Source organism: Lagenorhynchus albirostris, chromosome 6 (assembly GCF_949774975.1).
Source record: "Lagenorhynchus albirostris chromosome 6, mLagAlb1.1, whole genome shotgun sequence".
Taxonomy (NCBI): domain Eukaryota; kingdom Metazoa; phylum Chordata; class Mammalia; order Artiodactyla; family Delphinidae; genus Lagenorhynchus; species Lagenorhynchus albirostris.
The window spans coordinates 27964714-28108892 of NC_083100.1; the positions used below are offsets into that span (position 1 = coordinate 27964714).

The 144179-nt window shown below is 39.4% G+C and overlaps 4 protein-coding genes and 1 long non-coding RNA gene across 10 annotated transcripts in view; 3 read left to right on the forward strand and 2 right to left on the reverse strand.

Annotated features, from left to right (window-relative positions):
• Positions 1-5879: 5879 nt before the first annotated feature.
• Positions 5880-83145, reverse strand: PIKFYVE (phosphoinositide kinase, FYVE-type zinc finger containing). Its single transcript, XM_060152200.1, has 42 exons — positions 83041-83145; positions 79786-79966; positions 77855-78004; positions 74741-74859; positions 73693-73864; positions 67422-67629; positions 65530-65619; positions 58359-58497; positions 57055-57212; positions 55809-55920; positions 54686-54833; positions 53980-54147; positions 48273-48332; positions 46519-46648; positions 45911-46091; positions 45225-45299; positions 42042-42149; positions 38510-38650; positions 37712-37838; positions 36316-37475; positions 34266-34366; positions 33004-33075; positions 32160-32331; positions 29962-30140; positions 28216-28329; positions 27724-27832; positions 27465-27619; positions 26479-26569; positions 23003-23063; positions 21985-22122; positions 21042-21162; positions 20163-20258; positions 18532-18615; positions 17672-17769; positions 15867-16031; positions 14414-14473; positions 13555-13731; positions 12663-12766; positions 11634-11762; positions 10276-10537; positions 9779-9853; positions 5880-9207 (listed from the first exon to the last, which is right to left on the reverse strand). The coding sequence occupies exons 1-42, from the start codon at positions 83071-83073 to the stop codon at positions 9092-9094; spliced, it is 6339 nt and encodes a 2112-aa protein (XP_060008183.1). The 5' UTR covers positions 83074-83145; the 3' UTR covers positions 5880-9091.
• Positions 83146-84928: 1783 nt separating this feature from the next.
• Positions 84929-88114, reverse strand: LOC132522131 (uncharacterized). Of its 3 annotated transcripts, none has more exons than XR_009541078.1 (3): positions 87059-88114; positions 86314-86376; positions 84929-85158 (listed from the first exon to the last, which is right to left on the reverse strand). It is a non-coding gene; the product is annotated as an uncharacterized LOC132522131 (long non-coding RNA). The 3 variants fall into 3 exon arrangements; XR_009541077.1 differs by having other exon boundaries at positions 86269-86376; XR_009541076.1 differs by having other exon boundaries at positions 86269-86376; positions 87011-88114.
• IDH1 (isocitrate dehydrogenase (NADP(+)) 1) lies at positions 87564-107096 on the forward strand. Of its 2 annotated transcripts, XR_009541075.1 has the most exons (11): positions 87564-87728; positions 88747-88812; positions 91152-91289; positions 94599-94890; positions 97497-97602; positions 98881-99058; positions 100393-100544; positions 102975-103056; positions 103503-103643; positions 104338-104500; positions 106158-107096. XR_009541075.1 is itself a non-coding variant. In XM_060152201.1 (10 exons), the coding sequence occupies exons 3-10, from the start codon at positions 91168-91170 to the stop codon at positions 106246-106248; spliced, it is 1245 nt and encodes a 414-aa protein (XP_060008184.1). In that variant the 5' UTR covers positions 87569-87728; positions 88747-88812; positions 91152-91167; the 3' UTR covers positions 106249-107096. The 2 variants fall into 2 exon arrangements, 1 of the variants encoding a protein (XP_060008184.1); XM_060152201.1 differs by lacking the exon at positions 102975-103056 and having other exon boundaries at positions 87569-87728.
• A 17487-nt stretch (positions 107097-124583) lies between these two features.
• On the forward strand, positions 124584-143114 carry C6H2orf80 (chromosome 6 C2orf80 homolog). Its single transcript, XM_060151318.1, has 8 exons — positions 124584-124671; positions 126654-126735; positions 128696-128778; positions 130089-130176; positions 130565-130636; positions 136504-136591; positions 136880-137001; positions 142665-143114. Exons 1-7 carry the CDS (start codon positions 124631-124633, stop codon positions 136963-136965), a joined length of 540 nt encoding a protein of 179 aa, XP_060007301.1. The 5' UTR covers positions 124584-124630; the 3' UTR covers positions 136966-137001; positions 142665-143114.
• Positions 143115-143834: 720 nt separating this feature from the next.
• LOC132521665 (gamma-crystallin A-like) overlaps positions 143835-144179 on the forward strand; it is a 3181-nt gene continuing 2836 nt past the window's right edge. For all 3 annotated transcript variants that reach the window (XM_060151319.1, XM_060151320.1, XM_060151321.1), the window contains exon 1: positions 143835-143843. In XM_060151319.1, the coding sequence (XP_060007302.1) occupies positions 143835-143843 (9 nt within the window). The remainder of the gene's footprint in view (positions 143844-144179) is intronic.

Genomic DNA, 144179 nt, shown 5'->3' on the forward strand with positions numbered 1-144179 from the left:
CACAGTTGCTCAAGTCCCTTGCAGTTGGCCATCCATATCCACAGATGCAGAACCCAACTGTGTATCTTCATTTCACTTGCTTAGCTTCAAAATGTAGAGCAATTGGTTCTTTGGATTGGGGAAAGAGAAAATATTTTAATAGGACAGTAAGAACCAAAAAGACCTTCTAACTTAATCTCACTAAAATCAACGTCTCTAAGGTAGGGCTCTTCCTATCCACTGTAGAATCACTTATTTTATTGTTTTTGTTTTGTTTGTTGGTTACAGAAGAATAGCAAAGATAGTACAGACAGTTTCCATCTACTACTATTTCTGTACCCTGTTTCTCCTGTACCGTTTCTCCTACTATTGATGTCTTACATTTAGTAAAGTACAATTGTCACAATTAATGAATCAATGTTGAAACATTATTATTAATTCAAGTCCACACTTTGAGATTTCTCTAGTTTTTCCTAATGTCCTTTTTCTGATAGTCACTCATTTGTACAGTCTTGACTCTACTATTTCAGGGATGCGTGGACAACAAATTTATCAAGCATGTGCTCTGTCAAATGAAAAGCTTTTAGTGTTACCTTCATCTGAAAAAAGAATTACACTCAGTAAAAAGTATTAAGCTATTTGCAACTTAAACCTCCATATGAAAACTACATATTCTAAGATTTAACGCACTCTTATAAAAGAATAACTTAGGACTCTGGCAAAGATCTGGGGGACTTGGGTTCCCCCAGTCCCACTGGTCCCTCTAACGGCTTCATACTGCTCTGCCAAGCAGATCTGTAAATCTTAACATCAAGTAGTGATACTGCAGAGCCCTCCACTGGCCACTGCTCACTACTGCAACCTCATTTTGGTCCATTCTTGACCCTAGCGATCTCCCTGAAAATATCCTCCTCCACCAACATGAGCAAGGTCAGCTTTTAAGGCACCTTGCTAAAAGCCACATACGTGCAAACAATGTCTTAAAGGTGAAAATTTATACAGTTAAAAGTTTACACCCTGCCACACATATTGTGGCAAATTTGAAAAATTTTAAAGTAATAGTCAGCAAACAACAACCAATCAGGGCCAAATTCAAGACACCTAACTCCAAAGATGCATTAAAGGACATTGACTACAGTAAAATTATCTTTTCATAAATTTTATTTTCAATTTAACAAATCAGGAGAAGATATAAAGTTTAAAAAATTTCTTAATTAAAAAAAATTTTAACTTCTTTCAGTAAGGTGAAGACATCAGAAAAAATGCCTAGGGCAGCAACTGGTGATTTGCTCATACATCTCACTCATGACTATCAGTTTCAAATCACTTTACTTTGATCTCTGCCTCATCTTTCTTCTCTTTTGTTTTGGCCTAAGACATCAGTATACATGTTCTGGAACAAAAATTTTCTTCGGGGGCATAAATGTTAACAAGAATGAAATCATACCAAGTATCTTTACCAACCACAATGGAATGAAATGACAAACCAGTAACAGTAGGAAAACTAGTAATTTCATAAATATATGAAAATTAAACAACACATTCTTGACCAACCAAAAGATCGAAGAAGAAATCACAAGAGATTAGAAAAAAATCTCAAGATAAGTGAAAATGTAAACACAACATACCAAAACTTAAGGGATGCAGTAAAAGAAGAACTAAGAGGGAAGTTCACAGGTGTAAATATGTACATTAAAAAAGAAAGAAATCAATAACCTAACTTTATACCTCAAGGAACTAGAAAAAGGAGAACAAACTAAACCCAAAGTTAGCAGATGGAATGAAATAATAAAGATTAGAGCAGAGATAAACAAAATAGAGAATAGAAACACAATAGGAAAAAAAATCCAAGAAACTAACAGTTGGTTTTTTGGAAAGATCAACAAAATTAACAATCCCTTAGCTAGATTAACTAAGAAAAAGAAAAGAGAAGACTCAAATAAGTAAAATCACAAATGAAAGAGGGGACATTACAACTGATGCCACAGAAATAAAAAGGATCATAAGAGAATACTACAAACAACTATAGGCCAACAAATTGGATAACCTGGAAGAAATGGATAAATTTCTAGAAACATACAACCTACCAAGACTGAATCATGAAGTAATAGAAAGTCTGAACAGATCTATAACTAGTAAGGAGATTGAATCAGTAATTGAAAACCTCCCAACAAAGAAAAATCAGGACCAGATGGCTTAACTGGTGAATTCTACCAAAAGAAGAATTAATGCCAATCCCACCAAAAAATTGAAGAGACGGAAATACTCCCAAACTCATTTTATGAAGGCAGCATTACCCTGACCTCAAAGCTAGAGAAAGACACTACAAGAAAAGAAAATTATAGGCCAATATTCCTAACGTATATAGATGCAAAAATCCACAGCGCAGTGGTTGAGAGTCCACCTGCCGATGCAGGGGACACGGGCTCGTGCCCCGGTCCGGGTGGGTCCCACATGCCACGAAGCGGCTGGGCCCGTGAGCCATGGCCGCTGAGCCTGCGCGTCCGGAGCCTGTGCTCTGCAACGGGAAAGGCCACAACAGTGAGAGGCCCGCGTACTGCAAAAAAAAAAAAAAAAAAAAAAAAAAATCCACAGCAAAATACTAGCAAACTGAATTCAACAGCATGTTAAAAGGATCAGACAACCATGATGAAGTGGGATTTATCCCTTGGATGCAAGGATAGTTCAACATATGAAAATCCATCAGTGTAATATACCACATTAACTGAAGGACAAAAAACACTTGATCATCTCAATCAATGCAGAAAAAGCACCTGACAATAGTGAATACAGCTTCATGATAAAAATACTCAATAAACTGGGAATACATGAAAACTACTTCAACGTAATAAAGGTCATATATGAAAAGTCCACAGCTAACATCAGTCTTAATGGTGAAAACAGAGCTTTTGCTCTAAAGACAGGAACAAGGCAAGAATGCCCACACTTGTCACTTCCATTCAAAATAGTATTAGAAGTCCTCGCCAGAAAAATTAGGCAAGAAAACAAAAGGCACAAAAATTGAAAAGGAAGAAGTAAAATGATCTCTGTTTGCAAATGAAATGTATACAAAAAACCTTAAAGAGTACACACAAAATAGTTAGAAGTAATAAATTCAGCAAAGTTGCAGATACAGAATCAACACAGAAAAATCAGTCGTGGTTCTATACACTAATAATGAACAATCCAAAAAGAAAATTAATAAAACAATTCAATTTATAATAGCATCAAAAAGAATAAAATACTTAGGAATAAACCTAACCAAAAGGTGAAAGACTTGTACTCTGAAAACTACAAAACATTGCTGAAAGAAATTAAAGAAAGAGCAAAAATGGAAAAGCATCTTATGTTCATGAATTGGAAAATTTAATATTGTTAGTATGTCCATATTACTAACACAATCTACAGATTAAACACAATCCCTATCAACATGCCAAAGGCATTTTTTGCAGACATAGAAAAATTCACCCTAAAACACCTCTACAATCTCAAAGGACCCAAAATGGCCAAAACAATTTTGGAAAAGAAAAATGAAGTTGGAGAGAGATCTCACACTTTCTTATTTTAAAACATACTAGAAAGCTATAATAATCAAAATAACATGGTACTGGCATAAAGACAGATATACAGACCAATGGGATAGAATACAGAACTCAGAAATAAACCCTTGTTTATAGTCAAATGATCTTTGATAAGGACCACTCAACTGGGAAAGGACAGTATCTTTACCAAATGGTGTTAGGAAAACTGGATATCCAAGTGCCAAAGAATGAAGTTGGACCCTTATTTTACCCCACATACAAAAATTAGCTCAAAAGGGGATAAAGACCTAAATGTAAGACCTAAAACTATAAAATTCCTAGAAGAAAACAGGGGAAAAGTTTCAAGACATGAGATTTGGCAATGATTTCTGGATATGACACCAAAAGCACAGGCAACAAAAGTAAAAGTAGACCAATGGCACTACATCAAACTTAAAAACGTTTGTGCATCAGAGGATACAATCAATAGAATCAAAAGGCAACCAATGGAATGAGAGAAAATATCAGCAAATCATATACCTGATAAGGTGTTAATATCAAGAATATATAAAGAACTCCTACAATTCAACAACAAAAAAATCAAGTAACCCGATTAAAAAGTGGCCAAAACATTTGAACATTTCTCCAAAGATAATATTTAAATGACCAACAAGCATATGAAAATACACTCAACGTCACTAGTCATCAGAGAAATGCAAATCAATACCACAATATTATGTCACGCTCATCAGGATGCCTACCATCAAAATAAATAAATAAATAGATAAGCATTGGAGAGGATGTGGAGAAATTGGAACACTTGTGCACTGTTGATGGGATTGTAAAATAGTGCAACTACTGTGGAAAACAGTATGAAGTTTCCTCAAAACGTTAAAAAATAGAACCACCATATGATCCAGCAATCCCACTTCTCTGTATTTACCCAGAAGAATTTTTAAAGGAATTTGAAGACATATTTGCACTACCATGTTCATAGAAGCATTATTCGTAAGAGCCAGGAGGTGGAAGTAATCTAAATGTCCACTGATGAATAAATAAAGAAAATGTAGCAACATACACACAACGGAATACCTTTCAACCTTAAAAAAAAGTAAGGAAATGCTACAACATGGATGAACGTTGAGGACATTATGCTAAGGGGCCAAATCCAGTTACAAAAAGACAAATACTGCATGATTTCACTTATAAGGATGAATCTAAAGTAGTCAAATTCATGGTAATGGAAAGTAGACTGTGGTGGTTACCACGAGCTAGGGTGAGGGGGAAAAAAGAGTTAATGGGTATAGTTTCAGTGTTTGCCAGAAGAAAAAGTTCTGGAGATGTATTGTGCCATGTAACAGTTCTGAAGTATATGCTTAAAAACAATTAAGATGATAATTTTTAAGTTCTTTTCTGTAATTAAAAAAAATAGGTTTAGGGACTTCCCTGGTGGCACAGTGGTTAAGAATCCACCTGCCAACGCAGGGGATGTTCAAGCCCTGGTTCGGGAGGATCCCACATGCTGCGGAGCAACTAAGCCCGTGCGCCACAACTACTGACCCCGCATGCCACAACTACTGAGCCCGCGCACCTAGAGCCCGCGCTCTGCAACAAGAGAAGCCACCGCAATGAGAAGCCTTAGCACCGCAATGAAGAGTAGCCCCCACTCGCCGCAACTAGAGAAAGCCTGCCTGCAGCAACGAAGACCCAACGCAGCCAAAAATAAATTAATTAATTTAAAAAAAATAGTTTTAAAAACAGTCTCTTTTAGCGTTAACCCAGGAATTTTATAAGTAAGTAATTTCTGACACGAGACTTCAAGATAGTGGGGACAGAAAACTGGTACTATGCATACGCCTTTTCCACCACTGTTGGGGGTTGAGAGGGAGCAGAGCCAGGCCGCCTGGGCATCCCTGGGCACAGGGACCATCCCCTCTGTCCAGCGGTTCTCACTTTCGCCCTGTGAGTCTGGGCATGGTGAGTGGGAGTCGCTGTGCTTACAGCTGCGGGTTGCAGCACATTGGATCCACTTCAGGGATCCTGTGAAGGGTGGGAACAACTAACAGTGGAGGCTGCCCTCCAGGTGGACTCAGCCATTCCCCGATGGGCAAGGCCAAGCTTTCTAGAGCGCCCCATAAGGAAAGCAGAAACAGAATTGAAGAGAGGCGGGAGGACAGAAAAGGCCAAGCCCATACGGGGCAAAGTGAACCCAAGGATTTAGCACCCCCTTTCTGAGACCTAAAGAGGAGAGTTATTTACTGGAGAAAGACTTCAATTCTCCCGTCGGAAGGGGGAGAGAATGAACAGAAGACAACACTGCTGGGCCGGGGGCACCAACTCCATCTCCTCTTAATTTCCTCAAGCAGATTCAAAACAAAGTGAAGTTGATTCTCAGTTTATTGTAAGTCCTCTTTTTACAGTATAAGTCTCCAAAAGGTCAAGGCAGTTTTATCTCATAAATAACATGTCAATCATATAAAACAGCTGGAACCAAAGTAGAGAAATATATACAATATAATACATTAAGTATTTTCAATATTGTTAATTGAATTTTTCATATTAAATTAAAAGAGGCTATTTTGATTTACAATGTCATTTCTCTAGTTAAAATTAAACCTGTCAAAGACGTAATATACATTTCTTACAAAACAAGCAGAGCAGCATTAATAAAACTGCTCATGATTGTAATTTTTATTTTTCTATAATACAACTGCACCCGTGTTACAAAAACAAACAAAAAAGGCATTGCACTAGATGGTTTGAATACTGCTTAAGTCAGTATGTTAACACTTGAGGAATAATGAATGGCCTGATCTGTTTCACCACCAGGCTCATTTGCAAGGGTTTTCACTCCGCCAGCTAAGCAAACTTTCTATACAGGTAGATTATTTTCCTCAGCAGTTTTATACAAGCCCACGACACTAATGGGTAAAAAGCCAAGGAGAAGCTGATGCCACAAAAAACAATACAACCCTACTATTTACAATACCCAATAAAGGCCAAAGCTAGAAAACCACTCACTGCTGGATCAAGGAAAAAATTATAAGTAGGACATTCTGTAGGAAAATTTGAATATCTATAAATTTAAAATATTCAATAGACTACAAAAGGGCTTGCAACAGCTTATTCCCCTTATTTTTCTTAGGCTTGGGTAAGAAAAAAGTGAATCTTTTTTATTTTTAAATAAAGTTTTGATGGCATCAAACCACTTCACATTTATAAATAAGATTTTTATACAATGCAACATGTTCACATAGCTTTCTTGTGCTATCAATTATTCTCAGAATTCATTTTTTTATTCTAAAGAAGAAAGTATTAAGATTTCTTCCTCGTTCTTAACTTATCACCATCAAGGTTCTCCAGGCCTCAATGGGGAATTCAAGAGAGGTAAACAGCCATTCAGTGCCTGACACTGAGTACACAGTATTTGAAAAGCCTTATGTATCTGGTAGTGGCCTAAACAAGAGCAGCAAGAGGCCGGGTATATAGTTCTACCACTCAAAACAAATTAAATTGTATATTTCCCCTCCATTAAGACAGTTTTAAAAGGACAGATCACCCTTGCAAGGCAACAAGTATTGTTTCAGATTATATCATATTGGAATTTTTTTTAGCCACAAAATTACCTAAGCAGCAGCAGTACTTTAAAAAAAATCGGTTCTTCAAGTCATGGGCAAGGAAAACAAAATCAACATGACACATTATTGTCAAGAGCTATTCCAATGGAGCATTCAAGCTATACACGTGGTACTGAGACTGAAACAAAGAAACAACGTGATTACAGCTGCGGGAAGACACCTGCCCCTGGAAATGCTCCCGACTGGGGTGAGGGAAATGGACAGGATAAATAACCCCAAGCCTCCTGACAGAAAAAATAAACAGATGCAAAATACGTTTGCATTCAATATGAGATGCAAAATCCATGTTCCTGACACATGAGAAGTGAATAATGTTCCACATCTTTCAGCCCTGTACAACTCCTTTACTGGCCTTTGATATCAAAACTAAAATCGTCATTGTTTTGTACGTTTTCAAAAGGCACATCACATGTTAAAAAAGAAAAAAGTGCTTATCATCAGATCAGTAGTAAGTCCTTGGTCTGTTTGTTTCTAGTACAGAACAAATCATGTTTCTAATAAGCACCAAACACCAAACTAATGCTTTTGTTTTCTCGAGCAAACTTTCCAAAATGTTCCTATTTTACATACTTAAGTCTCTGTAATTGGAATGTAACCAGATTTTTTTCTTATTATGTGAAAGGTGCAATAGAAACGTGCTACTATAGGAAGCCTGAAAAGAGTGGAACCCTTAAAATTTTACAAACCCCAAATTATCCTTATTTGGGGTATTATCCGTAATAATAATCCTTATTATGGGAAAGAAACCAAGAGAAAATATTCGGGGTTGTGTTATTTCCTCAAAGACAGTTTAGTATACTTCTGATCACTTTTTAACTAAACAAAAACTCTAGTAAACAATAAGTTTCTCACTAAGAATATCTTAACTGTTAACATTTCTCAATAGTCAGAACTGGCCTAGAAACTGGTACAGAAAGTTAGAAAACAGGGATGTCCATACTGGAAACTTCTTAATTTTATAGATGCCACATAAATTGCTAGTTATATTGAAAAGGATACTTTACCTTTATAAAAAATAAAGCAAGTGCTTCCCTCACCCAATTTACTGGATCAGGCCTAATTTATTTTTTATATTAAAAAAAAACCTTTATTAATAATTATCCCTTTGGGGATTTAGTCACCGTAGACTAATTTACTAATGTTTCCCTGAAAGTGGGAGAAAAACCTAGAGTATGAGCATGTGTAGACAAGTGCCGTTCAGCATATTACTTGCTCAAAAGCTGTAAATAAGCTTAAAAAAACAGCTCCAGGAAAAGGCTTAAAGTTAATGGCTGTAGCCTCCTGTCACCCACAGACAAGTAGAGACAGAACTTGAAAAATATCAAACACACTTGAAAACAGGGAAAGATACAGAACATGACACGATTCTCAATTTAAGTCAAATTCCTCAGCAAAACAAGAATAGATTGTATCAATCTGTTTAACTGGCCATTAATAAAATAATTCAGAATTTTTTTAAGGTTTCAGAAATTCTGATAAGAGGTAACATTAAATTGTTACATAAGAAACACAAAACAAATTCACCAGCTCTACAAATGCTTTCTAGGTAAAGAATCTGTCCAATATGATGCCAGGAGAGTCATAATCTATGAGACACTATTTTCTCAACAGGATTGTTAGCCAATATGACAACCGATTTTTTCACCGTATCTCATCTCTAACCATACATTTGTCCTCAGCCCTTTGAAATGTGCCTAGATTTCAGCTTAAGTGAACAAAATGTTCATGCAACGTCCCAGCCTACGGATAGCTCATTTGTAGGTTTCAAAAAACAAAGTGCAAATCCACAGAGTTTTAACCCTTCAGGCTACAGATGGCCTCCACAGCCGCAGAACTGAAAGGGCTTTGCATACAGTGGTGAATGTGATGAAGGAATAAAACATGTAGCTTATTTTTGGTCCTTGGTTCCAGGCCCCTTTTCTTCCTGGTCCATTTCAAAATATGTGCTTTGTTTCAGCAGTTCAGACCCAAGCCTGTCCAGTGGTCTGGTACCATCAGGAAATACTTGTCCATTGCTTCACAAAATCTGGTCCTATACAACTCTGGAGAGACCACAGTCGGCATTTTACCTAGGATTATGAAAGCGAAGAGGGAAAAGGAAGCCGTTACATAATTGATAAGACAACTGACTTCAACGGCTATGTTCTTTCATGTCAACAGACATAAAATGCCATGGTCTGTAAGCAAACACACCACGGCGGGCTCAGAAAGGAGGGAGGGTGTTCACTGTGCCACATGACAAGGGACAGGTCCTTCTTGGTAGGAGGTTTTTTTTTTTATTTTAAAAGACGCTCTTGCTTAGAGATGAGAGAAGTCTAAAAGCACAAATGGCGCTGGCAGCTCTCAGAGAACTTAGAGGATTTCAAGTGTTAATTCAGGACAACCTCCTGTTCAGAACTTCTGGCCTTTTTAACTTACCATTTTGAGAACCTCTGGCATCTTAACACAAATTTAAAACCCCATATTTCCCCACCTAAACAATTCCCCTTATTATTTGATCACCTTGGAAATGATGATAAAATCAAAGATAACCACTTATGTTTTAGAATTTTTTTTAAAGTATCCATTTAGTATATGTTAACTGATGAGGAAGATAATGAGAACAGTTTAAAGAGTAAACAGAACAAAAATTCTGCTCACCTTGTCCTCCTAAAATTCCTGTTGATTTCACAACCATCTCAAGCTTTTTGTCCCATGTAAATGTTCGGATATAATCTGTTGCAGGGGGCGAGATTAGCAGTAAAGGTTCTCTTAATAAATATAAGCAGATGACAACCGCAATTACCATTACTATTACTTCTACAATAGCTATTGAGTGCTGGCAATACTGCAGGTACGGACAATATGCCATGGACTGTCCTAAGGGTTTTTACCATATTAATTCATTTAATCCTCATAACAACCTCATAGGGCTTCATCTTCAAGTGACTTTTGAATACAGATATTTTTGGTAAAAATAATGAAAATGGAAATGAGGAACCTGAATAAAAGGTACCAGAACAGAAAAACTATTATTTTTAAAATTTCAAATGAAAGTTTGTGAAATTATTCAATAAGCTATTACTACACCAGATAGTCTTCAAATTTTACTCTGGCTTAAATCATGAACTATACATAAGGCATGCTCATCAACTTACCTATAATTCCAACTACCAGCTCATTGCTGGTATCATCCCGCCCAACCAGCAAAGAATAATCTATAATGAGGTGGCTAGAAAGGAAGTGGGAGTCGCTACGGATTGAGGCTCTCAGCACAGCTTTGGAATGAGAACGGATATACAGAGGGTTGTCTCGAACCATTTTTAAGAGATTTTCATCCAGCAGGACTACATCACAACTCTCTTTCCCGGTATCGGTTTTTACATTTCGATTCCTAAGTGAACCCTTCAAATCAAAAACCTAGCAGAAAGAAAACTCTCTGTCATTTATGTGTGAGCTGTTACAAATGGTTAATTAAATTAAAAAGGCAGAAAGCTTCCTTGTAGCCACTACAGTTATAAACACTTTAAAATTTAATTTTAAAACCTAACAACTTATATGTCACTAAATGCATACATTGTAATTGTATAATACATAAAACACATGGTGATGTAATTGTATCATGAAATTAATAGCTAGGTACTCATTTATTGAAATATTTCAGAAATATACTGACCCATTTAATCAACTCTAAGAAACATTAACAAGTAACTCCAAAAATATATTGTTGAATCATAAAGTAGTTTAAAAAACAGATGCAAACATTCAGAGGAAACTTTTAAGTACTGATACCAAAACTGTGCAATTACTTAGGACAATGTAGAAGCAACAGCGTATCTCTAGGAATTTCTGGGCATTAGGAAAAGCAACGCACTCAAAGGTCAGGGACCTGGGTACTAGACCAGTGCGACCTGAAGTGTTATTCAACAGACCACTGCTAGACAGGCTTTCCTGGTTCATGATGACAGAGAAGCTAGTGCCAGAATGTAAATCAATTACATCATTAAACCCACAATTTAGTACAGCAGATGCTTCTGCCATAGCAAGACATTCTCGATGAAGAAAGCAGTGCATTAAATTACATTCTATTGATTAGTACAAGCTCTTATCTCACCACGGACTGGAAACAGTTCAAGGACCAGCACACTGAAGAGTACTGTTCTAGAATCTAGACCAACCTGAGTTCTAGGCATAGCTGTGTGACTTTGATAAAGTACTCAATGTCTCTGAGCCTCAGTTTCTTCATCTTTAAAACTGTTACGTTGCATCTGCCTTCTTTTTCTATAATTCTGTGTTTCTAGGATGTTGGATATGTTAAATTTTAGGACCAGTCCACAATATTCCTCTTTATTCTTTCCTACAGGGTTCAATAACTCAAAAGTTAAATTTTGCCTAGTAACCAAAGTTTAATATTTACTCTCAAATATCATGTTACTCTCTGACTCATTATGTTCAGGAAGCAGAAATACAAAGGGTAAATGCTAGCTAAATGCTTTGCATAGTCCAGTATCCTTACCTGTGCCATCTTTCTCCCATAGAAAAGATTTTCCATGACAAGGAGATCTAGCTTCTTCTCAGTGTTGTTCTGGGAATTCTTATAACCAATTCTGTAAACTCCAAGAATCTTGGCCAATGCAGTGGGCCTCTAATCAAGAAAAAAGTAAACTCTTATCAAAAAGGACTATGTATGAATATTATGCTTAGTGAAATAAGTCAGTGAAAGATAAATACTATATGATATCACTTATATGTGGAATCTAAAAGTAATACAAATGAATGTACATGCAAAACAGAAACAGACTTAGATATAGAAAACAAGCTTGTGGTCACCAAAAGGGAAAGGGAATGGGGGAGGGACAAATTTTTTATATGAGATTAATAAACTACTCTGTATCAAACAGATAAGCAATAAGGATATATTATATACACAGGGAATTATAGCCATTATCTTGTAACAACTTACAATGAAGTATAATCTGCAAAAATACCAAATCACTATGCTGTACACTTGAAACTAATATTGTAAATCAACTATACTTCAATTTTTCAAAAGGATTATTTATAATTTAATACCAATATCTGGATTATTCATGTATTACCCAAACATGATTTTCTATTAATATGATCAGTCAGAGGACCTTAAAAAAACTCAAACCTTTGAATCTATGAAGTAAAGCAGCAATGCCAACAAAATTATTAGATCTTTAACATTCTCCCAAGGGGTAATCGTTCTCAATTTCTCAAACTCACAAATTTTATTATGACATAATTCCTCCAATAACAGGCAATAAACCCATAAATGGAAAAAAAATCTATGTGACTCTTTCATACTCACGGGAGGCTCACTGCTTCATGACAAGTGGGTAATCTCTCTCTATATATGTAGGAAAAAGAGTTTGAAATCCCTGCATTCTACCACACCTCAATAGCACAGCAGAGATCTAGTCATGCTCTGTTCACATATTACCACGGAGAAAACTGCCATTAGGACTCTCAGGATGTGAAAAAGCCCAGTAGACTTACAGATCAAGGTTTGGGTTTCTACCTTTTGTTGAACGGCATTTGTAATATAATTGAAGTAGTGTGGTGCAAAGTCAAGGAAAGACTGGACTTCCAGACGAGGCATTTGCTTCAAAATGAATCTATCATCTAAAAGGCAAAAATTTCATGTTTATTCAATTGCAATATTTACTGAGGTATTCCAAAATAAATCATTCTAAAAATCCCAAATGATCTGTTTGCTTCACATTCTTAAGGGATATTTTCTGACACCACTGAGAAGATTTTGACCAGAACACAGTTCTCAAGTAATTGAAGGTTTGGAAGGGCTTCTGAGGATTTATATAGTCAAGAAACCTCTACTTTCGACAGTACCACACCTGAAGTCATAGCTAAATGATCTATTTTTTTTTAACTACCAAGTAAAATGTTACAAATTCCTTTGTTAACAATCCAATAAGTAACAGTTATGAAAGTTCTTATCTAGCACGTCTTTCCTGATGCATTTTCTCAAATAATTTCGCTTTCAGTGAGTATGGAAAATGGAATGTGAAATAAAAATGCTCATGATCTTCTGTAAAACTTTGTAGGTTAAGAACTTGGCCTTCTGGTTTTCAGGTCAAATGTTTCTATTTTTATCTTTCTCTCATGAGCTCTGAGGTACCTTTTGAGTCTTCTAGAAGTTCTCTGTTATTATTTACATTTGGAAAACTCAGGACTAGAAAGAATTTAATAAGGATTTGATCAATATTTGTCTCTCATTACACACCGTACACCATATATTCTTTTAAATATGCTTCTTTCATCCTCTCAAGCATAAAAAGAAAAACATGTTTGCAAAAAGACAGTATCGTATTACCTCAGTTCAAGGGATTCATAAATTATCCGAGGGAAAAAGATGGATACCGCTTAATTAGTAAATGATTAAAAAGACTTACCTTCAGTCGCGTAAAAGGCAGCTCCTGATTTGCCTCCTCGGGCCTGCCACGGAGAAGAGTGAGAAAGGGAACGAATAAAATCTTCTTCGCTGCTGCCCAGAATCACTTCTCGCATCTTATGAAACTCTCCCGCATAGTAGAGACGACAGTAAAACTTGGCGTTGGCATCGGAAAATTCTATAAACAGAAGTGTTTTTTTAAAAAAAAGCTCCTCTGGATCAGAAATACCTTTTCTTTTTCCTTCTTGCTCACTCCCCACCCCTACCAAATGCAATCATTTAAGTTTCTCCACGATAGCATTTTTCACATTAAGTCTACTACATCCCTGTTTATCACAATTCAGTTAAAGTTATCTTCAGGAAGGATTAAAGAGCATCTTATGACCACCCTTCATATTTCTAGAAAAATCAAACAGAAAATAAGACCCATTTCTAATTTTATGCTGGTCACTGTATTTTCATCATTGTACTTATACATCTTAAATTTTTCTATAGTGTTATAATGCTGGATAATAAATTTTTGGCACTCACATGTACACACACAATTCTAGATGCCTTACTAAGGCTCTGTGGCTCTAGATTACACAAACAGTAATTATTTAAACATCAGACATTGCATTAAATTATAATTTATAAATTAAATTATAATTTTAATTAAATTTATAAATTTCCTTCTAAATTAAATAATGTATATTTTATAAACTAAATTTAGACTAAACAAATGTTCATCAGTACACAGACTTAATATTCATTTCAAGAAGTAGAATATTTATCTAGTGAGAAGCTAGAAGCTTCAAATAATGGAGTTTGCTCAATTATAGTCCTGGTCCCCAAACCAAAGGTATTTATCTCATACTTACGGAGCTCCACATGAGGATTTGTGAGTTGTTTCTTCTGTGTATCTCCTCCATCTACTTCATCTAAAAGATTTAACATCATTAGTAAAGCCAAAGTTTTAGATAGTTATCAGGTCATTTTGTCTGTTCTTTTTCCCCTGATATAATAATAAAAACAAGTCAATTCATGTTATCCTAGTCAAGTCACTCTCAAGCAAGCATCATGTATACAATTAACTGTGTAAATTACAATAAAAATCTATGTACCTTTTGAAAGATCAATTTTTAGATTAAAATCAGAGAATTCAGATTGAAGAATAATTTTTCTTATAGCTAAGTAATCTCTATGATAGCAATAAAATAACTCGGCTCTAACATCACGACTTTCTGTGGCTTCTTTATCAGAGTTTATGACCAATTTTCCCTGTGTATGGAATAATGCTTCCCCAATAGTCTGAGATGCTTTCTTTATCATATACTAAGATATATGTACAACATAGAAAATATACTAGTGTCTACTTCAGAGCTATTTTTTTTATTTGACTGATTTGTCTGGCAAACCTACTGCCAGATCCACTCTAATTATTGCAGAGTTGTGATACATTTTAATATCTAGAAGAACAAGTCATCCACTAAGTTTCACATTTCAAAATTATTTTTTCAAAGCACCAATGCCTTCCAAGGATCACAGCCCAATAGCAGCCTATAGAATACTTAACGCATATCTTAATTACTGATGAAAACTTACCATGCAGTTCCTATTTTTTAAACTAATAATTCATGATCTAACCCAGGGGTTGCCAAACTATTCCTGTAAAGGGCCAGATGGTAAGTATTTTACTCAGTTGCAACTAGTCAACTTGCCAATATAATGCAAAACCAGCCAGACAGTAAGTAAATGAAAGGGTGTGCCTGTGTTCCAACAAAACTTTATTAACAAAGACAGGTCAGCATAGTTTGCCAACTCCTGGTCTACTAGCCCCGTATTCAAACACAATCAGGTAGATATATTTTTTAAATATCCAAATGAAGGTGGGTATCAACAGCTTCCACCTTACAGAGACTGGAAAAGAAAGGAAACGTCTGAGGGGGTAGTGGGATGAAAACATTTGAATATATACTGTGAGCTACATAGTGAGACAGATGTTTTACATGTATAATGTCACTTAGTCCTCAGTAAACCTTAGTCCTCAGTAAACCCAGTAAACCTTGGAAGACACTGCTTTTCCAGTTTACGAGTACAGAAAGTAAGGATTTCTAATTCCACCACACAGTAAGTGATAGCAATGACATCTGAAACCAGTTGGATCCTCCAAGCACCATGCTTTTCCCACTCTACCCCCACCAAGATGTGAGAAGAGAGGGAATGCCCTGGTCTCAGCAACAGAAGCATCTACTTCAAGCTATAAGGAACATAACCAACTGAAATAAGTAAATCGAAACCTAGAATAAGCACATTTGGTCTCCTTTAACACACCTTGAGGCTCAATGCCTTGATTCTCCGTTCCCTCCTTGCCCGTCTGCCCAACCTGGTAGTAAGCACTATCTGCTCCACGTAAGGTCTCTCTCTTCTGGGAAGAGAGATCAGGGCTTTTCCCTGCTGTCCCTCGGAAGAAGGACAACATTCCAGAAGCCTTTTTGGCTAAAAATAAGAGGTAACATATTAAGTACAGGTCACTGCAAGTAGAAAAATAAAAATTTTCAACTCATTCCTTTGTTAGCAGTAACCATTATATGAGAGTAATAAATATGAGTAACACTGATAGTCTTATTTACACAGATTATTATTCCACATGTTTTATGGGATCTTTAGGGGGGCAGTCAAGCACTCTTATTATCAGAAACATGAAAGAAGAGCAATGTTCAGATAGCTATATATCAAAATGTGAGAAATTATATAGAAAGCCTTTTAAAAATATCTTTCCAAGGCTGTCAGAATATCTTAAGCAACAAGATTAAGTTAAGGCTGGGTTCTTACAGTATCACAGTATAGTTAATTAAACTAATACAAAACAGTATTCCAAGCTACAATGCGTCAAAGTTAAAGGTTTTTATATCATCTGTCTTCCTACACTTCAACAGAGCAAAATATACAATTTTAGTTTTAGCATTTTTCAAAAATAAGTAGTACAGGATGACCAAAACTATCACTAAAGCTTGCTCTATACTTTTATTCTTAGTTTTGAGCTTCATCATATCACTAATACATATGATCCTAATCTTGTACATTTACCATTAACAAAATCCACATCAAATGTCGATCATGAAGTGCTTACTTAGGGCAGCAGACACCATTATGGCCTTAATATCCTTAATATCCAATCCCACCTTGTTCCTTGCTAACAGAACTCCAATTTTGTTTGAGGCAGCAATGTGTAGAGTCCCAGGAAATGAATCATGATTTATGTAAGCCAACCAGGACAATGCTGCTTACCACATTATAAGTCTCCTTTGCAGGAAAGGGTGGCCATGAGACTCACTTCTAACCAATGAGATTGAAGGGGGAAGGGAATTTCCCAATAAAAGAGAACAGTTGCAGCTTGTACCTCCCTTCCTTCTGCCTCAAATGCAGACATTAAGTGGGACATTTTTGACCATGAGTAAAACAAGAGAATCAAAGAGAAACTACCCCTATGTTGTCATTACAATGCTGAGTAGCTGAACCAATGCTAGCAACTGTCTACCGGCAGTTGCTATCTTAGAAAAATAAACTGTCGTTCAAGACCCAACAGTCACTTGAGTTTTCTGCTACTCGCAGTGAATATTCCTGACTGACAAAGTCAAAGAGATCCAAGTTCAAATCGCAGCTCCCCATTACTTGTGTAACCTTCAGCAAATTGCATTATCTAAGTCTTAACTTACTTTCTGAAAAATGGAGATATGTCAAATAACTCTTACGGGGTTATTATGGGAATTAAAGGAGACAATACATGAAAAGTTCTTTTCACAATGCCAACAATGCTGCAAAAACAAACAAGCAAAAACTGCTGTTATATTTCTTCAGTTATATGCTTTAAACTGAAAGCTCTAGCCAGGAAGGCAGATTTTTGCATAGACCTATGAGTTTCTAGGAGTTTCAAACTCAATAAACTTAAGGTAAGAATCAAAGAAAAGTGAAATATGTACAAAAGAAGATATACAAAAAATTTTACATCCATACTGTATTTCAAAGACCAGAAGTAATATATCCTTGCCAGATGGCATTTCTTATTTAATGTGTTTTCTTCTTCAAACCACAATTACAAACAAAACTAGGAATTACTTCTCCATTTGTAATCTTACTTGGTTGTGGTTCTACTTCTGCTGTACGGTTTGTCTGTCCTCCACTGATCTCAGGTAATCTAATAGGGCTGCTACTCTTTGGTCTGCTGTCTAAAGTACTAAAATGAAAAACAAAAGGAAAGTTGGTTTTATATGATTCAGACACAAAATAGCAAGTACTCTAATTCCTGTATTAATCTACCCCCCACCTAACCCCACCCACAATATCAGAAATCTGATTCATAATTTATATAAACACAGGTTAGCATGGAAGAAAAAGGCTTGAAATGTCTACTGGGCTTAAGAAAAAGCAAAATGATAAAGCTATAAAAGCATATGGAAAAATATATGAAAGTATATAGGCTCTTATAATATTTTTCACAAGTCTATCAGAGCTATATTAGCATCCATAAGTCCAACAATGACGACAATTTCTGTCTCAAATGTCTAAAATACTGAACACACTTAAAGAACTGGTTTGGTGGGGGGCTGTTTTATTTTTTAACTGTTAAGATCTTTAATTATTATGGAAAATTCATAAATACTTTAAATTACAAAATCAAGCAGTAGTTTACTAATTTCAGAGTTATTATTTTTTAAATGAAAACAATAAAGAGAACTTAAAATGTTAAAAGTTTAAATCTGCAATACACAATGAACTTCTATGACAAATTGTCAGAAAACTGTATCCTAAAAGACTTCTTAAGGTCTTTTGCTATACCTGAATTTTGTTCTATCAACTATTGGCTAAAGGATGAGTGCCACTGACTATATTCTAGAACTTTTATATTGACAATAAGCTAAAATAAAATTGGAGTGGGAGCACCTAGAAAATGATGACGTAGCTCAATGAAAATAGATTTTAATCAATCGCAGATCACCTGTTTGTTGAAAGCCCTTCTTCAGCACTGTTCCGCAGAGTCACTTTGGACAATTCCTCTAAGGCATTCCGGTATTCTTTACAACTTAGGGTAGAAATAGGTTGAAAAATGTTAAACATTATGGTCTTCTTTTAAAGTAAATCATATGCTTTAGAATAAGCTTTGCATTGTAGAAACACAATCATTGTAAGCATCCATAATTAAACAAACACAAGTTAACTAACAAAAGTTATCAAGTACAAGCTTCATGAAGGTCAATGTCTTCACAAAAAATAATACAAAATATGACCCAACACACCAACCAGGCTCAATATCCTAAATATGATTGTCAAGGCCTCCACACTAACATTTAGATCAAATGCCTTCAGGGGTTGAACAGCTAACTGAAGAGCATGAAACTTCACTGTTTAGTATAATAGAGAGGAAAGGAACTTAGAGTACTTTTCAACTTAAAGGTATTGAACTTTAAGAAAAAGCATATTTTTTTAGTTTGCCTTGGCCAAAAACATCCAACTCTTGGACTAGCAGTCTGGAAGCACTGATTTAGATAAATCAGATGTTAGGGAACAAGGGAAGCATCTTAGCATGTTATTATTTTTCCAAGACATTAGAAAAAGGTGACCTCAGCTAGAAAACTTGCTTCCTCATAGTACAAAATATATGTTTTTCTTGGTTGACTTTCTTGCCTTTCTTATCTATTAATGTAGTATGTCTAACCAATAAAAGGAGAAGCAAATACTATCTTCATAAACGTCAAAAGGCAAAGATAAAAAATTTATCATATGGAATCTTCTAAAGGAAAAAAATTCTTCATTATCCAAATAGTAACTCTAAACTACATAAATGCTGAAGCCTATAAATCTATCTTGTTTACCCCTGTATACCCAGTACCTAGTATACCACACATTGCAGACATTCAAATATTTGTTGATAAATGGACAACTTGTAACCAATATTAAAAATAAAATTTTAATTTCAATGTCTTCCAAGAGGAAAAAATTTTTATTAAACATCTTAGATTCTACTTAAACTAGGTTCTACCACTACCAAGATACCATTAAGATTAAAAAGCTTTATTCTTTTAGACATGATATATAAATATTTTTAAAGAGGGGTCCTTCTTTAAGGCACATGATAACTGTGGGCATGTAAATGGGTTAAGGCATAGGAACAGCATTACTCTAAGTAAGGAAACTTTACCTGCTATGTGTGGGAAGCAGGAAGGAAATGAATGAAGAATACAAAAAAGACATTCAGATGATATAAGGCAGATATGTTCCAAGTATTATGTCAATAAATAAAGCAAAGGAAAGGATGGATACAATGGATACATATTATAATACAGAGAATGGTTAAAGGATATTAAGGATTAGTAAATAACTTGCCTAGTTAATTTAATTATTAGGAGCTTAAGAATCATCCTGTTATTATTTGGGTAAAGCGTACATTATCAGATACAAAAAGAATAAGCTGTCACATCCAAAGAATACATTCTTTTACTTATATTTAATATTTTACATTTACTTATATTTTGCTCTACTCTATGTAACAGAACTCAAAATACAGCGATTAATAAATACACATAAAATATAAAGATACAACCATAGGTGGAAAAGCCCCATGAATAATACCTGAGAGCAAAAGCAATGATGGAGCTGGGCTCCTTCTCACAGACTGCAATGGGCACTCGTTCATGTTCATACATTAAGTAGTGTTTATCTGGATCACTGTTCAAAATTTTTAGATACATAAATCAGAACAAAATTAGCAGAAAATCACATATACAAACCATTAGCACTACTACAAGTAAATCTCAGGACAATTTTAAGTTAACTAAATAATGCACAATTACAAGAATATAATTAAGCCAAAATGTATGCAGAACTTGAACAAACAGCCAAGGAAAATACATCAACAGAGAGTTTTTGAAGACAACTGAAAATTATCAGAATTCTTTTTCAAATGAGAGAGTTCTGGAATCATCACTCCAAACAAAGCTTTCCACACTGGCAGTGTAGAAAGCCAGCCCTATGTTTTTCCCCACTCTGAGTAAGTCCAGTACAAACAAAATCACACGAAAACTTGTATAGCCATTGCAATTCATCATCACTATTAAAAAAGCATCACGTCCCAGTAAATTACTGGGTCAGTAATATCCTCATATACAATCAGCAATATGTTTTTATGAGATCAATGGATGTAGCAGTATATCTTAATAATATATATATATAAGCAATTCTTTTCAGAATCAGTACTCTTAAGCATTAAGTAATGTTAGTTAATGCTTTTTTAATCCACTCATTTACTATATAATGATTACATGTTCTACAAATTATATTATACCAAAAGATATCTTTTTTACTATGATGAAGTATAATTTTGGATTGAGAAATACATATATGCAGTTAAATAAACATATTTAAATATGTAGAGAGTATATCTATCGAGAGATTTTTTAAATGAAGTAAAAATAAAACCACCCAACAGCCACTGGCTTTTATAATACTTACAAAGGAAACGGAATAGGGTTATAGCTGTTTCCTGGAAGCAAATTTGCAAAGATGGCTTTCATGGTTGATTTTTCCTTCACCTGGCTGTCTGCGGATCCCAGCAAATGTCCATCAAATACATCTAGAATGAAAAATATTCTACTTATACATTAATATTCAGAAAGAGTAAAAGAAAGTATAAAGCGTCAACTATATTTCATTTCCTCTTTGGAACACAGACATGTGCACACCATAATTATCAATTATGGTGTAAAATTTTTGATCTAGGAATAATGACTATCAAACAGGAAGCAATAGTGAAGCATACATAGCACTGACCCCAAGTGGTTTTTTTTTTTTTTTTTTAACATTTCAACATGTTTGAAGTTGAGATCATCCTGCAACCGATGGCCTCTTATCATCACAGGGCCAGGCGGCAGCCATGACATAATTACTGGCCGAGCATGCGTGAACTCAGTCACAGCTGTTCCTGTTGCCACTTCAAATCAGTTATGCACACTGTGGCTATTACATCTGAGTTTAATTGCAATTTAAAAGATATTTTTTAAGTTTACGCTACAATTAAGTAGTTGGTGCTTAAACAGAAAGCAAGGAAAGAAAGAAAAAAGGTATAAATTTGCTATTAGTGAAACAAATATTTGTTGTTAGACAAAGGCTGCAATTTCTCTTTCCTTCTTACAAGGCAAAAATCATGGGCTTTAATGAGACTTAAGAAAGTAATATCCCCAGAAAGTAGATGAAGCTGAAATAACATTTTGTTACTGAGATATTTACATGTCAAGCAGTGCAACTGAAGAAGGGATATGGTAAAAAGCTACATCTGAAAGAGCCCTTTCAATAGTAAAAACTTTAAATCCTAAAGGGCTAAGAAAGAATTGTGTCACAGCACTCGGAGTGTTTGTCTCTATTGGACGAAGTGCAGTAAAAGTGACTTGACCTGTACCTTCGGAACTGCTGGTGGTATCAAGTTCTGGGGGCCCTCCCACGGCCTGCTCAGGCACGCCTTCAGGAGGAGTGGGCAGCTGGAGGTGGGGGGAACTGGTGGAGCTCTGACTGGACAGGGTAGCTAAGAAGCGGTCCTCTAAAGAAAAACAGAGTGCAAATGAGTCACTTTAAAACATTATGTCCATTTCTATCTAACAGCAATGTTTTTAAAATGCCAACTCCTATTTCTACTTCATAAACCAAAGAATTTTAGCTTCTTAAAAGTTACATAGGCCATTTCAGTGCGTATTTTAGAAATGGATACAAAAATCCAGACAGGTTATATGACTTGACCCCAATCAGATCTTAGTGACAGCACTGTGACTGGTAACCAGTTCTGGCTCCTATGCCATATTCTTTGCACTAGACCATAATGCCTACCTAAATATTAGTTCATTCAATTTAATAGAGAATGCAATTATGACACTACTGGGGGGAAAAAAATCACATGCTTATTCTCAGGGGGGAAATTCACTTACTTATGATAGAAAAATGCCAAGAATTCTGAGTTGAGCTCTTGTTCTACAAAGATAGTCTAAGTAAATTTCCCTACCAATTTTCTAGGATAGCACCTAGAAAAGTTACTCTACGAAATACTGAGGAAAAATTAAGTCTGGAAAGGATTTTAGTGATACAAAAATATAAATTAAACTTTGTAAGTTTTTTTTCCATGAAACCTGGCAGTTGACTTTATAACAATCCAGACAGAAATTCAGTTTCCTTTTGTCTTTTTGTTCTTTCCCTAAAAGCAATCTTCTCTATTTATCATGTATTTCTATATCCTAACTTATCTTATGCAATGTACTTTATGATAATCTTAAACTTAGACTGCTACAAACGTTTTACAGGAAGGAAAAAAAAGTCTATGTCCAATTGCATCAGAAAAAAATTCTCAATATTTAGTAGTTAAAAATAACTTATAGACTAAGAAATGTCTTAAATTCAATGACAGGTGATCACCAGACTCAAGGACCAACCTTTTTCCCCATTTTGAAGTCCTGGAGAAGCATTCCGTGGAGATGCATCCATTGCACTTATCTGTAGAGAACAAAATACTTTATTCTTAAGGAAACATTAAATTTAAAATTTTAAATTTAAAAAAAAATTTTTTTAACCCAGTGAATCTTAACCATTTTGTCCTCAAGACCCTTTCAACCTCTTAAGAATCATTAAGACACTCAGATAGCTTTTGTTTATGTGGGTTATATCTTCCAATTTTTCCTTATTAGAAAATCAAAACTGAAAAAGTTATAGAACGTACGTTTATTAATTTATTTAAAAATAACAATAATAAACCCATTACATATTAACATAAAAACATTTTAATTAAAAATATTTTTTTAAAAAAAATTAAGAGTGGCATTGTTTTACACTTTTACAATTACTTTAATGCCTAGCTTAATAGAAGACAGTTAAATTCCTCTCCGACTTCTGCATTTAACCTGTTGAGCTATATTATTATGATTGAAGTATATAAAGAAAATCTAGCCTCACACAGATATACAGTTGAAAAAGGGAAGGCTTCCCCGGTGGCACAGTGGTTAAGAATCCTCCTGCCAATGCAGGGGACACGGGTTCGATCCCTGGTCCGGGAAGATCCCACATGCTGCAGAGCAACTAAGCCCATGAGCCACACTACTGAGCCCGCGTGCCACAACTACTGAAGCCCGTGCGCCCAAAGCCCATGCTCCGCAACAAGAAGCCACAGCAATGAGAAGCCCATGCACCGCAGCAAAGAGAAGCCCCTGCTCGCCACAACTAGAGAAAGTCAGTGCGCAGCAACGAAGACCCAACACAGCCATAAATAAATTAATTAATTAATTAATTAAAAAAGAAAAAGAGAAACCTTGTGGAGCCCTTGAAAGGGTCTTGGACCCCCAGGATCCTTGACCATACTTTGAGAATACTGTTCTAAACAATAGCTCACAGACCCATTAAAGCATCTAGGAACTACTTATGATTATCCATTAAGCCTAGTAATCTTTGATTACCCACTGGACTTTCACAAGTCCCATTATCCATAGATAAGATACATTTTAAATGACTATCAGCCCTGAGTACAATTTCATTACAAAGTCATTTCTTAGACTGCTACTTAAAATGTTCTTTGATTTGTTCACCATACCAGAGAGACCTCCCTGGGCACCCTATGTAAAATAACTCACCATCACCTACTCCCCTAGCAATACTCTCCATTTCTTTCAATTTTTTTCTTCATAGCCTTGTTTCCATTTGTTTTTTAAATGTTTATTGGTTCATCTGTTTATTGTCAGTCTCATTAGACAAACGTTCCATAGGGACAATAACTATGGCCTTCATTCACAAACGTGAATTCCTTGCACTCAGAACAGTGCCTAAAAGCACTCAAGAACTATTTATCAAATGAATGAATACAAAGGCAGTGCTACAGATTTTCAAATCAACTTTTGATCTTTCAAAAAGATAATCATCGGGGCTTCCCTGGTGGCGCAGTGGTTGAGGGTCTGCCTGCTGATGCAGGGGACACGGGTTCGTGCCCTGGTCCGGGAAGATCCCACATGCCACGGAGCGGCTGGGCCCGTGAGCCATGGCCGCTGAGCCTGCGCGTCTGGACCCTGTGCTCCGCAACGGGAGAGGCCACAACAGTGAGAGGCCCGCGTATCGCACAAGAAAAAAAAGATAATCATCTACTGACTGATTTTGTATTTTCAATTCTATGTCTCAATATTATAATTAGAGGTCTTACACCACTAGCTTCACTGTTTCATCAGTAGGCAAACAGGCCACTAGCAGTTTGTGATAGCCGTTAATTGTCCTTAACTACTTGGCAAATACTAATAAATCATCTTCAGTAATTCTTATTCTTACTCTCACCTAAACTTTAAGGAAAAGTGATTCCTACACAGTTATTCATGAGACAAAAAGGAGGAATTCAGTTACACAGTGTTACTAAATAACACAAAGATCCAAGGCACTTGAACCTATCATTCCATGAAAATACTCTGCTACAAATACTACACACTTGTACAAAAAGATATTCTCTCAAAAGCCCTCATGATAACAGAATATTAAGCCCTTATAATATACTGACATTAATTCATCTGTTCATGGTTAGCATGGTAAGTAGAATTCTGTGATGGCCCCCAAGAACTCCACCCCCTGGCATACACACACACAGTTATTCAACCAAACATTAATCCAGATACTGTTGTGAAGGGATTTTACCACGTATGTAAGGTCCCAAAATCAGTTAACCTTAAACTACAGAGATTAACCAGGTAGGCCTGACCTAATCACATGTGTCCTTTAAATCTGAGTCCAGAGGTCAGATACAGCAGAAGAATTCAGAGATTTGAAACATGAAAAGGATTCAATCCACTGCTGTTGGCTTTGAAGATGAACAGAGCCACATGCAAGGAATCAGGCAGCCTCTAGGAGTTGAGAATCGCCTCTAGTCAACTGCCAGCAACAAATGGGGGACCTCAGTCCTATAACCACTAGGAATTCAACTCTGCCAACAACCTAGATGAGCTTGGAAGAAGATCCTGAGCCTCAGGTAACAGCCCTGGCCAAAACCTTCATCTCAGTTCTGTGAGCAGAGAACCCAGCCACGCTGTGCCAGAGTCCTGACACACTGCGAGATAATCAACTTACGTTTTAGGTCACTAAGTTTGGGGTAATGTGCTGCGCAGCAAGAGAAAACTAATACAGTTAGAAAAGGTTAATTAAATCAACATGTAGAACTAACCTGGTGCAGACCCCTTAAGAAAAGCTTCTCACTTAAACACAGAGATAAGAACACCCAAAACTCACAGTAAAGTAAATTAGGACTCTATTATACACTCAGCACATCCACACCTTCTCCTTTATAGCATTTACTGCCTCTGTGATACTATCCTCAGTGATGCCAGTAGACAGTAGCTTTTGATAAATGTTTCCAATAAATGAATTATAATGTATTTTATTTCAGGCTAAGATAAAAAAAATTAATCCAGGTCACATCACCAAGAAACCTCATAACTTCAAAACTAAAAACTCCTACTATTATTAATAAAGTATATATTAAGCTACCACTTCATTTTTTTTTGGCTGCATTGGGTCTTCATTGCTGCACGTGGGCTTTTCTAGTTGCAATGAGCGGGGGCTACTCTTCGTTGTGGTGCGCGGGCTTCTCACTGCAGTGGCTTCTCTTGTTGTGGAGCACGGGCTCTAGGTGCGTGGGCTTCAGTAGTTGTGGCTCGTGGGCTCTAGAGCACAGGCTCAGTAGTTGTGGCACACGGGCTTAGTTGCTCCGTGGCATGTGGGATCTTCCCGGACCAGGGATCGAACCCGTGTCCCTTGCGTTGGCAGGTGGATTCTTAACCAATGCACCACCAGGGAAGTCCCTAAACTACCACTTCTAAGTGTCATAAGAGAAATTAATTATATCTATACCAATATACATAGCATCAAAGACAAAACTACATTTCATTACCTTGCTTTCTTCCCCTTGCCTCAGTCTTCCAGGACTTGGAGGAACTGAAGGCCGCTTTCTACCCTTTTCTTGCTGGAAAAGGTCCTGCAACCTATAGTTAATGAAAAAAAGGAAAAGAGAAAAGAAGAATATGATTTTCCTTCTAATATCCTGAATAATGTTTACACATATTCTCCTTATAGCTTTGAAACCACAAGAATTAGATTTTCCTATTTCGAATGCAATAGATTTTAAAGCTGTACATAACTAAGACTAAATTTTTGTTTTCTTTCTAATCAGTTAATCACTTGTTACTGATATGACTATAGTAATAAAAGAATAGCAAGTTATAATGAGACAATACAACATAACGTAAAAAATACGGGTGTTAAAGACCAACAGACCTGGGCTCAAAGCCGAGCTCTGACAATTAACAGCTATATAACTTGGGCAAATCCCTTAGTCTCGTACAGCCACAGTTTCCTCTGTAAAATGCAATCAGTATATATACATTATAGGACTCAAAATCAAATAAAAGAGTGCATGTCCATCTACTGCCTTACTTAGTGCCTAGCGTGGTCCAAGTGCTCAATAAATGCTATAATAATCTAACTGAACTTTTCAATAAGCATTAAAGGGAAATATTTCCCCAAATAAATATTTAAATAAAGGTACAAGATACACAAAATAATAGAGTTGAAAGTAATGGCCTAAAACCCAATAATCACTCCATGACATACTAATACAGATAAATTAGGTTCATTAAGTACACACACTGTATTTGCAACAGCAACGAAGGCTATTCTCATCTTTGTTTTTTTTAACTTCACAACCTACACTTTAAAGGATGAAAGAGGTGAAGGGTGGTAGTGGCAATAAAAATAAAGCTCCTACAACTTGAGAGTAAAAGGAAACATCCAAATTAATAAGGACATTTACATCAAAAACATGATAGCAGAGCAAATTTTGCAATAATGTAAAAGAAACACCGGACTGCAAAGTCACACCTGTTATTCCAAGCCTGCAGCACTTCGCAGAGGCTTTGTTTCTTGGCGATGAGTGACTCAAAGACCGACTGCAGTTGCTGAGGGGTCTCCACAGAGGAAGACAGGAGCCGTGCTTGCATCTTCTCAGTCCAGCTCTTGAACTCGCTTTCTTCCATCTACGAGGAACAGAAACCACTCCAGCAATCTGAGACACACCCCAAAAGGAACCTCTAACAAGTTCACAGCTAACATTTGGGTTTCTGTCAGAAAAATGAATTACCTCTTTTTGTGCAAAGATATCTTCCATTTTCTCCTCTCTTGTTTTGCTAAATGTATCAGTTTTCAAAGATGCGAGTCTTTCATCCACAGCAAGATATACCTGTGAAACTCTAACAATATAAACATAAACAATATTAAACATTTTAGAAAAATCAAATTGTCTAATCTCACACAAGTAGAAAAAAGATGTACACACAAAACTTTAACTAGGTCTTATCTAATTAAGAATCACATACAATTTTGCAGAACAAAAAAGGACGTATATCAAAATTTTAATAGTTGTTATGCCTGAGAGCGTTTGACTTCTTTGTTAGTACTTTTATGAACCGTCTACACTTTTCCTTTTTTACATCAGGCATATATAACATACAATTAGAAAAACAGGTTATTTCTGTTTTCGAAGAAAGCTAAAGGAACAAACATGATATTTAAAATAGTTTAGATTTCAGGCAGTACTAAACAAAAACAGATGACCAAAGAAAATAAAACTTACTTTTGAAAGAAGTCCTTCAGATCCTGAAGAAGGGCCACTTTTAGTGGGACCTGACGTTTAATGAATATTTTGGGAAGTGGAACACACACTTCAAGAAGCCGAATGGGAGAATAACTGAGAGGAAAAAATACAAGTAATAGTAGAAAAGTGAAAAATATTTTAATATTTTGAGTAGAGATGCCAACTAAGTCCTATGAGGTGCAAGAGATCATAAAGTTTCTATGAAATGGCATTTTTAAAACAATCAAAAATACTGAAGGCAACTTTCAGCCTTTACAAATACCCTCCCCAGTTTTAAAAAGATTTTGTTTTATTTTTCCCCTGCATTGTGATGTCATCTTTTATCCCCCGAGGCCATCCTCATGTGCTTTAAAAACAAATGACTGGGATATAAACCTCCATGAATGAGCAGAGGGACTCCTTCCTACAATTAGCTTAGACACACAGGTATTCACTACCTTCTCAGTTCCCAAGGATTCTTTGTGAGTTTCCTTTCCACCTGAAGTTCACGATGTCTAGTAAATGCTATATCTCACCTAGGCCCTAGGTTCATGGTTAATAGCTCTTGCTTAAAAAAGGAAATAGGGTTCAATTACAAGTATTTCCTATTTGTGTACCTATTTGTGCCTATTATGTGTCAGATGTTGTTTTCGGTGCTGAGATACAGCATGGAGTAAGGGCCAAAATTCTTGCTCTCGTGATTCAGGAATAATAAGGCTTGGGCGATAAACAAAAACAAATACTTAAAACATATCTTACGCCAGATAGTAGGTGCTACAGGGCGAAATAAAGCAGGAAAGGGAAGCAAGGAGTGCCAGGAGTAAGAGGGAGTCAGGGCAGGTGAAATCTGAACAAAGACCTGCAGGAAATAAGGAAAAGTAGGCAGATATCTGGGAGCAGGCAGCTCAGAGACGGAAGAGCAAGTGCAGGGCTCCCAGGTAGGAGCCTACCTGACATAGCTGAGGTCCAGCCAGGAGGCCAGTGAGGCTAAAGTATGGTGAGCGAGGGGGGCTGTAGTAGGGGGTGAGAAGCCAGAGCATGTAGGGGCTCACAGGCTCATAAATGGACTCTGGCCTTCACTCAGGGTGAAACAGACACCCACTGGAGGCTCTAGAGCACATGAGTGGCCTGAGTTGATTTTCATATAACAGGACCACTCTGACTGCTGTGTTGAGAACAGGCTGCAGCGGGTAAGGCCAAAAGGAAACTGATTGAGGTTAGTGCAATAATCTAGTAAAAGACAACAGAGGTTCAGTCCAGAGTGGTAGTGGTGGAGGTGGTGACACATGTTCTGGGTATATTCTGAAGGCACAGCCCAAAGGCTTTCTCAAATCATTTAAGAACAAGTATAAACACCCATTCTTTGAACTAGTGATTTTAGCTCTATCCGGAATATCCGATTACCCTTATGGCTAAGTAATGTCTTAGCAAAAATTCTGATAAGCTCTCAGATGCAAAAACAATGGTTAAGAGTAACAACTGCAGTAGCAAGAATCATGGATCATGACTTGCTAGCTCTATCTGTCAGCTATAAGCTAAGTTAGGGTGATAATAATACATATTTCTTAAAGGATTAAATAAAATAATAACACTGAAAGCTCTTCACAGAGTATGGCCCTCTGCCTTTGCAAGAGTGGGAATGGGGAACAACACACACCAAAAATTAATTCAATCTAGTAATACTGGAAATGTTATAAAGCCTTCCAGGGAGTATGTGATTGTGACAAGGTCGCTCAGACTTCTTACCTGAAAGATGCCACCATCTGGTTATAGGAGAAATACTGGTGATAATCATGGTGGATGGAGTGACCACACGGCTCAGCATTGGCTCTACGGGTGTACTGGTGCCCATAAAACCTAAGTTCAAGGTATTTTGCAAATGACATGGACCAGGACTCATTGGAAAGAGCAACAACTGGTGTTACCTGAAATTCAGCATAAATTGTTATCTAATCACATATTGAGAATCTCTTTTTTAAAAAACAATGTATTTTCTTCTCTAGTACAAATCTAGTATATTCTGACTACAGAAAACTAGAAGAAGAAAAAAATGCTTCAATGTGGGGGGAGTTAGGGATGGCTGGGGAAAACTCTCTTGCCAGTAATCCCACTACCACCATCAATATGCTAGTATGTTTGCTTTCTTTCTATACATGAATACATATATGCTTAGCTGGGATGTTTATAAATAAAAACTGTTCCCTATAATTAGCTTCATAACCTTTTTTTTATTAGCAATATATCATATTTTCCCACATAGAATATTCTTATACAATTTGATTTTTAATGGCTGCAGAGTATCCCATAATATGGAATTATTTAACCAATCCCTATTGATGTGCATTTAAGACATTACAAGTTTTTCACTATTTTGATGAACTTCCCTATTGTGTGTGTATGTATGTATGTATATATATACATATATATGTATATATATATATATATACACTTATAAATATGCATAATTATTATTTCCTTGGAATAAATTAACGAAAATGGAAATCGGTAGGTCAAAGGGCATGGACATTTATATGGTCTTTGATACTTTCTGCCACATTGTGTAAACCAGTACACCTGTTTTGGGAGACAATCTCCAACAGTATCTGAGAATATCAATTTCCCTACTTTCTTACCAATCTCAGGAATTATAAATCTTTGAAATGTACCTTCTTTAAAAACTAACTAAATAAAAACACATTCCATTTATTTTATTTATTTATACTTCTTTGATTATTACTAATGAGTAAAATGTATTTGCACATGTCTACTGGCCATTTGTATTAAATTGCTTTGTCACACCCCTTGCCCATTTTTCTATTATCATGGCTTACAGAAATTTAATAGTAAGTATACTCATATTTGGTCATATATAACTTTTTTGGACACCTAAAAGTTTTCATTTCTGTGTAACAAAAACTGTTTACCTTTTCCTTTCTAACATAACCCCAAAGGCAGAAGTTTTTGTTTTAAAATAAAGTGCATACACCAAACATGCAAGATATAAGGATCGAATTAAGTTATTCATTTAGTTCACTGGTCAATCTACAGAAGTTCACATCTTCTACAACAAAATATTGCCAGCTGTCTAACAGCAAACTAAAGGCCTAGAAGAACAAGTATAAAAAGACCAATCATTGCAAGAAATGATCTCATGGCTCTTTGTTCCTACCGAAGAAGGCACTACCTTTGACTTTGCCCTCCTCAACCTCTGATACTGAAATGGGTTGCACTATTATTTTATCTATAATTCCCATATGTGCCTCCAAACATACACTCCAAAATAAGCCAATTAAGATAACAATGAAGTTAAATTTGGCATATGCTCACTGTTAACAATTTGAATAAAAAGTATATATTAAAAACATAATATTGGCACAAAATATTCTCTGCAGAGTTAGAAAAACACACAGAAGAAGTAAAACACATGGTTCTTTCCTCAAGAATGTATATGAAAACCAGCAGAGATCAATTAAACATGGTCTCACATCTGTATGTCTTAAGATAGAAATGTTGACATAGACTTAAACTTACACAAGCATTCTAGCATACTGTAATCACTGTAAGTCTGTCTCCCCCGCTAGAGGACAGGAGCCTGACCTTGTTCTTCCTTCTTTCCTAGGGCCTAGCACAGTACCTGGCACCTAGGTGGTGCTCAATAAGCATTTACTGAATGAATAAACAAACATAATGGAGAACTGTCAAGATCTATTTTACTGGGCATGGTACCCTATGTTTTATATAATGACTGATAAATCCTAAAATGGAATCTTTAGGAAACAAACATTAAAGGGAACACACAGCACTAGAAGGTAAAATAAATAAGAGCCCAAAGACAAATACTAAATCCAAAAAAACAGAGGCCACCCTCCCCCCCAAAAAAGAACTATATAAATACAGAAATAAAAGATACTATGTGATATATTATAGCAACAGGGTACACTTACCTGTTTGCAGATTCTGCACCAGGAATAGGTGAGAATTGTATGCTGATATCCAGGTACTGGAGAATCCAACTCCTTCAGGATTATCTGCACACAGCCTTGGCCATGGACAAACCGTCGAATGTGATGCACCATGGGGGTATCACAGAACATGCTAGGACACTGATAGGAAGGCCTTTGACAAAAAGAAAGTCCTCACATTAACCACGAAACCGAGGAGCAGTGTATAGTGAATCCTGGCTAATCAGGACCACTGTAGAGAAAGTGCAGCATCCTGTCAAGAGTAAGGACGACTGGTGGATGATCTGCTCGGGGTACCACTCATCCTGCTCAGAGCCTGCAGCTGAACATCCTGCCTTCAACCACATCACAGTGATAGGTTCCACTTGTTAAGCACCTTCTATTTGCCAAGTATTTCTAAAACATCATCTCATTTTACCTATTAAAACTCCTGACATTTGTGGAGTTTGTTAATACCTATAAAGGGGGCTGGTAAAGATTAAACTACTTGTTCTTTGTCATATTAAGTGGCAGGTGATAGCTCTAAGACTTAAACTGAGGTCCTTAGCTTCTCTTGCCTCCCAGTTGAATCACTGTAAAAACAGACATCCGAAAAAAAAGTCTGTGGGATTGCAGGGCAATTAGATGGGCAAAGATCTGAGGAATGAACTGGAGAAGACATGCTGGGTTGAAATATGAAAGGATTACTTCTCTGTATAGTAAACCCTGGCATGTGGCATGAACAGGAAGGTCACACAACAGTGCTCCAACTCATGTTTATATTTAGGTTGAAATTCTGGGCATCAAAAAAGCATAAATGGAACATAAGGAGAAAATTGGTTCTTACCGGAAACAGTATCTCTCTAAAAATATTCCTAATGTAAGATCATTTTTTCCATAAAATTCCATTGTTACAATCCTAAAAGAAAAGATTTCTTAGAAACATATCATATGAATTACCACCCAGCAAAAGATATTTCATGAGACTCCAAACTGATACCTGTTAGATCTGCTTATAATACAGTATTAAAACAGGTACTATGCTTTTGTTGTTACAGAACAGGTTTTACCTCATCTGATAAAACAGGTTTGTACTAGCCACACTACAGCATCATATCCATTCCCAGTCCATTAGTATCCTATGAAACTATTTAATCAGGATGCACAAACTGTAATATTAAATGAGTAAAACTGATTTGAGTTAGGAAGAAGTAGAAGTTTCCTTTACAAAGCCGTAAGCCCGGTCAGTATAAAATGGGACTCCTGTCTCTGCTCTCTAGTCCACACCATTACTGAGCACAAGGAGCAGCAGCTCACATTCCTCCAGGAAAGCCAATTCTTAACTTTATACCCAACTTATAAATGCCCACAAATAAGAGAGTTCAGCTATACATACCCTGTCGAAACCCACATCTTATATCAAGCCTTGACCTAAACTCCCAGAGAAAATCCCCATGGGCTCACCCAGCCCCAAGTCAGACTGCTAGAGCTCTACTGATGCTGGAAGAATCCCTGATCTCACTGGTAGAAATAAGTGTTTCTGGTGTCCAAAATTAAAATACGGAACACATTTTGTCATGGAAAGTACTCCAAAAACAAGCAGTTATGTTCTTTAGTACTTTTAAAACTAAACTATGTAATAACTAGGCTTTTGTGACTATCACTGGAAATAAATTATAACATTATAAAATGTGTTTCTATCAATCTACTTCGAATTAAGTTTTAGAATAAAACTTAAGACAAAAGACTGACCGCTTTTATGAAAGCGATGCCTAAAGAAAACCTGCCTGATTTGTACATGTTATCAAAATGCTTAAATCTAGCTTTTATGTATCAACTTTCTCACTTTTATAACTACAAATTTCTCTTCCATCCCTCACATCCGTTTTCACTCTCACTAAAGGTACTTTCATTTACTTCTACCCATGAACAAATACAAATTTCATACGTAATTCACAAGTTCAAAAGTTCCATCAATTCACATATGACCAGCAGCATGCCATGCACCTAAAAACAGAGCCTAATGGCTGAATTGTTTTCAGACTTGCTGGAGTTCTATCCTCAAGTACAATAGTGGGAGGGTGCGGGGGGGTGGGCAAGGAATCCTACCACGGACTGACACAGGCACTGGGAGCGTTGCTGGACTGGGCAGAAGAGCTGCTGAAGAGCACGCACAGTCTCTGGTGGTTGGCAGGGTTCAGACAGTCCACCTGGAAGAGAAGGAACATCCAGATGAGCACCGCAAGTCATAACGCACTCCAACCCCAGGCCTGGCTCCAACATCCAACACACTCCACTCGATCTGTAAAGCCTCCGTCATCACTACAGGGGTTTCAGTGAAGATTCAAAACTACAAGACACTAAATATAAGGAAGAAGAGCAGTTAGTTTTTGAGGTAAAACAATCCAAAAAGTTTAAGTGAAACGTAAAAATACCAATAGATGTCTAAATAGCTTGTTTTCTTAAATACTCTTATTTTTACAAAACTACATTAAATTATCTTGGAAGTAAATAGTTAATTAAATATGAAATAGTCTGAATTGATAGCTGGATATAACATCAACCTGTGATACACAGAAATCTAAATCCTGAGGTATTTATTTATTTGTACTTTATACCTGTTTTTGATCATAACAAAGGTAACACCTGTCTCTGCTGAAATTCAAACAGTACAGAGGTATATGAAGAAGTTCATGAAGTACTTAAAGCCTCTCCTCCTTTGATGCTGCCCTACCTCCCAAATTGACAAATTTGACTGTATGTTTAAAAACCATGTACTTTCGCTAGCTCATACACATAAACACACAAAAACACTCACTTAAGTATACACAGGTGATTTTGGTTTTTTACAAAAATGGTTTGATGCTACATATATTAAAACACAATTTGCTTTTTCTTTTTTTTTTTTGTGGTGCGCGGGCCTCTCACTGTTGTGGCCTCTCCTGTAAGGAGCACAGGCTCCGGACGCGCAGGCCCAGTGGCCATGGCATGCGGGATCCTCCCGGACCGGTGCACGAACCCGTGTCCCCTGCATCGGCAGGCGGACTCCCAACCACTGCGCCACCAGGAAAGCCCCAATTTGCTTTTTAACACTAGAAAATATATCATGGGTTCTCTCTGGGTCATTAAACGAGATCCAACTCATCCTTTTAACAGCAAACAATTAGAAATAATGCTTCAGTAAACACCCTTGTACATATATTATAATAAAATGTAAGCATCCTTATACCAAATGCTTACTTATCTGCAGAAATAAGTTATAAAAGATGGGAATCCTAAATCAAAAATATATATGTACTCATGTAAATTTAAAAGACCACCCTATCACTTTTAATAAGTTTACATAAATGTATATAAACATAAATTTATTTAGTTTATTATAAGTATTTTTCCATACCTCATTAGCCATGTCTCTTATCACATTCTTTTTTGCCAATTTCATGTATTAAAAACAGTGTACCATTATTAATCATTCCCAGACTTGTGAAAGCAAACATCTTTTTGTTTTATTAAAAAACTGTATTTCCTCATCTAGAGATAAATTTGTTCATTAGTTTTATTACCACCATTATCAATAATGTATCCATGAATAAAGCTTCCTTATTTTTTTAAAACACATCCGTTTCCTACAATAAACTTCCAACCCTTACTGTCCTGCTCACTGCCATTAAAAGGATCAAGGACACATCACACTAAACTCGAGTCATCATGCCAGAAATTTTAAGCAGCTCCACGCCGCTGCCCTACCTCAGAGCTCCTCCTGAGTTTACTGTGAACTTAGCCTGAAACCCTCAAAATCCAGTTTCATTACATTACACTCCTATTTCATACATTTTAAAGCAACACATAAGCTGAAAGACCTAGACAAAAAAAGCATAGAGGAAATATTTAATAAATCTGCATGCAATTTGTCATATTTGATTATTTTTACCCTGCCATAGCAGAGATTTTCAACACATTTTTTTTAAAGACATGTATGTTACGTAGATTTATTTATTTATTTGGCCGCACCTCAAGGCATGTGAGATCTTAAGTTACCCGACCAGGGATAGAACCTGCGCCCCCTGCAGTGGGAGCGCGAAGTCTTAACCACTGGACGGCCAGGAAAGTCCCCAACACATTTTAAATTTACACAAGCACACAAAGTGGACTTGCTCACCTTTGTTGACCACACTGCATCACTTGTAATCAACCCTTTCTCTTCGTCACCTTCACTTTTGCTTCCGGATTTGCCACTTGAAGTACCTGATGCATCCTTAGAATAAGCGAAAGGGTCTGAATTTTTTTGCTGAATTCTTCCTCCTCTGGCCCGATAATCGGCCAGCATTCTCCCCAGGCTCTGGCTATCACCCAGGTGCTCGGCAATTCTGGTGCTCACTAGCTCGTGTGAGGGCAGGACTTGAATAGACTTGGCCTGAACACTTCCATTCATGCCCTGAAGGCCAGAGAGATCCCTGAGCATCTGTTTCTTCCGCCTGCTCTCCATTTCTTTGAACTCTTTATTGAGGAGAGGAGACCAGTAAACCTGCTCCGCAAAATAATCTCGGGTAGAGCATCTCATCCCCTTTTCAGTTAAAAGGAAGGGCTCCCTGAATGTGATTACTGGGGAGATACAGAGGATCACATCTTTCAATTCCTGTTTAAAGGTCAAAGAATAAGTCTTTCGTTTATCTTCAGAGGAGGTAACTTCCTCAGTAATATACAGGCCAGTGTCATCCTGTAGAGGGTCTCTAAAGGCTCTCATCTGGCTTTTGGGATCCTGTAGCTCCTCTGCTTGCTGCAAAGCCTCTGGCTGCTCACTGCCTATGGCATCCTGTTGGTCATCTATATGGAGCGGCAGCAATGATTCCGGTACCGATGGAAAGAGAGCACAGGGGGCACCTGCTGGGCAAGCTGCTGTGGCATGCTCTTGATGCTTCGAAGAGGCAACATCCTGTGGCACACTTTTAGTTTCCTGATCACCCTTCTCAAACAGAATCCTTGATTCTAGCAAACTGCTATCATCAGAGGGCAGAAAGTCCGGAGGGAAGTCAGGGTCCCGGGGGAGGGGACTTCCGCTGAATGGCTCTTGTGCAGCCCCTTCATCCTCCTGTCCCTCAATCAGAGAATGGAAGGACGGGTTTGGTGTTAATGTAGGAGGCATAGCAAATTCATCCATGAGGAAGGAGATTTCTAGTTGAGAATGATAAGCTACACAGATCATAAATATTAGGATCTCCTTAACTCGAGCCAGCTCGTAATCAGAGCCTCCTCTAAGCTTGATTGTACAGCCCAAGTGCTGTGGACAGCCTTCAAAAAACATCAGTGTTTTGGTTTGTTCTACAAATAAACAAACACAAGGTTAAGAAGGCTTAGGTGGCAATCCAGAAGTCCAGACAGAATTCACCATCTTAACATCTACCAGAGAAAAGCCCTTAAGTAAAACAACAGTTGCCTGTCCTCATTTAACCACTGCTAATAGCTATTTCCTACTAAGTCACCCTTGTAGTACTGATGAATTTACTCATGTCCTCAGGTCCCCAATTCCAGGTAAATCTATACTAGAGATCACTCACCATTAGGCAACTGAAACATCTGCATGTAAAATTTGTGACAGGTGCCCAGGTGAGGTTTTGTAAGCAGCTGGTCCATCGACATCACCAAATCACCTTGGGTCATCCGACTGATTCGTTCTAAAACTTGCTAGAACACAGAACAACATTATATTACAAAATTTGACAGAGAAGAATAAAATTCTTAGAAAATTTAATATGAAAAAATAATAGGAACATATGAAAATGCCCTCGCAATGAATTTCCTTGATTTTAGTAATTAAATGACTTTTACTGACTCTAGATTAGTCTACACTTAGAAATCAATATAAGCCTACTAAAATAAACCATACTCATATTAATGACATTATCAAAAGACATTTAAGCATCATGCACTGGCAAAAGGTACTGATTCAGGAGCGGAGGGTGGGAAGCTTCCAGGAGGGTGGGAAACCTCCAGAACTGACCTCTATTCTGAAGAGGGTAACTTTTCAAGGGAGAGGACATTTTCTACTACAAAATGAAGTCTCCACAAATACTACTTATTAACTAATGTCTATTACACCTTTGGTCTTGTAGAACCTATGATGAGCATTATATAACTCATATGAGTGCTATATGAATCGTACTTTCTTCCAGCCTGAGTTCCTCCAGTCTTATAAATAATGAAATCACTGCCATGCCTGTCCTACTTTCAATATATATGGCACAGCAAAGAAATAAATAATTAAAGATCCCTGCATATCTACCACACATGCATATAAATTTACAAGCCGTGATTATTTTTAAATGATATAAAAATAGAAAAATAAGAACACTCACTGATTTTACATTAATGACCAAAGTAATGCCATGTTCCAGTAACATATCCTGGGCAATTCGAGATACCGTTTTCTCAACTAAAACCAATGTGGGCCGAACATCAACTATTCGCTGAACGTAGTTCTTCAAGAATTCCCTTTCCTAAGTAAGATAAATCAAAAATATTATGTGTGGTACAATTCAAGATCTAGACATGTAAAAATATCAGGATAGTTTGACTATTAATATCAAACTCAGCCTAAGTTTTCTTTGCCCACAAACCACTACTAATAAATATTTCCTACTAAGTAAACACTGCAGTACTGATGTGTTAACTCATTTCTCAGGTCGCCAATCTCAGGTGAAACTATGCTAAAGATCACTTACCATTGCTATAAGCAAATTAACTCAAACACAACCAAGAATATTTTTCATCACTCTAATCTGCCGATTATGCTGAAAAGAGTTTCAGGAGAAATTTCATTCTCCAACTCACTACCTTTACTTTGAAGGATTTTGAATTCTTAATAACCTATGACATAAAAGTCAAGAATCCAATTAGCTAGCTCTCAAAGGTTATAAATAAATAAAAACCCTAACCCTAAATGAAGGCAATTTCTAAACATTTTTAATATAGTTATGAATTCCCCCTTTTACATTCTGAAACTAACCAGAATATCTCTTCTTTTGGGTATCTGAATAAATAACTCTCTAACAGATGCTATTTCAGCTACTTCCTAATTTCAATCTCCGAACAGATAATATTCTATCTAGAACAGCTATAGTTAAAAATTAAATCATTTTTAATACAATTTCATGACAAAGGCTTACTTTCAAAGCAAATGAATATTGTAAATAACAACCAGAGTTAAAACAATATAATTCATTAATTGTTTCATAAAATTTCTGGGCTCAGAGAGGTGACAATGGAATGCGGGAGCACGTCTGTCACTTCTGCTCCCTATGCCCAGTGCTTTCTGAGTAAGACTGTATTCATGGTCAGTGCCACCAGCAATGGACGAGCCTATCCCCTGCAATGAACCTGCCCTGTTAGATGGAGTATATTTCTTCTCACCCTTCTCTGTTTTACTGATAGAAATCGTACATTTTCAAATTCTCCCATTATTAACAAAATGGAATTTTTTTTCCTTGAAACGTGTTAATTTCCTTCTCTGCTTACTAAATTGTTATTTAATGACATTTTAAATGATTTTATTTGTGCAGCTCTAATAAAGAATAACTAAAATAGGGCTTCCCTGGTGGCGCAGTGGTTGAGAGTCCGCCTGCCGATGCAGGGGACACGGATTCGTGCCCCTGTCCGGGAAGATCCCACATGCCACGGAGCAGCTGAGCCCGTGAGCCACGGGCGCTGAGCCTGCACGTCCAGAGCCTGTGCTCCGCAACAGGAGAGGCCACAACAGTGAGAGGCCCACGTACCGCAAAAAAAAAAAAAAAAAAAAAAAAGAATAGAATGACTAAAATAAGTTGATTTTTTTTTTAAGTTTCTGGCCTCTGATATAGGGATAGCAAATACATTTCCTCTCAGTTCCAGCTCCAGTCAACTATTATGATTATACATGAAGCACCATGCTAAAAAGGGGTCCTGAGAGAGGCTCAGCAAGGAAAGAGTATCAGAAGGTAGGCCAGGAACACAATGGAGCAGTGGCAGACCAACAGATCTTGAGGGCTGACCTTGCGAAGACAGTATGGCACCACAGGCTAATGATCTCTTTGCCCACTGTTTCTCATCCTCCTTTTTTATTTACCTTTCAGCTTGTTCTTTGATTGGTTATTCCACAATGAGTGGACCAAAAAAAAAGGATTAAAAAAAAAAGTCATATCAATTGATACTTTCTATCAATTCAAACTAAAAACTTTAATAGGTCACTTAAAGATATAATAAAACTATGTTTTATAGCACTGATGAACCAGATGCTTTACATTATATGAATTAAATTTAATGTTTACTAATATACATTGCCCAGAGCATACTTCTCTAACATAAAGTTTTTAGTCTGTTAACCTGGTTATAAGGATGGAGTTAAAATAAAGCAGATAAACTTAAGTGTAACTTTTTTGTAACTAAGTATCTATGGATTCTGATTACTAGTTCATCAACTCCAAGACATGAAATTGTACACATTTTAACATCTCTGCAATTAGGATGCATCTTGCAATCCATGTGGTTGTGATCTAAACCTAGAAAAGTCTTTCACTGACACCTTCAGTGAGATCAAGAAAAGTCCCAGCATCACAGTACCTTAGATTCCACGAACGATAATTGTGTTTCCCCTTTTTCCTTATTTTAGTTGTCACTGAAAAGTCATAGTAAATAAGAGCTAGAAGGAATGGTATAAATCTAGCTGAAACCCCTCACTTTTACTGATACATAGCTGAATTCCAAAAAGAAAACAGTCCTAGTTAACAGAGTTCCTTAAGCAATAGAGCAGAGTTTCATGACCCATGGTGCCTTTCACCACAATTAAGTTTTTTCTGTTGCTGTCTATGAATTCAGAACAAAAGTGATTGCTCTTACCACTCTTGAGAAAATGTACCTATCACCTATGAATTTTCAAGCAATGCTTTTCCTAAATGTTTCTGGAACTGAATGTGTTTCTGCTATAATAGGAATACACATTCCTGAAAACTTCGCATTTTGAACAACTACAAATTAATTAATAGCATTTATGGGAGAAAAGAGGTTGGGGCAGACAACTTAAAACCTATGTAACTTCATATTCAGAGCACTAACAAGAATAAAAATTGGTACCTTGACAGAGAACTTGGGACAGCCCAGACAGGCAGCTCAGTGTAGCTGGAGGTGGCCTCAAGGGAAATTTAAAATGTACAAAAGCAAGTGCAACAGTACAATTGGAAATGGAACTCTGAACAGTGAACGCCTAAGAGCCATCCAGGACCAGGGGTTGCATCTCTCTAGGGAGAGAACTCTTCGAAGAGGAGCTCACTTCTAATTTCTTAAAATAGAACTAAAAGGGTTCCTGCCTTTATAGGAGCTGAGCTGAGGCTGATTTTCTTTCCAGCTGAGGGTTATAATCCTACCACAGTTATTCTGGGCCTCCTCACTTAAGCAAAACCAGACAGAAACTGACACAACTTCCATAGGATGTTATTGTCTTTTACCAACTGTGTGTAAGCTACTCAGTGTTCTAGAAACACGTGTTTTAGTAGAACAGACCGTATTAAAAAATCAGGTATTATCATTGTGAACCTGATAAAGTTAGAGAAATCCTTAAAGTAAATCCATGACCCAGATGGGAAGGAAAAACAGGATTTGGATTGTCACATTTTCTTCATATATTCCCAAAAAGTCATGTGTTGCCTTTAACACTTTGAAACTAAAACTAGTGACAGAGGTTTTGGTAAGCTTCTAAAGTGTGATACATAAAAGCACCTTTTATAATAAATTTTTTAAATGAAACAACAGCAATTAAGTTTGTCTGTCAAATTTAAGCAGCTGGAATGCGTTATAAGAGCTGGCAAGCATCATAGTACACAAACATCCCTCCAGATTACTGTTTCAGTAAGTTCTCACCTGAAGCACAATAGGATCGATGCAAGTAAATTTAGTTTCTTCTCTGTAGAGATACTCAATGGAACACTTCAACAGAAGAATTTTGGGGTTTTTAATAGAAGAATTCATCTAAAAAATAAATGAACAGTTTGTTAAAACTCTGAAGTTTGCACCTTATAGTTCTCCTTTAAGCACAACTTTAAATTCACACTGTGCATAATTCCTCTTAAATAGATGATCTCATTACATTCATATTAAAATACTCTCATTTAGTTCTTTTGTGGTATTCTCTTACTTTTTTTCAAAGCAAATTAGTAGTTTAGGGCTATGCAAAACTCTTCAAAAATTGGCTTCTTTTCTACTAATGCTATTTTACCTAATCTTCTATACTCTTAACTATTTTTTTTTTTAATTTCTAATGTTGCAAGAAAAGCTATCCAGCCCTGGGTAGGGCAGAGAGGGGCTTAAAGACAGTCTACTCCACAAACTCCCACAAATCAGCAACTCTGAAGGCAGAATTTAACTTTTCTGAAATTCAAGAAGGGTAGATGAGGGAGAAAAGATTTAAAACACCTGCTGAATATATTTTTAATGGAATAAATTTCCAAACAGTCATAAATTTGCAAGCCAAATTGGGTAATAAGAAGTTAAAACAGAAAACCTTAAAGCATATCCTGAAGCAGTGACTCAAATAATATATCCTAACCATGCAGCTAAAGCCACAAGCAGAACAGCCAGGGTCTTGCAATCGAAGTTTCCGACTGACCAAGCTTATCAGGGCCAAACCGGTAAATGGTCCTAAAAACAGTGACTCATCAGCTGGGAAACTACATTCAGGGCTCTTTTAGCAACTACAAATTAAAGACTACCTCTAAATATGGTCAGTGGAGCAAGACAGTCATTCATGCATATGTGTCTACCACACCCACATAACAGTTTTTAATTCCGGAGATGAGCACAACATACCTACCTCTGAATTCAACAAAGACCATTTAATTTGATTTAAAGTACTACTTTGGGGACTTCCCTGGTGGTCCAGTGGTAAAGAATCCACCTTGCAATACAGGGAACTTGATCCCTGGTCAGGGAACTAAGATCCCACGTGCCGCAGGGCAACTAAGCCCGCGCGCCACAACTACTGAGTTTGCTGCCTCAACTAGAGCCCGAGTGCCGCAAACTACAGAGCCCATATGCTCTGGAGCCCATGCACCACAACTGGAGAAGAGAAAACCTGCATGACACAACAAAGATCCCGTGTGCTGCAACTAAGACCCGACACAGCCAAAAATAAAAAAAAACTTTTTTAAAAAATATAAATAAAATAAAAAATAAATAAATCTTTAAAAAAATAAAGTACTACTTTGATGGGTAAAATGTTTTAATAAGACTCTATGTAGAAATATGAACTCTGGATCATTGCTATAATATCAAATCCAAACATACTTTTATTTCTCTTTGGTCACTAACAACTTTCAGGAGGCTTAATGACTTACAAAAAAAATTATTAGACTCTGCTTAGAAAAGAGTGAAAACAGGACTGCAGTTTCTCCATCTAGTTGTTCAGGCTTGAGATCTGCCTGAGGTCTCACTGTAACCAAATCAGGTGGGGCCAGGGTGTCTCTATGTTTAATAAGTTCCCTTAGTGATTCTGAAGCACAGCAAGGTTTGAGAACACTGTACAGATCAATGGTTTCTCAAAATGTGAGAACCCATAAACGACACTAGAAACACCCAGAGTGCCTCCATTAAAAGCAGTCCCAGCCAAATGTGAATTGGGGCAGCCACTATGGAAAGCAGTATGGAGGTTCCTTAAAAAACTAAAAACAGAGTTACCACATGACCCGCAATCCCACTCCTGAGGATACTTCCAGAGAAAACTCTAATTTGAAAAGATACATGCACCCCAATGTTCATAGCAGCACTACTTACAATAGCCAAGACACAGAAGCAAACTAAACGTCTATTGACAGATGAATGGATAAAGAAAATGTGGTACATATATACACAATGGAGTACTACTCAGCCATAAAAAGGAATGAAATAATGCCATTTGCAACAACGAGGATGGATCTAGAGATTACCATACTAAGTGAAGTCAGACAGAGAAAGACAAATATTACATTATATCACTTATATGTGGAATCTAAAATATGACACAAATGAACTTATATACAAAACAGAAACAGGCTCACAGACATAGAAAACAAACTTATGGTTACCAAAGGGGAAAGTAGTGCAGGGAGGGATAAATTGGGAGTTTGGGAATGGTAGATGCAAGCCACTGTGTATAAAATAAACAAACAACAAGGTCCTACTGTACAGCACAGGGAACTATATTCAATATCCTGTAATAAACTATAATGGAAAAGAATATGAAAAATATATATATATGTGTATAAAAAACTGAATCACTTTGCTGTACACTGGAAACTAACATAACATTGTAAATTAACTAAACTTCCTTAAAAAAAATTTTTTTAAGTAGTCCCACCCTTCCAGTACTCACCCCCCAATTCCCACCCTGCTAAACCTACTGAATGAGAATTTCCAGGGTTTGGACTTGGGGATCTACATTTTTAACAAGGTCCACAGGTGATCCTGATGCACACTACACTTCGCTAATCAGTAGCCTTCAGAATAAAGTGAGATACAAAGCCTCTGCCTGCTTCCTCGAGCCCCATCTCCTGCCATTTCCCATCTTGCACCTTAGGATCTCAGAGTTTCCTTAGTCCACCAGGTTATTTCACCCTACTCTCTGTGCTAGTGCTAGAAAGAGCCTCAAGGTTGAAGGTAGAGATAAAAGGGGAGAAGGATAACAGAATTCCAGTGATAATTCTGAGCTCAGCCCTATGAGGAAGAACAAAGTTGTCAAATGGTAGGCCTCTGGAAGGACTCCAGTCTGTTAGAAAATCCTGTCTCCCTGAGATGCGGTGGGATGAAGGGAGAAATGATATCAGTGTCCTGTCAGCCTGCTGATTGGGAAGCCTTCTTCTGTCTGATGAGTTCCCACTGTACAAGTCCCAATCATCATCGGCTCTGGGAGACTCTCCCTCAACCCCCAAAATTTCACCCCTATGGGACACACTGCTAGTCACCCCTCAATGTCCAATCTCCTTTTCTTCCATGATTAAGGTACCCCCAGCTTGTTAGCTTGGCACACAGTCATAGTTTGCTGAACTTCACTGTTGAACTGAATCACATTACCTTTTTATGTGCAATATTCTTGGTACAAACAAACCCATTGACAACCACAGAATCAAACTTCTTTCCACCTGGGATCTAATGAAACAATTAAGAAAACAACAAAATTCAATGATACATCCTTAGAATCCAGTCAAATGAATTCTATTATTTATTATTTATTTCCAAATAAGTACAAAAAGTTCCAGGATGCATTTCTTCCTTTCAACCAATAATCAAAGGCCTCTTAGCATGATCATCAACACTCTAACATACTACCTGGTACTTGATGCCAGATGTCAATTAAGACCACTATTAAGTTACATATCATAGGCAAAAAATACAGGCAAAACTCCACTACACTCTAAATAAAGCAATTACCCACTGCTTTTACTCAGAACACTGACAGTAATCTGTAGGAAGAGGACTTCTCATAGATGACACATCAAGAAGAGGAAGCACGAAAGTTTGGGTTCCCAACTCATTGCAAGCCCAACTTACCCCCTACCCCCATTCACCTCTCACTTCCTAACAGTGGCTTCTATGACCCTTAAGTGCACTGCTAACAAATAGAGCAGGCAGAAAAACTTCCCCCTCCTCACCTAGCACCCCTCCTGGTAATGACCCTTTCAGATTACCATTAAGAGACAAATTATTATCAGGCCCATCTCATCAATTCCTAGCATTAGGAAAGCATTAGCAGAGCTCACTTTTTTGATGTGGACAAACTGACGGACATCCATGTCATCATCCCGGTTCTTGACATCAGGTCGGACTGTCTGAACAACCTGGCAGACTAGTGATACAATGATGTCCCTCCAAGATGGTGACAATGACTCACTATGGAGCAACTGCTGAAGTAGTGCCATCATGTGGTTGTGATTAGCTGAGCTACAAAAATGTTACAGGAAAGAAGTCTGCATAGTTAATACTGCCAGAGACAACAGTTTTGAAGATACAACACAGTCTACAAAGAAATAAGCACACTAATTATGGCTCACAGATGAGATTTTCTTGGTCAATTTTATTCTTTCTGCATATCTGCACCTTAATGATTTTTCACATAAAGAAAATCTGTGAATATTCTCAACTAAGATGACCCATTTAATTTGATTAAACTTTAACACATAAATGACAATGGGGACAGACAAGGACAATTTAGGACACTTTGTTTTATAAGAAATTTCATCAGAACAGGCTTTATTTCCTAAGTAATGTTAGTATTTTTGACTTTCTAAGGAAGAACTATGCACATGCCTATCAAGTCATTGAAGATTATAAAAATGGAGAATTAAAATTAAAAAGCTCACTGCCTTACAGCAACCTCTCCATGGCTTGTTTCTCTCCATTCTCCTCCCTCAGCAGCTCCAGGTTGTTATGATGCCAACCCAAAGGTGTGAAAGGCAGCTCTTTGGATTTTTCCTCAACTCGACGGTTAAATAAGGATTCTAAGTGTAAAATAAGAAATTATACTTCATTGTCACGTTTTATACCATCTACTCGTAGATTTAGAAATTGCCAACTTAACGTTTTTACATTTTTTAAGTTAGCCAATTCAATTGTTGGTGTAAAAAAAGCAAGGACATGTTTAAATTCGTAAATAAAAAAATGAACTCTGAGTTAGATCATCAATATTCTCAACAGACAAAATCAGAGACAGAAGTGTGAAAAGTAAATTTACATAAGCAACCAGGACTCTCAAGAAAATAATTATAAATACAGCTTCTGAAAAGCAAATGAGATTTTTTTTACACTCTTTTTATTTATTTGGGGACATTAACAAAACGAGGTGGTTAATTTTTCCTATAAAATCACAAACTGAAAACTGCATTCAATAGAAGTCGGAATGCAAGCAGAACACGTGATAGTGTGGGTGCTGAACTTTAAAGAGAAAAGCTCAGCCCTTATATGTCTGAACCAGTACATGACAGTATAGAAAGTCTACTCAGACAATCCTTTTAGTGTTTCTTTTTCAATACAGGAACAAAAGGCTTTCTTTTTAATTGGCAAAACTTTTACAAGTCAGACCTAAAAATTAACTGTAAAGAAACTAAAACACGGTAAATAACAATTTATGTAAAATTTTGTTAATGGATCGAGACCAAAAAAATAATAGATAATACTACATGCTTTGCAAAAAAAGATGCTCACTAAATGTTGAAAAATGTGATTGAATAAATGGAAAGAAAAGAGGTGAGAAATGCTTACAAAAATTGTCAAATCTTTCCCCTCTTAAAGCAAACTAAACAAACAAAAAAACTTTCAACTAAACATTCCAGCAGCTTACACAGTAAAGCAAGTGTCCATGACAAGTGAAGTACAAAAATGGCACATTTCAATTATTTAAACCCCTGGTCTATAAACATCTAGTTGAATCAGATGCTTGGAGGTGGACTTAGAAACACTGCTAAGTTATGACAGCTGCAAGTGGCTGCCTTTGTACCAGTTTGCCCTACCTTCTCTCTTTTATGTGAAACCCTCCCATTATCTGAGGCCTAAGCTGTAGAGTGTTATGGACCAATTAAGTAAGTGTGTCTTCACTCCACAGCAAGCTAAGTAGGGTCACGGTTAGAAAAGGCTTGTACTTTTCTCTTGTCTCCAGGGAAATGATCAGCAGAATTAGTTCTTTATCTCTTTATCTCTTCTGTCCACTTGTCTTCCCAACTCCCCAGGGCAAGCAGCATCCTCAATTGGATGAGATCTGCCTGTAGGCTTTTTGATAAGCTTGACAATCACTGATGATACGTATATCAATACTTAATACTATACTCATGATATAAGAAAGCATAAGCTATTCATGCCTTTAAATGAATAAAATTCAAAATCTATTTAAAAGCTTTTAAACAATTACTTTTCAGATCAGAGACCTTCTTTCAAACCAAGTCCAAGTTTACATTTTTGGTTCTCAACACTCTCAAAGTTACTACACATATTAAAACCTGTGTTCCCATGATACTAAAATAATCAAATACATTGTCAGTACCTAGTCTGCACCTATCAATGTGCTAAGCCTCAAGTATATCCCCATGAACAAAGAGACACCATCCCATGTATAGCTTTTGATAAAATTACCTTTGATGAAGGCGTCACTTATTGAGAGCTGTTGTCCTCCGTTGTCAGAAATCAAATACTCTGCATAGCAGGGAGAGAGGAGAGAGAGGAGGAAGGAAAGGAGAAGCTTATGACTATAACATGCCAGCATAATTATACAGAAAACACACCCACACACGAAGTATTACCCATACTAAACCCATCAGTACACAGCCAAGTCACGAAAACTTTGGGCTAAAATGATGCTTTATAACTTGTTCTGCACACTTCATACTAAACTTGGTAGACTTAAATTAATAACTCAACAGAACCTTGAAACAGTAATGACAGATAATCTTTAACATATCATTTTTCCCTTATCAAAACTGAACTTGTTTATGAAAACTGAGATTGTCAGTAATTTTCATGACAAGCCTAAAAAGTTACTTTTTCTCATGTACAACTGTATTATTTAACAAACAATGAGTTCAGATAGAGAAGCCACCTCATAACACAATATAAGGTGGGGTTTTTTAAATTTCAGAATATAAGCTATAAAATAAATTAATACAAAAGTGACAATGGCAGGGAATAAAGATGTAACTCGTAAGGATTTATATTAGTTTTTAGAGTTTTAATTTTCAAAAATTCTAACCAAATACTTCCAAATAGTTGCTGAAAGGTAACTTCTGAACACACTGTGAATGTGTTCTTTTAGAACTTTTAGAATAGTAAATATATTTCTTACAAGTGAAACTTACTCTTTACTTCCCCATGACCTTTTCTCTAGGTCTGTGACCAAGCATAGCTCAAATGAGGCTCTTTCTACCGTGCAAATTTAACCACAATGCATTTTAAGCCCTTTAAGGTAAAGGTGCTCCACAAAATTCTTTGCAGGTAGAGTTTATTTATAAACAAATAGGCTTCAAAAGTCAATGTGTCTATAAGCCAATATGCTCATTCTTCAAACAAGAAAGTGGAGGAAAAAATTTAGAAAGTTGAAGTGTGCCATGTCAAATACAATAAAATCAAGTATTATATGGACCAGTGAAAACAGATGTTATACTTTATTCCTATACCTCCCGCACAGAAATTAATGTTCAACTAATGTAGAGGCTTTACAAGCTTTACTCTTCATACTAAAGGATATATATATATATATAGATAGATAGATAGATATAAAATTCCAGAAGCGATGGATTTTCCCCATTTTATTATGAAAAAATTTCAAACATACAGAAAATCCTGTATACCCTCCACCTAGACTGAACAATTGTTAATGATTTGCCACAGCTGATTTCTCTCTATATGTGTGCTTTTTTCCAGACCATTTGAAATTATACATATCATGACATTTTACCACTAATACTTCAGCATGCATCTCTTAAAAATAAGGGCATTCTCCTCTATAGCCGTAACATTTACACACTTAAGAAAACTGACAATTTCTTAATATCATTGAGTTAGTCCATATTCAAATTTATCTAACTGTTCCCAAAATGCTTTAATAAATGTTTTTTTTCCCCCTCAAACCTGGATCCATTAAGGTTCATACATTACATTCTCTTTATTCTCTTTTAGTCCAAAGTAGACTTCCTACTTTTTTTTTTTTCATGATATTGAATTTTGAAAGAACCTAGGCCAAATGTCCTGGTGAACATCCCACATTCTGGATTTGATGGATTGTTTCCTCATGGTGCTGTTTAAATTGCTTATACCCCCTGTTTCCCTATAAATAGGAAATTAGGTCTAGAGGTTTGCGGAAGCCACGATTTTCACCTTCTTCTCTAGGTTCTACTTGCTAACTTTCCAAGAATGGTTCAGAATCCTGCATCCAACACAGAATAAAATATATTTTAATTGCATAACTCTCCAAGACAATAATGAAAAATTAATCAAACCAGAAGATCGCACTGTCTCAGTTTTACAAGTTTCTGAAAATGAGGGGTTTGCTTATGTAACATAAAAAACATGACCGGTTTTTTGTTTGTTTTTGCGGTACGCGGGCCTCTCACTGCTGCGGCCCCTCCCACCGTGGAGCACAGGCTCCGGACGCACAGGCCCAGCGGCCATGGCTCACGGGCCCAGCCACTCCGCGGCATGTGGGATCCTCCTGGACCGGGGCACGAACCCGTGTCCCCTGCATCGGCAGGCGGACTCCCAACCACTGCACCACCAGGGAAGCCCGACCAGTTTTTTTTTAAGTATAGCTATTACAATCAATTTTATAAATTCAAATTTCCTCAGCCTTAAAAGCTAGCAGATGATCCCAAAGAAAAGATTTAATAATACCTTTAACTTTAATGGAAAGATAAAAAGCACCCATTCTCATTTTTATTTAAGAGAAATGAAAACCAGAAGCAGAGGAAGTCTTTCACCTCCCTAACTAGGTCACTCTGACGACCTTTATTTTCTGGCAACCAGTGTTCCTTGTAATTACAGTGAAGAAAAAAATAATTTATTGTATCTCAACTTCACAAGAAAAATTCCTGTTAGTATGCTAAAAACTAACAAGAGAGAACTGTGAAAGCCAGAAATGTTTATTAAGAGATTTATACGGTCCTCAAATACAGGCTCTCAAGGTTGCAAATGACCTAAGAGGTCAATCTAATAATTACCTTCTTTCTGGGGTAGGTGGGTATGTGAGTGTGAGTGTGAGTGTGAGTGTGTGTGTGTGTGTGTGTATGTGTGTGTGTGTGTACACATATACAACGTAATAGTACTCAGCCACAAGAAAGAATAAAATCTTGCCATTTCTGAAAACATGGGTGGAACTAGAGGGTATTATGTTAGGTGAAATGAGTCAGAGAAAGACAAATTCTGTATGATTTCACTTATTTGTGCAATCTCAAAAACAAAACAAATGAAGAAACAGAACAGAAAAGAAAGAGAGTTACAGATACAGAGAACAAACAGGGGTTGCCAGAGGGGAGGGGGGGTGGAAGGAGAAAAGAAATAGGTAAGGAAGATTAGGGGTACAAACTTTCAGTTGCAAAATAACTAAGTCATGGGTGTAAAATATACAAGGTGGGGCATATAGTCAATAACTATGTAATATCTTTGTACGGTGACATACTGTAACTAGACTTAACTGGTGATCATTTCAAAATGTATAGAAATATGGAATCACTATGATGTGTAACAGTTGGAGGTCAATTATACTTCAAAAACAAACTCAGAAAAAGAGATCAGATTGGCAGTTACTAGAGGAAGGGGGTGGGGAAGGGGAAATTAGACGAAGGCAGTCAAAAGGTAGAAACTTCAGTACTAGGGACGGATGTACAACACAATAAATACAATTAACACTGCTGTATGTCATATATGAAAGTTGTCAAGAGAGTAAATTCTAAGAGTTCTCATCACAAAGAAAAGAATTTTTCCTATTTCTTTAATTTTCTATCTATATGAGATGATGGATGTTCACTAAACTTATGCTGCACACGTTAAACTTACACAGTGCTTTATGTCAATTATATCTCAGTAAAACTAGAAGGGAAAAAAAACAACAACAAGGCATTCTCTAACTCTTCATTATTTTGGACTTCACGTCCTCTTAACAGAGAGTGTTCTTTCCTGGTTAAGATTATCTTGACAGAGGTTAAAAAAAAAAAAAGGTCAATTAATATTGTATCAACTTCTCCAAATAACTGGCCTAATTTTTCTTTCTTTGCATCACAATTTTAAAAATCTTTCCCAAGATATCCTTGGCATTTCCTCCAATCTTCAGTGCAGTCTGGACTTCTGCTATCCTGCCACTTTTCTAAAAGCACTGGGCCCTCTTTCAGACCGATCCTCATATGAAGGTTTCCTCTCACAATTTTTCTAGAAAAAAATTTTTAAAGGTTGAGATCAGAAAGTTGCCAGAGGAGTCATGATGGGTTTTTTTTCAACTGCAGGTGCTGCCCCTTTAATTTTCCTTATAAATGCAGTTTGAGGTTGTACTGTAAAAACGTCATTATCGGAGCCTTCTATTCCCATTCTTCCCCCAACATTATGAAGTTAGGTTTCCTAAAGCAAGTGCCCGACTGTGCTCAGCAGTCCACCTTTTGCTATTATCAGCTGCGTGATGACAGGTCACTTTCTTCATGATTTTCAAAAGTTCCTTAACTTTACAAGAGATGAAATCACCAGCAAGTCAAAAATGTATTTCACACTCTTCTTTCAGCACAATGAAATTGCCAACAGAAGTGTCCAGAGAACAGATATCCTCCACAGATCATCCCACCTCTGAACCACATGTCATTTATATTACAAAAATCCAATATCCTCCATGTGACCACAGTCTACAGTTAATTCTCCCACAAGTGCCACGTCTGCTTCACTGTCCTTTCATACTCACCCAAATGTCTGCCATCATTTTTCCAATTTCTGCTTTGAGGATTCCCATAAAGATGTGTATCTTACTTGTGCTCAATGCTAGTCAGGTCTCCTCTTTTCTCACACCCTCTCTAAGTTTCTATTCTTAAATAAGATATACCTTTTTATTACTATAACCCTTAAATGCCATTTTACCACATCTTGATGATAGTGGCTAATATCAACAATTATGAGAAATCTGTTGTAGAAATGTGAATTTGTTTCCAATTATTTTAGCATAGAAGTTTACATTCAAAAGCTTCTATCTTCTGATAATATTCTGAGGCTCAAAGTAGGCAGCAGCAAAGAATTAGGCAGGAATTTCAGATCTAAGTAAGGAGACAATTCAAATTTAGAGGGCTAAATATTAAAAATTCAAAGTACAGGTGAAATCATGGAATAAATTGCTTCATCTGCAGAATAATGTTTTTTCAGTTACTGTAACATAATGAAATGCCACAGTTACTTATTACTTATGTTTTTTTCCTGTTTTTGGCCGCACAGCATGTGGGACCTTAGTTCCCTGACCAGGGATCGAACCCGTGCCACCTGCGGTGAAGTGCAGGGTCCTAACCACTGGACCGCCAAGGAATTCCCAATTATGTATTTTTTATTTATTTACCTTTACCAATGCCACTTTAGAGCTAAAATTTAAATTTCCTTTTAATTATATCCAACAAAGTAAACATCATCATCCATTTTTAAAGAAAGCATTTCATTTCTATGTACTGCTATGTTAGATTTTAGTAATGGTTTACCTTATTTTTCCTTTTATACCGAATGTCTTTGAATTATTATTTTTCAGTAGACTAAAGCCTCAAATAAGACAGCTAAAAGAATGAATTTGTTTTGTATTAAAGAAGAAACCTTTTTTATAAATATAGCATATGCACAATAAGCATTTTAAATTAGAGTAGAAAGATGTTTTGGAATGTGTGAATGTTTTTCACCAATCTAGTTCAAGCATCTGGAAAGGTTTAGTGGAATACTATGCTACTGGGTAATAGCATAAGCAAATAAGCTTTAAAATATTAAATGAAGAAAGAGAAATGAATAGAGCAGAACATCCATGTTATAAATGCAAAGAAATGCCACCTTGGAAGTTGCACATTATGCTAAGGGAAAAGCAGTCAGATGTAGTTTCCTTTTAAAGACTACAAGCTTTAAACTGGGTGTGGTGGTACTGAGGTAGAAAACAAGAAATAAAAGGAACCAGAACCAACCAAAAAAAAAAACAAACATGTGGGGAAGAGGTGTGGGGAAAATGAGAAGGGGTGGACCAAAACCCATACCAAATCCCCTCAGCCATAGGGGTCAGAGGAAGCCAGAAGGACAAGCTGGCTTGAGATCTCTCCAGCCTGTGTTTGGATTGCAGATGGTGACTACCTCCTACCTTTTTGGTCAGCAGGGTGAGGGGGCACATGTGGGTACTTGGAGGGCTTCTTGATATGGAAGTTCACGTTGTCCAGCTCCACGTTCAGGCTGATAGAAGCGGCTGAGTCACTGTCCACTGTGGACTGGAAACTGCTTACTGATGTGCGCTTGCTAGGACTGGCAGAATCTTTTAGTGTTGGGGAGGGGAAAGAAATATAGGGAGAGGAGGGGAGTAAAAATGGGTTTCATCAGGGTATTGGAGGAAAGGAGAAAAATGTTTTTTTTAATATACAAGCCCAATGTGCAATACCAAAATGGATACAGTATTTTCATGTACTTCTGTGTAGACTTAATAAAATTTGAGCAAGTTAAATATAAAATGAATTTTTAAAATGAAGAAATATGTTGGAGGTTCTGCAGAGAGAAGGTCTGATATCATAGTGAAGAGGTGAGAAAGTTGTCTACTGCAATATTAGCTTGGAGTTATTTTTAAGCTGCTGCAAACTAAAGACTACGGCAAAATCTGAAAACACCAGTAGCCTAACAAGTTGGTTTAAGAAAATACTGTATCTAGAACAAGGATTGCTATCAGATGTTGTTACATTTAGTTGGAGCCATAAATCTTAAAAGTAGGACTGTTTCAACTACATAAACAAAACACTCATTTTATCATACGTACACAGTAATGATTCATAAAAACTAAAATGTCAGAAAGTGAAACTCACTGATCAAATTATCGTCACCTTCTTCAGCTATCTGCTCTGTGTCGCTGTCATCAAACTTTATGTCTTTAAACCAGGATGGCTCAGAGTGTCCTTCCACAGAGTTCACTGAGTCACTGTCCGGAGAAGGGGTCTCGGAAAATTCTGTACTCTGAAAGGGTCAAGACAGGATCCAAGCAATTGACCCTCAATGGCAACAATGTTGAAGCTGTCACACTACAAATAAATTCTAGCCCAATATTTGTACAAGGCTAACCACTAAATAAATTTATGTAAAAATAAGCAAATTAATAAAAGCTAAGTTGTAAACCAGCATCATGCTGGCAACTCCACTCTTACAATTATAATATTTATGAATCACTAAGCTTAAAGGCAGCATATTACGAACAAAACATAATATACAGATTTTATAGTGTTTCATTTCATCTTTTATTCCTGAGAGTAAAGACAGCTTAGAATTTATCCTAACCCTGTGCCAACATCCTGGAAAACAACTGTTAGATTTTAACACATAACACCACACTAGTGTTTTGGGTCATTTGTCTTTTCTAATCAATCACTGATTTTTCAATTTTAGTTCACAAAGGTGTTACTGAATATTATTTATATCAAATTAACATAAACCAAAAGTGAAAGTATATCTTTTTTAAAAGTTCTATCTTTAAGTAATTTCCAATTTCCTAATTAAAGTAAAAAAATAAAAACCAGAAAAGAGAATATTCACCGTTTTACCATTACTATACATTTGAATACTGCTATAGAGTCAAAATCTACTGCAATGGTACCATTAAGTTTTTTCAATTATTTTACTATATATACTCCCTCTTAGTCCTAAAACTACAGACATAGTAAAACTGAAAACCACTGAAGATAAATGACAAGCAACTACAATATCACAAAGCCAAGCCTAAGAGAAGCCACACCAACTGAATAGTGTTTGATTCCAATGGGTTTTTTAATCACCACTACCTATCAAGTAAAAATGTTTAACTTTCCTCAAATGGCAGGGAAAACATGTTAGAAAAGTGTATCTTTGGGTAATTCAACTAGTTTTTATTCCCACTGATGAAGAAGACTTGGCAACAAAGCTCACTATACTCTCATTGGCGGTACCACTGAACACTACCTGCAGCGGTCTGTACAGCGCATACTCATCCCTGAAGAGCTGGTCGTGATGACTGACACAATCCAGCCAACGTCCATCCACCATTGCCTGTCCAATTGCTATAGCTTGTGCCCTGAATCAAGACCAAGAGAAAAGAAAACTTTTAAAAGTCAGTCAGAATAATTTTACAAGTACAAGATGAGACACAAACTGAATTTTTTTTCCATTCTAATCAGAGTTGGAATTTCAAATGGTCCTTGGATAGGTGAGGGATAAAACAAGAGAGACTTGAAGCTAAATTAAAAGATCTTCCCATGTACCATAGTAAAGGAGAACCAGTCCCAAGAAAACCTAATTTCAATTACACAAACATTTACAAGTACTCAGTGCATGCATACCCCTGTACTTACTAGGAGTAAAAAGTGTTGAGAATAGCATGGCTCCTGTCCTCAAGGAGCTTACAGTCTTTGATGAGAAGACAATACCAAATATTATAAATATAGATATAAAATGTATATCTATATATATACACGAAATAGACACTTATTAACACATTACATTTATATGGCAATGTACCAAACACATTAGCCCATATTATTTCATTCTCACAGCTTCTTCATAGGATCACAAATTGTCCTCATATTAGAGCTGAGAGGTCAAGTCTCTAAGAGATTGAATAACTTGACGAAGGGCACAAAACTAAAAAGAGATACAACCCAAACTGGAACCCAGGGCTTCACTGCTTACAGCTGTTTCTTCTCTTCCTACACACTTGTTTCTTCTAAGCAAGCAGAAAAGCCAGGTGACGCATTACCCTGAAAGGCAACAAGACCTGTCTGTCTCTTTCTCACAAATGATTTGTGAGGCAGGGTAGGACACTCCAGGTGTGGTTAATGGACCCAATTCTCAAGACAGGTTGAAAGTTCAGATTAGGGAGCAGTAGCAGGAGAATCTACTGTGGCCTTAGGATCTAGCTGCATTCCCCAATCCGGCTTAACTAGAGAGCTCTGGGCTTTGGGAATTAACTGCACATTTCTGCTTTTAATAAATAATGTGAACTGTGACCCCATTTGGCTCCTTGCATCTATTCTTTACTCATTACAACTCAGAAGGGAGGAGGGTTTAGTAATTAGCACCCCAAACACCAAATGCAGAAAACAAGCAGCACCCCACTCACAAAGAAATTTGCTCCCTTTATATCTACATGATATGTCATTAAAAATAAATTCATAAATAATATCAAAAAGTCTTGCTTAAGCTCCATTACCTTGTAGCAATGTGTCCATTTCGGATTAACCAGTTGACTAACTCCTTTCCTACAATGCAGTTGGGATGAGTTCTCAGCCAGTAGCGGTGATCCTGAAACTCCATTCCGCTACTGTGATGGCAGATTTTTTTCCACAGGTCTTTTAACTGAACACTGTCCTGAAATCACATTATGAGGAAGTAATTACTCCTGAGAGGATGCTATATACCTTTTCAGACTGCTTCTTGTGATTTTTAGATTCATAAAAGGAAACTCAATTCAGATTTTTTTGTCATAGCTAACTGACATGATTTAATAGAAATGACACATGCATGGGGAACAGCTTGAACTCAGCTCATCTAATTGCAAACACAACTTTTTCTCTTGAGGAAAAAAAAAACAAAACTATCCCAAATAATTTTTTTTTTCAGTCAATGGCACATACTACAGTCTCCTGATTATCTAAACACAGAATGTCACACCCCTCTTTGGAGACAGAACAAAAGAGAAGGCGGGAACAGTGAATCACATTAATCTAAAGTAACTTTCTGTAGCTTTTACCCCACCCAGATTCTTACCATTCTCTCATATACCCAACTGCCAGGTGAATTTCCTAGAGAAAGGCCATCAAGGAATTACTCCCTGCTCAAAAAAACCTCAACACTGCTCAGCACCTACAGGTTCAAATCTAAAACTTATAGAGACTGAATTCACCACCTTCCACCAAGTAGCCCCAAATAACTTTCCATTCTCATTGCCCACAGAATTGAACTTAATATCCCTCCCAACATCTCCCAATTAATAGACCTCACTTCAGTCCACAAAAAATGCCATGCTTATTCTCATCTCTATACCTTCTGAATTATAAACCTGAGGACAGAAGCCATATCTTCCATTTCTTTGAGTCACTCTTATGATTGAACACAGTATTTTACAAAGATAAATTCAATAAACAACTGATTACTACCTATTTAAACATATAATATTAAATCTCTGAAAAGTATTCCATGTATATAAGAAACATGTTCCAAAGTTTAAACAGCGATCTGGGACCTAACTCAAAGTTAAGCTCTAGTATTATGTAAGCATCTGAATTCTGATTTTGCCAGATGAAAGCAGTCAAGAAAATATTAATGTAGCATATGAGCATGGAATGCTTGACCAATTTCAGGTCATCCTAAGAAAAACTTAAGCAAATTATTTCCTCTATTTAATTTATATGATAACTGGCTATTTCATTTGTATTTGTCTTAAAAAAATAATTAGTGAGATAAACATTCTTTATGCTCAAAAGTTGCAATGGGTCAAAGACACTAGACCGGTACCAGAAGAATTTTGCGTTCATCCTCAGTGGTCTCTGTCCTAACATATGTTCGGTTAGCCTGGGGACTGACAGATGTCTCATATGATGGTACCATGGGAGACCCAGATCGATCCAGTGACAGGTTAGTAATGCTGGCTGATCTGGAAATAAAAACAGAAAGTGAAAACACAGTTGTAAGTTCTTCATCAATAAACAGGATTACAATGAAAGTTCATTTTTAAATAAATGGTTACTTGCCAATGTTAAGGGCACTTTTTTTTTTTTTTTTTTTTTTTTTTTTTTTTGGCAGTACGCGGGCCTCTCACTGTTGTGGCCTCTCCCGTTGCAGAGCACAGGCTCCGGATGCACAGGCCCAGCGGCCATGGCTCACGGGCCCAGCCGCTCCGCGGCACGTGGGATCTTCCCGGACCGGGGCGCGAACCCACGTCCCCTGCATCGGCAGGCGGACTCCCAACCACTGCGCCACCAGGGAAGCCCTAAGGGCACTTTTAAAAGTAGTTATGATGGTTATGTATGATACTATCATTGGGGAAGTTGGGACAAGAGTATCCAGAAATTCTCTGCACTATTATTTCCAACTTCTATGTTAGTCTGTAATTATTTCAAATTAAGTTTAAAAGAAAGTCATTATGGACCTAAGTGTCCATAGAGAGATGAATGGATAAAGAAGATATGGCATATATATACAATGGAATATTACTGAGCCACAAAAAGAAACGAAATTGAGTTATTTGTAGTGAGGTGGATGGACCTAGAGTCTGTCATACAGAGTAAAGTAAGTCAGAAAGAGAAAAACAAATACCATATGCTAACACATATATATGGAATCTAAAAAAAAAAAAAATGGTTCTGAAGAACCTACGGGCAGGACAGGAATAAAGACGCAGACGTAGAGGATGGACTTGAGGACACGGGGAGGGGGAAGGTTAAGCTGGGACGAAGTGAGAGAGTGGCATGGACATATATACACTACCAAATGTAACATAGATAGCTAGTGGGAAGCAGCTGCATAGCACAGGGAGATCAGCTCAGTGCTTTGTGACCACCTAGAGGGGTGGGATAAGGAGGGTGGGAGGGAGATGCAAGAGGGAGGAGATATAGGGATATATGTATATGTACAGCTGATTCACTTTGTTATAAAGCAGAAACTAACACATCACTCTAAAGCAATTATATCCCAATAAAGATGTTTAAAAAAAAGTCATCATGAAAAAACTACAGAAAAAAAATTATAGATTTAGTTCATACAGCAGTAATATCTCAAAGGAATAAATACAAACTCTTCTTAAAATGCTGAAAATTAGGGTGTTTTCTTTTTTTTTAATTGACAAATACAAAGCATCACAGTCTAAATGCAGAAAAAATCTTGCAGATCAGGCATGGGAAATTATGGCCCACAATCCAAAAACTTTTTGCATAACCACTGAACTAACGAGTTTTTTTTTAGTTGAACATCTGTAATATTCTGATGACAAGAAACCCCCTAATTTTGAACCCCAACTCAACAAAATCATCCCCCGAAAAAGAATTCCTTTCTTCTCATTAGTAGACCTATGTTAAAAATATTGTCCTCAATTATTATTTTGAATTTGATCAATAGAAAAAGTAGTGAAAATTTATTTCCTCTCTTGGTATATAAGTACTTACAAAATATCCTTTTTTTTTAACACAGGAAAAAATTGTATTTCTAAAGTTTACAGTCAATCATTAGGTAAGTGTAATATCAATAAGTTACCAGATAAGTGACTTGCAAATGAAATATCAACAGCAGCAAGCATTTACTTATAAATAAATTTTAACTAGAAATTTAGTTAGCTTCTACACAGAGAAAATGAAACCCAATTTAGCTTCTATATAAAGGATAAAAGGCAGAAGCATCTACAATGTGTTCAAGTCCCTCCCAGGATGTATTTTCCCTCATTTGGTCTCACAGAATCCTACTGAATATGTACAACTAGATCCATTCTACAGATAAAGAAATCAAGAGTCAGAGATTAAGGAATTTGTCTAACTCAGCTAATAAATAACAGGACTGCCATTCAAACCAGGTCTCAATTGAAAACCTATGTTCTCCTAGCATAAAGATACTCGTAAAATAATTTAAGAAATTATCCACAGGTCTGTAACAGGTTTAGGCAAAAAAATCATTCTTAATAAGAAACCCTGATATCAAATAAATATAGTCTATAAACAAGACTTTTTAAATAACCAGTTCTTCATGGGTTTTTTTTCCTTTTTTTTTTTCCTTCTTCATGACTTGGCATGTTCTTTTAGTGAAAAGTTGCCACTATGTCTTATTCAACCAATTAAAGTCTCTTGTCCAATATGTGCTTTATCCATGCATTCTTCTTCTCTAAAAGTCCATCATCCCTACACATATTCTGATATAGTGGCAATGAAAGTAAAAGAAAATTAGTCAACTTTGTTGTCAAATATTCAAATAAGTAGCCTAGTGGTAAGAATGCTAGCTAAAATTTTATTTAGAGACAGTACTCACTGACTAAATTACATCTTTCCTAAAGACATACATCAATATTAGCACTAATTCAAAACACACAGAGATACACTGTAAACTAGCAGAGCTATCTCTACATTTGTATATGTGCCAACAGGAATCATGGAAATTGTCCTATCTTTTAAAAAACTGTCTTGACTTCACATTCTTCTAGTGCATTCCCCTGCTTCAGTATAACAAAACTCGTCTCCAATTCTTCTTCCACTTTCGCCAGATCCCCGAACAACCCACTGAAATGGCCTATACCACTGTTATTGTTAAATCCCATAATCAGTTTTTACTCCTCATCTCATTTGACATATCAGCAGGATAACTCCCTCTTCCCTGAAATACAATACTTTCTTCACTTGGCTACTAAGACAACACACTCTCCTGACTCCCTTTCACCTTATCACTAGTCTCTCCTTCTCAGTCTCCTTTTCTGGTTCCTCCTCATTTCCCCAGTCTCAGTCCCTGGTCTGTACTTCCTCACTTTCCACACTCACTCTTTTGATTATCTCCACACAGGTTCATAGTTTTAAATACCATCCACATGATAACAACACCCAAGTTTATATCTCCGACTTATACTCCTCTCCTGAACTCTAGATGTATACCTCCAACTATTTGATATCTCAGTTGGATGTCTAGAAGGTATCTCAAATTCAACATGTCTAAATGTTCCTCCCCTCTTCCCCATATCAATAAATGGCAACTCTGTCAACTGCTCAGGCAGGAACAAGGCAAGGATGTCCTCTCTTAACACTTATTTTCAAAATCATACTGGAAGCACTAGCTAATGTAATAAGAAAAGGAAATAAAAGGAATACAGAATGGGAAGGAAGAATTAAAACTGTCTTTCTTCACAGACGGCATGGTCATCTGTGTAAAAATCTGAAAGAATCAACCAAAAAAACTCCCAGAACTATAGCAAGGTTGCATGATGCAAAGTTAATGTACAAAAGTCAGTCACTTCCCTATATAACAGCAATGAATAAGTGAAGTTAAAAATTAAAACACAGGGCTTCCCTGGTGGCGCAGTGGTTGAGAGTCCGCCTGCTGATGCAGGGGACGCGGGTTTGTGCCCCGGTCCGGGAGGATCCCACATGCCGCAGAGCAGCTGGGCCCGTGAGCCATGGCCGCTGGGCCTGCGCGTCCAGAGCCTGTGCTCTGTGGCGGGAGAGGCTGCAGCAGTGAGAGGCCCGCGTACCGCAAAAAAAAAAAAAAAAAAATTAAAACACATTACCATTTACATCAGCACCCAAAAAAATGAAATACTTAGGTATAAATCTCACAAAATATATACAAGATCTGAATGAGGAAAACCACAAAACTCTGATGAAAGATATCAAAGAACTAAATTAATGGAGAAATAGTCATTGTTCATGGATAGGAAGACTCAATATTGTGAAGGTGTCAGTTCTTCTCAACCTGATCTACAGATTCAATACAATCTCAATCAAAATCCCAGCAAGTTATTCTGTGGATGCTGACAAACTGATTCTAAGGTTTATATGTTGAGGCAAAAGACCCAGAATAGCCAGCATAATACTGAAGGAGAAGAACAAAGTCGGAGGACTGACACAATCCAACTTTAAGACTTACCATAAAGCTACAGTAACCAAGACAATGTGGTACTGGTAAAAGAACAAATAGATCAATGGAACAAAACAGGGAGCCCAGAAACAGATCCACATAAATATAGTCACTAATCTTTGATGAAGGAGAAAAGGCAATACAATGGAGCAAAGACAGTCTTTTCAACAAATGGTGCTGGAACAACTGGACATACACATGCAAAAAAATTAACCTAGACACATACCTTCTACCTTTCTAAAAAATTAACTCCAAATGAATCACAGACCTAAATGTAAAACGTAAAACTAACTCCAGAAAATTACATAGGAGAAAATCTAGATGACCTAGGGTATGGAGATGACTTTTTGGATACAACACGAAAGCATAATCCATGAAAAATTGATAAGCTGTACTTCATTAAAATTAAAAACTTATGCTCTGCAAAAGACAACAGCAAGAGAGTCAGCAGACAAGCCAGAGACTGGGAGAAAATATCTGCGAAAGACCCATTTGACGAAGGACGGTTATCCAAAATATACAAAGAACTCTTAAAACTCAACAATAAGGAAACTCAGTTAAAAAATGGGCCAAAGCCTAGACAGACACGTCACCAAAGAATGTATACAGATGGAAAGGATGGAAGCATATGAAAAGATGTTCAACATCACATCGTTAGGTAAACGCAAATTATGAGACAGCATTATACACCTATTAGAATGGCCAAAATCCAGAATACAGATGACACCAAATACCGCCAAGGATATGTAACAACAGAACTCCCATTCATTGTTGGTGGGAATGCAAAATAGTACAGCCATTTTAGAAGAGAGTTTGGCAGTTTCTCACAAAACTAAACATACTCTTAACCACAGGATCCAGTGATCACAATCCCTGGTATTTACCCAAATGAATAAAAAACATATCCATACAAAAACCCGCACATGGATGTTTATGAAGCCTTATTCATAGTTGCCAAAACTTGGGAGCAACCAAGATGTCCTTCAATAGGTGAGTGGATAAATATAACCGTGGTACTTCCAGACAATGGAATATTCTTCATTGCTAAAAAGAAATGAGTTATCGAGCCATAAAAACACAAGAAGGAAACTAAAATGCATATTACTAAGTGAAAGGAATCAACCTGAAAAGATTATATACTGTATGACTCCAACTATATAACATTCTGGAAAAGGCAAAACTATGAAGACAGTAAAAAGATCAGTGGTTGCCACGGGTGAGGCAGGGAGGGAGGGATCAATAAGCAGAGCACAGAGGATTTTTAAAACACGGAAACTATTCTGTATTTTACTATAATGGTGAATATATGTCCTTATATATTTGTTTAAACCCACAAAATGTACAACACCAAGAGTGAACCCTAATGTAAGCTACAGACTTGGGTGACAATGCTGTGTCATTGCAGGTTCGTCAGCTTTAACAACATGCCTCTCTAGTGTGAGATGGTTATAGTGAGGGAGGCTGTGGGGAGCAGGGGGATATGGGAACCCTCTGTACTTTCCCGTCAATCCTGCTGTGAACCTAAAACTGCTCTACAAAGTGAAGTTTATAAGTTTTTTTTGAAGTAAAGGATGATGTCTGCAACTTACTCTCAAATAGTCTAGAAAAAAAAAGTAACAAAGCAAATGGGCAAAATGTAAATTAGTGAACCTTAATGAAGAATATGTGAAAACTTATTTAACTGTATTACTTGCGACTTTTTTGCAAGTATAAAATATTTTCAAAATAAATAAAAAATGAAACTCGCGAACGGCTTCCCATCTCACTCATTAAACGACAAAGCCCTTACAATGAATTGTAAGCAGGTTCTACTCCTGGCACACAGGACTCTTTGTTATTCCCTGCCAGGCATGTTCCCTCTCAGGAATTAGCGATTCCCTGTTTGCTTGGTAAACTCTTCTACAAAATTTCCACATGGCTTACTCCCTCACTTCCTCAAGTCTTTGCTTAAACATCACCATCTCTGAGGTCTTCACTGACCACACTATTCAAAATTCCAACCTTGGGACTTCCCTGGTGGTCCAATGGTTAAGACGTCACCTTCTAATGCCAGGTGGCGGTGCGGGGGGGGGGGGGGGCGGGGTTCAACCCCTGGTCGAGGAGCTAAGATCCCACACACCTCACCACCAAAAATCCAAAACATAAAACAGAAGCAATATTGTAACAAATTCAAAGACTTTAAAAATGGTCCACATCAAAAAAAAAATCTAAAAAAAACCACAAAAATTCCAACCTCCTCCCCTATTCCTTATGTTTTCATATGCTTTAAATTTTTGTTTATTTGATTCACTGTTATACAAGTACCTATTAATTACTTGTTGAAGAATAAACTGAAAGTATGTTAAACCATGGTGAGTCAGATATCTAGTTCTTCAGGTTTATAACCACTTACCAATTGATTTTGTAATGACTATTTTTGGTGGGGAGGTGTGGATGTTAGTAACACTCTAGTAAGTTGAAAAGGAGAAGGAAGTGTGCAGGTATAGAACAGTTATGGGCTATTATTTCAAGGAATTTGCCTAAGAAAATAAATTGAGACTACAGATAACTAGAGGTAAAACACAAAGGAGGGGTTTTGTTTGTTTTTAATAGGTAAGACATGAGTTTGTTTAAATGCAGACAGTAAGGAGTCAGCAGAGAGAAGTGAAAGATAAGGAACACTAATAGAGTAACTAATAAAAACTAGTAAGGGATGAGAACCAGAACACAAGTGGAGAACCAGAGGTAAAGAGAAAGCATGAGCTGCAACTGTAATCAAGTTGGTAAGTGATGTTAAGAGTTGAGGACATCCTCGTCTGTTATCTCCCCTCTTTGCTGTGTAACTGAAAGAGAGGTCACCTGTTAAGCGTGAAGAAAGAAGGAATGAAGTTTCCGAGATCTGAAGCCAATAGAGAGTAGTAGAAATGGCCACTGAGAGAATGCAAGTGACAGCTAACTAGCAAAAAGGAAACGATAGTTTAGTTCAGCTTTTAGAGCTAAGAAAGTGTATAACAATCAATCCCCTCCATTTTATGTTTGTTCTTCTCATTACTATAAAAAAGAAAAACCAGACACAGAACAGTGTTTTCATTTGGCAGTTTACCTATTTCGAGCAGGAGATTTCCCAGAGTCCTCTTGAACAGATACAAGTCTTGTTGAAAGAGCATTATTTGAGGAGTCTGGATGAATCAAACTATAAAGAAAATAAGAAAATACTGAGATGATTTAAGAGAGTTACAGGCAAATCCAATTTCAATAAAATGCTTTAACATTTAAAAGCAGGTTGTTTTTCTGCAATAATGAGCTTATGGGTCATTTTTGTTCTCTTCTTTTAGTTGAAGTGGAAATAGGATGGTTTTTGTCTTAAGGATATCAAATACCAAAAAAGCGATAAAGAGAGTTATATTAAGTATAATGGGTGTCAATAAAATAATAAAATTGGCTGGATGAGTGACTTGTAGAACTCCTTCTCACATCACATATACAAAATTGAAGTGCTTTGAGGGGGGCCGGAATCCTGAGTTCAAATACGTTATTCTCAGTCCCCATAACTAGGTGGAATAGCACTGCAGAGTCACACAAACCTAGGTCCAAGTGCAGGCTCTACCTCTTACTAGTTGTGTGACCTTGGGCACGTTACTTAATCTCTCTGAACTTCAGCACCCACATCTGTCAAAAGGAGAAAGTAGTGCCTACCACAGAGATATGATGGCTAAAAGAGAATGAACATTAAACTATTAGCACAGAACCTAAAGTTATTCTGCCTTTGACATCTATCCAGCATCTCCCAGGAAGCTTTCAAACCTGGTTTGTTTTATTAAATCACACTTGCCAATTCTGGGCTCACACAACAGGGCCAGGCATCCACATGGCATTGCTTACTGAAGTAAGAAATGAAGAATCCCTCTCCTTTCTTTCTTGTTCATTAAATGCAGAGTCAATCTTTAAAACTTATAAAATATATGTAAGGTATAGAGAATCAGGATGCCACAAACACCAATGCACCCATGGAGCAATTTAAGAAAAAGAACATTACCATCGACTTTGAAGTGCTTGTTCCCCTGACCCAATCCCATTCCCTTCCCTGCCCTCAATGAAACTACTGTTGTAAATTTTATATTTATCACTCCTCCTTTTCTTTAAGTTTACCATGTTTGTATCCCTAGACAGTGTATTCATCTGTATATTTTTGAACTTTCTATAAATAATCACTGGCTATATCATATGTGACTTTCTTTTCTCCTCCACATTATATTCCCGAGATTCATACATGTTGAATGTAGGTATAATTCATTCATTTTTTACTTTTGTCTAAATTCATTGGTTACCTATTAATTCCTCACTCCATTAAGAGGTAACTGAGAAAATAACAGAAAGATGCTACTTAAAACTTCAAGCACTCTGACGTGGCCATATTTGGTACGATGCATGAGAAAATTATTTAGCTAACGAAAAACAACCAGAAACTGATGAATCTAGGATTCTAATTCAAACAGTTCCAGGTAAAGAAAGAGTAACATCCTCCACAACCAGACAGTGTAGCATATTTAGACATACAAGAAGAGATGAAATGTTCCTCAGGAAGGAAAAAAATCTAATTTCATCTGCAAATATTATGAACACAAATCTTATGAGCATCCTCCTTCTCAAAGAAGGCTACGTTAGAAATTATTAATGGAAATAACTTCTGTTGTTTATTCAACAAATATTATCAGGATCATATATACGCCACACACTGTTCTTGGTGCCAGGTGTAGAAGAGCAAACAAGAAAAAGTCTCTCCTCTTGTGGAGCTAACATTCTAATTAGTCAACATTATCACTATCCATAAACATCTTCTGTGATCCTTCCTAAGGCAAGCTGAGAAAAAAGGAGAAAACGGTGTATTTTCAGGAAACAATTCAAAGAAGTTAAATGTTAACTTAAAGCACCCTTAGGTCACAAGACTATCAGTATTTATCAAATATAAATAAAATTACATGTAAGTGACAGTACCTTTGCCAGGCAAAATCATCCTCTAAAAATATGTTGCGGCTGGCTTTTCTACTCCCTACAGGTGTTCGGGGTTCACTCGGATCAAGTACAGACACAGAGGAAGGAGAATCTGAAAGAGCATTCAAGTCTTCACCAATGGAATTACTGTCTGTGGAATGAGCATAACTTAAGGCTATTTTTCTACAGTATGTACAGGCTCGGAGGTCCCCTAGGAGGGAAAAAAAAAAGAAAATTAAGTAAAAGATAACTAACATATTACTTACCAGAACACATTAAACCCTTGGGTTACTAGTTAATCTAATAACAGGAACCATCCTCAAGTAAAGGCTACCAAAAAAGACATCTTTTAAAAGTAAAGTAACTTTGTTAGCTCTGTTATATATTTTAAAAACCATCATTATGCAAAATCCATCGAGGTATCCAAATTATCTCAAATATTTATAACAAGAAAATATGACTCAAGGTACTAGAAAACTCTGCTTCCTCAAGGTTCTAAAAATGAAGTAAGGGATCTATCAGAGACAGAATGTTCAAGAAAAAAAATTTTTTTAATTGAGTATATAAACCAATACAAATAGAAGTAACACTTTTTCCCTAAATAACAAGTAAGGAGGAAAATGTTATTTAGCTATCTATATGAAACCATGAAGAGTGGTCTCCACAAGGGGGCACAGTTTTAAAAACAAACTAACAAAACTGGCTTACAAGCAATATGAAATATAGGGGGGGAAGTATAAAGGAAATTCTTATAGTGAAAGTAAGGGTGGAAATGAAATATTCTTGGGAAGACAAACAATAAGGCTATTTAATAATTTTAAATGCATCTTTTTTCAGGATGCAGTCCTGCCCAAATGTAAGTTTTCATTTCTACCCTTTTTCTGTTACAATTTTTGTGTGATTCTATAACAATTTAGTGTACTAAAAAAGGAGGTAAGATAATTAAACTTTACTAATAACATGTTACGTAACAATTCTACCATAATTCTTTTTACCATTAACATTTAGAGAACTGAAGTGACATGAACAAAAGACTTCTGAAAGTCAACTGTACTGTGTTTTTACCATAATTACTACCAAGTACAATAAAGGGTCTTTTATTTCTCATTTTAAGAAAACTATTACATAGTACTCAGCTTTATTAAATTATGCATGTATTTTAAGCAAAGTTACATATCACTTGTTGTGTTACTCATTTTTAACACCATGATTCAACAGATGAATCTAAAGAACGATATCTCCAATCAAGAGCCCCCCCAAAAAAATTGAATTCCAGTCCAGGATAAATGAGAGTGCTAGGACATACTACCACCGGCTGACCAAAGTAGAATTGTAGTAAGGAGATGAAATTACTTCCTGCAGAAAGGTTCTTAAGTTGCCATAACAAAGGCTTGGTTCTTACACTGTAAAGGAAATCTCCCTTCATCGTTCAGCTGTTAGAATGAAAATGATCAGATCAATAAAGGGAGCCAACCCAGACCAGAAAAGTTCTCATTTCCTGAAGAATCCTCACCAGCAAGGGCCTACTGAGCGCATGCCTAAATTAAAGAATGTGGTAAAAAGGTCGATGAGATACAGCCCTGCCATCAAAGAACTCAGTCCACTGGGGACAAGAGACACATATAATCAGAAAGTTGCACAGCAGATACAGATAGCACTGCTACACCACTATAACTTAACATTCATTGATCTGTTTCTAGGTGCCTAGGTATTCTAGGTATTTATTCGCAGCCTGGATATACAATTGTGCCCAGAATTCATTGTCCCATCTGCAACGGTTAATTTTATGTGTCAACTTGGCAAGACTGATTATTTGGTCCAACAATGGTCTAGTTGTTACTGTGAAGGGTTTTTTTTTAAGACATGATTAATATTTACCATCTGCTGACTTTAACCAGATTACCCTCCATAATGTGGATGGATCTCAGCCAATCATTTGAAGGCCTTATGATCAAAGACTGAGGATTCTTAAAAAAAGGAAAAAATTCTGTCTCAAGTCTTATTTATTTATTTATTTTTGGCTGCGTTGGGTCTTCGTTGCTGTGCACGGGCTTTCTCTAGTTGTGGCGAGCAGGGGCTACTCTTTGTTGCGGTGCACGGGCTTCTCGTTGCGGTGGCTTCTCTTGTTGCGGAGCACGGGCTCTAGGCACGTGGGCTTCAGTAGCTGTGGCACGCAGGCTCAGTAGTTGTGGCGCACGGGCTTAGTTGCTCCATGGCATGTGGGACCTTCCCGGACCAGGGATCGAACCCGTGTCCCCTGAACTGGCAAGAGGATTCTTAACCACTGCGCCACCAGGGAAGTCCTGTCTCGAGTCTTTAAGACAGAAATTCTGCCTGAGTTTCCAGCCCGCTGGCCTATCCTAAGAATTTCAGACTTGCCAGCTCCCTTAATCACTTGAGCCAGTTCCTTAAAATAAATCTTTCTTTCTATATAAATGTGTGTGTGCTGGGGGGGTGGCGGGGAGGGGCGTAAATACCCTATTAGTTCTGTTTCTCTGGAGAACCCTAATACAAATTTTGGTACCAAGAGAAGTTCTAGAGCAACAAAATCTTAAGGTTGAATTTTCTGAATTCGTTTTTGGGTTTCTGGAATTGGTTCTCTAATTAGATTTAAAGGCAATAAGGACTCTATTTCCAGTGGTAAAGAGAATGCTGATAGTCCACGGTGTGATGGGGCAACAGAGTCACGTAAGTATCACCTATGGATACTCCTAATCAAATACTTATAAGAGGCAAAGACCTGACTTACCATGTACTGCACAATGTACCTCAAAGTGTCTATGTCTTCCCTGAAAGAACCATACACAGCTGCAGAACTGAGACTGCTGAAAATCAAACCAAGAGTCTCATCATGCAAGTGACTGAACCACAACACACACTGAATCACTTAACCTTACGGTGTGTCTATTAAAGTTAGGGCATTGATTAGAAAGGAATGAAATCCTGAAAACTGGAAGGGGATATTTGGGGAAGCTGGGAACACTGAACTGCCAACTTCTACTTAGTCTTCTTTGCGAGTAGAAAGAAGTAGCCTTTCCACCCTGTCTGAGGTTAACCCTGCTTTGCCTGAAAAATTCACAACGGCCTCCCATGAGTTAGCTGCCTTGCAAGACCCTGCTTATTCTCCTCAGGACCCACTCCCACTACCCTCTTTGCTTCTAGGCCTATAATAAGACTCAGGTCCCCTGAAAGGAGAGTTATAAAGTGTGACCCATGAGGAAGTACACTACACTCCAAAAGAACTACATGATTTTTCCAATTTAGACAAACAGAAATCCAGGGAATATGTGTGGGAATGGCTACCAAGGGTATAGAATAATACTGGAAAGAACATAAAGTCAGATCAAACTGGATCTGTTGATATGGACCCACTAAGCAGAGATTCTGGATTTAATGTTATAGCTCAAGGTGTTCAAAGGGGCTCTAACAGTCTGGTTAATTGGTTGGTTGGCTAAAACATGGACCAAAAGTGTCCTATACTAAATGAAGTTGAAATGCCAGAATTACCCTGGAATGCTATAAAGGAAGGGATCCAAAAGCTTAGGGAGACTGTTAAGAGCAGATTTACCAAGTAAGATCTGCTCGCTTGCCCCAGGAGGATCCAGGGGACATATCTTTCACCATGACTATGAGAAAAAAAATTTGTGAGGGGAGCCCCAGCATCCCTGTAGAGCTTTGCAGTCACCCATTATAGTGGGAACTGCTGGTGCTAAACTGGGAAATCTAAATGCACTGGGGACCACTGGATCCCAGGTTGGCAGGGGCAGAGTGGTGGCATTTAATCGACAAAGACAAGGTAGGCATGTTACCAGAAGAGACATCAGAGTCAAAGCTGTAAGCAGAATAGTGTAACATATACAGAGATCTACGACACATCTGATCATGGTGTTCCTAAAAGTAAATGGGCAGTCTTCTAAACTCTTACTGGATTTGTATAAGAAAAAGAGTTCTAGATCAAGTGAACAAAACTCAAACTTGAATCAAAAAGAGTCATGACCCCTCAACCAATTCTCAGACTTAAGCCATTTACAGACCCAGAATTCCTTGAATGAAGGGAGGCTGTGTCACCTTGAGGAAGGGCCCCACTACACTGCCAAAAAATGTATACTGTTTATCTTCCTAAAAGGCTTCCCCAAAGGACCTAGAGCCTTTCACCAGAGTGACAGTGCATTGAGAAAAAGGTAATAGTCAAACTTTTAGGAGATGACTGGACTTTGGCACTGAATTAACACTAATTCCAAGAGGCACAAAATGTTACTATGGTTTTAAGTCAGAGCAGGGGCTTACAGAGGTCAGGTGATCAACAGAGTTCCAGCTTAGGTCCATCTTACAGTGGGTTCAGTGAGTCCCCGAACCCATCTGTGGTTATCCCTCAGTTCTAGAATATATAACTGGAATAAACATACTCAGCAAATGACAAATCCCTACATTTGTTCCTGACCAGTGGAATGAGGGCTATTATGGTAGTTCTGGCCTCCAGAACTGTGAGACAACAAATTTCTGTTTGTCCTAACCCATTCAGTTTGTGGTATTTTGTTAAGAAAGCCCTAGGGAATCCATACACCAACCATATTAACAAGATAGGATTTTATCCTATAGGTAATGAGAACTCTGAAAGGGTTTTATGCACGGGAATTTGACATGATCAAATTAGCATTTAATAGGATACTGACTAGAGTATGAAAAATGAATTCGAGATAGGGAAAAACTAAAGGTAAAAAAATCTTTTAAAAGCTGCAGCCATAATCTGGATGAAAGATAACTGGGGTCTGAACTCTGAAGCAGTTTAGGTTAAAAAAAAAATCTTTTCTTTTAAAGTGAGTAAGGCCAAAAGGAAGATCTACATGATAATAAAAATAACATGAGAGAGATACTAACAGTGTTCTCAGATTTCCCTGGTAGTTCAGTGGCTAAGACTCCGTGCTCCCAATGCAGGGGGCCTGGGTTCAATCCCTGGTCAGGGAGCTAGATTCCACATGCTGCAACTAAGAGCTCACATGCCACAGCTAAAGATCCCACATGCCGCAACTAAAAGATTCCCACATGCTGCAACTAAAGACCTGGTGCAGCCAACATAAATAAAAATTTTTTTTAAATTATACATACACACACACACACACACACATACTTTAACAAAACAGAAGTGTTCTCTTTTTGGTAACTTCTGCCCACCTTCCACTTCCACTCCCTAATCACTACACACACCATTTAGTTTTTTTCTGCTTCAACAAATAATTTTAAATCTCTGTATTACTAAAATTTAGGGAAGAATATGAGTAAATGCAATTTGCTAAAGCACACTGTCATATAACTCAAGGGATATCTGTATTTTGTAAAATAAAAACTCTCATAGGGTTTCCCTGGTGGCACAGTGGTTGAGAGTCCGCCTGCCAATGCAGGGGACATGGGTTCGTGCCCCAGTCTGGGAAGATCCCACATGCCGTGGAGCGGCTGGGCCCGTGAGCCATGGCCACTGAGCCTGCGCGTCCGGAGCCTGTGCTCCGCAACGGGAGAGGCCACAGCAGTGAGAGGCCCGTGTACCGCAAAAAAAAAAAAAAAAAAAAAAAAACTCTCATAATAATATAAATTAGTGATCACTCCAACCAACTTGTCTAATAAACATTAACGGGGCTTACCTGGTGGCGCAGTGGTTAAGAATCTGCCTGTCAATGCAGAGGACACGGGTTCGAGCCCTGGCCCGGGAAGATCCCACATGCTGCGGAGCAACTAAGCCCATGCGCCACAACTACTGAGCTTGCGCTCTAGAGCCCACGAGCCACAACTACTGAGCCCACGTGCCACAACTACTGAAGCCTGCACGCCAAGAGCCCATGCTCCACAATAAGAGAAGCCACGACAATGAGAAGCCTGTGCACCGCAACAAACAGTAGCCCCCACTCACTGCAACTAGAGAAAGCCCGCGCACAGCAACGAAAACCCAACATAGCCAAAAATAAATAAATAAATAAATTTATTTTTTAAAAAATTTAAAGAAAAAAACAACAACAAAAAAAACATTAACGGTCCCATGGTTTTTTGGTAGAATCTATGATACACTGTCTTTTACTCATGTTATTTATGAATATCCCCATCTACTTTATTATTTGACTATAAGGTCCTTAAAAACAAAGCCATGTCTCCCTCATGTTTGTGCACCCCATAATTCACACATGATGTCCAAAATTAAAAAATGATTTAACATGGGTCCTGTATTATAACTATCTTATTGTTATGATCTTTAAAAATTGTAAACGTGTCAATACAGCCCATTTACCTGTATAACCCATAAATTTTCCAGGGATTTCTTGATTGCAGCAACGACTGCAGAAAATCTGCCCACACAGTCGGCAGTGGTGTCTGCGTCTAAAAGTGGTAAATTTCTCATTACAGTCATAGCACTCTTTACACTGGCTATCTGGCATCCAATATTGCTTCAGGTCACTATCCTGTAACAATAAAAATGTGTGAAGACTTCTTGAAACTATTGATTATTAAAATGCAATGGCAAATGCAATGCTAATCAAAATCCTAGAAAATTTCTTTTGCAGAAATTAACAAGCTATTTCTAAAATTTATATGGGAACGCAAAAGGTCAAAATGACCAAGACAATCTTGAAGCAGAATAAACTGAAGGACGTATAATGTCAGCCATTAAGATTTATTCCAAAGCTACAGTAATTTTAGACAGAGTATTAGTGGGAGGAAAAAACGGAGCTGTGGAAGAAAAAGGAGAGCCCTGGACATATATGGACTCACCCTCACACATATAAATGGATTTCTGACAAGATCTGTAATGCAGTCAGTGAAGGGTTGTCTTTAAAAAAAAATGGTGCTGGGATTTCCCCAGTGGTACAGTGGTTAAGACTCTGAGCTTCCGCTGCAGGGGGCACGGGTTCGATCCGTGGTCCAGGAACTAAGAACCCGCATGCCATGTGGCACAGCCAATAAATAAATAAATAAATAAATTTTAAAAATTTAAAAAATGATACTGGGTCCAACTGGACATCCATGGGGAAAAAAGTGAATCTTTATCCATATACTTCACACAAATAATAAAGCTTCTTAAAGAAACCATGGGAGAATATTTACTACCCCGGGCTAGAAAAACATTTCTTAAACAGAACACAAAAAGCACAATCCATAAAATGAAAAAAATTGATAAACTAAAAGTAGGAACTTATGAGTAAAAAATATGGTGTCCACAGGTGAAGTTAGTATTAACTGAACTTTCTTTCAAGTGGCATTGTACCATTTTTAGTGAGTACCACATGGTCCCCAGGTAAGTGCTTAATAAGTAATCTTCTAAAGCCTCTAGACAGTACCTGGCTCTTCCCCTCCATGATTTCCTTGAGGCGTTTTAATACTGTGCTGAGGCTTCGGAGCTGAACAGCTGTACGAGGGTCATGACCTCCAAAGGCAGGTTCTGCCTTCCTTCTGGTATCTGAGTCAGATTTACAAAACAAAAAACAAAAAACACTACCTTAATAGTCTCTAGTATCAATGCAAAGTTCCTCTTATTTTTAGCATATATCAGTACTTACATTCTCCCAGCCAGTGACACAGACTGAGAGTTAAAACTAGCCTTTATAAGGGTAAGAGGCTGTTGAAAGTGTTTCTTATTACCATGTGAAACACTGCTTCACAAGCAAATGAGGGCTACCTGAGACAAACACTGTCTGTGACCACTGATGATTTTAAGGCCTGGATGGGAGCATCACTTAACATGGCCCAAAATTCATTAATGATTTCTTGGGCCCTTCGGTTCTGCTAGAAATTCCTGCGAGAAATTTAACAGAAGGAAAAGCAATGCTTGCGTGTTACCTAGCCCAGTCTCTACAGTCAAACAGGTCAGCGACAGGGTTGAACAGTTCAGTTCAGTCTGCAGACCACAAACCCAAAGGCTCGTGGAGTAGATCATCAGAAAGAAATTTAATAGCCAACCCCACAGAGTCTGACAGACTTCAGAACATCCAGGATGGTAATTTATCCACAAACTTCCCTTCACCGATGTCCAAGCAGACTTCTCTTCCCCAAAGAATTGCTAGAACCCCAATGCAACCCTCCCCTGCCACCTCCCTACTCCTACAGTTCCAAACTAGACGGGATCACTTGCTCTTGAAACAGCAATACTGAAGCCAGTCCTGTCAATAATAAAACACACCCATGTTCCAGCTTTGTGTCCACCAAAGCTGTCATGTATCATTTCCTTATTTTAGAGCAAGATTACAACTGAAGTTTCTACCTATTCCTGGCTCCAGCAGTTATTAAACCTAAGGATGAAGTAGAGGTGGCTTGACAAAAAGGATGAACATCCTTATTAGCTTAAACTCATTACCTAATAACCTACGGTAAAGCAAGATGGAAAACAGCTCTCTCTATATCCTTCCCAAACTCACTTGTTTGCTAGATTAGATTTAGGTGTTCTTTGTTTTGGTTGAGTGGGAAAGAAAAGATTACAAAAAAATGTGAAGTTGGTATAAATTGACGAAGAATTTTCCAAGATATTAATTATGGAAATAATTATCTAAACAGCACCTATGTTAGAAAACTTTATTTCTATAAATAATATTTTAATTTCAGCAGATACCTCATGTGTTATTACTAGAATAAAAATGTATGTGTATTAGAATGAGCAAATTGTTCTTGAGTCTCTATGATAAACCAACTCTCCATGATTTACGAATTGAAAAAGGAGACAGATGAAGCTGTTAGAACAGTAAGGCTGTGCTCCCATGCACAGGCAACAATTAGTTGTGAAGCCCCTTGCATTTAGCCACTTAGGAGTATGAGAAAGTAAAAACAGCATCATCCACAGAAAAAGCAGGAGCAAGACTGTTCCTGGAACCAACAGATGATGGTTTCATCATGGATGAAGATGAAAGAAACATGAGAGAAAATCTGGTCTAGCACTCTGCCCTCAAGCAAATCATCTTAGTTGCTTCTCTTGTAAAATGAATATTAGAAAATTAAATAACTTCCCAAGGTCACAGAGCTAGTAGACTGTGGAATCACAGCCTTTTAGTAGGAAAAGATTGGTAAAACAGTCCCAGGCTTGTGAAACTCAAATGCCTCTAGAAGCTAAGGCAAAATCAAAGAATCAAGTGGACTTGATAAAAGATAGTAAGGAATGGTGGGGATTGCAGCAAACTAGACATTACAAGCTCCACCTAGTGATATTTAAATTAAAGTTTATCAAAACATCAAGCCAAGGTTTGGTAGGCTGTCAGTTTCTAACCGCTAAATGATTAGACTCTAGTCCAACTCCTCAATTTTATAAACAAATAAATCCTATGCTTGACTCAGTATAGGATTTAGTCAAAAGAGCTCCCTTAACAAAAATAGGAGTGTTGCCACGGGCCAGGTTCAAGAGCTAAGGAGAGTTTAAGGTTAAAAGTGGGGATGGTCTCTTCCTTCCATCCATTTGGAGTAAAGAGCTCATTTCTCTCTTCCTACCTTCTGATTCTTCCTTCCAAACAGCTGATATGACGCAGGCTGAGTCCCTTTGCCCTGGGAAACCTACAGAGGTGATACAGCCAGCTCCGCTCCAGTCCTTAGGGTGAAACTCTTCTTCTGCTTTGTTTCTCCTTCTCCTCTGACCCACCAGAAGAAGGTTCTGAGCCAAGTCTCAACTAGCAATAAAATATCCTTCTGCCAACAACCATTACCTGTGCCCGCCTACTTTTCACTCGAAGACCTCATGGGGAAGACTGGCCAGACAAGGCAGGATCTGACATTCACGGACACCTGATTTCCAATGCTACATCCTTTTCCCTCTCTTATGCCACCTCTCATTGCCTTTCTCCTGTCACCTTGAGTTGGGCAAACCACTGCACTGAGTTTAATAATCTAACAGAAATAAAACATAAAACAACTCACTTTATCTAGTCTGTGGATTCAGGCTGATCCCACTACAGCATGAAAATGAAGGACATGACCACGTAGCAGACCAGGATGGAGAACAAACAGGCAAGAGGAGCTCAGCTTATCCAGCCACAATGACAGCTTGCACCCCGACAAGGACAGAAGGCCAAGAGCAAGTGGCAGCCCGCTAATGGAACTGAGAGACTTCTGCAGCCAGAGGCATGCACATCACATTACACTGGCCACCCCAAGAACAGATGCAGCAGTCAGTCACAAAGCTGAAACTAACCTGTGTTCTCCTGGGGGTGTCGCAAACTGTCCTCTGCTGAAACCCAAGCAAGTAATTAATCAAAACACAGTCAAAGAAAGCTCTGTCTTGTCTAAAGTTTAATGAAATGTTTAAGAACTCTTGTTTAGGTACCAACAGTTATCCAGGTAACAGTTTCATTAATTCTCAAGAGTACCTGACTATTCCAAATAGAAAAAAAGTTAAGTCAATAAACAACCTGCAAAACACAATGACTATGGGAAAAGTCTAATACAGAGAGAGGAATGAAATGAGAACAGTGTCATACCTAACACTGAAGATCGCCGCTGGAGCTCCTCATTAAGCTGTTTTTTATAAGGTGTAGGTGATCTCACAGATTGTGTCCTTGAAGGGAGCTGGGGGCTGGTCCAACTTCCACTCAGAGATGGTTGCTCTCCCTGACCCCCTTCTCCTCTCTCTGCAGCAAACAAAAGCTTGGAATTATCGGAAAAACTAAGACTCAGAGTCCAGCAAAGAGAAGGAAATAGATGAGAAGTTTTTAGGAAAGAATGTGTACTTATATTACATGCCTAAGTAAACATTAGGGTTTTCTTAAAGAAAAAAGAGAGAGAAATTCAAAGAAGGTGGCAAAATTACATCCTTGGTATATGTGACCTTCAGTTTGTTTCACTTTTTTTTTTTTTTAAATATTTATTTGGCTGAGCTGGGTCTTAGTTGCAGCATGTGGGATCTAGTTCCCTAACCAGGAATCAAACCCGGGCCCCCTGCACTGGGATCACAGAGTCTTAACCACTGGACCACCAGGGAAGTCCCTGTTTTACTTTTCATGAGAAATTTCTTGAGCATATTTAAGGAAACAGAATGCAAGCTCTACACAAAGGCAGTGATTTTTTTGTTGTTCTGCTTTATTTATGGGATAGATTCCTTGTACTATTAAAATAGTGCCCAGTGGATAGTAGGTGCTCAATAAACATATGCTAAATAAAAAAACTACTGTCATTTAATGGCTAAATGTAACGTATCCTAGACAGGATCCTGGAACAGAAAAAGGACATTAGGTAAAAACTGAAGAAATATGAATAAAATACTTATTTCAGTTACTAATAATGAATCAATAATAGTTCATTAATTGTAATAAATGTACTCTACCAATGTAAGATGTTAATAACACAGGAAACTGGGTGTAAGGGTATATAAAAACTTCCTGTATTATTTTCCTAATTTTTCCATAAATCCAAAACTATTCTAAAGAATAAGATTGTTGTGGTTTCTTTAAAAAAAAAAAAGATTATTGTCTTCAAAATGGACTAACAGGTTTTACAGAGCTTTCAACATGACTGTTAATAAAAGTCAGTTAATACTATTAAAATTTCTACTGAGTTAATTAAACTATTAACCCCCAAATCCGTTACAACTAGAGGGATTACTTTCTAACACATTTCAAACAATACAGCTAAATATAAAGCAAAAGATGTAGGCCATGTTTTTTTTTTAATTCTTCTAACAAGTAAAAAATATATTACTTAAAAAGAGCTCATTTTAAAAATATCTTTTCATTTGGTGTCATTAAATGTATACCTTAACAGGTCAACAACAAGCCTGCTGACAGCTTTCAATTTTTGAAAAATATGAACCCTTCCTCCCATGTGCTGGTCCTTTAGTTTCATTGCTTTAATTAAAATCTTTTGGGGGCTTCCCTGGTGGTGCGGTGGTTGAGAGTCTGCCTGTAGATGCAGGGGACACGGGTTTGTGCCCCAGTCCGGGAAGATCCCACATGCCGCGGAGTGGCTGGGCCCATGAGCCATGGCTGCTGAGCCTGCGTGTCCGGAGCCTGTGCTCCTCAACGGGAGAGGCCACAACAATGAGAGGTCCACATACTGCAAAAAATAAAAATTTTTTGGCTATTAACCCCTAAAAGAGAAAAGTCCATTCTATGAACTTAAGAAAACTGAGATATATTAAGAAAGGAAAAGAAAAAGAATGCTATCTTCTCTTTAAAAAGACACCTCCTTGTAATATTTAGTTTTCAATTCTGATCTTCAGTTGCCAATAATTAATAAGATTAAAGTGAAAATTCTAGCTTTCTCTTCTTATGCAGTTAACTCCAGTGACCTATGATTATAAAGCTACCTCCTGTTAATATTTCACTTTCTTGCAAAGACACAGCATGAAAGTTGAACAAGAGAATTTCAGAGAATCAAGATGGTAGGGTCTCTGATCTTTAAGAATAAGTCTTACCTTTGTTAAATCGAAAGAGATTTACAAAAGAACTATACGCGGATTTAAAAGGAGGTTCGTCCTGATCAGGAGTCAAAGGTTTAAAGTGTGTGAGGTGAGAAGGACTAGTAGGAGATCGAGGCAAATCATCAGCAGAGTCCAATGTAGGGGACGTCTTATCATCTGTGGCCATTTCATGAGTCTAATAAACAAAAGAAATAAGCAAAAGTAAGTTCCTCAGGAAGCCCGAAGGTTGATTCCAAACAGCATCCACATATCTAGAAATCTGACTTCAAAAATTCAGACCTAAACAAACCAAAGAGTAAATAAATCTAGCTCAGCATACACTCCAAATTAAGACTTGAAAACACTGAAGTCTAGATCATAAGGAAGAGTCTCAGTTATCTAAAACTAGGAACATATAGTCAATCTCATTTTCAAAATTACTATTCAAATACAGAAAAATACCAAAATTATTAAGAATTTGAAGGTAAGGCACAAATGTGAGCAGGCAAAAAGGAAAAAAGAGGATTTTCACATGATTTACATAGTTTTCATTTTAAGACTTTTTTGAAAAAATAGCTTTTTAAAGGGGAAAACTGGTTTTACACAAGCATACAAATTCCTCAAAGTTTTATTTTACTTATTTCAATGTTTTCTTTCAAAAAAATATAAAAAACGAATATTTCCAAGAACAGGAAACGAAATAGTCATCCCTTAACGACATTTCTATATAACCTCAAAAGTTACCTCAAACTATGCCTCATCACCTATAAGAACTATCCAAATCCACAAGCTGACTGATCCCCATCATATGTCTTCCTAGGCACAGGAGCCTGGGTTTTCTCCTTTTAAGCCTCAATTCATATAGGCATTAAAATGAAGATCTTAACGGGCTTTTTTTTTTAATAACCAAAAATTATAATTCAACCAAAGCTTTAAAGCTAACCACATCATCAGATGCAGGTAACAGAAAAGCACTGATGTCTATTTTCTGCCATATTAATACTTCAAAGAGAAGACGATGAATTATGCATAACTCATTAAAATGCTATAGCTTGTAATCTAATTTATATTTACAAGGAGGACACTACACTCTTACAAAATGCTTTTTTTCACTTTCAAAATCCTATCTACCATCTCATTTCATTTTTCTAAAAGCCTGAAAGATACAGAGCTGGGCTTATTACTACATTTTACCTCTGAAGCAACCAATGTACACTGAACCCAAAACAACTTTCTCGAGGGTCACGTAGCTAGTCAGTGGTAGAGCTGTAACTAGATGCCAAGTTTTACCCCAGAATTACTCTTTATTTATTCCTGCGGGCAGCATTTTATTTAATTATTTCTTCTTTTAATTAAAGAGATATTTCGAGTTTGCATCGGTTTTGAAGGCAGACACTCTTGGTTTCAAATTCTGACTCTGAAATATCTTCGCTGAGTAAATTTGGGTAAGAGCCCTGTGAGATATGTATTACCATCTTCATTTTACATAGTGGAAACTGAGTCTTAGTGTGATTAAGTGGGACAGTATATGTGAAGCACTTTCAGCAAAGTGCTTGCCCATAAGAGGCACAGAATTAGTCTTCAAAGTGCTTGCCCATAAGAGGCACAGAATTAGTCTTTAGAGCAAAATTATCTTGTAGCTCTTCCAAGACTTTCAATTCTGGTCTACCTGAATTCTAACTACTCAGGACACTGCCAAATTAAAACGTTAATTGATTATTAATTAAACAAAGCAAAAATAAAACCACTGATGAGGAGAATTTCGGCAACAAATGTTTATTGGAATGGAGGGAGGGGGAAGAAAAAGAGGAAGAAGAGGAAGGGGCAGAGGAAGAAGAGGAGGAAGGGGGGGGGAGAGGAGGAAGAAGGAAAGAGGGAAAGGACACATCCTTCTAAAGTGTCTTGACAACCCATATACCAGCATAAAGGACTGGGAAATCAGCTGGTGATTGATCAAGTGTAAATTCAAAAAGGTAAAAAGAGGAAAAAAAAAAAAAAAGAGGGTCCTGGAGAGAAAGAATAATGTGATAGCAGTAACAACCTGAAGGCCTCAGAGAACATCCTACATAATACTTTGACGCAAGTAAAATGAGGAGAGTTAGCAACCTTCCTAAAGAGTCTTAGCATCACACCTAAGGGTCACCCATGTAGAAACTTTTATTAGGTTTTGAAGATGTGAGGATAAAAATTACCAAGAAAACACTCACCAGTGTAGTTTCTAAAACAATACGATCACACAGTTAATATTAATAACTACATAATAATACCAGGACCCTGAAGAAACTATCTTACAACTCTTATTCTGTGGTAGCTTAATAACTAACTGTCTGTGATATAAACTAGGATTCTTTCCTATCTGAGAGGTAATTAGAAGCATTCACTTACTCATTCAAAGACCTCTCATATATCACCAGCACTCTGCCTCTTCTCACTTGAATGTGACTAGTATATGCAGACCCCCTCAGCACTATCAAAAGTCTTGTCAGGAACTGAAATTTAGAAAATAAGCCTGCTCTACCAGCCAAACCAAAATTTTAGCAAACAGAAAAATGCAAGTATCAGTTCAGTCATTTCTAAGTACAGTGTTTTTTTTTTTAATACTCAAAATATATCTAACAATGCAGGACAGCTGAATAGTAGAAATGTTAGTTTCCATCTACAAAGACTTTTTTTGTTCAATTTTTGATCAACGTACCAACAGATGGAGGTTTTCTAAAGGAAAACCATATGATCCATATTATTCTTCCCAGAAAGAAGAAAAAGGGAGGACACAGGAAAGTAGTCTTGCTCTGCAAAAGAAACTTAACCTGCCCTTCTCTGTCACAAACTCGAATTTAACGGAAAGAAACTAAGAACTTTTTTGTAACAATCCTGATAGTGGGAGTGCCAAAAAACAAGATTCAAATAAATCAGAAATAAGACACTACAATATACCAAGAGACCACCTCTACTGTCAAGGATGCACTGAATCAGTACGGGATAATATAATAAATACACCAGATAAACAGGAATAACTTGACTAAAACAGAATTCCAGCATTTCTCATATTTCTTGAATGCCTTAACAGTGACTTCTACATAGAACATAGGACCCCTAATTCCTAAAAATATTCCACTCTCATCCTTTTGTTGGGAACGTTCTAAACAAGGGGAAAATACTAACTGGGAAATCAAGTCTTCTCAAGAGACTCTTAAACATAGGTACAAATGGAATAGCCTCAAAGAGCAGAGGCAAGCATTTAAGGAAGTATATAAACCCTACTACCGGTACCGTTTCTGTAGATGAGCAACCTTCTTGTCCCATCTATGTATACACCTCTGAAACACAGGCTCGGAGCTTATCCATCAGAGGGAGGAGGAACTGGACTATGCACCTCCGAAATAAGTTCAAGTATACGGGACGAGAGGAGCAAGAGAACTTCAAATGCTTCCAAGGAAACCTCTTCCAGAACAGCCCCACCCGGCTCCCTTCCCCACTCGCCAGACAAGGGGCAGCCGGGGAATCAAGGGAGCCGCCTGAATGCGGGCACAGGTTCTCTGCCCTTCCTTGCCCAGCCTCGGCCGCAGCCGCGGTTGCGAAGCCCCAGCTCTCGCCTTCACTTCAGACTTCCCCTCCGCTCCGGCCCCAGACCTTCCTAAACCCGCCTTCTTCCCCACTCTCAGGCCCAGCCGGCCGCGCGCCAGCCCCCTCCCTTACCTGCGCCTCCCGCCGCGGCCCCGCCGGCCACCCTCCACCCCAGCCCCCGCTTCACCGGGCCCAAGCGCAGGAAGGAAGCTTCAGAGCCCAGCGCCGCGATTCTCAGGCAGCCGGCGGTTGCAGCAGGAAGCAAAGCTGCTTACATGGTTGCTGCGGCTTCTCTCGTCCGCACCCCCAGGCTCCGCCCTCTGTTCCTCCTCCCCTCCAATCCGTAACTCTCCCGGGCGCCGGCTCCGCCCTCCCTGCTCCGCCCGCACGACGTTCGGATCAGACGCTCAGGCAGAAGGAGTCCAACCCAGATAGAGTCGTGCTCAACACCCTGACCGAGATTAGGCCGCCTCAGCCTTCCTAGAGGAAGCCAAGGCGACTGCGCGCTTGAGCGTCAAGTGTGCGGGGGTCACCGGATGGGTGAGGGCTGGACTGCGGTTACCGTATGTGTCCGATGATATGGGCACTGATAATATGTTACCGCGCTCAGCGTTCTTACGGACTGATACTCACTTGCATAACACTTGTGCCTAAAGCGAATATTGTTATCAGACTTGGGTGACTACGCCAATAACTAGCCAAGTTACCTTAAATTACCAATTTCTTTAGGCTCCAGGCCTCTAATCTGTAAAACGGAGCTAATGATAGTACCCTTCACAGATAGTTTTTTGAAGATTAAGTAAAACATTGTACGTAAATGTTTGTAGACATTTGGCACAATGTCTAATCCGGAATAAGTGATGTTAGCTCTATAGCTATTTTTTTCACTCAAGTTTTGTGCTGCAAAGACTGGCGCAAATAAAGTTACCAAGCCCCGTATTGCTCAGCCTGGCTAGCATTAGCCATCATTTTGTCCTGCTAGAGTGTTTTGCCATTAGCTGAAGAGAACATACCAAAACCTGCTGACAGGATTGTGGGATTTGGCAGGGGCAGTCAGAAAGGAAGTGAAACCCAAAGTGAGGTGCTGTTTTAACTAAATTCTGCAGACCCATTTCCCCCAAGAGTTTTGGCAAGTTCCCACCCATTTCTCCTTGAGCTGGGTCTTTTCAGCCACTGGAGAGTAGCATCGAAGCCTGAAGGCTGATAGCAGTATCAATGCCAGTCACCACTCTTAGCTGAGCCCCTCAGCAATCTTCCTAGGAGTCAGCAGTCAACTTCCTCTTCCATTCCTCACTACTGCTATTCCGCACCAACACCATCTTGACTATCATTCTCAGCAAGAGAATCTCATCTACCTGAGTGAAATAGCCGAGGTGTTGGGTGCGATCCCTAACTACCTAACCACCCCAATCACATTTACCTGCATTCACATCCACCCTGGCCTGACTCCTGCCCTCATTTCTGGGAGAAAAGAGCCTCTTCTGCTCAATCCTCCCAGCTCTCAATCTAGTCTCTCCTCTCTTCCCTGGGAGGGTCACCAAGTCCAAGCTCCAACTGCTGGCAGCGCGACAGGCCAATAAATTGAGAGATGAGGTGTTGGGGCAAGCGAGTTTATTCAGAAACCCAGCAAACCAAGAAGATGGTGAACTCGTGCCCCCAAAGAACCATCTTGCCTGAGTTAGAATTCAGGCTTCTTTTATACTAAAAGGGGAGGGAGTGAAGTCAAACATTTCCTGGTTCCAGTCAGCCTCCATAGAAGATGTGTTAATTTCTTCCTCCCTGCAGTCATCCACAGGTCCACCTGGTCAGGATGTTTCCTGTGAGCTAAACAAAGGTATTTTAGCTTAATGCTCATTACCTGGGAGGCAGGATTCCCAGAGATGGGCCATTATGTATAATTTAAGCTTACAGGCAACATTTCTTTAGTGATTAACTCATAATAGAGTACAAAGTGTCTTTAACTCATAATAGAGTACAAAGTGTCTTTCCTATTACAGAAGTTTGTGCCGTCTCTTCAACCTCTTTTTCCAATGACTCCTTCCTCCTTAACCCGTGAACGTGCTCAAGTCTATGCCTTCCAGAAACAAAAACAAAGACAAGCAAAAAAATTCCCCCCTCTTGTAGTTAGCCTGGTGATGTTAATATTTCATAAACATACAATAAAGTATAAATTAGACCAAGGGATCACATGAACAGAATACATAGCCCAGTAAAGATCGCCCACTGTACAGCAAAGTGATTCAGTTATACAGGTGTATACATTCTTATTTATATTCTTTTCTAATCTGTTTTATCACAGGATATTGAATATAGTTCCCTGAGATATACAGTAGGACCTGGCTGTTTATCCATCCTATACATGATAGTTTGCATGTGCTAACCCAAAATTCCCAATCCCTTCCAACCCCACCCGCTCTCCCCCTTGGCAACCACAGGTCTGTTCTCTATGTCTGTGAGTCTGGAAGACTGGTGTTCTAAATGAATCCTCACATGGCATCCAGTGGAAAAGCCAAGCTAAATTCAAAAGAACCAGAATGTAAGCAGTGAGTTTTATATTCAAATTGCAAGCAGTAATTTAATTTCAGCCAAACATCGTTTGTTACATTTAATTAATGTTGACAATGGTAATATATTTTTTATAGTTTTGCTTGTAGTCATTTTGTCTATAAGTTTGTTATTTTATAGTTGTATGAGAGCTATCGGCATAAGGAGCATATATCTGTATATATTAGTATAAGTCACTGCTCGGGATCTACAAAAAAACTTTTCAGTTGAAAAGTACTTCCTACATTACTGACTTAGGAAACGCTGTTTTAGATTTTTAGAAAGGTAACGCTGTTACCTTTCCTCCCACATTGGCTTAGAGCCAAATTTGTAGCCCCCCTTTCGGCACTGTTTAGGATTTGATGGAATACATTTTGTGATTAAACTCACCTTGGTTCTGTACAATTTCCTGTATTTATTCTATCTTTTCCTCACCTATATTCAATGTCCTTTGTCGTGCTATACTGTATGTATCTTGAAGGTTGCTCTAAATCCTTTCTGGAACAAGAATGAATATAAATAATTTTAGCAGTGGACAAGGGGTAATAACGTGAGCCTGATATAATATAGAGTAAATTTACAATCTCAGGTGATTTGGAGTCTCAAATTAGAGATGAAAATACAAGACCATATACCTCTATAATCAGTTCTATAGGAATAAATGGAAGTGACCGCTACTTTCAGTTAATCCATCTCAATAATCAACAAGCGCGAGGCTGCGTATGCTTTCCTTCTTCCTTTTCTCTTGGGAAAAATACCAGTGCCCTCTAGTGACCAAAATGCACCTCGCATAGTACCCTTCATAAGAGTAATAATAATAACCCGATATTAGAGATAATTTTAAAAACTAAATTTGGGGGTATTGAATCCTGGACCAAGCATGCGATTATCCTACAAATCACGATCTAAAATACTCCTCCCCTGCCTTGCATGTTTTCAAGAATAAAGAATACACAAAAAATAATCCCCTGCAGAGGACAGAATTTTTTTTTAATCCACTGTTCTCTAAGACTTCCGATCTTTATTTGAACTTCTCTGGAACCCAGATAATAATCTCATTATCCTTATCTTCTAATGCAAATGACGACTGCGTTTATTTATAGTACTCAGTAGTAATTGAAATTATAGATACCGAAGCTCTAAAGACTTAGTCATCGGCGGTGGCGGAAATTTACTGTACCATGCCTGCTTGTGCAACTGCTCAACCCTTTGCATTCCAGCTGCGCGAAGCCCCCAAAGCGATGTCACGCTTGCCCACGGCACTTTTCCTTCTGTCCAAGCGCGTTCCAGTGTACCACACAGCCGGGGCGCGCAGGGAAGGGGATTGGTCCGAGCCGCGCCGTCCCCGGTTTGCCTTTATTGCAGAAGTGGAAACTCACTCCGCCGGGCCCTAGGTTGTCGGCGGAGGATTCAGAAGACCGGCCCAGGCGTGCCCTGCTCCCCAGCCTGCAGGTGGCAATCTCGTCCTTCTGCCGTAGAGCAGTGGCGGCCGACTCCAAAGGCGCTGCAAGCCCTTCCCTACCTTGAGCGCTTGGAATTCGCCGCGGAATTCGACCTAGCCTTCCGGGACCCGCCCCTGGCCCCTGGCCCCGCCCATCTCAGCGGGTCAGCGCGCGGCGATTGGCGGCGGGGCAGGGGCGGAGCTCCGGGAGGTGGACTGAGGGGGCCGGGCCTGGGTCGGGACAAAAGCCTGGAAGCGGGGCCGTCCCAGCTCTCGGTTTCTGCGGAGGCCGTGTCAGAAGCAGAAACAGCTGGAGCACAGCTGGGATTGCCAGAGTGTGCGCTTGTGGGGTTAACCGTGTGAGGGCTGTGGCATTCCCGGGTCATCGCCAGCGTACCTTCTCCTGCAGGTAACCGCAGGCTTCGAAGGGCGTCTCCGGCCCCTGGCTTTTGTGGGGAGGCTCTGTCAATAGCTGGAGTGGGAAAAAGGAAGGAAGCTCAGATCTTGGGTATGGTAGGGTCAACTTAGCGGCGAGTCGTGGTCGCAAGGCAGGGGAAAGAAATCCAGGTATTGGGCGTGGTTTTGGAAATGGAGAGGAAGAAGGTGCTGGATGCCTGGATGTGTAGAAGGCCCGCTCTTAGTCAAGGGAGGACGAAAACCGGGCGGCGGAAGGTTGCATGCCATGACAAACGGAAGGCCAAGTCTGCAACAGAAAGGAAAATCGGGGTGGGAGGATGCAGGGACGCGTGGAAGTCGAAGTCTTGCGTTTACGGGGAAGAAACCGTGCGGCCTCGGGAGCTGGAGGACTTGGGAGTGTGCATCGACCTTGGGCTGCTGGGACTGGCGGTGCGGCGAGCTGGATGCGTCCGCCTGGGGAGCCTGAAGGGGGGCGGCGAGGGGCGTTCGCTAGGCCACCTGGTGACGGTCGGGGGCGGAGTGAGGGTGGAGGAAACCACGCCGCCGCCGGCTTCTCGAGTTCTGGGGGAGGCGTCCTTCGGCCTGCTCCTGGCGCCCGGGTTTTAAAGGTCCCGGCACCTGGGAGGGAAGGGGCGGACGTGGAGACCTGGAAGGAGAAACCGAGCCAGATTCGGTTGCAGCCCTCTTGCACAGTGGCCACAAGGACGCATGCAGGCCATGAGGCCGCTGGTCACAGCGTCCCCTAAGGACGTGCAAACCACAAGACTAGCTAACGGACGACGAACCCGGGACTCCCCACGGACGCACCCTCCAGTGTGTGCAAAGATATTTACTTTATTTGAAAGGTGCCTGCGGACCTGAAACTGCCCTTTGCCCCGCCTGGGTACACTCAGCACTGTACTTTAAACCAGACAAACCGGGTTGCCTGGCCCGTATTGAAATCAGCTAAATTCTCCTGACAGGAGTGCCTTGTACCTTACCTTTCTCTTCCCTTTTTTGATTTGTTTTAGGAGATAAACTGCACTCAGCTGAGTCTGCAAGATTGAGAGGAGTTTGGGTGATTAGAAATTGTAAAGGTGAGAATTAGCAATTTTTCCCATTCTTTGATATGGCAATACTGCGTTTAATTGGTCTTGGAGGTCTTGGAAGTGGTCGCAGCCACTGCAAGGGAGTGAGTCAGGAATATTTCCAACAATAAATTGCACTTGCTTCCTTGTTTCTTTCAGTCTAGACTTCTCTGCAAGAGACTTTGGTTTTTGGGGGGGGTTTTCCCAGAAATTAATGTAGTTTATGAACTCAGCCCCCCAAAAAATGTGGCTAAAATTTTGGGAATAATGAAAATAAAATTAAACAGGGTGAGCAGCTCTTTTTTCTTAAACTACTTTGTATTAGTCCAGGTTTATTTTCTAGCATTGCACATGTGTGTCAGGAGATTGAAATTCAGCTGCTTTCAGAATAAATGAACTGGCTTGTTGGAAAAGGCCTTCCTTCTGAAGTCAGGGTTTGGGTGGAGACAGAAAATCTGAGGGACTAGGGTAGAAAGTGAATTCAGTGGTGTCTAATGCTCACTGCATGGAATTCAAATCTAGGAGAAATAAAATAGTGTCCTACATTGTAGTAAGCCAGGGTCTACAATAAAGCTTCACTTTTTTAGTGAAAAGATAGTAAAAATGTAATGGATAAGTAACGTGAAGAAAACATGAAATGTTTCAGTTATGCATTATGAAATATAGAAAGATTACTGCAAAAAGTGTTTGTTTCAATTGAGAAGAAAATAATTAACTAAAAAACATTGTCACTCATTATTGAAATTTCAAGTATGATGTATGACCTTTTATTAACTGTATTTGCCGTCAAAGAAAATTAGCCATCATAGCCCTTGCATAATACTACGTAGGAGTATGGCCTCAGGAATGTATCAAAACTAAGATAAGTTTGCTGCCTCTTTTTGTTTTGTTTTAAATACAAGGACAGATGTGACAGTGGGATCAGCATGACTAAATCATACACTTTAAGCTGTACTTTAAATTATACTTGAAATTACAAATGGGAAGTAGCTGACTCATTCACACCAGTTTGTTCACTTTTTTATTCTAGTTGAGTTCCAGATGGTTCCCCAGTGATGGTCTAGGGAACCTCTAGTAAGCAGGATCCCAGAGTTAGAAATTGGGAAGTGAAAATGGGCCTAGGGGTTAGGAATATGTCCTGGCTTGTGGTGAGGAACTGAAGCTCACAGTCTACTAATCATTACGTTTTAAAATTTAAAGACCAAGTTACTTTAGCTTAACTTTTTAAGAAATACTGTTTACAGGCCTCTTACTTCATATTTTTTTTAGTCAGTTCTCCTGACTTCCAGTCCTCAGCCATAACTTAAAAGAATAAAAGCAATCTGCAGTTATGTTGCTGGGGAGAAAAAACGTTTCCATTAGAGCACCATGAAAGGGAACCTTTAGCAGGCTCAGGGCCTCCTCTGCCTCTCAGGAAACACGCCTTTCTTTAAGCCTCATCCAAAGGGTGTACCCCTGCCCTCTCTGGGAATCAGATTGACTTGAATCTGGCATCCCCCCACATCCCAAGAAGACACCTCTTCCTGGAACAATTCCAATCCCCTGTCCCACCCACTGGCAGCTTTGCCCACTAACCGCCAGAAGAACAGTCCAGGAGTTGGGATACCGAGGACAGGACAGGGGCGTGTCCTGGACAGTAGTCCTTCTCTATACGTACAGATTTCTCTGAGAAATCACTTTGTATTCAGTGTGACATCCCCGATATCCGTTATTGTCTCTAGGAAAATATAGTTCCACCTGGAATTCTTCATCTTTCACTTTTAAAAGGACTTAAAGTTTCTTTAAAATGGGTCGCTGGAACTTGTTGAATCTCCTCAAGGATAGTTGTTTTAACCAAAACAGCCTCTTAAAAGAGGGGAAATAGTAGCACACATCATTCTGCTCCTCTTGAGGGCCCAGTAGAATGAGGAGTTGGATAGAGGTTTTCAAATAAACATGATATTGTGGAAATAATCTCATTTTATAGGACAAACCAACAGTCAAGAATAATGATTACATTATTAAGGGCATGTGACCGGCTCAGGCTCCCCCGACCTTCCAGCCGACCCTCCAGCCGGATGGCCTTGCGAAAGCTTTTTTTCTTTTAGCAAAATAGAATGGAAAAATAATTTCCATCTTACAGGGTTGTTGTGAGTGTTGATTCAGAAACCACACAAGAAGCATGTAACACAATGCTTTATACAGCAAACGTATTCGATTCTAATGGTTAATGTAATTGTTATTATTAGCTGTTTATGCAGTCATGCTGTTATGAATTGTTCTTTCAGAAGTCACCAAATTGTATTTTGTTTTTACATGGTAATGAGGCAAATGATGAGATATGTGTCTTATCATTTTTCCTCTTGAAGGTTTATTGAAGTCAAAATGTCTCAAAAAATCCAAGGCGGTTCTGTAGTAGAGATGCAAGGAGATGAAATGACACGAATCATTTGGGAGTTGATTAAAGAGAAACTTATTTTTCCCTATGTGGAATTGGACCTGCACAGGTAAATGAATCACTCTGCCAAGCAGCAAAGTCAGAAAGCATGTGTGATTTCAGGTTATAAGTCGCTTTTTTACATAGATACCACTGTACCTTGTGTATAAAGCTTTTGGTGAGCTTATGAGCAAATGAATGTGTAACTGGTGTGCCCCTGGTGCAGAAAGCCAAACTCTGACAGTAGGTGTTTGCAGCAAAGTAAGGGGTTATTTGCAGGGCGCCAAGAAGGGAGTGGGAGACAAGTCTCAGATCCACTCCAAATTGGTCTTTGAGTTGGGGTTGTTTTTAAAGGGGAAGAACTGAGAAGCTTGTGAAATTTCTGTGACATTTCTTAAATGTTAGTTTCAGTGGGTCAGGATATGTCCTGTTTACCTTCTCTGGCCAGATGGTTCATGGCTTGGGGGTCTGTTAGCTCATCTTGACCTGGAGAAACATTCCTTTTCATTCCTTGTCTTTTTCATTCCTTGTCTTTTACCCTTTTCATACAATTGTAGCACAGAAAGAATTCTTGACATTATCTAATACAACCCCGACCTTTCAGAAGTTCCGTAAATCATTTGTGTCCTGGAGATTGGAGCCTTTACCCTGTATTAAAAGTATCTGGGGGGCTTCCCTGGTGGCGCAGTGGTTGAGAGTCCGCCTGCCAGTGCAGGGGACACGGGTTTGTGCCCCGGTCCGGGAAGATCCCATATGCCACGGAGCGGCTGGGCCCGTGAGCCACGGCCGCTGAGCCTGCGCGTCCGGAGCCTGTGCTCCGCAACGGGAGAGGCCACAACAGTGAGAGGCCCGGGTACCGCAAAAAAAAAAAAAAAAAAGTATTTGGGGACAGATATGAAAATCTCTATGGAATTCTTTCATTTTTCTTCCCCCTATGTTTTTCATACATTTGCTCATGCTCTTTGTACATTTGGACTAGGTAGAGACAGAATTTTCACAGGGGTGGAGTGGCTGAAGACTGGCAGGGTAATATGTTGAACAACACATTTCAGCCAAACTATTGGCAACTGTAAGCGTGTTTGCCTTGACCCAGAATTATTCCTCAGACTGTCCTGAGGACCTGTTATTTGCTTGGGTGTAGACATTTAATTCACATGTTGTCATTAAATGCCCTTTTTAATTATTCTAAGCCTAAGGTGTGGATAATATCTATATTGCAGCCATGAGAGGGAGGGAGCAAATATCTGCAGAGGTCCACCAAACACACAGGAAATGACACTATAAAAACATCATCCAGGGACTTCCCTCGTGGTGCAGTGGTTAGGAATCCGCCTGCCAATGCAGGGGACACAGGTTCGATCCCTGGTCTGCGAAGATCCCACATGCCGCGGAGCAAATAAACCCGTGCGCCACAACTACTGAAGCCTGCGTGCCTAGAGCCCGTGCTCGCAACGAGAGAAGCCACTGCAATGAGAAGCCCCCGCACTGCAACTAAGCGGAACTAGAGAAAGCCCAGCCACGAAGACTCAATGCAGCCCTAATTAATTAATTAATTAAAGTTAAAAAAAAAATCATCCAAGTGGTTAAAGAAGCATTTTACAAACACTTTACATGATAATAGGTGAATTTGCAGAGCTCTTCCCAGTATAGTAGCTGCAAAGGTGCTTTTGAGCTGCTTTAGTATAGAGGCATAAGGAGGTTTAAAGGACAGTTATTATGCCTAGAAGGCAAAGAGTCACTGGCTAAAGACTAAAGAATTTTTGGAGACTTAAACAAGTGTAAGTTGTTCCAAAATTGCTATTATTATTACATGATTGGTTCTTTTTGAGGGGAGTGGATTCATTTGTTTTATTTTCTGTTGGCTAGGCAGTAATCGAGGCCATTTATTCATTCTTTTCGCTTAGAAATGTTAAGAAGAGAAGCAAAAAATCCACTAATTTGCTGGCAGGTTCTTCTGATGAAAAATGTTTCCTATGAACATAAATACTGCTGACCACATTGCTCGTTTGAGTTAGGAGTAGACATTTATAGATATTGAGCACTCCCTAAACCATAAGATAAGAAAGTCAGTGGCTTTGTAAGTGTCCATGAAAAAAAAATTAACCAATAATCGATCTAAGAAAGAAATGGAAAATTTTATTCATGCCAACTTGAGGATTATAACCCAGGAGACAGTTTTTCAGAAAGCTCTGAGGACTGTTCTGCCCGCTAGAGGTGAAAGAGCAGTTAAGTAAAGGGTTGTATTGACCCAAATCATGTATTGACAGTTTACACACAATCCACATCTGTGCGTACAAAGCAAGTAGTGGGTCATCATGACCCCTTACAAGACTAAGAAGGAAGGATATCTCCTAAGGAGGTCTGGTTAATGCAAATGCACGATACACCCTCAAGGGGAGGGAGGAAGCCAAAACAGTCAAAGCAGTTTGGAATTATTATTTGGAAATACATTGTAAGATTGGATTCCCTTTTGCATTTCCGTCACAAGTTGGGATATCTAAGGAAAGGAAAATACAGGAACTGAAGCAAGAAATCTAGAGGCTTAATGGTGCAGCAAGTTTTGAAGGCTGAAAAAATTTGGAAAACTTTTAAAGCCTTGGAGAACAAAATAAACTGTTCATTACTGTTTTGTTTTTCCTGCTTTTGGCAAACTATTACATACTTTAAATAAAGCTTTACAGTCTTTTTCTATACTTCATGGACAACCAGCATTCTTTCCTGCTCTGAATAACCTGCAGTCTGGTGTTGGTGTGTATTAAGCTATAATTCACTGGGTTCTATAAAACCACTGCTGGATTCCATTACTTATTCTATAAACTGCAGGCTTGTTTCCAGAAGAAAGAGATTTGCCCAAGATGTAGGGAAAGCTTCTTCATATGACTAATTGTCATTAATGAAGGGGTCATTAGCTTTTTTTGGCAGTGTCCGTCTCATCTGTAACTCCAACACTTCAGTGCCAAAATACTAGAAACCCTCTGACCCCTTTATTTTTAGAGCACAATATTTACTAAGGGAAAATTAATGTTTGGGCTTGCATTCTTATGTTAATCGTGCGGAAGGCAGTCTACAGAAAGGTTGCTGGTGTGCTATTATTATTGCCTCTATGGTGAAGAGCAGGCAGCAGGGCAGAGCGCAGTGGTTTCCATTTAGTTTCCTTCTAGACAGCTTCCCACACACAGGGAGGCATGCGTGGCCTAGCAGTCCAGCCTTTCTGGGTGCTTTTTTTTTAGTTGGCAGCCATCTTCTGTTGGCAGCCATCTTCTGTGTCTACTCCTATTCTATCCCCATGCACAGAGTGGTGCATGGGGATAGAATAGGAGTACCCTCAATCTCCTGTCGGTTTGCCTGGAAAGTTACGCTTACAATTTTTCCCTCCCAGCTATGATTTAGGCATAGAGAATCGCGATGCCACCAATGACCAGGTCACCAAGGACGCTGCAGAAGCTATAAAGAAATACAACGTTGGTGTCAAGTGTGCCACCATCACCCCCGATGAGAAGAGGGTAGAGGAGTTCAAGTTGAAACAAATGTGGAAATCACCAAATGGTACCATCCGAAATATTCTGGGTGGCACTGTGTTCAGAGAAGCTATTATCTGCAAAAATATCCCCCGGCTTGTGAGTGGATGGGTAAAACCCATCATCATAGGTCGTCATGCTTATGGCGATCAAGTAAGTGGTGTTGGCATAACTTGATTTTCCATATTCTTTTTTTTTTTTTACATCTTTATTGGAGTATAATTGCTTTACAATGGTGTGTTAGTTTCTGCTTTATAACAAAGTGAATCAGTTATACATATACATATGTTCCCATATCTCTTCCCTCTTGCGTCTCCCTCCCACCCTCCCTATCCCACCCCTCCAGGCGGTCACAAAGCATTAATCATTAGAGAAATGCAAATCAAAACTACAATGAGATATCATCTCACACCAGTCAGAATGGCCATCATCAAAAAATCCATATTATTTTTTCACGGGCTTTGACTGCCCAGCAGTTCTGATTTATATGTGCTTTATTCTTATCTTTATTTATCTTATCTACTCCCATTAAGTGAGGTACAGAATGAGAAATGAATGTATGTATACATTTAGATAAAAGTAAATACAGATAAACTTACAGATGGGTACCTGTCTCCACACAAATGGTGTTTTTCAGGCATGTTTTTTTCTTCCTTATCTTTTTATTAGATTAAACCATATGATTAGACATTTTTATTTAGAGAATTTCCTGTGGTTCGGCCAAATCAGTGGTTCAGCCAACCCTGTGGCTGTACAGTAAGGTCCTTTTACAGGTTTTTTGGTGTTTGTTTTATTTTGCTTCGCGTTTTAAAAAAATTTTGTGTGTTTTAATTCCAGTGCCTGAGTCCCACCCTACACCAGCTAAATCTGAATTCCATGGCATTTTAAAGCTCCCCAGGAGATTCTAGTGTGCAGAGTTGAGAACTACCGAAGATTATGTTAAACATGATCGTTTCATGCGTAAAAGGAATAACTGACTCAGTAGTTGAAAACAGTCTCTTTAAAACATTCCCTTCCTGCTTGGGAACAAAAAAGTACAGTTTCTGTACTTCTATACAAGTAGGCTTGTTGCCAAATTAAACAAAAATTGCCAGCTAAACAAAATAAAAGTTCTGTGTTGAAACTGAAGTTTTAGACTTTCATAGAAAGCAGCTTATGTCTTAAAAGAGCCTTAAAAACAAGTCTCCCTGATGCTGACACCCAGAGGCTTTGATGTAGCCGTCCTTAAACACAGTATGGGTAGAGCAGACCACTCTCTGTTCCTGGGGGCAGGGTCACCAGGTCATCCTTGAGGGGTAGTTCACTTTGTTCTACCGTGTGGCTCAGACTATCCCTTCATCCTGGCCAGTCCCTTCACAGATACCTCTCAGAGGCCCAGGAGAGGGGATGTAGATGGGAGTGCTACAAGCTCACTAATCCTGGGAGCACCACTCTTAAGTTCTTACGAGTTCAGTGATGTCCTTTTCCTTTTTTTTTTTTAATTATTATTTTGGCATCAATCACCTGGAAGAATGGTCATTCTATTTATTAAAGTGTAGATTGAAAATTCCAAACCTCTAGAAAGCATTTATTGTACTTTGGTGCCTCGGTTTCTGCCTTTTGAGAAATGGGAATCAATTACCACCCATAGTGAAGGACTTTATATGTCAGAAATATTCTGCATAGAGTAGATATTTAATCTGTATCGTTATCTGACAGCTTTTCTACCAGCTGTTATTAGTATTATTCTACACAAAACAGACAAATAGATTTGGCTGGCATCGGCTGGTACCTGACCCTGAAAGTATTCTAATCTAAGCCATGGAAAGATACAAGGCAGCAAAGATTGACATAAGCCTAGTGTGGGCTGGGCACATTTTCCATACCAAAGGTAGCAGTCCTCCACAGGCCCTTTCCTAAGGGTCGTCAGCCTGTTGCAGCTGCTTTCAGAATGATTGCTTCATGTGGACAGGTGCTGGGCTGGGCATTAGTAGCAGTGATTACCATGAAGAGACCGAGTCCTGAAGGTCCAAGGACCAGATCCCGAGACTTGACCCTAGATGCATTATTTCCACTACATCACAGTTCCTCCCTTGTAAGATTGATGGAAGAATCAAATGAGGTAATAAGGGATACAAGTTAATCACTTAAAGTATGTCATATAGTGAGAACCAGGCATTAGCATTCTCATCATCATCTTCAGTGCTACAGCTGGTATATTATCTCCCTGTAGGAAGACTTCCTTGACCTCCAGGTGATAGTCATTCGTCTTCCTCTGTCTTACAATAGCATTTTTTTTTTTTTTTTTTTTGTGGTACACGGGCCTCTCACTGTTGTGGCCTCTCCCGTTGCGGAGCACAGGCTCCGGACACGCAGGCTCAGCGGCCATGGCTCATGGGCCCAGCCACTCCGCGGCATGTGGGATCTTCCCGGACTGGGGCACGAACCCGCGTCCCCTGCATCAGCAGGCGGACTCTCAACCACTTCGCCACCAGGGAAGCCCTCCAATAGCATTTTTTATCTGTGCCCCCTTTTGACATTTGAAAGCTCTAATGTTACTTCTTTTATCTTTGTTAGGTCTTAAGCTTCATAAGGGGAAATACTTTGTTATTCTCTCTCATACCCATATCTGTACTCAGGAAACTGCCCATGCATGGTAGGCCCCTGATAAATATTGATTTCTAATGTGTACTACCACTAACTAGCTAGGACAGTTTTGGATTTTTGTGGGGGTTTTTTTTGTTTTTGTTTTTTTAATATACCTTTTTTCCCCCATACAGTACAAAGCAACTGATTTTGTTGTCCCGGGGCCTGGAAAAGTAGAGATATCCTACACGCCAAGCGATGGATCCCCCAAAACGACATTCCTGGTACATAACTTCACAGGTATGTGTAAGTCCACCATGAGCTACATCTTTCATTTTTTTAGCAGATCGTTTAGACAGCGTTATTACTGGTTTTTTTTAAAGTTCTGTGAAAATTGTGTGGCTGCCTAAAAATACAACCTGAATCTACAACATTTCCATAGGACTCAAAATCAGTGCCATGGCTTCCTGTGGCATTGCTAAAGGCATAAAAAGAACTAGCCACTTAATTGGAAATGCATATAGATAATTGGAAATGCAAGTAGATAATTATGCGTCTCTCTTAAAACATGGAGGGAAGGTTGACAGGAGTCTGTTGTGCACAAATTAAACATTAATAGCCCCAAATCGCCTGTCATGTAATCCTGCCCTTTGGCTCTGGTAGGGTTTGTATTTGAAAATGGCTGCATTATTTATTTGCTGAAGTTTTCTTCTTGTCCTGAATATTTGTTCTGTGAAAGTGGAAAGTTTGGGTTTTTTGCCTCTTCTTTCCCCCCCCACCCCATCCTGCTGCTTCTAAGGTCCATTATGGCGGATCCCTCCCAAAAGCTGTTGAAAGAACAGAGGACCCTCTTTCTCCACTGTTAAGGTTGTTAAAAGCACTCACACAAACAAAACCTCAAAACTTACCTAGCTGTTGTTTTCCTTGACTCCTCTAAATCATATCATTTTAATGGACTCTAGTTCTGCCAGTTTCAGCAGCTCTAACATCCTCAGCCCAAGCTGGCCCTGGGCAGTGGCACAGATTCAAGTTCTAGCTTTCAGTAATAACAAAGTTCAAACAACAAGAGCTGTGAAACACCAGTGATTACATGGAGTGTAATTATTTCTACCAATGACAGAATGAACTTTCAGTATCCGCCAGGAAATTACAAGAATTTTCATCCAGTATTTGAAATGCAAAGTTTTCTCAGTAGCTAAGGATTGAGTTCACACTTAGAGTTTAAAAAACATGCTTGAAATTTTTAAAGTATGAAAAGAGACTTTAAAAATTATTCAACTCTTGAGTGTATTTCTGGTTCGTTTCAGTAGCTTTCGGTATTTCAAGAACTTTAGGATCCTAAAGACCATGTTTTTCTCATTTACATTGCCCTTTCAGAGCAAGTTAGAATGTCCTTACCTAGAACTGACTTTCCTCTGATTATGTGTCTCAAGAACTCATGGAATATTGAAGTTTGAAGCCTGGACTCAGACATGAGAGCTGGGAATTGGGTGTTTTGGGGGTGGTGGGTGTATATAGACTTGTTACAACTATACCCTGTTTACCTTTCTTTTTTCCCTCATTGTTGTCCCCCCACAGAGGGTGGTGGTGTTGCCATGGGGATGTACAATCAAGATAAGGCAATCAAAGATTTTGCACACAGTTCCTTCCTGATGGCTCTGTCTAAGAATTGGCCTTTGTATCTGAGCACCAAAAACACTATTCTAAAGAAATATGATGGACGTTTTAAAGACATCTTTCAGGAGATATATGACAAGTAACTACAGTTCTTTTTCTTTTTTGTCACATAAGCTGGCATTTATAATATAGAATTTGTATGCTTATCCCTTTGATTGTGGGACAAATTGAGTGAAAACCATCACTATCCCATTCAGATAAGGACAAAACTGAGATTTAACAGGAGTGAAACGAAACTCTTGAATTGCTTTTAGAAGGGAAGTGTGTTCTCAGATAAAGGCCCCATGTTTATTTTCTTCAGGGCCAGAGTTATTTAATGTGTGAGTAAAGGTACCCTGTTAATGATAGAAAGTTCTGATTTTTCATGGGTGTGAGTTTGAGTTTGGGCCCATTTCCATTCTTTCTGAAGCCCACTGTTAAGATTTAAAACTGCTTTTGGGGGCTTCCCTGGTGGCGCAGTGGTTGAGAGTCCGTCTGCCAATGCAGGGGACACGGGTTCATGCCCCGGTCCGGGAAGATCCCACATGCCGCGGAGCGGCTAGGCCCGTGAGCCATGGCCCCTGAGCCTGCGCGTCCGGAGCCTGTGCTCCGCAACGGGAGAGGCCACAACAGTGAGAGGCCCACGTACAGCAAATAAATAAATAAATAAATAAAACTCTGCTTTTGGGAATTCCCTGGTGGTCCAGTGGTTAGGACTCCACGCTTTTACTGCTTAGGGCATGGGTTCAATCCCTGGTCCAGGGAGTTAAGATCCCATAAGCCGTGGGCCAAAAAGTTTAAATTAATTAATTAATTGATTTTATTAAAAATAAATAAATAAAACTCTGCTTTAGTGGAGTCATTTGAACTTAAGTCTACATTTATAACAACCTTGAGTTCAACAATACCTGAGCACTTGTTGACTTTTAAGATGGCGTCCCTCCCGTTTAGATACGAGCATTCAGGCCACGGCTAGGATTTGAGGTATCTTTCCTGAAACATTTTAATTCCTCCTTCTACTATCTATCTATATCAAACCTAGAAGCTGTCCTAGTTTCCTGAATGATGTTGAGCAGTAAAGTAGTCTTTTTCTCCCCGATTACATTCTTAGAGTAAGCTGAATCTCATGAATCTCATTAGTGGTGTATTGAAAACTGTAGAAGTAGTACTTGGAACACTCCACCGTCTTGTTTAATTCTCACATCTCTGCAGAGTGGATGAAATCACCCTTACAGAAGGGGAAATGGGGGTTTCACAACTAGAAAATGAGTGGGCAGAGATTTGAGCCCATGTCTGTCTGGTTCCCAAATTTGTGTTGCTTCGACTAAAATGTGCTGCTTCCAACCCCACCCCAACTCCTTTGGAGAGGCACATGGTATCCCAACAAAACCAGTTTTCTTTGTCTGTTGTTCTCTTTTCTTTCTTGTTTCTTAGGCAATACAAATCTCAGTTTGAAGCTCAGAATATCTGGTATGAGCACAGGCTCATCGATGACATGGTGGCCCAAGCTATGAAATCAGAAGGAGGCTTCATCTGGGCCTGTAAAAACTATGATGGGGATGTGCAGTCGGACTCCGTGGCCCAAGGTAAGGAGCTGGAGAACCAAGTGGAGGTGGGCTTGGCCTGCAGCAGACAGGTCGTGCCCTGCTAGCTCTCTGGTACAGGAAGGGGGATTCTGTAGTCCTTTGCTGCTAAAAGTCATGAAATGTTAACGCCGCAAGGCGTCCAGGTCCATCTTCTTAGCTGACAGATGAGGAGATTAAGCTCAGACTGGGCAGGCGACTTCTGGCAGGGACGCACAGGAATTAACTCGTGGCTTGAGACTCCCGGCTCCAGCCTCAGAGGCTGACATAGCTTATGTCTCAGCCCTTTCCCCGCTTGAAGCTTCCCTGCCTCCAATGGTAGCCCAGCGGCCCGATCTGAAAACCACCCCCCACCCTTATCTGCCTTCTGATGAGAACCTGAAAAGCTAGGGGACTCGGGCAAGGAGGGCCCAGGGTTGTCTCCTAAGCGAGGGGCCTCCCTCCGAGAGCCCATTCATCTGGAGACAGTTACAGATCATGCCCCTTTTGCCAGCCTTGACGGCTCTTCTGTCACCCTGTAAGACACATGTGTTTACTGCTTAGCTTGAAACACACAGAATTGAGCAAAGAAGCCCCGGGCTTTTCACAGAAATTCCAGGAATCAGGAGCTTCATGCCAGAGATAAGGACCAAATGAGCAAAATTGCTCCCTTCCCTGATTTCCTCAGCACCAAGTTGCCCTCCAACTTCAGTTACTCAGGGTAGCTGTGTAAACTGAATTTCCCCCGATGAATATTTGTGGTAGCTTTAATTATGTTTGCTTTTCCCCAGGAAGTACTACTTTTTCTTTCTCTTATGAAAAGTTAATCATCTCCTATCAGTTTGAAAATCAGTAAATCTGCCTGGTTAAAGATAACTTTTATGTCAGATAAATGAGTTACCCAGTTCTCCTTCTTTACCCTCCTTCTGTTTCTCTTACGTCCTCACAATCGTTTATATTGAATGCAGCAGAGGAAGGAGTGTTGCTTTGTGGTGATTCTGTGGTGCGTAAAAAAGCTTCCTGGTAATCAGAATTCTTAGAAAGGGACCCAAATGATTCCATCATTTCTAAATGTCCTCATGGCAATAAGAAGAGGGTAAAAAAAAAAAAAAGAAGAGGGTATCTGGAGGGATATCTCCAATGTAATTGTCAAGTTATGGAGGTTCAAAGGATTTCAAAATAGGAATGTGGAATTGCAGTATCCAGCAGTGCACCGATAAAGATACCTGGAACCAAGGCTCTGTGTCTGAGCAGTACCTGTAGATAAAGGTGACCTCAACGTAGCTAAACAGATTAAAAGGCAGCCAAGCTGTTCTTTTTTTTTTTTTTGGCAGTACGCGGGCCTCTCACTATTGTGGCCTCTCTCGTTGCGGAGCACAGGCTCTGGACGCACAGGCTCAGCAGCCATGGCTCATGGGCCCAGCCGCTCTGCGGCATGTGGGATCCTCCCAGACCGGGTCACGAACCCGTGTCCCCTGCATCGACAGATGGACTCTCAACCACTGCGCCACCAGGGAAGCCCCCAGCCGAGCTGTTCTTATGTTCATTCTTCTCTAGAGGCATGAACTACTTTAGACTCACACCAAACATTTTATTCCTGTCCTCAGTTTTGACAGTGGTACCAACTAGTGTCTCCTAATATAAATAGATAGACACATTCACCGTGGATATGGCCCTAAACGTCTCCAATCAATGAATATTTGAGACTCTACTAAAGCCTCATACCAACACAGTGATAGGAAAGGAGCTGCTAATTCAGCACAGAAATTGCCATTGTACTCAAAGATGAGTTTAAAAAGGGTTTATTTACTTACTCTCAAATAAACAAAGTAGCAGCCTATTATAAATTTGCATTATTAACTCCACAGGTGTTATTGGGAGGTAGCAAAAATGGAGAAAAGTGTTCTTGGAATTCGAGTGTAAAAAAAGAAAAAAGAAGAAAAGAAGAAAAATCAGTTGTATGGACTTAAAAGTTGTAATGTGGTTCTCTGAATAAGAAACCACAGAATAGAGTCGTTCTGGGGAGGCTGTGAAAGAGAGCAGGGGCGAGTGGGAGGTGCTTGGACCCATCCCATTCTGTGTTTTTTGTTGTTGCTTTTTAAAAATTTATTTATTTTTGGCTGCGTTGGGTCTTTGTTGCTGCGTGCAGGCTTTCTTTAGCTGTGGCAAGCGGGGGCTACTCTTTGTTGCGGTGCGCAGGCTTCTCATTGCGGTGGCTTCTCTTGTTGCGGAGCACGGGCTGTAGGTGCGCAGGCTTCAGGAGTTGTGGCTCACGGGCTCTGGAGCGCAGGCTCAGTAGTTGTGGCACATGGGCTTAGTTGCTCCACAGCATGTGGAATCTTCCCGGACCAGGGCTTGAACCCGTGTCCCCTGCATTGCCAGGTGGATTCTTAACTACTGTGCCACCAGGGAAGCCCCATCCCATTCTGTTTTTAATCAGCTTTCTCTTCCCAGTCCCACATGAGCCTGTGAGCAGCTTGATGGCAGGAGACAACTCATTAATCTTTATTTTCCTGGAACAGCAGAGTATCTGCACGTAAGCATGACAGTAATATATTGAGCTGTTACTCTGTGGCGGGTACTAGTCTAAGGAATAGGACTATGTATTCTTTTCATATATATTCACGAACATATGCATATTCATCTCGTTCTCACAGCAACCCTACGAAATAGGTGTTTCTACTATTCCCATTTTACAGGTAAGAAAACTGAGCCACAGTAGTTAGGGAGTCACGGAACTAGGGTGGAATGCAGGCAGTCCGACCATGAGTTCTTCATCATGGAGCAGGTGCCTCTGAGGTAGATAAGTGAAGTAAAAGCACAGCCTTTTCTGAAAGGCAGAAGAATTATTGGTGACTCCATGTGCTCATGTTTATTTTGCTCACTGAGACCGGTCAAGACGAAGTCATTTTCTCTCATCTCTGGGAGACCCAGTGCTCTTCATGCAGTTGAATCCCATACTTCATGTTCTGCCACTCATAGGTTATGGCTCTCTTGGCATGATGACCAGTGTGCTGGTTTGTCCAGATGGCAAGACAGTAGAAGCAGAGGCTGCCCACGGGACTGTAACACGTCACTACCGAATGTACCAGAAAGGACAGGAGACATCCACCAATCCCATTGGTAAGATATTGTTTGCTGCTACATTGATTTCCAACCAGAGTAGAAATCTCCAAAGGGGCTCAGATGTGTTCCTTTGGCTGCCCAGTGCCTTGTGTATAAAATCATCACCAAACAGCTGATTTGCTCTACTCATAAGAACTGTTTTAATATGTTTCTTAAAATACACACAGTATATGCTTTTCCAGTTTGTGGGAGAATATTCATTACAGAGAAGAATGTTATCAACAAGCATTTTCCTTTTCCTCTGCTGCAGTGAAATGTCACATGTAGCTAAGAATCTAAAGCCACATTGTTAGATCCTTTTAACTAGGTTTTAGGGATAGCACTTTAAAACAGATTATAGCCTGGAAAGAGGAGAAGAGACCAATATAGACAAGAGGTAGAAGAGATTGTGACCTTTTCCAAATTCATAAATGCCTTAAGCGTCATGTATTCCTACCCTGAATATGTGCTTTCTTAAAGGTCTAACAAAATCCAAAACATTTCCTCTACAAAAGTGCAGGTTTTTTGAAAAGTTTCAATTTGGTAAAATGTTTCCAACTTTCCTAAAACTTACAGCTCATGCAGATAGCATCCAATGAAGTCAGTTACCTAAACAAACAAAAAAATGTTCTATTTTGGGGAACTGAGGCACTTGGGAATATTTCTAACTAGTGTGATTGAAGTGTGCTTTTTTTTCCTCCCTCTCTTTTAGCTTCCATTTTTGCCTGGACCAGAGGCTTAGCCCACAGAGCTAAACTTGATAACAATAAAGACCTCAGCTTCTTTGCAAAGGTTTTGGAAGAAGTCTGTATTGAGACCATTGAGGCTGGCTTCATGACCAAGGACTTGGCTGCTTGTATTAAAGGTTTACCCAAGTAAGTATAAGATGCCCTAAGCTCTGTGGTCAAATTACCATTTATCCTCACTGGACTCAAAATATCAAGTGCTTTTTGGAGTTGCATGAATTAGTATTTGTCATCTGGTTCAGGAGTCAGCAGACATCTGTAAATTGTCAGATAATAAACATTTCAGGCTTTGTGGAACATACGGCAATTATTAAACTTTGCCTCCATGGCAGGAAAGCAGTCAGTGGTGACACAAAAGCTAATGGGTGTGGCAGTGTTCCAATCAAGCCCTGTGTACAGAACTGGGCTGCAGCCCAGACTGGGTTCATGGGCCAAGCTGTAGTTTGCTCACCCCTGATCTAGTTACAGTCAAGTGGGTGGCAAGGTTCTGCTTAATTTAACAAGAAAATTATAGGCATTTAGAAACAAAGGGACCCCCAAGACTATTTTATTCTACCTCTTTATTTTCTTCAATTTACAGTAAGAAAAGTAAGCAGTGCAGGTATAAGATGTCCGGTTTATCATAGTCCCTTCCTTAAGTATCTGTAACCAGCAGTCAGATACTTGAGGGCCCCTGTATCGCCCAGGACTTTTTTGAGAACATGGTAGCCTGTATCCCAGCTGGATCAGCTGCTGCTCAGGGATTCCTCCCTCAATCAAAGTTGGCTACTATGACTCACATCAAGAAACAATACTAAAATTTAACACCAATCCCGTGTCCCATCCATGTGTCCTCAGAGATCTCTGTTAGGGTCAGTATACCTCAGTAATGGGGATACACGCCATCACTACATCTTTCTTATCTTAAATTTCCAGCAAGAATACAGTGTTTGAAATGTTCCTATGGGTGTGTTACTTCCAAGCCGATTTGAATAGGCACCTATTAGCAGGATTAGATAGCCAGTCCATTGTCTTTTGCTTTTTAAGTAAGACAAAGGTAGAAATAAGAGCACTAAAGCTTTTCTTTTTCTTTTTAATGTGAAAAGAAGTGATGAAATTGTCTTTATTTTCAGGTTATAAATTATATATCTATAAAATTCAAACAATTCAACAAAAAAAGGATAAGGTAGCTGGATACTAGATAAATAAGCAACAACAAAGTAGCTTTTCCTTACACCACCAATAAACAAAAATGGAAATGGAAGAACCATCACATTCACAGTGGGAGCAAAACTATTTTTTTTGAAATATTTGAAAAACATATTTGAAATATTCTATTTATGATAGCATCAAAAAGAATAAAATACTTAGGAATAAATTTTTTACTAAAGGTTTTTTTTGAGGACATGTGACATTTTGTGGGGATATGAGTAAAAGCATGACTGTACCTGGATATGTTCTATTATTTTTAAGAATGAGGAATGAGAAGTGGGATGATTTCAGTGTCCCAGGCATTAGTCTGAATGAAGCTCTGGGGCAGTTTCACCCTCAAAGCTACATGGCCAGGAACCTCCTGTGAGTGTGTGTGTGGCCCAGCCTCTGCTCAGACTGCCTGTAACCTGGGTTAGCCCCTTGAACCTTGAACGCAGTCATCGGCCATAAACTTATAGCTTGTTCACATTAATCAGTTTTCTTCTAGAAATAAATAGAATGTTACTTTAAGTAGCATGTCTAGGACTTTTCCTCTACCTGCCACCAGATCAAAGACAAACTAAATTTCCTTCTTTTCTTTTTCCTCTGCTACTAGTGTGCAGCGTTCTGACTACTTGAATACATTTGAGTTCATGGATAAACTCGGAGAAAACTTGAAGACAAAACTAGCTCAGGCCAAACTTTAAGGTCATCCCTCGTCTTTGGAGGATGTGTGTTTTTGGTAACTAGGTCCACTGGTTTACATTTTTCTCTATAACACTCAAGAGTAAAGGCAAAATCAATTCTGTAATTTGTTTAGAAGCCAGAGTTTATCTTTTCTATAAGTTTACAGCCTTTTTCTTATCCATACAGTTATGCCACCTTTGTGAACGTGGCAGGGGACTTTTTTTAAATTTTATTTTACTTTCTACTAGTAGCCTAGGAATTACTTTTAGTGTCCATTTGTACTCACTGTCAACTTTCCTTCATGTTCTGATATAAATGACCAAAATGAAGAGTGCTTGAAAGGGTAAACTATAGCCACAGTACTATTCCCTAAAATTGTATAAAGTAGAAATTCATTCCCTTTCCCACTTTTCATGGCCTGTGGCACTGGGTGGTTTTGATTTAACAGATGTCCCATTATGTGAGGTAGAAGCTGTACGTTAAACTTGTGCATGATTTGGAATGAAAAGCATGGCTGTAACTAAAAGGTGTTGAAGACACAGTCATCCTTGTACAGAGCTCTAGTTGAATGTTTCAAAAATACTACATATTTTTGAGCTCACTGAAGAATCCAGAATAAATACTAACTAGGGGTTTGTCCTCTGTATTTGTCTCCTCCTCCTTGCCTTGTGTGGCCTAAGTATTATGCTACCCTGAACAGCATATTTCATCCACGTGCAATACTACAAGCTGCACCTTTCTTGGACTTCTGCTGACCTGTTTTATTTCCTTTATATATATGTGATTTTTCAGAAGTTGATTGTAAACACTATTCTAGTCCTGTTCTTAATCGAAACTATCAATTTTAATTAAAATTAAGTGCTGATGACTAGTCTTCTGAGTTTTTATTTATCAAGTATACTTCAGTTGCCAGGCTAGGTCCTAGCCATAGGAATTTGATTTTAAAACGTCTCTGTTGGGCTTCCCTGGTGGCGCAGTGGTTGAGCGTCCGCCTGCCGATGAATGGGACACGGGTTCGTGCCCTGGTCGGAGCGGCTGGGCCTGTGAGCCATGGCCTCTGAGCCTGTGCGTCCGGAGCCTGTGCTCCGCAACGAGAGAGGCCACAACAGTGAGAGGCCCGCGTACCGCAAAAAATAAATAAATAAATAAAATAAAGCCTTCATAAAAAAAATTTTAAAAAAATAAAGAGGAGGATGATGATGAATTGTGAGTAATCCCTAACAGGTGCAATTTAAGGTGTATTACTTACTTTATGCCCCTTGTATTATTTACTTGAATTACTTGTATTATTTACGCCCCTTGTGTTATTTACTTTATGCCCCATCGGCAATTTTCATTTATAGAAACTTTCTCTGAGGTTCACTATCCAACCTGTTGTTTTCAACTTCCTTCCTTTCTTCCACTTCAGAACCCATAGGCTTTATCAAATACTTAAGCTAGGGTTGGTGTCACTGTCATTCTTTTAAGAACTCCCAGTGGTGAGGTCAGGAGAGTGTCAGGGCCAGCTGTGCTACTTTGTAAAACAGGTCATGTGTAAAGCAGGAGTTCTTTATTCTCTAGCTATTGAGATATTTGTCCTAGTTTTCAGGCAACTCTATGATATCTTCCCCAACATCTCCTGGATAAAATGCACATTTGCATTCAAAGCCACCTTGGATGTGAAAACCTTAATGATAAAGGCCATTAATCACAGATACATCAGGAGAGGTGCTATCACAACATTGTTACAACTGCAGCAGGGAAATATAGCTCAGGTTATATATATATATATATATATATATATATATATATATTTTTTTTTTTTTTTTTTTTTTTTTTTTTTTTTTTGCGTTACGCGGGCCTCTCACTGTTGTGGCCTCTCCCGTTGCGGAGCACAGGCTCCGGACACGCAGGCTCAGTGGCCATGGCTCACGGGCCCAGCCACTCCGCGGCATGTGGGATCTTCCCGGCCCAGGGCACGAATCTGTGTCCCCTGCATCGCAGGCGGACTCTCAACCACTGCGCCACCAGGGAAGCCCTCAGGTTATATTTTAATGGTGTTTTGTGATAACTCAGATAAAGAGTTCAAATTGATGATGCAGAAACTGTTCCATCATCTGTGTGGGTGTGGGTGTGGGTGTGTCCCCAGCACCCCTACCCTCCTCCCCCTGTCCCACACATCAAGTTTTTTTCCTCTCTCAGTTTTTTCTTTCTGTGTAGGGATTAAGTATTACAGACAAGGTTGACTGGGCTGAGTTAGTCATAGTGAATCCAGATTTCAGGGCAACCTCCAAAAACACCCATACAGATCACAGGCAAGGACTAAAACCTAAGGGTTAATGATTCGGCATTTTCCAAAGTCTGAAGTTCTAAGTATTTATCCAGATGCTGCCCAAGGGCTTCTATTGCTGCAGTGCATCCCTGCGCTGCCAGGCAGCTGTAGTCAGCACTTTTGGGTGAAATGGCCCCTCCTTGGTTTCCGACCAGGCACTAACTCTGGAGGGAAATTCAGACTCCTTGGGGGTGACCTCAGGACACCATGCTCCTCTGAATCAATTCTGCCTCCCCTTCTGTCAATTCTTCCTTCCAAAGGTTGTCTGCTGTCCTGACCTGAAGGTGCAATAACTGTGTGGTCAGGAGGTAGGAGTAGGGTGGGAATTATAGGATAATTTTTTGTTTAATGGTGCACAGTGAAAAGAGGGCTTTGATTTAGCACACTCTGTGCTCAAATTGGGGAAAGGGAGAAGGCCTTTTTTTTTTTTTTTTGCGGTACGCAGGCCTCTCACTGTTGTGGCCTCTCCCGTTGCGGAGCACAGGCTCCGGACGTGGAGGCTCAGCGGCCATGGCTTACGGGCCCAGCCGCTCCGCAGCATGTGGGATCTTCCCGGACCGGGGCACGAACCCATGTCCCCTGCGTCGGCAGGCGGACTCAACCACTGCGCCACCAGGGGAGCCCGAGAAGGCCTTTTTTAATGCTGTGTATTACAAAGGGGGCTTCCAACTAGCTGAAATGTTGTCCAAGCAACAGACATTTTCCATAAAAGAATGTTCTTCATCCCAAGGAGCAGATTAGCACCCACAAATACTTTTAACCCATATAGAACAAATAAGTTACTCCCTCTGGGGTTGAGGTAGAGGGGGGTAACTTAATAGAACCATTATTTATTTTTAGAATGTACACTTACCCCACAGGCAAACCACAGGGTAGAGGTCATACCAGGATGTGCTCAAGATAGAAGCCACTCCATTGCCAAGTTCTTGTGGCTTGCTCTCAATCTCTGGGGATAAGAGGGTACAAGTCATTTAGTGTCATTCTGGAATTGACCCAGACCTAAATGGGCTATTTAATATCTTGCTTGTCCTTTTGTTATAATTTGGATACACAGTAATAATAACTGGAGCTAACATTTATGAACCTCATTAAGCACTGCCCTAGATTCTTTACTCGATTACTTGTTTCGTGCTTGCAATAAACTGTCGTGCAGGCACTATTACTTTTTCATAAGTAAATAAAAAACCTGGGGCACAGAGGTGCCCAGGTCACATTGATGGTATTCCGGTCATCTTTTGTCGCCTAATGAATTATCTCAAACCCTAGTGGCTTAAAGCAATAATATTACTTTACTGTTACCTCGCTAGAGGTTGACTAGGCTCAGCTGGGCAGTTCTTATTTAGAGATTCTCACCTGGGGTCTCACACACGGTTGCAGTCAGATGGCAGCTGTGGCTGTTTCCCCACTCATGTGTCTATTGACTGGGACCGCAGATGGGGCTGTCATGCAGAACCCCACAATAACCTCTCCATGTAGCCTGGACATACCTATAGCATCACAGCTGGGCTCCAAAAACAAGCATCCTGAAAGGACCAATGAAACCTGTACGACCTAAAATAACAAACAAAAAAAAACTTTTTATATTGAGTTAATTATAGACTAACAGGAAGTTGCAAATATAGTAATAGAGTCCCATGAACCCATCACTCAGCTTCCCCCAGTAGTGATCTTCTGTAACTGTAGGCCAATATCATAACCAGGAAATTAACCATACGATTAACTAGACTGTGAACTTACTCCATTTTGCCAGTTATTACATGCCCTTATTTGTGTATGTGTGTGCGTGCGCCTGTGTTCTGTGCAATTCGATTTCACGTTAAGATGCATGTAATTGCCACCACAATCAACATACAAAACTGTTCCATCCAGGAACTCCCTTGTGCTATTTCTTATAGTCACGCCCACTCCTCCCCACCCTGATACCTGTCCCTTGGCAACAGCACACCTGTTCTTCAACTCTATAGCTTTATCATTTCAAGAATGTTACATAAATGGAATCGCACAGTACATAACCTTTTAAGATTGGCTTTTTTTTCACTACACATAATGCCCTTCAGATCCATCCACTTGTGCATGTATCAATTGTTAGTTCCTTGTGTTGCTGTGTAATGGTCCACATATGCCTTTTAAGACCTAGTCTTGAAAGTCACATAGTTTTACTTCTATGACAATTAGAGACCTGTCCAGATTCAAGTGGATAAATCTGCCCCCTACCTTGATAAAAGTGGAGTCAATATCCCCTTATAAGAAGAGCATAAAGGGGCTTCCCTGGTGGCGCAGTGGTTAAGAATCCACCTGCCAAAGCAGGGGACACAGGTTCGAGCCCTGGTCTGGGAAGATCCCACATGCCATGGAGCAACTAAGCCCGTGCGCTACAACTACTGAGCCTGGGCTCTAGAGTCCGTGAGCCACAACTACTGAGCCCGTGTGCCACAACTACTGAAGCCTGTGCACCTAGAGCCGGTGCTCCGCAACAAGAGAAGCCACCGCAATGAGAAGCCTGTGCACCGCAATGAAGAGTTGCCCCTGCTCTCCGCAACTAGAGAAAGCCCGGGCGCAGCAACAAGACCCAACACAGCCAAAAATAAATAAATTTATAAGGGAAAAAAAAAAGAAGAAGAGCAAGAGGAACAGGAGGACTGTGTGTCCATCTGGGAAAATGTAACCTGCCACAGATGGTAAGTGGCAAAGATGGGATTCAAACCCGGGTAGTTTGACTCCAGGTCCCATATTTTTAGGGTGACAACATGGCCATTCTTGCCGCAACAAAGGGAATGAAATCATTACAAACTTAATTGAAGAACAGGCTGATAAGCATATTTTAAATATGCAACATTCGTTATATTTAATTTAAAGAATTCGGAGACAATTAGGAAAGGCTTAGCGACATTAGAATCCTATATGTTCGCTGAAAAAAAAATGATGATAAGAAACATTTAGGTAAGCATCCTGGAAGTAAAAAGACAGATATTATAATTCCTTTTTCATTTTTCAGAACTTCTGATCTCCCAGCTTTCTGTTGACTGGAAATACTCCATGAATGTTTACTACTTAGGAAGATCTCTAACAGAAGTTGGGACCTAAAAAGCCCTATCTTAGAGGTAGACTGTCCAGAATTCTTTTCTGAGAGGAAAGAATTCTGGAACCACAGCACAGTTACTGCCCCGAATAAGTTAATCTTCTGTCCTCTCTAGGACTATCACTAGCCCATAGGCACCTCTGAGTGAATTAGGAGAAGACACCCCTTCCTCTGCGCAGAGGCAGCCTGGCACCAACTCTCATAGCTTAGCCTTTGTTGCTGTGAGATAATAGAAAATGTATATATTCATCTCTGCTCCCAGTTCCTGGCACAGAGCTCCTAAAACCCTTGTAATTTCCCAAATAGATACACCAGGAGCATCTTTTATTCTAATATGGGTCTTTGACCCTGCATCCTGACACGAAGCTCCTAAGTCCCTTGGAATTTCCTGGATAATAGGAATGTATTTTGTTCTAATGAGGTGACTCTTGGTGGGCTGCTGGATGGGACTGGTCATCAGAAAGACCAAGCCATGATTAGAAGCTTGAAACTTTCACCTCCACCCACCCACCCAGTTCTCTGAAGAGGGGCTGGAAATTCAGTTAATGTTCGATCATGCCTATGTGATGAAACTTCCATAAAAATCCCCAGTGGGCACTTTTATGCTCTGAATAAACATAGCAATCAGTTGAGCTCTACCTCCTGCCCTGCAGTGGGAAAGGGTAAACCTAGGATGATAATTCAAATCTCTGTTATTCCAGGGTTTGGGTTCATCACTAAGCTGCATCCATTTCTCTCTCCAAAAGACAAATAAAAGTACTCTCATTTTTATGGCTAAGTAATATTCCATTGTATATATGTACCACATGTTCTTCATCCATTCCTCTGTTGATGGACATTCATGTTGCTTCCATGTCTTGGTAATTGTAAATAGTACTGTAGTGAACATTGGGTTGCATGTATCAATATCTTTTCCAATTATGGTTTTCTCTGGATATATCCCATTTGCAGCAACATGGATTGACCTAGAGATTATCATACTAAATTAAGTCAGACAGAGAAAGACAAATATCATATGATATCGTTTATATGTGGAATCTAAAAAAATGATACAAATGAAGTTATTTACAAAACAGAAAGACTCAGAGACTTCAATAACAAATTTATGGTTACCAAAGGGGAAAGGAGGCAGGAGAGGGATAAATTAGGAGTTTGGGGATTAACATACACACACTACTATATATAAAATAGATAATCAACAAGGACCTACTGTATAGCACAGGAAACTCTACTCAATAATCTTTAATAACCTATATGGGAAAAGAATCTGAAAAGAATGGATATATGTATATGTATAACTGAATCACTTTGCTGTACACCTGAAACAAACACAACATTGTAAATCAACTATACTTTAACATAAAAAAAATTAAATTTAAGAAAGTACTCTTAAAAACAATCTACAGAACCTACCAACTTTTCACTTTAAGTTAGAACCTTGGAAGGAATGAGACTAAGCTCTGTTCAAATATGGTAACAAAAAAGTTGGATTTAATCAAATAAATCAGAGAAAGTAAGGAATTAGAAGTGAAAAGGAAAGTTCGAGAAAAAAGCCTTTCACTGATTTTTTTGGATTTCCCCTCAGATTGTCACTTGCATACTACTATGTTATACTGATTACCATAGTGGGTTCATTTATTCCAAATTCCGAGATGAAGAGTTTACAGTACAGTATTTGTCATCTTTGTCATCTTTCTGAATGACGTTCTTCATAGAACCCCCTTTCAGAGCATTTCTCAGCACAGTACATGGCTTTAGAATGTAGCATAAATTCTAAAAGAAATTGAGGAGGCAGGAATAGACTGGGATAGGACTCCTCATTATATAGAAAGACTTGTTTAAGCAACTATTGTCACTCAAAACCTAGAGCCCATGTCCAGTCATTTACTCTAACAAATCCCACGCTGAAGAACATTCTCAGCACTGGCAGGGTGTCTGGGCACCCAGTGCCCCACTCCACCAAGCTAGACAAGGCTACAGCAACACTCCCAATCACCCCTGAGTTACAGTGAGTAGATGCAGAGTCCCTGGGCCCTCCTGGACCTTGGGTGCTACCAGGCTAAGAGCAGCCAGAAGTAAACCTGGGCAGGCAATCACAGAGGTTTCTTTTATGCAGAGGTGAATGCTAAAGAGGAACACCTTCCATAACAGCTCTGTTTGACACCCATATGACATTCCTGGCCTGACCCCGTGAGTCTGTGGCATCACCACTTCTATACATCCAGAGCCGCCATTTTAAAATGTCCCAGTCTTGATGGTGTGACAGTGGCATACAGCTGGGTGTCCACAGATGTCCTCAAACTTTTTTTTTTTTTTTTTGCGGTACGCGGGCCTCTCACTGTTGTGGCCTCTCCCGTTGCGGAGCACAGGCTCCGGACGCGCAGGCTCAGCGGCCATGGCTCACGGGCCCAGCCGCTTCACGGCATGTGGGATCTTCCCGGACCGGGGCACGAACCCACGTCCCCTGCATGGGCAGGCGGACTCTCAACCACTGAGCCACCAGGGAAGCCCTTTTTTTCTTTTCTTAATTTTTATTGGAGTATAGTTGCTTTACAGATGTTCTCAAACTTTGTAAAAGCACCATCTCCAAACATATTTCTCTATTAGTGCCTTTATCTTATCCTCAAGAATAGGAGGTTATCTTTGAATTCTGCAGAGAACCAAACAGTGCTTGTTATGAGGTAGCAAGTTTTGGCTGATTTACAACCCCGGCAGAACAAATTCTATATCTAATCACGGTTGGGCACGATTGCCTCCCCACCACCTTGCATATCCTTCCTTTAGAATAATTTTTGTATCTTCCAAGCTAACATCTGACAACTTTAAAACTAAGGAACATCTTCTTTGCATTATGTAAAACAAGATTGGCAATCTTTAACCTTGGTGTCCAAATTGGCCCATTGATTTAGGACACAGGTCATCAAAAACAGTCACATTCTCTCTAGAAACTACTATCAAAATCTAGGGCATATGTGAGAATATCACCAGGTGTGGGTCATGCTGCCTTGAGAGAAGCAGGGAAAGAGCTATAAAGAGAACCCAGAAACAAGGAAACGAACAATGGTAAGAGGGAGAGAGATTTTCACCTTTTCCTCTCCTCCACCCCTGCTCTTGGCTCTAGTAGGTTAGGGAGTCTTCTGTTGCCAGATTTAATAAATAAAAATACAGTCTGGGGCTTCCCTGGTGGCTCAGTGGTTGAGAGTCCGCCTGCCCAGGCAGGGGACGTGGGTTCGTGCCCCGGTCCGGGAAGATCCCACATGCCGTGAAGCGGCTGGGCCCGTGAGCCATGGCTGCTGGGCCTGTGCGTCCGGAGCCTGTGCTCCGCAACGGGAGAGGCCACAACAGTGAGAGGCCCGCGTACCGAAAAAAACAAAAAACAAACAAACAACAACAACAAAAATACAGTCTGTCTAGTTAAATTTCCGATAAATGATGAATAATTTTATAGTATAAGTATAACCCTGTGGAATATATGGGACATACTTATTCTAAAAAAAATTATTTACTGTAACTGAAATTCACATTTGACTGGAGCAAACTGTACTATGGTGAGAACAGCAAAGATTCTGAAACAAGGCGAACATAGATTTAAATCCTGCAAAATTGCTTATTATTCATGAGCCTCTGGCCATGTCATGTAGCTACTTTGAGCCTCAGTCTCCACATCTTCAGACGAAGAAATGACATTACTTCATAGAGTTGTCATGGGGATTAGAAATAAGCAAATGCTGCAGCTAGCGAGTGCTCAACAAGATGATGTCCTCTGGTTAATCCTCTTAAATTGTTGTTATACTTTCTGCTTCATTCTTCTTTCTACTTCTGATCTAAAATACATCTAAAATCCAAATATTTTTACAGCCTTCTTCTCCCCCCACCCATTACCACTCCACGTCATGTAATATGGAGAACACATATTAATTTTCCACAGCTTTTTCCCCCACTACAAATAATTTATTGTCATAGGAGCCATAAAGTGTCATAAAACTATGGCATTTTCATTTGCAGCAACATGGATGGGCCCAGAGATTATCATACTAAGTGAAGTAATTCAGACAGAGAAAGACAAATACCACATGATATCACTTATATGTGGAATCTAAAATATGACAAAAATGAACTTATCTACGAAACAGACTCACAGACATAGAGAACGACTTGTGGTTGCCAAGGGGGAGGGAGGTGGGGGAGGGAAGGAGTGGGATTTCGGGGTTAGCAGATGCAAACTCTTATATGCAGAATGGATAAGCAACAAGGCCCTATAGGGAACTATATTCAGTATCCTGGGACAAACCATAATGGAAAAGAATATGAAAAATAATGTATATTTATGTGTAACAGAATCTCTTTGCTGTACAGCAGAAATGAACACAACATTGTAAATCGACTGTACCTCAATAAAATAAACTAAAAAAAAAGGACAACTATGGCATTTTAATTCCCTGGCTCAAGATAGGCCTGGAGGGTCCTGCAAAGTTGAGAGCTGGGACTATTGCAGGGACAAGAGAGCACAGTGTGATTAGAGGGGGTTACAGCACAGAATACCAGCTATCAGTGTTATTCCTTAACCACTGAACAATAAATGAAGCTATTCACTGGAGAGAAGCTAAGAGTTTAGTAGGTCTCTCTTCCTACGTAAGCTCTGGAAAAGCCAAAGGGAATGATTTTTAGGGTTAAAAAATGGTTTTGGCTTCTCCCCGCTGAGTCGTTTAGGAGGAGAGACAGGGTTGCAATCCAGATCAGATAATTACAACTGACCTACTGACAGCTGTAACCACACTTAGAACACAAACTGCTGCTGAGGGGAGGAAATGTGCTTGGAAAGTTTTATTAATAAAGCATAGCATTATGAAAGAAACCTCACAGACATGAAAAGAAATGCTTACCTCAGAAACCACAAGCATACAAATCCTGTCCTCCATCACCTACTGGAGCAGACTCTACAACCCAGGAATTGAAGGACTGCTTTCAATAGCTGAGGGGTCCAATGTACTCTGGAAAATTTGCCAAAATCTCTCTTTGTCTGCTCACACAAAATCCTGGTGATGCCCCATCATACAGGGAGACTCAGCTGACAGTGAGACTGATGACTCCACACAATGTTAGGGGGAAAGTAAATGGACACAGCCATTCTATCAGCTTCTGTCAATATTTAAATGCACCTGTCCCTTAATTCAACAATTCCACTCTGAAAGATCTCTCTTAAGGACATGCTTATTCACAAAGTTAAATATGTATTTTTAGAAAACTGTCACTGGAAATTGCTTATTGTAGCAAACAATTAGAAATATCCTAAATGTCTCTCAATAGAGGAACAAGTGAATGTATGACAGTGTAGTTTTACTGTGAAATATACACCACAGTTAAAAAGAATGAGATATGTTTATATATCCTAATAAAGAGAGCTTTCTAAGACATATTTTATGAAGGTGGGAGAACTGCAAAAAATATCAGTATAATCCAATTATATTAAAATAAACAAGTGTTTCTGTATTTACCTGTGTATGTAAATGTTTAGTGTAGTGTCTTGAGTGATGTGATAGCACTTACAACTAGAGAAAAAAGATTACTGGGGGAAATGGAGGGACGTCCCCACACATTGATTCAGTATACCTCTGTACCATTTGAGTTTTTAACAAGGTGTATATGAGAATTAGTTGTATCATTTTAACTACTCACTCTTAAAAAGAAACGTAAAAAAATTAAATTAACTACTTTGAATATTCTCCCCAAATCTTATTTACTTACCTAAAAGCTCTACGTTTTGAAACGAATCACAGAGAAAATTTAAATTGTGTACCTGCGGCAAATTCACATGTATCTAGGATTTTCTGAGCATATTCGCCCAGGATTCTGGCATTTAATTGCTCCAGAGGTGGAGGAGACTCAGAGAAAGAATTCACACCCTGGATCAAGTAAAAATACTCAGGCTTTGCTCAAGGATTCTGCAGAACCATCCAAAAAGAGGAGAGGGGTCGTTTGTGAGTACACATGGATAATCACGGGGCTCCTCAGATTGCCCTCAAACACAGGGAATTATAACAAAGTCGTAGAGGAAGAAGGCTGTTTAAAACACTAACCAGGGCTTCCCTGGTGGTGCAGTGGTTGAGAGTCCGTCTGCCAATGCAGGGGACACGGGTTCGTGCCCCGGTCCGGGAAGAACCCACATGCCGCGGAGCGGCTGGGCCCATGAGCCATGGCCGCTGAGCCTGCGCGTCCGGAGCCTGTGCTCCGCAACGGGAGAGGCCACAACAGTGAGAGGCCCGCATACCGCAAAAAAAAAAAAAAAAAAAAAGTTTCCCTCAGATTAAAGGTTAGTGTAACTGCAATAATGGAGCATTACCTAGGATGTTCCTAGGTCTTTCACATGTCAGTGTTTCCCAACCTCATCTGCATATTATAGGAACCCCTAGAGAAATGTAAAGAATATGGATGGCTGAGTTCTACTCTCAAAGATTCTGAGTTAATTGTTCTGGGGAGTTTTAGAGGCACCTCAGGTGATTCTAAAGTACAGCCAATGTTGAGAACCACTGATGCAAATAGAATCTTGGTCTAACTCTGCAATCCCTGGTCCTCCAGACTTGCCCAGATATGCTCAGACTTGTCAAAATCCTAGGGTGAGCATAGTCATAGCTTTGTTACCCTTCAATGTCTGGTCTCTTGTGTTCACAGAGAGGATTACTAAAACTCATCTTATTTATTTATTTTATTTATTTGGCTGCACTGGGTCTTAGTTGCGGCACGTTGGAGCTTCGTTGCAGCATGTGGGATCTGTAGTTGCGGCATGCAAACTCTTCTTAGTGGAGGCATGCGGACTTTTAGTTGCAACGTGTAGGATCTTGTTCCCTAACCCAGGCCCCCTGCTTTGGGAGCGCGGTGCCTTAGCCACTGGACCACCAGGAAAGTCCCTATTCTTTTTTTTTTTCATGTAAAACCTGTGAGCTATGCTCACATATGCTGGCTTACCATACACTATCTATATGTGCACGCAGGGTTTTTTTCCCCTACCAAATGCAAATGCTAAAAACACTACCATCTGGTCAACCCCTGCTGACCCCCCTAATTGTTCAACCAATAAGGGCAAGAACATTCCTAAAAATGAGAGCAGAGATTTTATCTGTTAAATGTGTTCAGAGTTCTCATTACCTTCAGAACATAAAAATATTTCCCATTCCAGATAATGTTTAGTGAATGCATGATAAGCACAAAGCGTTATTATGCATCTTATTTGAGAAGCACAAAGATATTGATAGAAAACACGATGTTTACACTGTAGGAGCTTACCACTGAAATAAGGAGATTCAACATAAACCACTAAGAGAGTACTTTTAAAGAGCAAAGGATGAATAAATACAATTAAGATGCAAACACTACGATATTAACGACTACCATCTGTGAAAGACCTGTAAGTGTCTCAGGTCAAAATATATTTTATATATAGAAAGTTTTTCTAATGTTTGGAACAACCTGTGAGGTAGATTCTCCCTGTGCTTTAAAGAACAGAGAAATAAAGTGCAGAAGTTAAGTAATTTACCCCAAATGACAGAGTTACTATTCCATTATCATACTATGTAGTAGTATTATTCTTCAGTAATTTAAATATACATTTTGATGAAGACAAAAAATTCATACCAACATTCTGTGAAAATGTAATTCCATTTCCACGGTATCAAGTCAATATATTACATGCAGCTATCATGACTATTTTAGGGATTTTAGAAAGTTTAAAGAAGACATTAAAATGTCTAGTGAAGAAAAAAAAAAAATGTCTAGTGAAGATGCAGTGCTTGGGAAGTCAGAGCTGATAAAATGACTTCCCCCAGCAAACCATCCCCCTTTCCATCCGTGGTTTCCTTATGTATAAAACATGGATACTATTTTTACACCTGCCTCAAGGACATGCCATGAGAACAGAGAATTTCCTCACTGAGGTGTAAGAGTGGTTTTGTTTTGATTTTAATGTCCTGAGATGAAGAAGTTTGAGAGGTGGGTTTTCTCCCAAAGCTAAAGCAGCCAAGGTGGAGGGTCTTACATTTTCCTGGGTTCTTCCAAGGCTGAATGTGTCCTCCATGGGGGTTGCGAGGAGGAGGCAGCAGGCTGGCCCCAGCCAGAGGTCACCCTCCGTGCCCAGCAGGTGGTCCTGGCATTGTGGCAGGACAGGCACACTGCTAGCATTGCCTTCACCAATGAGTCTTTTTTTTTTTAGAAGTAAAGAATGTCTGGGCTTTTTAAAATTATTATTTATTTTATCTCTTTATTTTTGGCTGCGTTGGGTCTTTGTTGCTGTGCACGGGCTTTCTCTAGTTGCAGCGAGCAGGGGCTACTCTTCACTGCAGTGTCTGGGTTTCTCATTGCGGTGGCTTCTCTTGTTGCAGAGCACGGGCTCTAGGCACGTGAGCTTCAGTAGTTGTGGCACGAGGGCGCAGTAGTTGTGGCTCACAGGTTTAGTTGCTTCGCGGCATGTGGAATCATCCTGGGCCAGGGATCGAATGTGTGACCCGTGCATTGGCAGGCAGATTCTTAACCACTGTGCCACCAGGGAAGTCCCACCAATGAGTCTTGGCAACAAGCAGCCCCTGACGGACCACTGAGCACCCGAACCTTCTCTCTGTCTCCAAGGATCAGAGCTGGGGAGGGGAACACTGAAGTTGACGAGTACTTGGCTGAGTTGGACAAGCTTCAGCAACCTCAGCTGGTGGGGGGGATGGAGGTGGGTGTGGGTGTAGGGTTGAGGGGAGGGGGAGGGCAGGGGTGAAGAAGCCTAGCAAGGTCAAGGCTAAAGTCTTCCAGGAGTTGCCCTGAGGAAGGAGCATCTCCTGAGAAGGAAATTGTGGAAAACGTAATGAAGGAGACATTACCAACATGGAATCAATAAGCTGAAAAAGAACTTTTAGTTTATTCTAATACTTTATAATTTCAAATAAGTTGTAAACAACTACACTAGAGGAAAGACAATTTTCTTTCCAATCTCTCTATAGAAAATAATTATTACAAAATCTTTGTCACCTCAAGAGGTAATCAAAGAGTATGCAAGAAAAAAAGATTTTAGGGTATGTTGGTGAGCTAATAAAGATAATATTAATACTGAGTTTTTTCTTTATTTTTAATGTTTGTGGTATTTGTTACCTCTTTCAAATGTGTAACTTGTGGTGATTAATAGTCCTAAATAAACATTCAATCTTGTATTCACATTTTTGCATTCCTTGTCTTAAAAAGCGTCCCCAAATTGTATAAACTTCAAGCTCACAAAACCTGGAACGTTCTGAGTACAATATAAATTCAATATGGAGTGAACAGCTAGCCTATAAAAATCCAAATCTAGAGTGTTAATGTCACTCATAGAACACCTGAGATATCAGGTAGATGAGAGACTTGGATGGTGGAGAGGGGTGGAAAAGAGAGTTAAGTGGTAATGATAACAGACACCCAGGACTAGATGGGGCAGAGCGACAGTCTGCCCCTGTCCAAGGGCATAGAGGACACTCACTCAGAGGCCACAGTTAGGAGTTTAGATCTTACTCTAAGAGCAATGGGAAATCATCAGCAAGCTTTAAGCAAGGGAGGAAGTGTTAAGTGTGTGAGCAGGGAGACCACTTAGCAGGAGATAAATGGTGACAGTTGTTCAGGATTTCCCCTGCCCCATGTCTACGGTCACCAAGTAGAATCAGCCTACCTGTGAGGAGCCCGAGGTTCACTGGCTCCCCCAGAAATCCTCGCTTGGCCAGTTGACTCCTGAGTCTGCAGCCGAGCGCTACAAAAAACCCTGGGGGAGGTGGACGGCTCACACGCTCTCAGCTTTCCATGAATCATTTAGATGGGAAACTGAAGCCTGCTCAGATAAAAAAGGTCTGTGAACTTCAGGTCGGGATCATACTCCTGTCCCAAATGTATGACTTTTTCTCCCCCTTCAGGGAGTGTGGGTGTATTTAAAAAACAAACTATTTTCATTCAGTCACCGTTTCCTAGCAACCAAAAAAAAAGCATCTATTTTCCGGATGCCTGTGAGCCCCAGCCCAGTGGATGCTCAAGCACGCCTCCAGAAGCACGGAGAGAACAGAAGCATTGGGATCACTCGGTTGGTGAGAGATTCTGAAAGGGGAATCTGTTAATAGAACACGGTCTGAAGGACCTGTACCATAGATGCGGGGTGCAGAGCGGGGACCTGCAGGGAGTGTACAGATTTTCTTCAGGGCATGATATTCCTATAGAAAATGGGGGCTGTGACTTCTTGGGGGGGTTGGTTTCTATGAAACAGCTAATGCATGAGGCAGCTGACATCTTTCCAGCAGCTCTTTTATGTGTATTTCCAGCCAGAGTCTTGTTTTCATTAAAATTCTATAGACAGAAAAGAGGGGCAACTGGCTGAATTCAAATCTAAGCTGAACAGAGTCTGTGCAAATGGTCCTCTTTCAACCAGGCACAGAGACTCAATGCATGGAAGTCACTGAACTGGACAGCTGGCAGAAACCTCTTCAATCATTCAGTGCTTTTTTTTACAGAGGAGGAAACACGAAAACACAGAGAGGAAAATGAACTCGTCCAAGGTAGCCTCAACAGGGTCTCCTAACCTCCAGCCTAGTGGGAATGGAAGATGCTCATATTTTAAAAATCTTTATGAGAATTCCCTGGCGGTCCCGTGGTTAGGACTCTGTGCTTTCACTGCTGAGGGTGCGGGTTCATTCGCTGGTCAGGGAACTAAGATCCCGCAAGCCGTGTGGTATGGCCGGAAAAAAAAAAAATCTTTGCATATTATGCCACATTGAGTGGTAAGGGGGAGGAAGAATGGGTCTAAGAGGAAGCTGTCCCAACAACCAAGAGACTCACATTTTATAATTGGTGTTTCTGAAATTCAAAAGACTGGTTCAGAATTACAAAACAAGAATAGGTTAGAGCAAACGCTAAATCTTTTGCTTTTTAAAAAGGAATCTTGGGCTTCCCTGGTGGCGCAGTGGTTGAGAGTCCGCCTGCTGATGCAGGGGACACGGGTTCATGCCGCGGTACGGGAAGATCCCACATGCCGCGGAGCGGCTGGGCCCGTGAGCCATGGCCGCTGAGCCTGCGCGTCCGGAGCCTGTGCTCCACAACGGGAGAGGCCACAACAGTGAGAGGCCCGCGTACCACAAAAAAAAAAAAAAAAGTCATCTAAGCTAAGGAAGTGCCACTCCCCCACCCCAGTCAAGGAACTGAGGTAGGACAGATGTTCTACCAACAAATGTTTTTTAAATTTTTGAGTTAGAAGAATGATAACACATGCCAGCCTTTATGGAGTTGTGGAATGTTAGGGTGAAAGGTGCTCTGGGTGCTGTTAACCAGGCTCTTCACATTTTAGATCACACCTGAGACTGGGGTGCAGAAGAGCCAGGAGGCTTGGCCACGGCCATGGCCACAGCAGTCAGTAGTGGAATGGACTCCACATTCTGGCGTCTGGCCTCCCCAGGTGCAGCACTCTTCCTTGTCTAGGCCACCAGGCAACCTTTCTGGCTTGCAGTGTCCTCTCCCAACTGATTCTCCCGTAGGGCACAACATTACTCTCTTTATAGTTAATCCATTCCTATGGAATGCTCTGACTTTATTCCCATTTTTACGTCCCATCCAAGGCTTTAGCAGATGCAGCCACAGCAAGAATGGTCCAAAATAATTAAACCAATTCGGTGAAGAATTTATTTAAATCAGTGGCATCCTGTTTCCTCTCCGATTATTGTTGGAGAGCTGAATCGAATAAAGTTTAATGTTTATATGTTACAATTAAAAAAAAGTTTCTAGGGCTTCCCTGGTGGCACAGGGGTGGAGAGTCCGCCTGCTGATGCAGGGGACACGGGTTCGTGCCCCGGTCCGGGAAGATCCCACATGCCGCGGAGCAGCTGGGCCTGTGAGCCATGGCTGCTGAGCCTGCACGTCCGGAGCCTGTGCTCCGCAACGGGAGAGGCCACAGCAGTGAGAGGCCCGCATACCGCAAAAAAAAAAAAAAAAGAAAAAGAAAAAAGAAAAGAGTTGCAATTCAAGTCTGAAGGCAGTCTGCTGGCAGAATTCCTTCTTGCGCAGGAAAGGTCAGCCTTTGTTCTTTTAAGGCCTTCAACTGATTGGATGAGGTCCACCCAGATAATGGAGAGTAATCTGCTTTACTCAGAGTCTACTGATTTAAATGCTGATCTCATCCAGAAAACACCTTCACAAAAAGAATCAGAATAATGTTGGACCAAATATCTGGGCACAGTAGCCCAGCCAAGTTGACACATAAAATTAATTAACCATTACAACTTGCTTTAAATCTTTTTTAAGAAACAAAACATTGCAGGTAAAGTTGATATCCCGTTTATACCTCTCCCTGGGCACTCCATTCAATAGTGATGATTTCTAAAATTAAGTCCTTTTTGTGACTCCAGGCCCCCTTTGACCCCATCACCTGAACTTCAATTTCTGGTTCAATGTGGGGTTGAGAATTGAAGGTATGGCCTCACCTTTGCCATCACCACACGTTCTTACTGGGACCTGCTGGCCATAGCAAGTTGTACCTGGGTTCTATAGAAACCTCCATCATGAGCCAGGAACCAGGTAGGTTCACGGAGAGTCACTATGTTGAATGCACACAGAACTCAAACATAATCAGATCACAAGCCATCTTTGCTTGGATTTTTCTGTCTAGCTAGTCTCATCCACGATTACATGAGCTGTGTCTGTTGTATCGATACTTGCAAGGTTATGGTAAGAATAAGTAAATGATGAATATTGGAAAAGTGTGGAAGGAACAAGAGGTGTCAGATCAACTCAAGGTACAGTGCGCTGGCCTCCACACAGCTTTCTGACCTGGAACCTGCTGGATAAGAGGCCTGCACACTCTCGGATCCCTTCCAGAGCCTAGGACTCCATGACTGGTATTAGGAGTGATAGCATCCCTAACTCAAATTCTCTCTGATTTGCTGCTGTAGCTTCTAGGTTCAGAGAGGCTGGGTCTTTCCAAAGGAAAACAGGTGCAGTGTAGCTGCAGATACCTGCTCAGCTGGATAAGCCTTTAATCATGGAAAGAAGGCTACTAAAGAAGGAAATGAGAAAACTCCTGTAAGTCTGATTGAGAATAACTTACATTTACTGCACTGAGCATTTGGCGGGGTTTATGTCATAGATGGTCTGGATATTGGCAGTGGGGTAAAAACCTAAGGAAGAATCTGTTCCTGGGCTATAGGAGAAAGCCGGATGATCTGGCCTCTGTCTCCTGCCCAAGAGGCCTCACATGTGGTGCAAAGCAGGATGCTGAACCTCTTGGGAGGATGCTTCTGCCAGCAGCATGCACATCCGAGGCATTCGCATTCTAGAGTCTAAGATCTGAGCCCACAGTCCCAGCCTGTGCTGGGCAGGGTATGCCTTTGAAAGGGCCCGACTGGTAAAAGATATAGGAGAGATTTCTGGAAAAATGTACCCAAGGGCCCAGCATTTAAATTGCAGACTCTGCTTCTTCTGTTGTCAGGCTTATTGATTAAATAATTTATCTCCATTTTCTGCCCTCCGAACTTTGTTTTAAACACATAAAGAAAACATTAAGTTTTCCCATGGAAATTTTTTTCCTCCTGTGGTAGCTTTTCTTTGACTTGGTACTTTGTTAAGAGGTTGGTGAAAATCACAGACCATATAAAAAGAGGAGAAAAAGGTTATTATGTTCTATTTCATGATTATAGGCACAACAATAATACCCTTTTATTAGAGATCTTATCATAGTCTCCATTAAATGTCCTTTCTCTGCCTACTAAGATAATTATCTTTTAACAAGTTCTTTAAGAAATGCTGCAGTAGGGGCTTCCCTGGTGATGCAGTGGTTGAGAGTCTGCCTGCCGATGCAGGGGACACGGATTCGTGCCCTGGTCTGGGAGGATCCCACATGCCGCGGAACGGCTGGGTCCGTGAGCCATGGCCGCTGAGCCTGCGCGTCCGGAGCCTGTGCTCCACAACGGGAGAGGCCACAACAGTGAGAGGCCCGCGTACCGCAAAAAAAAAAAAAAGAAATGCTGCAATAAACTATGTATGAATTCACACATGTTTACATGTATGTGTTTGGAGGTCAACATAATAAAGAACAAGCCATGATTAGGAATGCCAGTTCCTCTACATATCTCATCCAAAGAACTGTAATTTCAAAACTGAAATAAATATAATTTTTTATGTATATATAGTTTAATTTTACCCAAAGAATCTATTTAGGCTACTTTAAATAAAGTGTCTTGGAATTACAAAGCAAAATTTCAAGAACTTTTATCAATCTAGAATAGCTTAATGACTCAGAAGAAGGGCTTTTGGAACCCTAAAGCAAATTTATCCCCAGCGTAGGAACTTGCCCAAAGTGTTTGGTAAAGACCTTGACAAACAGAACTGTCCTCATGTAACATTGTGAGATCGACCTTGGAGACCCCAGAGTCCTTTTTCCTATATCCATTCCCTCTTCTTGACTTTCCCAGGGTAGTACTCCTTTCTATTCACCTCCCAGGGCACTTATTCTACCCTCCCCTTATTAAAAGTCCGTTAGGAAATGATCTGATAAGGATACACTAAAGTGGAATCACTAATATGTTTTTACACATAACTCCTCCTAACGGTATTTGCATTCTAATGGGCAAAAAGCCTTCAGGCAAAAGAACACATCTGTATGGAATATCATATATCTGGAAGTTATCAACTTTGGACATCCTGCCTGAATTTAGCAAGGGCAGCAAGGGAATCTTTATTTTAAATAGTGGGTCTCAATCCTTTCGGTTTTGTAATATCTGTTCTGCCTTGGGGATATATCATACTCCCTGCTTTCCTAGAAATTCGGTTCTATGTGAGTTTAATTTTACAATAAATGTGATTTGTTCATGATGGTTAGACACTTTAAACCTGCAAGGTAGCAGAATGTCTGTTTAAATCAAAATGAATATTAACTCAGCTACCAGAGCCATCGGTGACTTCGCTTGTATTTGGTGGAGGAGGGAGGGATGGGGAAGGAATGTTCTTCTGCAGACCGTGCTCCCATGTCTTTCCCGCTGGTTCAATCCTGCTCTCTTGCTTTTAAGGGGAGATTATATTGGCATCAGACTTCGGGAAAATGAATTTGACCCCAAAGGAAGAAGGCAACTCACCTTTCTAGATGATATGGTAAAGAAAGGCATGCTGCCACGAGTCACATCTGTGTCATACGTGTATTATGGGGACAGAACGGGGATCTAATATCTATCGCAAGCAAGGCTAATCTTGATCCCCCCAGAATGTCCTCTTCCTCATCTTCTCAACCTAGGATTCTCCATGTGGTCTCTTCTACTCATTAAACTGAAAGCAAGAAGAATGAGAAAATTAAAGTCATGAGACTTTTGCTCTTTATTTACTATTAGGAGAGAAAAGATTTAAAAGCAAAACGAGTACAAGATTAAATGTGACAGACATGATGTTAAAAGCTTGTTGACGAGATTAACTGTCGTGTAGTTCTCAAATATAATTTTTTACCATTTATGGAGAAAACCAAATAATTGAATAATCCTAAAATCCTTTTTTATTATATTATACATGTTGAAACTCAGATTCATACTATGTAATCAAAGTTCACTTCACATAAATTAAGGAAGCTATGTAAAGATCTAATCCAAAAGAGATTAGTAAACCCTCAGCTTTTTATGCTACCCATTTACTATTCTTGCACTAATGAGGAAGAAGAAATTACCTGTCCCTCCCCGCCCCCTCCCCTTCCCTGGCTGATTTCTCTGGAGCTGAATGAGCAGTTAAGGCTTGGTGTTCTAAACTACTTCTCTGTGCACATATTAAATGGAGAAATTAAATCAATTAGATAAGTGCTTCTCAAACTTTAATGAGGTCTTATTACAAGACCGTTTTGATTAAGGAGTTCAGGGGTGGGGTTGGAAATTTGCATTTCTAATGAACAAACAGGTGATGTCAGGGCTGCTGGTCCAGGCATCAATCTTTGTACTAGGTTTCAACAAGTAAGCATGGTCCTTCCTTCCTTCCTTCCTACCTTCCTTCTTTCTTTCCTCCTTTCTTTCTTTCCTCCTTTCTTTCCTTCTTCCTTTCTTTTCTTCTTTCTTTCCTTCCTTCCTTCCTTCTTTCTTTTCTTTCTTCTTTCTTTCTTTCTTTCTCTTTCTTTCCTCCCTCCCTTCCTTCCTTTTCACTTTGGTTCAGTCCCTGAAAGAAATAATTACATTGTTATAATTACATTGTTTACACAATGTTAGAGTTACATAGAGCCTTGGAACCCATCTACAAACACAGAAACAAAACTGACCTTCCTTTTACTGGGGCTGGAGGTGGGGAGAAGAAAAGGAATGTTTTGATAGACAAATGGCAAAGACGCTTAGAAATTATCAGGAAAAGGTAGTGGGGAGGATAGGAATGAACATGGAATTGGTCCTCAGCTTTTTACTGCATTTAAGACTCTTAGAAAGTCACTTGGTCTACCTCCAGTTCTCTGCTTCCGCTGGACCCTCCTCCTGGGAGCTGCTTCTCCACCTGTAGACACTCTCCTCATTCCCCAAGCCCCAGCTCCACTGATGCCTCCTCTCTGAAGCCTCCCGGGATTCCCCCAGCTCCTCAGATGGACACACCACCTCCCCTGTGACCCTGGGCACTCAATTCTGATGTTCCACAGAATTAGAAATTGTTCTCTGTGTCCCTCTTCCTCTATCTTCCTCTTTTTCTATTTTAAAATTCAAGGAAACTGTGGCCCAGAGAACAGCAATTGCTAACCCAAGGATATGGTACCATGAGTTGTTGGCAATACCTAGATTTGAACCCAGATTCCCTGATTTCCAGTTTAGTATTCCATGAATCTATCATTTCTGGCTCGCATGCGTGTGCGCGTGCGCACACACACACACACACACACACACACACACACACACTGCTCTAGTGTGAGGTAAATGTAATGCCTGAAGAACACTAGTTATTTCTGCCTAAGCATCAGGTTACTGGACACAGCTGGTGATCCTCACCTTTGTGGACATGACAAACGAGTAGAATAGGCTTAGCAGTGCCATTGTCATTGTGCCTAGCACGTGCTGCGGCCAATGTCTCAGCCCATTCCTTTGCTGTCTGTGCTTCCTGCTTCCAGGCACACTATGACTTGGCCATCAATGTTGCTCTGCAGTGGCTGGATCACTCAGAAGACTTAACTTGGCTGGAGTGGGAAAAAGTGTAAGTTGAATAGTTTTTTTTCTTTCTTTTTTTTTTAACTGTGAGTAATGACAGAGGAAGTTCACCACAAGGCACTCAGATTTGAAAATACTATGGGGTACGTATCCCCCTCCAACTAGAAACCTGAAGAAACCCTCACAGTTGTCGATTCGAGGAAGTCATATACATGCTTACATATTTTGCATCTCTGTGAGTTGGTTTCTGTCAGATGCAGATCTTTCTTGCATAGAACGTTCTGCCTTAGAAATAAAACTGCTTTATTGTGTACATGCCTTGACTTTTTTTAAAAAAAGATCAGTTCTGTGGGTAAGGCTGCAATCTTTTCCTAAGAACTATTAAACGCAACTTCTTCAGCATTTAACCAGATGTGCACCTGAGCTGAGCAGCTTGAATCACCACAGTTTGAATCCTTGCCGGGATTATGGGCATCTTCTCCCATGTGTGCCGAGCAGACCCACTCAGTTAGGAAGAACATGCAACTAATGAGGCCAGGATTGAATCGCTTGTCCTGGAGGCCAGCTGTTTTTTCTGCTCTGTGACTTTAGAACACACACCTGGTGCTGAATGGTTGTATCAGTATTTAGTTGTAATAAGCAGAAAATCCGGTTTAAACGGACTTAAGCAAAAAAATAAATAAATTTTAAAAAGGAGAGAGGGAGGAGAGATTTATTGCCTCTGTATCTGGAAAGTCCACGGCTAGGTCCTCATTAGGCATGGCTTAATTCAAAATTCAAACCAGGTCATCAGGATCTACCTCTTGGCTATTTCCTCTGCATGGACGCTATGCCTAGTTTCAGCCCACTTTATCACAACATTCAGGCCAGGGGAGAATGGACTTTTTAAAAATCACAGAATTGTGTCTCAATGGCTGTTTGCTCTGACTTATCTGGGGGGTGCTAGCTAATTTAGGCCACAGTGTGTTTTCCATCCTTGGAATCTAGGGGCGTCATCAGCTTCCCTGGAAGTTACAGGCTTACAGGGGGTTAAGGCAGTTACCCCCAAGCAAACTGCCACAAGAAGGGGAAAGGATATAGGTTGGTGAAACCACAATTTTCCACCATAGTGGCCAGTCCGCCAGGATTTGATAGCTGCGGAAATGTGGATAGATGAGGGCAAATTCGTCACCACTGTTGGATGATTCAAAATTCAAAGTGTACACTTTACTGATGATGGATTAATCATATCAATTTTGTGAATGGCAAAGCACACAGCCATTGGTAATTACTTATTACTTATTGTCACAACCTTAGCAGGTGTCAAACAAAACAAGAATAAACCCTCCATTCTTATTTATTCATATTCCCCCTTAGGAAAATGCCATTTCGGGGTAGACCCATATATCCAAACCACAGAGAACGAGAAGCAATGATTTTATCGTCTTATGCTGGAATCTTAATGGTAAGGAAAAGAACATTATTGGCATACATGGGGATTTTGTATCTACAATGTGCATTTTCATATTAATGAATATTTATTTTACTTTTTCAACCAATGTTTCTAAATATGTAGAATTTACTAATATTAAATTTTTATTTTTAAAGATTAATAAAAAGATTGACTTCTATATTGTATTGTGAGAACATTTATTTAAGGGGAAAAAATAACACATAGATAATAGATATTAGGATACTCTGATTTATCCATTTGTTTAGAAGACATTTATTTGGTGCCCACGGTCTCCAGGCATGGTACTGGATATATGGGAGCTATAATAGCTTTGTTTTGTAATAAAAGAAAAGCCATGGTATGATAATACATCTTTGTTATTGTCGTTGTTGTTTAACAGAACAGCATCCCAATTGAGGAAGTCTTTAAAATTTATGGAGCTGATTCTTCTACCAATTCTGGTGCTACCAAGGTAGGGACGACCTGAGACTATCAATATAAGGGATTTTTAGAGAGAATTTCTTTATTTTATGAATTCATAATGTTGCATTTCCAGGCATGAAATAACAGTTTTATATCATGATGGATAAAACCAGATGTAGCCATATCTTACTTGGGTAATAAATGTAAGATGCTTTCCTTAGGTAGAGGACTATATTCACAATACCAAATGCATTTTATGGAAGGCCAAACAGAGGCAGCCAATAGAGCACCAGGCTTAGAGTCTAGATTCTGCCTCTGTCTCTGACTAACAGAATTTCTCACTTACACCTTTCATAATGTGGATCTGGTAAGTCCAAGCGCTCCTCTTGTGTGATGTACTGTAACTTCTAGCACTAGGACAAGATCTACAACATTCATTCTCATGAGAAATTATCTAGTTTACTGCTGCCACATTTCTCCTGCCCACAAGACTACTTGGAAGTCAGTCTAATAGAAGCACTAACGATCTGGGAGTCCAGAGACCCAGGGTGAGTTCTGACTGGGTCCCTTTCCTTCTTTGGGCTTCCGTATACTAATCTTAAAAAAACAAAAACAGAAACGGAGTATTCTGAATGATCTTTACAGTCAGTTCAGGTTTTGCTGTTTATGAATGTATGAACCTTTAGTAAACATTTAACATATGGGCTTCTATTTAGAGGTGAACTACCGATCCCTTTAGATACTTCTAGAAAAGGGAAGAAGAAAGGGCAGATGGGGTGGGGTTGGCAGGGATGCGTAGTGGGAGGGAGTCAGGGAGGGAAGCAGGGAGAACCCACACCCTCACATGAGGACTTCTACTCACACAGCTGCTTTCAATGCCCCCCACCAGGATTTGGAAGGGAGGTGAGGTCAGGGGCAGGGCTACGGCCACAGGAATTCCTGCATCCTTTGTTCTCTTACCTGCAGACCATACTGCAGACAGTGGGATCCTATAAAGTAAAAAGTCCACCAGGGCCAGCTTAGGAGTCGAGCATTTCCTCAGAAGTGTTGTAACTGAATCCAATGGCCCTCTCACCTTAATCCGTATGTAAGCTGGCCTGGTCCTGAGACTCAAGTTCCCTTGATTACAGAGGAAATCAGCACCTCCTCTCTGATCACTCTGGTTTCAACTCTATCCATTCATTCATTCACTCACTCATTCATTCAATATAGTTGTAGGTGCAGGGATACAAGGGTGGGTGAGTCAGAAAAGATGACTTTCTCATGGATCTCATATCTTGGAGCTGACGTTCTACCTTGGCTGAGGTATAAGCCACACCAGACTCAGTGCTCCTCAGAGACCCAAGCTGTTCTTGGCTTTTAAAGAAAGCCCAGCTCTTCTGTGTTCTTACAGAGACAAGCAAACCATGCTGCTTCATTCCTGTTTGTTTTTTCTGCAGCTTTCTCCCTTCCAGGCTGCCCTCTTCTCCCCTTTCCTCAAACCCTCCCCGCCAACACATACATATAAATATCTGAGCCCAAGCTCCTCTGCTTCAGACATTGTGTTTTCTCCCCCTTCATCTTCTGTGCCTGGGAGAGGTCTAGAGCAGGCCGTAGGCACCTCTGGTTGGTTGGTCTCAGCTCAAGTGGCCAGAGAGCAAATACAGAAAATCACATCCTGGAGGGAATGGCACTGTGAACCCCTCCAGTCTTAGCTGGGTTATCCATCAAGAAGGTTTGCAAACATGGGTGTCAGAGTAGCTCAGATGAGCCAGGTTCATTAAAGGGGCCAGAACAGGAGCGGGCTGGCCAGTCTCTATCCATCCATCCGGCCTTTCATTCATTCATTAAAGAGCCTTTATTCAGCACCTTCTCTGTTCTTCACAGTCTCTGTCTTCACAATCAGTTACCAATAACAAAAAGTCCAGATGTACAGGTAGACTACATAATGACCAGTTCTGCAGGGAAACAAATCGTACCCTCAGAGAGGGGGTGTTCTCGAACTGAAGTTCACATGCCTGATGCACAGTGAGACCAAATGACCGAAACGTCTAAGTTTGGAGCAGAGCAAAGTTTATTGCAGGGCTGAGCAAAGAGAACGGGGCAGCGTAGGCTCAAAAGACCCGAGCTCCCTGATGGGTTTCAGGGAAGACGTTTTTATAGGCAAAATTTGGGGGGAGGGCTGCAGAGTATGTAACCCTCCTCTGATTGGTTGGTGATGAGGTAACTGGGTGGTGTTCTGGGAATCTCATTCATCAGCCTTCTGGTTCCAACCAGTCTGAGGTCCGTGTGCTTGTGCTCAGCCTGAAGTGACCTCCTCCACCAGGGTGGGAGCCTTAGTTCCCATAGAAGAACTCAGAGATACGTATCAGATTGCCATGCACATCCCCTGAAGAGGAACCAGGACCAGCCCCCATCTCTGCACTACTGCTCTCTCTCTGCGTTCAGTCACTCCCCTAATTGGTAACTGTTTGAATCTGCCCTTTGGAACTCAGGGAATGTCTGATGCTTTTTTCCTACAAACAAAAAATGGGGGACATGGAAAGGCTTTGGTGTCCAGGAGGGCTCCACAGGGTCCTGCTCGGTTTCAGTCCCCCCTTTTCTTTGATACTCCTCAATCTTGAGGGGAACAGGTGTTGGACAAGAAACAGAATAATGTTTTGGATAGAGAGGTTAATCATAACTCAGCAGAGGAACTTGGTTTTAGGGGGACTGGGTTTCAGGGGCTTTCCTTCAAAGACCTGAGTTTGTTTATTGTTACAGAATATGAGTGTCCTGTACTTGACAGGCCATTTGTGTAAGGGTTAAGCATGAGAATCCTAGAGCCAGGTAGCCTGGGTTCGAACCCCAGCTCTACCAGCTATCAGCAGATTAATCCTGGGCAAGGATTAATCTAAGCTCTATCAGCCTTGATTTCATTTGTAAAAACAGGGACCAGAAGATGAGTTTCTGTGGGAAATGAGGTGAGTTGTATCAGTAAAGTCCTTCGTGCTTGGCACATGGTAACCTCAAAATAATAGCTATGGTTAAGGTTCTGGTACCCAGGGGGAAGGGGGTGTATCTGATTTCCTCTATATTCCTCTAAATCAGGGCTTCTCAACATTTTGGGTCAGATAATTCTTTGTTGTGTGTGTAGGGGGTGGAGTCAGGGCTGTCCAGTGCATTGTGGGATGTTTAGCAGCATCCCTGGCCTCTACCCATTAGATGCCAATAGCTTCCCACTCCTGCCCCGTGATGTGCCAACTAAAAATGTCTTTCAACGTTGTCAAATGTCCACTAAGAGGCAAAATCACAGCTAATTAAGAACCATTTCTCTAAATATTCAAAAATTAAATAGCTCATCAAGCATCCATTGTATTATTAATACATTATAAACCTTGCCTATTTTAGATAGCAAGTTCTCACAAAGGGTATGAGATGATGTGAGATACAGACATAAGTATCTGAGGATCATCTACCCCTGTGGCCCTCACAAGCTCCTCACTGACTCAAGGATGCCAGCTCAGGCCTCTCTCTGTGGCTACACGTCGGCTCTACTCAGGCACCCCCTCCACATCTTAAATTAGCAGGACCTCTTAATGGAAACGGAGCATTTCAAAGATTAAATTGTAAGAGCTATTTTAAAACAGTCCTTTGGGATTTAACATAACTTCAAAAAAATGGTTTTAACTAGGAGGTGTGGTTGTTCAAAAAAAAAAAAAGTTACTGACAAAGGTTCCTCTCTAACTGCTGCGTGTATATGAATCGCTTTTGATTCCTTCGGATAAAATGTCTCCTAAGCAACAGCTAAAATCCTTCCCACACAAGAGCTTAAAGCGCTGTTGAATACTAATCAGATTATGTAGCATTTCTGGCCGCTGGAATTGGCCACTTTGGTACCACATGGGTACTGTGTGTGGGCTTGATGGCTTTCCTCAGGGCTATTTGCTGCCACCTAGTGACAGAAAGGCCTCCTGGACTCAGAATTGTTCAAGTCTGTTACGCTTCGCGTTCTACTCCCGATAAGGGAGCTGGTTTGGGCTGACAGGGAGCCATTTTTCTGCTGAGGAACATGGACCCATAGGGAAAAAAAATGTAACTAAGAACTTCACACAAGTGAGGGTAAAAGGAGCATAGGTGAAGTAAAAGGAGCATAAATCTTCCTTCAACAAATAAAGCAAACAATAAAAATATTCTTCAGCTCCCTTTGACAGAGAAAGAGGGGAAAAGGAAAGGGGGGCAGAGAGAGTGAAAACTGGTGTAACAGAGAGAGGAAAAAGACCAAGGCAGGTAACTAGAGAACATCAGAATCTCTTCTTTCCACACCCTAGTGTCTGACCATCCATCATTTCACTCTATCCAGACTTACATCCAAAGCAAACTCTTCAGAGGCCAACAGACTGGTGTCTAGTCCCAGCTCTGTCACTTGCTAGCTGTGTGGTACACTGAAGATCTCAGTAAGGAACTTTGAAGTAAAAAAAGAGCACATGATTAACTCTAGCTTTAGGATTTCAATGTCATCCTACTTGAAAAATAATTTTTCTTGTAAACCACGCAGGAAGCCATATTAATTGCTTGCATGAATCATCGGATTATCAGGAGTCATAGAACATGTGAGCTGGAAGTGACTTTAAACTCCTCGGGTTCTCTCTTCTCCAGTGGACAGGGAAAAGCCTGTCTTTTTTTTTTTTTTTTCTTTTTGGCCATGCCACGCGGCTTGTGGGATCTTAGTTCCCTGGAACCCAGGCCACAGCAGTGAAAGTGCCAAGTCCTAACCACTGGACCACCAGGGAATTCCACTGCAAAAGCCTGTCTTGAGTCTTCTAAGGGTAGAAAATGCATCAGGGATGCCATACGAGCTGGTTCTCTTTCTTACACGTGGCACGTATCACGCTGCAGGGCTGTTATCATAGCCACCCTTGCTCCACACAGATACAAAGCCTCCTTGTAATTACTTTCTGTGTTTTAGGGTCATCTTTCTGAATAGATTACGTGCTTCTTGAGGTCAGAAGCCACCATTCATGCTTATGTTTAATTCTTTACAATGCTGGATATGACACAAACTCTCAATAAATATGTTTGCCATTTGAATAAAAGGCTGAGGTCAAATCTAGATGTGCCCTGCTGAGGTGGCTATAAGCTGTCCTGTCTATAAAGACAGCACGACTTCATTTATTGTTTAATCCAAATTTTCTGTCCTTTCTGTGTGAGGTGGCAGTTGCCCAGTAACTTGCTAGCACGTTCTCTGGTTTAGTTGATTAAACTTATCACAGTGTGTGGGTACCCTGATTGCCTAATAGTTTATTGGTTTTTCTCCTCACTCAGCACTGGAAAGGCAGGAACCTTGTCTGTCTTACCAACCACAGCTCCTAAAACAGGGCCTGACCCACAGTAGTGCTCACTGGAAACTTGTTGAATGAATGAAAGGTTGAAGAGACAGACAGTCCTAACCTTGAGGAAGTTTCCGGTGCAATGGAGCAGACAGCGGGTTATAACTATTGCACACTGGGGGTGTTCTACGTGACGATGTGTTTTGAGTTCACAGAGGAGTGAGTCAATAATTTGGCCTTAGGATGGGATTGGGGGGTGGGGTGCCAGCGCCCGAGAGGGGAGGTGGGGAGACATCGGGGTCAGTTTCTCAGAAAAGGTGATGTATGAGCCACATCTTAAAGGAAAAGTAGGAGCCTCTAGGCAGAAGAGGAGGAAAAAGCTATTCCAGGTAAAGGGAACCATGTGAAGAGCATCATTGTGTGAAAGAACATTCTAGGTAAAGAACGGCAACAAAAGGCAGCGTGGGAAAGTGCATGACCCATGAAACATGATCCTCAACTGCTAGTAACGCGTCAGGACGGCGGGTTGGGGAAACAGGCCGAGCCCTGAAACAAGTGCTATAACCAGCAGCTGTGGACAGCACGAAGTGGGTGCAGCTTTTAAAAGTAGAACTGTTTTTTTTTTCAGGTTCCCAGAGCTCCACCCTTCCACCTCTCCTTGCACCCTTTTGCCATGTTAACAGCACCCAAAGCAGCAGAATATGCCCGCAAACAGAGTAAGCCTGTTTACTTCCATTGCTTAGAAAAATTTAAGTAAAACTAGGAGATGTACTTACAAAGTAAGGTCAAAGTTGTTATGGTAACATCTTTCTGTCTGGTGGAATTTAAAAGAATCAGGAGCATTTATGACTTGATTTCCCTCCATCATTGAAATCAGGGAAGTCATTTCTCAGAAATTTTGGTGATGGAAGCAAAGCACCCTAGAAGGGAAGGAGGTAAAACTGAGGTGGACTCATTTTAAAAAATGCTTTTTATACAGACATGATGACTACATGTGTCTCTAGGTGTCAAGTTAAGAAGGGGAGCAACGAATCAAAATGCCATCAGCAGCTCTACAAAGGAAGCAAATGTCACAGAATGGAAACCATAAAATAATTTATCTTTGGACACACAGCCAAAGAACAAAGTAGGTCGAAAAATGCAAACTGAACCCAACTGATACCAGGTGTTTGGGGAGTACTTTACTTATATTGTGGCTAAAAGTCTAGCCTTTGGGAGTTAGATACTCTGGGTTTGAAACTAAAGCCCGCTGTATAATATACCAGCTGTATGACTTTGGGCAAGTTGCTTAACCTCTCCTCCTCTGCAAAATGGGAAGAATAATGGTACTTATCTCTTAAGGTCGTTGAAATGATTAACTGATATTATGCATGTTAAGAGATTAGAACAAAAAAAAAAAGAGGGCTTCCCTGGTGGTGCAGTGGTTGAGAGTCTGCCTGCCGATGCAGGGGACACGGGTTCGTGTCCCGGTCCAGGAAGATCCCACATGCCACGGAGCAGCTGGGCCCGTGAGCCATGGCCGCAGAGCCTGTGCGTCGGGAGCCTGTGCTCTGCAACGGGAGAGGCCACAACAGTGAGAGGCCAGAGTACAGCAAAAAAAAAAAAAAAAAAAAAAAAAAAAGAGAGAGATGAGAACAGAGTAAATCCTAAATAAATATTGACCATTATTATCTTTATAGCATTTGAGAAATACTATCTACAGTTAATCAGCTATTATTCTGTTGATTCAAATAAGTGTGTTGAGGAGAGGATTTGTATTAATATCTGTGTCAAACGTTCCTATTCTCGGTCCCTTTCTCACTAATGAAAATTTTATCTTTGTCTGTTTTGCATCTCTGTTGCTTCTGCCCTGCCCATCTAATTCCTTTGACATTTATGCTTCAGAATTCAGAGAATGGTCAGAGATGGACAGGGCTGGAAAGTAAGGAGAAAGAAAGGAGGGTTCTTTGCCGTTCCAGCTCTGCGTTCTCAATTGCAATGTGCAAAGTGAAAAGGAAATTTTAAAAGTCAGAGAGACCAAAGCTGAGCAGGGAAAGAATCAGAAAAGTGGTACAGACTGGCTGGCTGGGATGTTTTAGGGTTTTGTTGAATGAGAGACTCTGGGTCAGCTGGAGGGTTGTAAGGTAGGAAAGGGAAAGGGGAATTTTGAAAACAGAACCACTGGGTTATGAATTGGGTTTGCTTCAAGAAACACAAGTGAAAACTGAAATTCCTTTTTATGTAGTTCGGTTGCTATACTATGCATTTTTAAAATGTGAATCTCTGAATAGACTGGGTCACACAGGGCTCAGGGTTTATTCAGATTTTCTGAGGCAAACTACTGACTGATTAGAAATGTAACCTTATCATAGCAAATGCTTTAAGAACTACCTGAAATCTTTAGTCACATCAGGGCTTTAATACGTGTTATTCTAGTAACAAAACTCATGCTATTAGGAAATATTTATGATATTGAGTTTTCTTTTAAAGGTCTTTGTTATAATGAGATTTGAAGGTATAGCTTTTCTAGAACTATATCTTTGTTACTTAAGATCTTTTTGAGTAAGATGATGTTAATTTTTAAGATGTCAGTTTGGGGATAGCAAGCTTTAGAAAGTAAAACAGCAGAAAATCAAAAAACAGTAATAACTCCAGAAATAACATATACGTACATCCACACACATCCACACATACACTGATAATCTACACCTTAAACTTAATCATGAAAAAACAGATCTCTGAGACAGAGGTTCATAGCCCCTTGAGGCTCATCTATGCACCTATGTACTGAAAATCTGGCTCTCAAGATTGCTCATTGGTATGTTATTTTGAACGTATAATTTCATTCCTTGTATGTTTTTTTCCATAACCGTTGAAGACTGTTGGCTTCTTGATGGAAGCAGATCTTTTATTTCCTTATTATTTCCTACCTGTGTATAAAATGCTTTGCAGGCAGTAATATTCAGTAATTATTACTGATTAGTGAATTGGCAGTAAGTGAATGGTCCTTAGGTGAGTGCTTTCAAACCACTGTGCCCTACCCATACTGCCTGAGAGGCTCGTTTTAGGGACCAACCATTTCTATAGGCTAATCGATACTTGTTAAGCCCAGGAGTGTCAAAAGAATAAGTGCCCATTTTGTAATAGGATCAGATCCTGACATGAATCCCTCTCATAAGGCCCCTTCTTGACAATCAAACAGCAGAAACCACACTCGTGAGGGTTTTTCATGCTTTATTATTTGTGTACTTTAGGCATCTCTTCCAACTCTTGAGGAATGTACTTAATAAAGTAGTTTTTCTTTTTCTTTTTTTAAAATTTTTATTGGGGTATAGTTGCTTTACAATGTTGTGTTAGTTTCTATTGTACAGCAAAGTGAATCAGCCATATGTATACATATATCCCCTCTTTTTTGGATTTCCTTCCCATTTAGGTCACCAAAGGGCACTAAATAGAGTTCCCTGCGCTACACAGCAGGTTCTCATTAACTATCTATTATATACATATTAGTATGTATATGTCAATCCCAATCTCCCAATTCATCCCATACCTCCTTTCCCCGCTTGGTGTCCATACGTTTGTTCTCTATGTCTGTGTCTCTATTTCTGCCTTGCAAACCGGTTCATCTGTACCATTTTTCTAGATTCCACATATATGCGTTAATATATGGTATTTGTCTTTCTCTTTCTGACTTACTTCACTCTGTATGACAGTCTCTAGGTCCATCCACATCTCTCCAAATGACCCAATTTCATTCCTTTTTATGGCTGAGTAACATGCCATTGTATATATGTACCACATCTTCTTTATCCATTCATCAATCTACGGACACTTAGGTTGCTTCCATGACCTGGCTATTGTAAATAGTGCTGCAATGAACATTGGGGTGCATGTGTCTTTTTGAATTATGGTTTTCTCCAGGTATATGCCCAGTAGTGGGATTGCTGGGTTATTTGGTAATTCTATTTTTAGTTTTTTTAAGGAACCTCCATACTGTTCTCCAAAGTGGCTGTATCAATTTACATTCCTATCAACAGTGCAAGAGGGTTCCCTTTTCTTTGCACCCTCTCCAGCATTTATTGTTTGTAGATTTTTTGATGATGGCCATTCTGACCGGTGTGAGGTGACACCTCGTTGTAGTTTTGATTTGCATTTCTCTAATAATTAGTGATGTTGAGCACCTTTTCATGTGCCTCTTGGCCATCTGTATGTCTTCTTTGGAGAAATGTCTATTTAGTTCTTCCGCCCATTTTTTGATCGGGTTGTAAAGTAGTTTTTCAACTATAATAGTAATACATGCTTACAGTAAAAATTTCAAAAGTACAAAATATAGATAATGAAAAGTAAAAGAATCCTCACTTTCCCATATCCTTGTCCTACTCCTCAGAAATAACAACTATTAATAATTTTCAATTCAAATATTTGCCATACATGTACATATACATACATGCACATCCATCTAGTTTGTTAGAAATAACAAATAAATAAATTAAATAGTTTATTAAATGTATGAAAAATACACTTTCACAGTTTATTGTTTGAAGAAATTTTTCATTTATATGTTTAAGCTTCTTAGTCTTTTCTTTTGTGGCTTATGGATACTGTATCATGTCTTTTAGCTGATGAACTTTTTTTTTAACTGCAAGATATCAATGCCTTATTCAGAAATTTCGGTTCCAGTCACTGAATTTCTTCAATAAGGGAAAAAGAGAAATTATTTTTTAACAATCCAGGTATTCTAGAAAACAGTTTTCAAGATTTCTTTTGGTATTAGTAGCTCATTTATTAGTCAAAGTGGGTATGAGCAATGCCATATCCTTGGAAAGGCAGAAAAAGAGTGAAAGACAAATAAGAACAAAGAACAAGGGCAACAAATAGAAAACATTAACAACTAAGAAAGATATTAATTCAACTATATCAATAATCATTTTGATCATCAAAGGTCTAAATGCACCAATTAAAAGACAGAACTCAATAGCCACAGACTACTGTATCTGGACAGCACAGAGCATCCCCATCACTGCAGATGTGTTAAAGATGTATGTTAAAGAAAATATAGCAAATATGGCAAACTTTTTTTTTAATTGAAGTACAGCTGATTTACAATGTTGTGTTAGTGTACAGCAAAGAGATTCAGTTATGCATATATGTAGCAAACTCTTAACTGCAGAATCCAGGTGGTGGGCATATGTATCTTCATTGCACAATTCTTTCAATGTTTCTGTATGAAAATTTTCATAATACAATTATGAAGAAGAAAAAAAAGACAGAAATTGTCAGAGTGGATCAAAAAACAAGACCCAATTATATGGTGCCTATAAGGCACCCTCTTAACATAAAGACATATATAGATTAAAAGTAAATGGATGTAGGGAATTCCCTGGCAGTCCAGTGGTTAGGATTTGGTGCTTTGACTGAGGTGGCCTGGGTTCAATCCCTGGTCAGGGAACTAAGATCTTGCGAGCTGCACAGCACAGCAAAAAAAAAAAAAAAAAGTAAATGGATGGAGAACAATAAATCACGCTAGAACTAATTTAAAAAAGAAAATTAGCTATATTAATTTCAGACAAAGCTGACTTAGAAGCAAGGAAAGTTATTAGGGATAAAGAAGGGCATTACATAATGATAAAGGGGTCAATTCTCCAAGAAGACATAACAATCCATAACATGTGCGCATAGAACAACAGAACATCCAACTATGTGAGGTAAAAACTATTAGAATTGCAGAGAGAAATCAATGATGCCATTTTCATAGTTGGAGACTAACACTTCTCTATCAGAAATGGAAAGAGGGCAATATAAGTTTAAATTCAAGGCAATAGATAAGAAATTCAACATAGTATGGTGCAGGCACAATACACAACTGCTGAGGGGCAAAGAAATGATTTGCTTTGGTCATGGTTAGTGAAAAGAAGTATTATTTTTATTATATTTTTTAATTTGGAAACAATTTCGAGCTTAGAGAAAAGTTGCAAAAATAGTACAAAGAGCTCTCATATACATTTTACTCACATTTGCTAATTGTTACCATAACATCTTGCTTCATTATCTTTACCATTTTTCTCTGTCTGTCTCTGTCCCACTCTTTTATCCTCTTCTCTCTTTGTTTCTCTTTCTCTCAGTATATATTTTATTTTATTTATTTATTTATTTTTGCGGTACGCGGGCCTCTTACTGTTGTGGCCTCTCCCGTTGTGGAGCACAGGCTCCGGACGCGCAGGCTTAGCGGCCATGGCTCACGGGCCCAGCTGCTCTGTGGCATGTGGGATCTTCCCGGACCGGGGCATGAACCCAGGTCCCCTGCATCGGCAGGCGGACTCTCAACCACTGTGCCACCAGGGAAGCCCCTCAGTATATATTTTATACTGAGTATATAAAACTTTTTCTAAGCCATCTGAAGTTATATACACCATATCACTTTACCCCTATATACTTCAGAGTGTATTTCCTAAGAATAAAGTCACTCTCTTAAATATTTAACTACAGGATGGTTATCAACTTCAGAAAATTTAACATTGATACTTTACCATATAGGTATCAATTTTGTCAATTGACCAATACTGTCCTTTTTTATATATTTTTCCCTGTGTGGGATCATATATTGTATTTAATTGAGAAATATAACTCAATTTCCAAATGTCTGAGAAAAATTCCATGGAAATTCTTTTGCACCCACTTTTATTTTAATTCATCTTTGTCAGTAATTTGGTATCTGATATTTGACCTTAACTCCCTATAGATTGAAAGCTAATATCTGTGTCCATGTTAAATTGATGTGCTTGATACAAAAATTATCTTTTTATTCTACAGGTCACTTAGAAACTTGGAATTGCACCATGGGAGTTCGTAATAAATTCTCTGGGAGAAGAAAAGTCTCTGCATCATCTTAAAATTGCAACTCTTGCTGGCATATTTTTCTTTGCAATTAGCTTTTGATACAAAGTGCATTGAAGTGTTTTTTCGGGTGTTGAGCTTTCTTAGAATCACATTGTTTGGCCATATTGTGGTTAAAAAAACAAGTATGTATCTTATGCTACTTCATTATGACTAGAAGATTGTTGGTTGGAGGATTTGGAGAATATATACTATTTCTGTGTCAGAGCAGACTGGCTTTGTAGGACATTTTACAAATGTTTAGCACTGAACATTTCAGAATGGTGGAGTAGGAGGCAATTTTCCAAAGTTTCAATCCAAATTAAATTAACCTGTCATCAATTGCCCTTACTATGTTCTCACATGGAAATATTTAAACTCATTTCAATAAAGCCTTAAAAGAAAAACAGGTCCAGGCTTTCTTTCAGTAGAATATAAGGACTACTAGGAAATGAAAATGATCTGGTCTTTCAACACATTTCCAAAATTCTGATTAGGCACATAGTTGAGCTTATAAATACATGTTGTAACAATTTGACCAAATGAATGTAAGTATAAATTACACCACCTTATGGTTTTGATGTGTCACCTTTCTGCAGAACAGTTTTCTTTAACATGCGCCAAAACTGGTGTGTGATTTGTTGACTTTTGCTGAAAATGGTGGTGTATTCCGATGTGGTTTTGTAGCTGGGGAGACCAATGCAGCCTTTCCCACACTGGTTCAATTACCGCTGTAACTGAAGTTTACCAGTACACCTGCCACATTAAGTATATCCTCTGGTCCCTGGGTATACTGTCTAACTTCATAGGACTCTGCCCAGTTTTCTTTTGTCTAGCTCTGCTACTTGCAGGGGAACACTTTTTCTTTGTGGCTATTAATTTCTCTCCTCTTAGCATCTGCACATGTTCTTTACATGCTGCCTGAGGACTTTTACAAATGCATTGTGGACATATTGCCAGCTGTAGGTGGATGTCCTTCCCTGGGTCATGAACCATGAAGGTGTTTGATTTCATCTTTCTACATACACACGGGATGAGTTGGGGATTGGGGTCATCCTCTACCCCTGAATATCTGAAGAGCGCTTCTAAATCAATAGGTTGGCAGCGATGGGAAAAGCTTTCAAGCAGTCACCTGGGTCCTATGAAACAGTGTTGCTTCGGGGAGGGAAAACTCAGGAAGATCACGATGCTAGTTTTTTTTTTTTTTTAACATCTTTATTGAAGCATAATTGCTTTACAATGGTGTGTTAGTTTCTGCTGTATAACAAAGTGAATCAGCTATACATATACATACATCCCCATACCTCCTCCCTCTTGCATCTCCCTCCCACCCTCCCTATCCCACCCCTCTAGGTGGTCACAAAGCACCAAGCTGATCTCCCTGTGCTATGTGGCTGCTTCCCACTAGCTATCTGTTTTACATTTGGTAGTGTATATATGTTCATGCCTCTC

Bases quoted from the DNA above. Each gene is read 5' to 3' on its own strand.
- PIKFYVE (XM_060152200.1), bottom strand. From the start codon at position 83,073: ATGGGACAAGAAGGTTGCTCATCTACAGAAACG. The intron at 45,300-45,910 runs GTGAGCTCTGCT...TTGTTTCATTAG, and splicing joins AGTTTGTCCACATCAAAAAA to ATCCCAGGTGGAAAGAAGTT. The intron at 37,839-38,509 runs GTGAGTGTTCTT...TCTGTGTTCTAG, and splicing joins TGGTCATTAATGTAAAATCA to CAAGTTTTAGAACGAATCAG.
- IDH1 (XM_060152201.1), top strand. From the start codon at position 91,168: ATGTCTCAAAAAATCCAAGGCGGTTCTGTAGTAGAGATGCAAGGAGAT. The intron at 91,290-94,598 runs GTAAATGAATCA...TTTCCCTCCCAG, and splicing joins GTGGAATTGGACCTGCACAG to CTATGATTTAGGCATAGAGA. The intron at 97,603-98,880 runs GTATGTGTAAGT...GTCCCCCCACAG, and splicing joins CCTGGTACATAACTTCACAG to AGGGTGGTGGTGTTGCCATG.
- C6H2orf80 (XM_060151318.1), top strand. From the start codon at position 124,631: ATGGAAAGAAGGCTACTAAAGAAGGAAATGAGAAAACTCCT. The intron at 130,177-130,564 runs GTAAGGAAAAGA...GTTGTTTAACAG, and splicing joins CTTATGCTGGAATCTTAATG to AACAGCATCCCAATTGAGGA. The intron at 136,592-136,879 runs GTAAGCCTGTTT...ATGTGTCTCTAG, and splicing joins AGAATATGCCCGCAAACAGA to GTGTCAAGTTAAGAAGGGGA.